Here is a 144,179-nt window from a genome sequence, read left to right on the forward strand (position 1 = left end):
CTGTGTTAACTGTGGCAGAATTGTGGACCACTTTTCTTTGCAGAATTGTTTTCATTCAACCACATTTGAGGGTTTTGAGCATGTATAGTCTGTTTAATGTCAGCCCAAAGCATCTCAAACAGATTCAAGTCCAGACTTTGACTAGACCACTCCAAAACCTTCCTATTTATTTTTATTTTTTAAGCTATTCAGTAGTGGACTTGCTGGTGTGTTTCAGATCTTTGTGCTACTGCATATTGCAAGTGTTGTTGAGCTTTAGGACATGAGATGCTGGCAGGATATTCTCCTTCAGGATTTTCTGGTAGAGTGCAGAATTCACTGTTCCATCAATTACAGCAAGCCATCCAGGTCCCGAAGCACCAAAACACTGCGGTTTGCTGGATTCCCAAAGCTTTAGAAATGACTCTGTAACCCTTCCAAGATTGATATATGTCAGTGACTTTGTTTTTCATCTGATCTTGTGTTTCTTTAGATCATGGCATGATGTGTTGCTTTTTCACAATTCTGTTTTAGTGATTTCTTGATTCAGCAGGTCTGGCAGCAATCAAGCCTGGGTGTGGCTGATGAAATTGAACTCATCTTTCCAAGAAATGCGGTTAATCACAATTAATTTGCAATTTAACAAGGGGGCGATAACTTTTTCTCTAATAAATGAAGTCATCAATTTAAATCTAAATCGTGCATACACCATGGGGATCTGTTTTGAGGGCAGGTATGCAGGAAAAAACTTTCCAGAATCCTTTGTTAGTAATCCTGGTGTTGCCTTATGGAGAGATCTATCAGTGTTCATAACTCAGTTTGCCACTGCAATCTGAATGAACAAAGGGGGGGTGGGGGTGGGGGGGGGGGAAGCTTCTTTCTGGTGATGAACAACTTTTCTGTGAATGCAGGCGAAAGTAAACCATTACTTTAGTTTGGTGTGCTTTTGCTGCCAGGATGTGTTGGATCTACTGTCGAAACTTGCTTGGATTTTGCATTTTGTATTTAACTGGGTCATCTTTGTCCATTTTTAAAGTTCTTTGATGGTCAGAAACTAAATTTGACAAAGATAAAAACAAAACCAGAAAAGGGGAAAACTTCATTATTTAATTTGATAGAAATAGCACACACATTAGTCAATCACTGAAGTTTGAGAAACCTGTTTAGAACATGGTGGAGCTGCAAGATTGCTAATAAGTATTTCAAAATTTGGTGTTCATTATGAATTGAAAAAATTTGTTGTATAAACCGGTTCTATGGACCCACAAAAAGCAACACCTTTAAAATAAACATCTGACATATTGTATTAATCATAATGTTGCATATTTTGCTTTTCTGTATATTTACTTTCCAGTCTGTATATAGTGGTGCACAAGTAATTATTGAATTGCATGTTAGATGGTTTTTTGTCGTATTTTCTTAATCAAACTTAAAAACAAGCACCAATAATGCATTTTAATATAAGCACAATAGGTAACAATATAAGTAAACATGCCAGTGCAAACATACAGACTAATGTACAAAGTATCTATTATTACTATTAATTTGACTCAAACTGCAAATCACCGGGCTAAACACGCTGTATTTTTCCAACTTCTCTTTTATAGCAGCAACTCTGTGTTCTATCATCCCTCTTCTTCACTCTCTTCTCCTTTCATTAGAATTAAGTCCCTGATTTGTATTCTATGATAACAGCCAAGATTAAAGTAGGTTTAGAAAAAAGAAAAAACATCATTTGCATGATGCATTCACTGATTAAGCTAAGCGTCCCTCTTAATTGTGTTGTTTTGCACATGGTGAGGTTCTCATGCTGATACTCTGTGGGTTTTACTAAACCCATGCAATCTCACCAATTCACTTCAATTTCCTTCCTACTTCACTGTCCATCCCACCTACCTCCCGCTGTCATATGCATGGCAGGTTAGTAGAAGTATTAATAGTGAATTATTTGTGAATCATTTTGAGCTTGTTCAAATCATCATTCACTCTGTACCAAAGAAGATAAAGCACCAGGAACAGTGTGATCCTTCTGTATATTTTCTGTTGTTTTTAGTACGTGCGTGCGTGTGTGTGTGTGTGTGTGTGTGTGTGTGTGTGTGTGTGTGTGTGTGTGTGTGTGTGTGTGTGTGTGTGTGTGTTTTCCCCCTGTAGCCATCTCCTCTCTTTTATCCTAATCCAATAGGTGACAAGGAGCTGGCATAGTTGTATATAGCCACAGTTGGCTGTGAAACTATAAATGCATTACGGTTGACTTGAAGGGGATGACACAAAGGGCACACTTCCATTATTGGGAAAATAAAAACAGACAGCCAAACATACATTACATGGCTATTGAAAGACAATACTGCAGAAAAACGATCACAGGAATACAGCTGTGACATGCTGCACAAAGGTAGTTTCAGGCAGTCAGCGCAGATCGAACACAGTTTTAAAGCAACAGCCAGAAAAGGCATTCAAAGAGATCCAAAAGAAAGCAAAACATACTGTAGCTGTATTAATCTCCACATACTAAATGAACCATGTCATTCCACTAAGTGACATATTGGATTTCTGCACCGCACACTGTTTTCTTACGTTTACTTTTTTTTTTACTATAAATATTATTGACATGTCAAAGCAGCCACTGACATTAGTGCGCTACGGAAACAGACTCATCAGAGTTTGAATGCAATTTGGTATAGAGCTCAGTATCTAACTGTTTTAGGAAAGCTAAAGCAATTTGGGTGTAAAGTACAAACCTAAAATAAAACAAAACTCAACAGTGTTATTCTAACAACCAGTGGCAAATGATATATATTGTTAAAGAGTAACATCTCTTCGATTGCTGCTGTAATGACTAAAACTAAACTGCTCACTAAACACCCTGCAGAGCTTAGGTGGTTGCATGGTGGGAACTTAATTCCTGCCCTGTTACCCCCCTCCGGTGCCCTTGCAGTGGCATCAGTCTGTGGGACAGATGCATTGTTATCCTGTCACATTCACTACAGCGTAACTCCACATGATTCAGCAACAAAGCAAGTAATTCACTGAACACCCCCGATCTCCTCCAATCACAGCTCTTTGTCATATACTGTAACTCACCAATACAGTACATGCTCAGTGCCAGTTTTTTTCTTCTTCTTTCTGTTTCTTTAATTAATGTCACAACGTGTCGAGTGAAAGATCAGCAGTGAATAATGGCGCACAACACTTGCAAACCTCATTAAAGTTATTTCAGTTCGAGCTTTTTTCCTCTGCTAGTTTATAATTCACAGTATTTATGTTGCATGGGAGCAGCCCTGGTCTCTCACTGAGTGTTTTTATGCGCACTGCAGTTGAACGACATGGAAAAGCCATAGCTATAAGTTGTGGACCTCATAAACAAGAAGAGGACAGGATATAAAAATAAAAGGCCAGCTCCGCTCTGTAAAGACAGGCCAATTCCATATCTTTCTCATCACATCACAAATTATGTCAACACTGCATCAGTGCATTGGCAGAAAGATAAAAAGCACTGGGACCAAGGAAATACAAGCACTCGTTCTCCTCTGTGCCCTCCTCCGTGTCTTTTTCTTTGTCTCAATGCCCCTCTTGCCTAGGTTATTCAGTTTTTGTTAATAAAACTCCAATCATGATATTGGTAATTGGAGTTTGAAGCTCCTTGCCGTTTTAGAGAGCAAGGGTTAGCTCAGCTTTATACATTACACAGCCTGTGATCCGTACTTTCATAATGGGTATGTGGACACTCGTGTGTTGCAGGCTGCAGCTCTCCAAAATTAGGCTTGGGTAGTTTTAATGAGACAGTTGAACTTTTTTTTTGCATTGATCGCATTTGAGTAATCATCGATTGGAAGTGAAATCATGAACACGTTGGAAAAAATGAAAAGCTCTGTGGCGATAATGAGACAGCGTATATGGATGCAGTGCTCAGGGGGGAAAGCAAACCAGCAGCAACAGCTGGCGCATGAAACGTTATTCACGTGTCGGGGCGGGTCGTCCTTACTAACTGGTTGCTTATGGGTGTGGGGGTTTAGGCCCATTGACAGCTGAAATCCTGGCCGAGCCTCTCTTGGCGTGACGTCTCTGGTGGACACTCCACAGGCTACAGTTTAGGACAGAGTCCCCCCACCATGGAAGTGTCCTGTAGTTAAACGATGTCTCTTTCGCACACAAGGACAGGATACATTGTGGCTTATTCTGATGGTTATATAACCTTTGGGGGGAGAATATACATTTCACGTGAAAAAGAAAAGCAAAACGTTTTTTCTTCTAAGACTTTATCATCTAAATAATAAAGAAAACTACATTTCACCGCATTCCTAAATATCTAAAACATTAACAATTAACATAAACAACTATTCTAAACACACCCATTCAACTACAGTACAGTTCGTCTGCTCTAATAAGCTGTTCGTGCAGGTCGCTACTTTCTCTTCACTTTTGCTCTCACCAGAAAGCATGGCAGCGTATTAAAGGGGTTTTATTTTGGAAGTTTGGCCCGGCAGTCATTCTCCCTAGCTGCCCCCTCTGTGGTGGTGGTCAACAGAGCAGAGTGGATTGCTGGCGGATGAGGGCGCTTGATCGCTACGCGAGACACACTGCCCACTTTCTCTGTTTAAGCGACGTAGCGTGTCTCTACCCCTCCAAGTGGTCTAGACGATGAGCAGCAAATAAGGCAAAAACCGCACCAGGAAAGCACGCGTCCGATCCTGAGATTGAGTGATATGTAAAAGTCGTCCCGGTGAGGACTGAGTCGGGCCGAGCAGTCTGCAGTGAAGAAGAAGCAGGACTTGTAACCCGTTAGTGCTTGCGCTGGCCATCAGATGAGCAACTTCTGAAAAGTAAATCTGCGCCGTGCTTGCAGTTTTCAGCTCCACGCTTCGGATGAAGTAAGTTAGTTTATGTTTTTAAAGAGTGAAATGCGTTGTTTGTGCCCATAAAGCTCCACATTTTAAGCATGTTATGCACGCCTCGAGGCTTAGCTTAAATGCAGCACTTCTTTTTTTTACGCAAAAAAAGAAAAAAAAGAAAAAGAAAATCTTTCCAACCCATCACAAACTCATTTGTTCTTCTGGTGCGCACTTTTAAGAGCTTACAGCAGAATCAACAACGAATGGGATTTTTTTTTTCCTGTGCTGCAAATTGGCGTTGCAAGAGAAATTTGGAGAGCTTGGGATGGGATGCCAGCCATAGCTGGATGTGACGGATGTATACTTTTCTATTGTTACCCGTTAAGTCCCGTTAATTACAGCTCCGGGGTGTTTGTACAGTACAGTCCCGCTGTGTTAAACAGCATGCTGACAAATACCGAAACCTCAGTGGAGAAATACAAACATCTGGAATGAGACAGAAGCGCTGTTTCTTTAAAAAGTGATCAAGCTATTCTAAAATGCTCAGAAGGTGCTTGTTTTCTTTGGTGTCTTTGCATGCATCAAATTCAGAATTGAGTGATTATGATATCTGTACAGTTATATCTGTTATTGTAGACGCAAGACATTAGGACAGTGGTTCTGCACAGGCTTCATTGGTGGGCATGTGGGTGGTGGGGGTGGCACACCTGGGGGAAAACGTGGAGTGAATTATATGACTTAAAGGGGGAATAAACAAAAGGAAGAGCTGATGCTGCGATTCTTAACTTTTTAGTTCATCTGAAATTAAGCTGGGATCTTTTTTATTGTTAATGATTGTGGAGTGTGAGCTTTCTTTGGCTTCTAAAGTTTGAGAAGTACTGCATGTCGAGTACAAATATTATGATTTTCTCTAGAAATTGGCAGTTTTCTTTTTAAATATTTTCTCTTTTATCCCACCAATATTGAGCTGTGATTTACCTAAACTGCTCAGTTGGATTCAACACCATCCAAAGACACTCAATATCATATGAAACCAGTACAATAATATTAAGAGGAACTGCAAACATTCATGTAATCAAGCTTCTTACTGACTAAATGACTTCACTGTTTACAATATATTAAGAAATGGTAATTGATTTAGCCTTGCACTAATAGGTTAACCGAGTTTATATCATTCCAGAAAAATGACCACCATCCAAACACCTGCCAAAAGAGTAGTCTGGGACTTTGTTTTTCCTCCTTATTGCGTTTTTATTAACAGCACATGCATTTACCAGTTTCGCAAGCTTCTAATCTCAGTTTGTTTGCTCTTCATCAGTGAACGCTTGACCGTTTTACGAACCACAGGAGAACAATGTTTCTCATTTTGCAGTTTTGATTAGGACGCACACTGCACTCTGATGAGATACACAGAAGGCAGAGTTCCAGCTCTGCTTCTTCTTATTCATCACCCAAAATTTGTGGCCATCTGCACTTTGAGCAGTCCAGGTTGTGTGTTTTTGGTGTGTTTTGTGCCTTTTATTTTCTAGAAGAACCATATTTACTTTCACTTCAGAATCTCATAAATCCATTTGTGCAGTTGCTTGAAAACAGTATTTTACTTTAAAGTTTTACCCATAATCGATTCTCTGTATAAATACAGATATAAAAAAATCGTCGGCAGTGTGTCTTAAACATCACATCAATTTTTATAGATGCATAACTTGCTAATATTCATCCTAATGTAGCTAAAGCATCTTCAGTTGGATGCTTTATTTGATCACTTCTGCATTAATGCAGAGAAAAGCAACGATGAGACATGTGGTGAGAAGCTGTGTAACTACAGCAATTACACACCAGCCCCTACTGTGCAGCTGAAAAGAAATTTCAAAACATGAGGCGAGTAGTTTTAAGAGACATTACAGCCATCGGTTTGTGTCTCGCTGTCGTCACACACAACATTAAGTACAGCTGTTATGTTCCAAAACCTCTGACAGCTCAACAGCACTCTGGAAACCATTACATTTTGCACACATCCATGTACACCTGGGCTTCAGTCATGGTTTTCAGAATGTGCTTGTGTGTGTCTGACATACAGAGAGAAACAGCAGATTTAGACCAAAAGGGAAAGGTACATGTTGCACAGATATAATTAGTCCAAATAACAGAGCTGGAAGGGGTTAGACTGGATAGAGACTTGATTCCTTCAAATTAGATTGAACTCCAAAACCTCAACCACTAAATTTGAACTATTCAGTAAATCACAATAAATCATTAAAGCCTAATGGCACAGTTAATTTTCCAGTTCTGATTAATTTTTTTAAAAACTGTCTCTGAAATGGCCAAATTTGACTAGTAGCAGCTTTACCACCGTCAGGCACCTGTAAAAGATGAAAAACCTGATTTTAAAACATAAAACATTTAATAGTCGATAGCTTTAGACAAACCGCTGTATGCCCGCGTGCGCACAAACACAACTGGAAATTTTGTAAAGCAATTTGACTCTGCTGGACTCGTGCTTGTGCTCATTACTTTTGTCATTCTCTCTCTGACACGCATGCTTGATTTTATTTATACACATATGCATGCATATACACACAGACACCCACTCTTTCCCTTGCTGGTCTCCCACACACATAGACATGAGCGGGGTTTGCAGATGTGTGACCTGATCTGCTTCCAGCAGAGACTTTTCTCATGCCAATGTGCTGACTCTGAGTTTTCCGCACTCTCTTATGAAATAAGAGCAGGGGACGTTAGAACCATCCAGTAGCCATATTTATATAGGGAAGTGGACACACAAACATATATGTGCATAGGTTAAAAATTACATATATATTTATATGTACCTAGCTTCTTCACAAATATACTGATTTCCAGACAAATGTATGTAAATACATCCAGCAGCACAAGGCTTATTTAGAGGAGCTGGTTGCTGCTGTTTTCAGGTCCTTACTCTTGTCTGATTGGCTCTGCCGAGGTAGACTCTCACTCACTACCTGGTGTAATGTGCAGACTCATGTGGAAGTGTTACATTTACTAAAATGTTGAGGCTGGGGTTGAAGTTAAGGAAAAATGTTTGCATGCTATCTAGAGATATAACAATTCTGAACCCGAGACTGAAATTGCACTGCAATCATCCACAATAATGCATTGTGGTTCCATTTTTCCTACACCGTGATGCTCCTGTGGAGTTGTTATACCTGGTTAAATTATGCTAGTTTGGTGAAAGCTGTAATGTTTAAAGATTTTTCAGGGCCTAAGTGAACTGGAAATATCTCAAAACAGCATAGTTTAGTTTTCTTTTATTTTTTGTTTTCATGATGATGATTGTCAAGCGATCAGGCCTGTGGTAAAAATAATTTTTTCCACCATAATCATTTTGTGTTGTTCCACCCCTCTAAAGAAAACCCCGTAGCTTTGGCACAGAAACTGACGTATGATTTTGGAGAAGTACACTCCTGCTGATACGTATTACAGGAACCAGTAGTGGGCAAACGCACAACACAGTCATTGTTTGAATAGATTTCGTTAAAATGACTATAATTTCTGCCACAACATTTTCCAAATTATGTTTATTTATTGTCCTTCAGTCACAAAGTATAGCTAAACCATGTTGAGACACAGTGACACGCTCTATGAAACCATAAATAATAAGCCTGTTGGGTTGCTGGTGAGAAAAAAATCACGGCTCCATAACATTATATTCCACATTTTTCTTGGTTGTTTATGTTTACTTTGTCTTGTTTTGAAGACGATGTAGTTGTCTGGCATCTGGCATCTAAATTATATTTGTTTTAAAGCTTCCCAGGGTGATGATTTTTACTGACATGCTATCATTATTTCATGATTAAAACTGTATGCAGTTAAAGATGCCCTGTAGACGTTTTTCTTCCACAAAAATTCCGTTGTTTACATCACAGATTTTTAAGATTGATTGTATTTTTCTGCTCAGGAGACATCAGAAATCCAATTGCAAAAATAAAATTATGCATAATTTACTGCATGTGTGTGCATCCTGGGGCAGGATACACACAGATCCACTCTTTAAATCACAGTGCTCAAAAACTTTTTAATGTCTCACGCAATTGTTATAAATATTTTGTAGCATTTAGCAGAGTAGCTATGATTTCAAAATTCCACTTTTGTTGTGGAAATGTGAAAATGTTAATTCATTTGCATTCTGTCAAAGTTGAATCACCTCAGGCCATTTAGAGCTTATAAACATTCGTTTTTCTTTAATGCCCCACGAAATAATAAAACACTGAAGTGGGGAAAATGAAAAATGCAGGTCAAATTGCCCAAAGCCTCCCCCCCCATCTGTTAGTGAATAAAATAATCTTCCTTCTTTTCTTCGTAATCCGAATCAGTGTTTCATGATGGCCTTGAAGACCTTACGGCAGAATTTCTTTCTTGTAATGACCAAATGCTAAATCTCATTTCAAATTTCCTGTTGTATTATATGTGGACATGAGCACAGACTGTTTTGCTGACTTCTGTGTTGTATTGCGAATGTCATTAACATGAAACCGAACTAAGCGGGCCTCTTGGGGTTATTGAGCTTTTAGTTTTCCAGGGTGCTGGTTTTGTCCGATAAATTAACACTCTTCTATCCTCTTACCCAAATAAATTTGGACATTTATGTCTGCAAAGGAGCTTGAGGAGTGCCAGTATGATAAAGACAAAACATTAGGGCACAGTAGTCCAAAAAACAATGTCATTACTATTACGTTGCCCATATTCTATATACAGTCTATGGTTTGGATGTAGAGTCCTTAAAAAGAAAGTATGGTTCTTTTTCCATTTTAATACAAAAACAAGTTATTGTGGACACTGAAGATAAAAGAAAAAATGTATTTTGGAATGACTTGCTTTTACTCCCCTGCCCTAAGACACAATTCAAAAACACAACAGTGCACATAAGTAAATTTAGAGTATGAAATTAGTGTCCATAGAAAATATTTATTGACTACAAAATGTCAGAGCGCCAACTAGACAGTCTTTCTGTTTTTTGCTTTCTCGCTAAAGGAAGCTCAAACTAAACTCTAGCTTGCAACATTGCTCTGCGAGTGTTTGTGTACATGTTGTCCTTCTTCAGTTATAGAAGGGACTAACAGAAACGATGTGTCCTTTCACCCCCTAACCTTTTTTTCTTTGGCTTCTGCCTCCCCTGTCAGCTTCTTTAGAACAAACATAGATGATTATAGTAGATTTAAGGAAACATAGGAGAGGCATGGTGCTGGCAGAGGGGTGCCAAGTCAAAGTCTGCATCTGTGTGCCTTAGTATGTGTGATGTGTTCATGTTGTATGCACGTGTGTGTGTGTGTGTGTGTGTGTGTGTGTGTGTGTGTGTGTGTGTGTGTGTGTGTGTGTATGCTTTAGGGCAGAGGTAGTGGGAGGAGGGTTGAGGACGCAGGCCTTAAATGTTTACCAAGGGACCCCAAGAGGCCTGGGTTTAGCCTCCCTCTCTTCTGATTGGCTTAGACAACTCTTCCTGTCAGCCTGTGAGTTTGTAATTGGGTGAGAGAGGAAGAAAAACGGGGGACAGGCTTGCACAAGATGGAGAAGAAGCACCAGCCTTGCCAGGATGTCCACAGATGCTTCCAGATGTGAAAGGGTGAGACTAAAGTACGGATTAACATCAGGACATATTTTGGGGTAAAGGGGCCACCTTTGCTCCAATTTAGTACTTTTACTGGAAGAATGTTAAAGAAGTAAAAAAAACTATGCTAAAAAGAAGTGCAATGAACTTAACTTTTCCAAGGGGGAAAAAACAAACAAACAAGCAAAAAAAATTTCTTATCTGAAAGTGTTTATCGGACGGGTTAATAATTGTTCAACAGAACGGAAGCCAAAAATATGAAATTCATTTGAGAAACATTTAAGTAAGTCTGCATGAGCTTGCCTCTTGACAGTTCTCTGCCATAAATTCTTGCACTGTGTAACTTGGCTTTATATGACCTCTGGACCCTTGGAAGTCATCAGCACAAATATGACTGACTGCTTACAGTGGACCTGTCTGTTGCCACATTCATTAAAAAATTTGCTACATGTGACGAACCAGAGTTGCAAAATTATGTTGATTCTTGTTTTTTTTGTCCATGTTGCAATGTTTAGTTTTTTGTTGTTTTTTTCCGTTTGTTCTTGCTTTAGTTGTGCTTCATGTTTCAGATTTACTGACATGGATTAAGTCTATCCTTGGACTAAAAGCCTGAAATGAAAACCTTTTCTTTTGTCAAACTGAGATGTTGTTTTCCCTTAAATCTAGACTCTTTGTTTTAATGTGTAATAAATCTAAGCCAAATCAAGTAAATGGATGACTAGTGTGGTAAATATGGGCTAGTGAGCTGGATCCAGACATTTTCTTGTCGCTAGGGTTTTTTAAGATACCAGACTTTTCCAGTCTTGAGCAGTTCCTGTAACCTGTGGGATCTGCAAGATAAGATAAGACAAGATTACATAAGATAATGTGGAAGATAAGATAAAATGAGATAAGCTTGGATTCAGGAATCTTAAGATACTTGGACCACGTAATTTAGGCAAATGTATCCTGTGGGGATGGGGTTGTTTGCTGCCCAGTAAAGTCGTGGAGCCACAGCTGTAAATAGCCAAGGGTGCGGACTGAAAATTTGGCCTATATTTAGAGTTTGTCTCTAACACTGACTTATTGAGCGTTTTGTGAATTAGCTGCCATCATATTTTCAAATAAATAAACTACTAAAATATATGTTTTACAAAGATGGCAGGAGAGTTTGTGTTAGAACTTTTGTTGGGAAATACAGTTTCTACAAGTTAAGCCTCCACAGCTTTTTCTTTTAAGGATATTTTACCCTTTTTGTGTCATACATTAAAATTGCCATTAATTGCCATACAGGATTTCATAATTAGATCCAAAGTGCCAAAGTCAAACTACTTGTTGGTTTCTATCTAAAATATTTTGGTCTTGAAAAGCCAGTTTGTTGGGTTTGACATTCTTGGCATCATTGTGGATTTAGATAACTACTTTTTGCTTACCCACCAGAAACCGACCCTACAGAAAATGCTAATAACTCTAATTTAGCAAAGATCTATAATTCCCAGCTGATACAAAAGGAACATGATTTTCCCAGAAAGTTGGTTCTGTTCAAGCGGATGTGACATTCTCCCACTGCAAATCACAGAATCAAGTTTCCGGAATTTCCTTACCTGGATGATTAAGCATGGATCGGAACATGATTTTATTCACTCAAATGGTGACAGCTATTCCAAACAAATGCTAATTTTTCTTTTTATTTGTTGGAAGTTTTAACTCACATCTGTTTCCACTAATAACTTTAAATGTAATAGTGCATCAGTTTTCCAATACTGACACATTTATCGTTAATAAACCAAAGAAACATGGAGCTAAGTAATGTTTTAAAAACTTGCCCTAGCGCTAATAACAGGCTTTCAGGAGCATATATCTGTCTAATGATGTAATCGACTGTGAAACGAATGGATTTAACCATCTAAACAGTCAGAAGGTAGCGTGTACGTCATGGAAAAGTTATTTCAAGTAGCTGTAACTAATAGAAATGTTACTGAGATCTTTTCTGAAATGATAAAAAACGTTTTCTTTTAGAGTTCACACAAAGCGAAACAACACACGTAAACCCCACCATTCATATTTTCAGCTTTGAAATGCCGTAGCTGCAAACTCCCGTGATAATTCCTTACATCCTGTCCAGTGTTTGGTTTCATGTACACCAACTGAAATAAATAGCGGTCACAAATTGTGCTCACAGGCCAGAGAGAAAAAGATGGCGTTAGTGGGGGAAGGAGGCTAGTTCACATGGGAGTGTCACCATGGAGTTCAGCTGATAATTATAATCACAGTGTCTCTGTCCTCTCTTATTCTATCCTCTGTCTCTCCACAGCATCATGGCTCTCTCACTCGCCTCTAATCTCCTGATTCTTCTCATTCTTTCCTCCCTGGATTGGCTGCCCTCTCCAGGATCTACATTTCTCACAGACTGGGACCACACGACATCATCAGGTAAGTTACTGGTGTTCTTACAGCTTTGTGTCACAACCAGTTAGAGTGAGAAATAACATGTGAGAAAAAAAAAAATTCTTCTCTCTTTCTATGTTCACCTCATCAAATATTAACAAGTGTGTTTTGCGTGCAGCATGTTGTTGACACTTGTTATCACGTCTTTTGTCAGACATCAGTTGCAGAGTGCTGTTTGTTCAGATTCATGTGGAAAGGTTCACTGTTGAGCAAACGCTGCATTTTCCTGATCTGGCTTGTCAGGCAGGATAGTGATCAATAGACTCGGGGTAAATATATGACTGGGGCTGCTCTGTCAAAGTCCAGGGACAGGATGATGCAGGATGCTCAGCCAGCTAACCCAGGTGCCACTGATCTATCTGAAATAATTAGGTGAAAGAATACTGCAGATGAGGGAATGAGTTGATGTTGCCATAATTTACCTTTTAAAACCAAAAACTTGCAAACAACCACAAAATAAGTGTGAAATAATGAATTGACATTTTAGCCCAATGATAGAAACAACTACAACTAAGGTAAAAGTGTCAAACCTGGAAAATAAAAATGGTGCTTATTCTGCAACAAACAGGTTTGAGAAATTCCTAGCAACCCCCAAAAAGTGATCAGTCGAAGGTGGTCAAGAGGAAAATCTCTTGTGCAGCAGTGTCTGCATTCCTGGACGTATTTTATGAGGATTACTTCTGGAAGACGGATAAGAAGGCATTTTCTGATCAAAGTTTTTTATTGCAGATGGACCTGGTTCAGCTTGGATAAAACAGAATTGACTCTTGTTCAAGCAATGAATCAGTACATTGTGGATTTAAGGCATCTATTGGGATTATAGTTGTGCACATTTGGATGAAAAGACTTTATTTCCATCCAAATTAATTGGCTGTAGTTTATTATGGTAAGGATTGTAGTCCAAAAAGATTGAGTTAGCAGCTTAACCATCAGCAGGCAGCTTAATTCTGTCTTAATCTGTTGATTGAATGTTTTTGTTTGATCCAGAGAAAGGCCTATAATTGAAATCAGATGCTCAATACATTTGCATACATTTAATGACGCTTAAAGCGTGCAAACCAGTTATATTTTGGCAAGGTAGTGTGCTCTGAGTATATTCTTAGGTGCATCTGTTCATTGCCATTAAAAGGTGAGCCAGACAGCATGAGTCAGTGACCTGAGATCTCCAGGCCATCTCTGGGCAGCCTGCTGGCTGCTGCAGCACCTGTTGCCAGAATGTTAAGCATGCATATTACCTGGAGAAACATTAGTGGAATTTAAACTGTTTGATTTTGGCCCTGCACTTGCACGTGCACGTATTACATGCAAACTATTTATCATTACCTTAGATTTGCATTAGTAAAATCTCTCTCTATACTTGGATTGCCTTTGAAAAAGAGCACCTAAGCATCGCAGCACATCATGTCTGCATGGTTATGGAAGGTATGGCATGCCTTATATGCTATTTTAAGTTATTAATAGTGCAGTTGACAGCATTGGACAATTTATTTCCCTCTTGTTTTTACAGTGCTTTTGATGTAGGTGACATTTAATAGTGTGCAGTGTTTTCCTGCTTTTAGAATGCAAACTCAGATTGCTGTAAGCAGAGAGTACAAAGAGCCGGCAGATCATTATGTTCAAGAAAACACAGCTTGATTGACTTATTTATCAGTACACAGTTTTATTGATTGCGTAACCAATAAATGGAATCAAGCAGTAGTTTTAGTTTTGTAATTTTGCCATATCTTCGGTATTCTTAAACAGGGAAATAGCTTGCCAATTTACTAAGACATTTCATCTTCCTTTGTATGGGTTTAATGAGAAACAGATGGAAAAATACCACTGGAATCCACCGAAGAATGCCAACTCATCGTGTTTTCTCCGGTCAAATTAAGATCAAGTCCACATTAGTGCGTCTTTTCTATTTTTTTTTTTCCATTTGCTGTTATGCAATCTGCAGCAATCTGAAACACAGTGACAATAAATTAACGTTTCACCATCTTTTATCTAGCTAAAGTTCTTCTCTTTCCCTCATTTAAAGTTTTTTTTCCTATAAAAATAATTGATTCCTACTTTAAAATGTCTTAGAAGTAACTTTCCACCTTTGACTTCTTTAGTGTGCGGGGGTCAGGCCCCCTCCAACGGTCTGTTCACTGCTCTAAAACTACTTTATATTTAATTATGGCAAGTTGCAATTCAGTCATACATGTTCAGGATGGTACACAGGCTCTCTAGGTAGATTTTTATAGCAGGAATAAGTGGAATCAAGTTTGAAAGTTCAAGTGCTGAACATATTGTTATTTCTCTTCCCGATGCCAGTACTGGTGCAAAAGAAACCGTTCTTTCTCAGATTTTTGTTGTAAATCAGTCCATCTTCTTTGCCTCGGGCCTGAATTGTTATTTATAGTTGAGGTTCGTGTTACGGGTTATAATTTCTATGCCTTCCCGTGATTGTTTTCATATATTTTCTGATGTGGCAGGAGGAGGCGAGGAAGCAGGGAAAGGTACGTAGTTCAGGTAATAAATTTGGTGTAGCTGAGACTAATGTCTGAGGATACATTTTGAGCTCTGTGTCTTTGCCCTTGGGCCTTTTGACGTTGTTAACAAAGTGGATCAAATATCTTTATCTCTGTCACTTTTACAGTACCATTCTGATAAGCTCTCAGGAAAAACTGCTGATAACCAGGTGATGTCAAAACCATTGAACATTCTGTTTGGTTCACCTCAAATGTTGAAATGGTTCCCAGTGACCACTGTGGTAGTTCAGTCCTGGTCTTCCTCAACAACCGTTAAAACATCTGTAAACACAAAGCAGCCTGTGATAGCATGAGCAAACACATGCAGCCTGTGCCTTTCCCAAGCTCACCACTGCACAACTTCCAATCTGGACAGCTGCTCTTCTCACTACGGCTTAAATGGAAAATGCTTTGCATGGGCTTTTTTATATACCTAAAAAATAACGCTTACAGTAAGAATGCAGTCTTGTGCAGTATGTGAGCCACCCTCAGCATTATGCTTTTGGAGTTGTTTAAAATCATTTTGTTGCTCTGCTTATGGACTTAAAAGAGTCTTCCTGGAATTCTGTGTCTGCAGCATATTTATGTCTGTTGTTAGGCGAGCCACAGAACAAGCCAAGAGTAGACATTTGGAGATGCTCCTATGTAGTTAAAGGCTTACCATAGTGATTATAGGCTGTGTTAGTCATTTCATTCTATCTATCCTTGCTCACATATACACTCACACACACTTTCCTTTTTCTTTTATTTTCTTCCACAACCTTCCTTCCTTGATTGTCTGTGTGGCTCAAAAGGACCTCACTCCTTAAGCGCATAGATTGATTCTGTTCAACAGGGCTGTGTTCCTTACCACAGAGGTGGTAGCTAGTGGTAACCGTGCAGAGGTTTGGTCCATCTGGCTTGTACACACAATCCACAGTTACATCTGCTTCAACGACAAGCGGTGGGTGTGAGCTTCAAAGTTGGGGCCTTGTGTGGGTAATGGTGCCTGAAGTTAAACACAAAGTTGGAAGAGCAGAAGAGAGACATGCATATTGTAGATAGCAGAAGCTGAGGGGAATTCATGGTTGGGAAAGTGCTGTGTGATGGAAGCAATGCTGCAAAGAAGACTAATTTAACATTTTGCATGCAGGAAAATTTGCCCTGATTTTCATATCTGTACATTGAATAGGAAAGTGTCATAAGCTGCAGGATGGATGGAGGAATACCAGAGGATAGATTAAAAAACATTTTCACACATCAGCAACAGTCCTGGACTGTTGTCTGCATTTCCTGGCAGAGAGACAAGAATTCAAATACCTGACTCTGACAGCTTGGACATTAATTTTAATGTCCAAGCTGTCAGAGTCAGGTATTTGTATCTTTTCTCTGCCATGTCCAGAGTTCAAGGTCCATGTGGTCTGATTAAGCGCATGTGACACTAGAGCAGGTAAATCCGATGCATGCGCAGCAAATGAGCAGTTGCCATCTGACCCGACTCTTTGCACTCACTACCCAGGCAAGCACGCTTTCCTACACCGGAGTGCTGCCAGTGGCGAGAATGCATCTCATGCGGTGTATCTCCCGCTACACTCGCATAGATAACTGCAGTCGCTGTGCCTCGTTCTCTAATGTGATTGGAAATGGTCTTACTTTGCGCACTAAATACGTTTACTCGACAAATTGTTGATTCACAAGAATCAGAAGAGTTGTTTTGAAATTGTGCTCATTATATGGAGTCTTCATACTGCAAATAAAGGACTGAGAGTTGTGAAAGTGGGAAGGTTGCTTTAAGACAGAAAGCTTCCAATTAAAGAAAAAAACTAAATGAAAATAAAGTGTTTTTTCAGGGGAGATAATAATTAAGAAGAAAAATGACAGCTATGGTGTGTTCACACCAAATGCAAAGCCAAGTTTCACTTTGCATTACTCACATACAAATACAGTAGATGGATTTTTTTTTGGAAAACCACAAATATTCATCACACAGTAGGAGTGAAACTGTTACCAGGGGCCCGTTCTTCGTACCTCGCTAAGTAAGTTAGCTGGATTTTATTGTTGACGATTTCGCGCGATCCTGGATCCTTCGGTTCTCCGAAGCTCATCCGGGACTTGCTGTCATAGCAACAGATCCGTAAGCGTAAACCTGCTCGGGAGCAGGTTTACTTTATGTAAACAAGATTAGATCGCGGCCACTCAGGTATGTCCGCTTCATTTATACGAAAGCAACAGCGATATTTTACCACTGTTTGTCCATAAATAAATATTATCAATGTAACTAAAGATAATGCAGTACTTGATCCTTTTATTGATTTCATACAGATACATACAGGTCATTTCCTAAAAAAAGGGAAATGTACTATTAATCATTCTATTTCATGTATTTGATTATTTCAGATGTAATTCATATTTTAGAGTAGTAATTGTAAATTACGTCGTGTAATCAAGATGAGAGACCACGGCTATAAAAGCGAAGGTGGATTTGGGAAGTCTGTCGCAGCCATGTCCTGTCCGTATACGCGAGCAACCCATTGCGGAAGGTGCAAGATTGACAAGGAGAGTTCTCAGAATTCAGCGTATATTGCGGGATAGACAGGATCCTTTAGCTCAGCGCGACAGTGTGCTCATAGAGAGATATTGATATTCCCGTGAGGGTATTATTTACTTAACCAACTTGTTGACGAGGGGGTGCAGGACCACCACCTGTCTTTTTTTGCTCTGTCCTTTTCTTGGTTGCTGTTATAAACAAACAAACAGATTATTTCAGGGTCTCTTTGCAAGAGACTAAAAGCAATATAAGTGATAAATATTACCATTCTGTAGAATATTCTTATATTTCACTTTTACTTGTTCCCATGTTCTAGTGGGTCCTGTCGTGGCTCTAATGTGAAAGAGGATATAATGTAATATGATATAATAAATTTACCCTACCGCCTACTGGTGTTGGCCAGAGGGGCCGATGGCGCGATATGGCAGCCTGGCTTCTGCCAGTCTGCCCCAGGGCAGCTGTGGCTAAAACACTCGACTTCCCGCAAGTCGAGCTGCCCGAGATTCACAGAATTAACAGATAATGTTACATTTTTGTGATTTATATCTTATCAGGACGATAGAATTCTTATATCGGGATATGAGATTTTGGTCATATCGCACAGCCCTAGTCCCAGATACAAAGAACTGTAAGAAAAGCCTTAAAGAAAGTTTGCTAACAATCGTGAATATAGCAGAAAACATAAATAAAAACCTATAGGCTAATTGAATACCAGCTAACCTAGAAATTATGTCTTTATTTCACCTCCCTACAGTGTTGATGTATCACACTGTAATAGAGATTTGATTTGTCCCATATGAGGATCTCTGACACCCTCCAGTACAAAGTCCAAAGAACAAAATTAGGAGCAAGAACAACACTTGTTCTTTACTTGAACGTGGACATAATATGACATAACTAAGCTAAATCTGTGAGCTGTAATGGCATTAGAGAAGATTAACATCATTAGTCACTGTGACTACAATAAGCTGACTGGGTCACTACGCGGCTAAACACACCGGGCTGTGTCTCAGGGACTTCAAAGCTATGAACATTGTCATGAGGCTCAGATGAATCTAGAACTTGACATCCAGTCAAGCTTCAAACGAGAAGAAGCCCCATTGCATGTTCTGTTGTGTTACTGAGCAGAGAGGCAGGATGTATTCAAGGAACAGAACAATGGCATATTTTTTGTCGCTTATTGTTTTCAAGGTGTAAGTTTAGTGCATATGCATTTGTGTGTGTCCGTGCACTTGAGTATGGAACTGCATGTGCAAGCTGGGAGTTATTTATATCACCTATTTACATTCCGTTGTTTGTATCCTGTTGCAATCGCTCACCTTTCTCCCGCTCTCTTCTGGCCTGCTTCTCGCTCTTACTGGCTCTGTCAAGAGTTGCACCATGTCCTAAGTCACTATGTAACCTTCACCATTAAGCCCAGTTTGGAGCTTGTAATTTTCATTGCCTGTTTTATTTGAAGATGACGAAGATGTATGAGAGTATTATGAATATGAAATAAATTTCTTCTAGACTTTGTCCTCAAATTTTTCTCTCTGATTCTTTCTTTTCCTCGTCATCCAAGACATGTTCCCATGGAAAAAAAATTACGTTGTGTGCTGCACACAGTTATACTTCTACCGTGTGTGCGCCTGTGCATGTGTGCGTGTGTCTTTGGGCTCTGGTGCAGGGATATAATGTAGGACTTGGCATGTGCAGACTGACAGGCACTTTTACTCTTAGCACAGTGTCAGCATGTGCTGCCAACTTCTCCATCTGGATAACAGAAATACACACAAACACAAACAGAATGATGGCGTTGGAAAAAAACGATCATATGGCAGAAGTTGGTGCTGAACAGCCAGAAAGGTCTCAAGTTTGCTAGGCAGGTACTACGGCTCGACACCTGCCAAGAATAGATGTGTAATAGACATGGGGAGCGTAGAATAAGGCATATGTGAAATGACTGGAAAACTAGCACCTTCAAACACAACCCCAATTCCAAAACTGTTGCAACACTGTGCAAAATGTAAATAAAAAAAGAATTAAATGATTTACAAATCTCATAAACATGTTTTATTCACATAGAACACAGAAATCACTGTCTGCGAACTGTGTTCAAAGATGGTCTTCTGTGGAAGTGTTCCTGAGCTCAGTCAGTGACTTCTATGACAGGATCATTCCTGCTTTTAGTGCAGTGCTGCCTGAGAGCCCGGGTGTCCGTTATTGATTTTTATCCATGTCTGTTGCTCACAGAGATTTCTCCAGATTCTCTGTCTGTTTTGATGACATTATGTACTGTCTTTGCAATTTTACATTGAGAAACCTTATTCTGAAATAGTTTCACATTGTAGACACAGTTTGTTGCAGACTGGTGAATTTCTTGCTTTCTCTACTCCAGAGAATCTCCGTCTTTCTAAGATGTTCTTTTTGTATCCAGTTGTGTTAATAAACTGTTGCCAGTGAACTTAATTAGTTGCAAAATGCTATTCCAGCTGTTTCTTTGTAATACCGTTTAGTTTTCCAGCCTCTACTTGCTCCTGTCCCAACTTTTTTAGAAACTTGTTGCCAGAATCCCCCCCTCCTTTTTTTTTTTTTTCAAATTTTCTCAGTTTAGATATTTAATATCTTTTCGTTTTTTGGTTAATAAATATTGGTTTATGCAGTTTGCAAATCATTAAATTCTGTTTTTACTTACATATCTCACATTGTCACAACATTTTTAGCATGGGGGTTTATGCTAAATTATTTTAAAATTGTGCTGTTTAAGTTATAGTTTTACTCCTATAAATGTTATCATTTATATTTATGGTTTAAATGAATACTTCCAGAAACAAGGCTGCTTTTAGTGTCATGTCATTTTATGGGGTTTTTCTGTGGTCAACTGAGAGCAGACTCTTGAGTTATGTGAACAATGTGACTGGGGACAACAGGTTCAGTTGGCAGGTCTGTGTGTTCTCTTAAAGTACAGGGCAACCAAATCATTTTTAAACTAAAACCACAATGAAGAGACATCAAGAAGTTCTCATTTACATGTCTTTTTGGCATTGTTTATAGTGATCATAAGTAAGAAGTGGACAAAAATACCTAAACATGTGCCCGAACAAAAAGTCCCAAGTAATAGATGTAGCCCACAATATGGGGTAAACAGGGCTAAAGAGCTTTACGGTTGACAAATGTAATGGAACATTTACATGGAAATCTATTAGTGCGAATCTAATTCATGATAAAACAAAATCATAAACTTTTATGTTTTCACAAAGATACAGAAAGTAGTTTTTAAAAAAATGCTAAGGCATTTCTGTCATTATGACATGATCAAAGTATCGTAGCTAACCATATGTATTTCATTTTCATGCTCCTTATGCATCAGTCAGTAACTACTAATATTTGCACACATGAAGAGTGTGCAAAGAGTAATGGACCCAAAACTGAACCCAGGGGAACGTCACATGGGGTGACAGTTGGGACAGATTATAAATGATCTGCAGCGTATAAACAGTCGCCTACACTGACTTAGTTTGCCTTTATTAATAGAAATATCGATTAAAAGAAAATGCTGCTCTGATTTAATTTCAAAACATCTCTTTTCATCAAGTGACATTTGTAGTACCGGCTAATGTTTGTTTTTTAGTGGCGTCACTCTTCCTTCTTCGTTTTCCATCACATCTCGCTGTTCCTTTAGTCAGCCTTTTGGAGCATGACTAACCTCAACATTAACTTAAATCTGCAAATGAGCTGGAAAAGGTGATCATTCCACTCCTCATTACAATCGAGCATTTCGCAGTGCGGTAACTGGTAAATGCTGGTTGCACCTTTTTCTCTCGCCTTTTTCAGTTCTGTTTGCCAGCCGATGTGAGAGCCTAGGGCCGAGTGCTTTATTTAGGTTTCTTAGTGGATTTAAACCCTAATGGCTAAAGCTGACATGGAGGTAGATAAATGGTTTCCTAGCTCCTCTACACAGACTGATGAAGAGAGGACGTGAAGCTAAGAGCTGTTTATCAGTCTCAGCTGCACATCCACGTGGACAGACAGATACATATGGACAGCCAGGATGAGGCAGTACACCCACACACACACATGTACACACACATGTACACACACATACGCACACACATGTTCAAATTAGTTTTCTTCTTCCAGCCACAGGCTTTCAGCTCATTTAGTACCTGGCAGGTGCAGGCAGGATTTAGCTTTCCATTACTGAAACTCAAGTATAGTTATATATGTAGTTATATATGACTACATGCTGATAATGTGAGCACAGCCTTAAAAAAATATTACAAGCCTATGTAGTCAGGTAATCAACATCCTCCTGTCAAAACATTACCCCTGGCTTGTGAGTCAGTTACAGCTGGAACGGTCCAGTTTTTATCCTTTGAAATACTGAAAAGGAGGAAATGAGAGAGAATGACAAAATTAGAGTGTGACCCTCAAGGTGTTGCGGCTCAACCTTTCACCTTTGACATGGTTTTAAGTTCAAAAAATGCAAATAGCTTTTTAAAAATACGGCATTGCTCTTTGACCTCAAGATTCTTCTTCTCTCGCAGACAAGAATAACAACTGGAAGATGAAACGCGTAAAAAAAAAAGCACGTCTTATTACGTAATTATTGATGATCATAAAAAGTCTTGTGAGTTGTGAGTAACCCCAAACATTTTCAGACGTGTAAGTACCAATCAATACAAATTATTATCCCCCCAAATTTACAGCCCATATAAAAACCCTAGGACCTTAGAAGTTTTGCTTCTGTAGTATCCTATTCTTCTGTAGTTCTAAGGCCTTCTTGCATTCAGCGTCTGCAGAAAGCTCTTTGATGGTTGCAGCTGGAATTTGTTGGCTGGGGAAGGGAAGCCGAGCTGAAATAGCAAACCTCGGGGAAGCACAACAGCGTGCAAAAGGTGAAGGGAAGGGAGGTGGGAAAGGCACAACTGCACAGGAATGCAGAGAATTATGAGGTTATACTGGCACCAAATAGCATGGAAACAAAGTAGGTTTATATTCCACGTGAATAAATGGTGTGTGCGTTGACTGCCCTGCCTGAGTTGGTCTTGTTGATAGCTTGTCTTGTTGTAGTTAGATGTGTGTAAGTTGAATCAGGATGCATGCTTGGTAGGTGTATGTCTGTATGCAGATGCCAGTAACGTGCCTTTCTTCTTCTTCTTCTTCTTCTTCTTCTTCTTTTTTTTTTTACAAGTGAACAATCTTTAACGAGTCTGTGTGGAGATATGTTTTGGTTTTATGTTTAGAAACTATCAGCTCCAGTTGGTCTGTAATTTCTTTCCCCTGTGTTTTGATGCATGTTTATGTTCTAGGTCTGTGTGTGATTTATAATGCAGGCAGTGAGAAGAGAGAGCTGGCGGAGAGCCAGTGGAGCAGAAATCAATGGTACTTTCAGCTGCTTATTTATGGTTGCACCAAACTCTGGGACTCTATATTCTGCTGGGCGAGAAACTGATCTCCGACAGGAGCGGGGGGGCTGGGAGGGAGGAGGGGTTAGGTTGTTACGAAATGTTTGGACACATCGAAACGTTAGCAGCATAATACTTTTTTAGCAAGTTCTTTTTTTTTTCTACTGGTATGTGCGCGCAATGATATTCATGGGATTCACAGGGTAGCAGCAGCGGTTGTTAAAAGAAAGGAATAAAATATTTCTGGCACATTTGCAAGTTTGTATTTGTGCATTGTTTCAGAAATCATGTGGAAGCATGCCATGGAAGCATTTTCCATTTGTCTAGCAACTCTTTGAGTATAAATAATGCAGGATTACACTTAATACCCAGAGCTCATCTGATAGTCTTTAAATGTGGATTGTAACCTTAAGGTGCTATTATCTGTTGTGTTTTTATTGTTTTCAACTGTGGCAAGTTTCTGCAATTCTGAGGTTAAGATTAGATTTCAGCAAGTTTACTCAGCCTTTCTGTGAAAAAGTGATGTCTGACACCACCAGAAGTCATGATATTAGTGCAATTAAAGATGACTAAGCTGTAAAAGGCTCACGCAGTATTGGTGCCACACTACCGGGCAAGAGGGCGGATGGGCAAGTGGTGCAAAGTTTGTGAATGTTATAACTCGAGAACAAGGAGACATAGGAGCTTCAAAATGATATTATAGGTGCATCTACTAAAAATCTCAGATGAGTTAGAACCTCAGTGACCTCAAGGTCAAGGTTTCTGAATATCTCGTGAAGTTTATAACTAGAGAACAAGGCGAAGTAGGATTTTCAAGGAATGGAATATTGGTGGGGGAAAAAAAAGAAGATGTACTTCTGCGAAAATTCAAGTTACTTTTGCAGAGTCCTGAAAAAGTTTTGCGAGATCCTGAGAAAGACTTTTTCCGCGCATTTAGCGTACATCTATCAGTACCCGAGTACTGCAGCTGGCTGTTAATGAATTCAGCCAAGACTGCCAGGTCAGAGTACTCCTTCGGATGAGTGTGTCCTCTTGCACTAAGAACTCTCTTCAGATGTCTCTCACTTATAAAAACGGTCTCTACTGTCAAGCACTGATCTAATTTCATAGTTTAGGCCAAGCTCAAACTAAAAATCTATTCATCTGTCCCACGGGTGTGTGTCCTCCATAACTGTGGTTTCCAAGGTCTCATTACTGACCTGGAAGTGTTTGGAGTTCAATCAAAAACTTTTGCGGGATCTCGCACAAGTAACTCAGGCTCTCGCAAAAATACATCTTAAACTTTTTTCTCCAATGTCCTTTGAAGGGCTCCATATGAAATTGATACTAAAGGTGCATCTACTAAATATCTCAGATGATTTTGAATCTCAGTATGCTTGACCTCAAGTTCAGAGTAAGCTTTCTGAAAATCTTGCGCATTTGATGATTTGAAAACACAGCAATGATTTTCAAATTGATAGTGGGCCCCTAGGAGACCGTGTATCTCTGTATTGTTAGACGAATAAAGCAAAGCCCCTGCAGACGCTGATAGATGTTAATAAAGGTGATTCATTAGCCTAATGCAGTCTCACTTCCTTTCTAATCGTTGCTCTTCTAACTCTGTCTTTCAGCTCTCATTGAGCCTCATTTTACTGAGTGTATATCAAGGGACCAGGAGACGTTCCGCTGCTGGTGGAGTCCTGGCACCTTCCACAACCTCTCCTCCCCTGGAGCACTCCGAGTCTTCTACCTTAAGAAAGAGTAAGTGTAATCTCCAAAATGCTTGCTTTACTCTCAGAAATCCTAATAATTGCTTGTTTTGTAGAAAACTTCACGTAGGCACATTGTTTTGTGTGAATCAGTGAGCTCCATTAATGATGGTATAACCTTTACTTGACAAGAATTTAGTTTTTTACTTCTTCTTATGTTTCTTCTGCCATTGTTTCACTCATTCAGGTCTCCTACCAGCCAGTGGAAGGAGTGTCCCGAGTATATCCATTCAAATAGGGAATGTTTCTTTGATGCAAATCACACATCCATATGGATCACTTACTGCATGCAGCTTCGCACTCAAAACAACATCACCTATTTCAATGAAGATGACTGTTTCAGGGTGGAGAATATTGGTTAGTAGCCAAGATTTGTGCATATTTACAGATTTTTTTAAAAGTTTTGATTTATCAGAAAATTTGACATCCTACTGTTTCTCATTTTCAGGTTGTATGTAAAAATCCTTTATAGCATTAGGAGACCTTTACAGATGTTACTTAATGTATTCATATGTAATTATATATTCATATTTCACAGCACAAAATGGTTATTTCTAGTTCAATGAATTACTCGTGCAGAAGGATACCTGGAAATTCTACTTGTTTTTGGACTTATGTCAGATAAACAGTGCTTAAGTGGTAAATACTTTGAGTCTAGAAGATGCTGACAAGCAATATATTATCATATGGCAACGTCATATGTTGCCTGACATCTTCTTCATGGAAAGATCTTTGTTTGTTCTTTTTATGAGTATAAATTAATTGTGGATGTTGTCTTAGACACTTGACCTGTAGTAGGGTCAGGCTTTTAGTTGCTGCTTATTCTTCCAAACCTCTTTGTTTATAGAAGGAGCGTAGCAACTACTTGTTGAATCAGCTCCAGATGATTCTTGACATTGTTTAAAATGCCTTCTCCCCCTCTTCTTTATGGCCAACGTTTCCAGTTATACCAAAGAAATATCTATTTGTGATGTGTTCATGATAATATCAAATCAGACCTGTGCAGTTTCAATCAATATTGCTTGCATTTGCTCCAGTCTCAGTTCAAAAATATCAATGTTTTACACAAATGTAATGTGATGGGAGGACTCCTTCTTTAATAATTATGACTTCGTGGAGGTTTTCACTTCTTTGCTTTGTCCTTATGTCCTCATCAATCGTGTTAAATTAATGAAGAAAAAAGAGAAAAACAAAACGTGTTGATCATTTAGTTTTAAATCTGTTAAATGGAATTAAATGTTTTAATCTTTGTAAAGGGAGTGACACAGTCTGGATTGAACAGATATTGACTTTTTGAACATAAGCAGTATTTTTTTAGTATTCTGTTAACCTTTTTTATGTGATCCTAAATTAGCATACCAAATCAGTAACTAGAAGTGTCCTTTCCTTCTGTTCGAATATGAACTTTTGCCTTTTCTCTGACAGTACGTCCTGACCCGCCAGTGTCTTTAAACTGGACCCTGCTGACTATAAGTCCTTCCAGGCTAAATTATGATGTCATGGTTAACTGGGAGTCCCCACCTACTGCTGATGTTAGGTTGGGATGGATGCGTTTGGAGTATGAGTTGCAGTACAGAGAGGGAAATACCACAAACTGGGAAGCAGTAAGTCTTTTATTCCTAACTTTTTAATAATCTTGCCCATTATTTCTTTTTACACACAGTTCCTCACATTGACAAAAGCAGATTTTGCACATGCACATTAACACAAATAAAAAAAGCAAATCTCATGCTCTTAAAAATGGATTGTAGGTCATCGAAGCAGAGTGTTATGTTTCTCTTTCCCTCCCCCCTGAACACTTGTAGTTAAAATGCAGTTGGAGCTTTGCTGGCAAGGCTGTGGAAGCCAGAGCAAGGCCTTAGCATCTGTGAAGGAAGAGAAGGGAGGGATCTGTAGGTCAGAGGCCATGGGACTGTGTACAGGCTCGTATTCATTACCGCTTGGCTTGCCTGATGGTTGGGGACCTCACGTCCATCTGTTATAATAGCATGTCATCTATCCAGTCTATCTGAAGTGCATCAGTAATTGTGTAGTTACAGGTGCCAAAAATAAAAACGGACCTCTTGACACCCTCCTTTTCTTACTCAGCCTTTAACATTGGTGTTGTTACTATTTCTGTCAGGATAGCTGCATCATTCTTTTTAAGCACATCATCATCATTTCTTTTTTTAATTTACAAAAGGTTTGTCTGTTTTTGCAATTTTCAGTTGGAGATTCAGCCACACTCTCATCAGACAATCTACGGTCTGCACTTAGGAAAAGAATATGAAGTACATATCCGCTGCAGGATGCAGGTTTTCATTAAATTTGGCGAGTTCAGTGAATCCATCTTCATTCAAGTGACTGAGATTCCTAGCACAGGTAACGCATGTGTTAGAATGATGCAATGCATTTTTGGTGAACTGCAAACTGTTTTTTTTTTCTTTGAGCATTTAACACAGTATGATTGATGAAGCCAGAGGACTGGTTGTCATCATTATTATGACGAGTTCTGTTTCATTTTGCTTCTTAGAGTTTCCTGTCCATCTCACACTGGTTTTTGTATTTGGGACTGTGGGTATCCTCATACTCATCATGCTCATAGTCATCTCTCAGCAGAACCGGTACGAGCACTCACGCACTCCCTCTCTTTCATGCATCTGTGGTGTCCAAAACATCTGTGAAACAATGAAACATCTGCTAAATCACAGGTGCACATCTCTCTCTTTCTCTCTCGTTCTTCTGTCATTGCAGATTAATGATATTTCTGCTGCCGCCTGTTCCTGCACCCAAAATCAAAGGCATCGATTCAGAGCTATTGAAGGTATTTCTGGTCTGTGATTTTTCAAGCAAATGCTAGACCCCCGCAGTCAAGTAGCGTGACTGTCAGAGGGGGATCAAAATTGTTGTGTATTTTAATCAGATTTTAAAAAAGGCAATGTTTGGAAGTAAAACCATTATATAAGGGATTGTGTAATCACATTTTTAAAATTATATTTCAATTGTAATTTGGATAGAAAACAGATTCCTGTCTGTCTGTGCGGCTCATATTGTAGAGATATGTTAGGTCACAAAATCACCACATCACTCCCTCGTCTCTCTCTCACACTCACTACCAGTTTATCATCTGACTCAACCACCAATTAAACGTGAAACAAAACTGAATATAAATAACAAGAAAAAATGGACATAAGGACCACTCAGAGGGAATTAGACAGAAAGAGCATCATGATTCAGGATTGTGTTGTGGGTGTATTATTCACAGAGTGCATTTAAAAGCCATACAAAACAATCTCACCTCTGAACAATTAAAAAAAAAATCCTGATGTAAATTAATAAATAAGTTATGTTGTTAATTTGTGAGTAGACCAAGCTGCCATACACTTTTTGTTGGGTTTAAAATTTTAGACGTAAGTCTGCAAAGTCAGAGTGTTTTACAGAGGAAACTGTCAATTTCTGGAGCCTAAATGTCAGAACACTTGTTTGTACACTTGCAGAAGGGGAAGCTGGATGAGCTGAATTTTATGCTGAGTGGTGGAGGAATGGATTGCCTGCCCATTTATGCACCAGATTTCTACCAAGATGAGCTGTGGGTGGAGCTCATGGAGGTCAATGAGACAGAGGATGTAGATAGTGGAGAGAAGGAGGATAACCGGGGCTCAGACACCCAGAAACTCCTGGGTCAGTCCCAACCTGTCAGTCAACACATCAACATAAGTTGCTCTAATTCAATCAGGTATGGCAAAGATTTACATTTAAAGGTGTTATTTGTTTAATCAAATAGCTCTGTGAATACTAATTTCTTTGCTTTTCTTGTTTTTTTGGCTTCTCCTCAAGTGGTCCAGATGCTGAGTCCGCCCAGGCCACCTGTTACAACTCAGATCTCCCTGAAGAAGAAACACTAATGCTGATGGCCACGCTTCTACCAGGACAACCTGATGAAGAGGAAACCTCCCTTGATACTGTAGAAAGATCCTCAGCCTCTGAGACAGGTGAAAGACAGCTCATCCAAACCCAAACCAGAGGGCCCCAGACCTGGGTCAACACAGACTTCTACGCTCAGGTTAGCAATGTTATGCCCTCTGGTGGTGTGGTGTTGTCTCCTGGACAGCAACTCAGAATCCAGGAGAGCATCTCAGCCGCTGAGAAGGAGACAAAAAAGAAGCGGAAAGAGAGTGAAGACAGTGAGGAGTCTGAGGAACGGAAGCAAAAAGAGCCACAGTTTCAGCTGCTAGTAGTGGATCCAGAAGGAAGTGCCTACAGTACAGAGAGCAGTATCCAGCAAATCAGCACTCCTCCCCCTAGCTCTCCCATGCCCGGTGAGGGGTACCACATCATACATCCTCAGCCAGTGGAGCCCAGACCTGCAGCCACAATGGAGGTTAATCCGTCGCCTTACATTCTTCCTGACTCCCCCCAGTTTTTTGCTCCTGTTGCAGACTACACAGTGGTTCAGGAGTTAGACAGTCATCACAGTCTGCTCCTTAACCTGCCTAGCCACCAGACCCCCCCTTCCTGCCTGCCACAGCACCCACTCAAGGCACCTATGCCTGTGGGGTACATTACCCCAGACCTGCTGGGAAACCTCTCACAATAAAATGACAAAGACATCAGACCTTTACATGTAAGGCTGATTCACCAGGAAGTTACCCGCAGTCGTCCTACCCGATTCCCGTTGGAAACCAAGTAACTCCCAGCACACTGGGCGGCTGAGATGTGTACGGGTGTCTATTTTCAGAGGATGCTGAAAGGCAGATATAAAAGGCTACAAGATACTCTCTTAACTTCTTTGCATCTGCTAAAGCAGTTCTTTCTTTTGAGGCAGCCAAATATTAACATCATAAACCAAATGCACAGTTTGCTCTGTTTCGTCAGCATCTCATGCATCCATGCATGATTACAGTGAGCCAAGCAAACATAATATCAATGCTTAACTGCCTTGTGTTGCATTGTATCTCTGGCTTATTGTGTCCAGAGCAATGACACTGTTACAGTCTTAATTTTACAGAGTGCTTTCAGTGCATGACTGATGGTGTGAGTTTTCACACCAAACAAAGGTCATTGCTGACGGTGATGCTGTTTACCCCACGAGGTACTTTATCAGTTTATCAATAGACCGTTCTTATCTCATCATATCATATTAGCACTTCACTAGAGATATATTTTTATAAAAAACAACAACCAAGTACACTGTTCAATACCTATCCAGATTTAGCTTGCATTCCAGTCTTCATTTTATCTAAAAGGTAGCTGTTCATATTTTCAGAGTAAGTAATGGAATTGAGGTCGTATAATGTCAAGCTATGTTCCTCTTAACCTCTAGTTCAATAGAATGTTTAATGCTTTAAACAAATAGAAAAAAACATCCAGCACGCGTATACACACACAAGAGATACCAAAGTCAGGGCAACAAACACCAACAGCAAATTAAAGTTAGTCCAGTCACAGTTATACCTCTTTCTTTTCGTGGAAAGTGTTTAAAGGAAATCTGGGAAATGAAGGAAACCACTAACTTACACATAAGTAGACACAGTAGAGAAATTAAAACACTTCATGGACTAGTACCCATAATTAATTGAATATCACACGCTGATATACATATCTAATTGTGTGGTTTGTTTGTTTTTTTTGAGGTTATTTATTGACATTTAATTTTGACGCCAAGTTCATACGTTGCACTGAAGTGCAGCACTTGTATTATGAGGAAGAATTCTATCAGTTTCACTCACAGCTGGGAGAAAACTGGGCTATACGTTACAGAGCACCACCAAGTGCCTTGCTCAAGGGCACGTTGATTAAGTAGTTTACCGGAGAGAAAGGGACACATGCACACAGCTAGCAATTCAGAGAGACTAGGGCAGCGTATTTTTTTAACTTAAACCATAATGCTCAAGCTTTCTTCTTGGGGTTTGTATTCCTCTGGTGTAAATGAAGCAAGCTGAAAGACTGTGAAAGTATACTTTAAATGTAATTAGCTAAATCTTTCTACCTATTAACTGCCAAGTGTTAACAGCCTGTGCCTATAATATTATAAGTGGCTTGCCAGTTCTGTGCTATGGTACTATGTTTATGCAATCACAACTTGTGCATTTATGCATTGCTTTGTGCAGGCAAGATCTAGAAGTGGACAGTGTAGGTGAACTGTGCAGAGATATCGCTTTTAAAAATCTGCACAAGCACTGCAACGGCAACACGCACGTGCGTGCATGCATACAAGACAATAATGCGTAAAACTATTTCCCTTAATCATATTTTAGTCTTTGCCTCGTTCACCTAGTTTATCAGCTGCAAACCACAATAAGCATCCTGCTAATCATGCTCACAAAACCTTTCAAATCCAAAGTGATTATGAAAGTTCGTACTGACCACTTGCAAACTGACATGTATGTAGCTGCGAGCATTCCTCCCCAAGAAAAGCTCAGTTATATATTGTTGCTTAATAAGTTAGATATCTTTATAATGTTTACAATAAATTTGTCCTGGGAATTGGGGGATTTTTGTAATACTATCAGAATCAGAATACTTTATTAATCCCGAAGGAAATTAGGGTTACAGCAGGCAGCACGCTAATGGCGCATGCGCACAATGTGGGTGAAATCAATCTGAATCTGAACAGCCTCCATTTGGCAGCCTCCAAATGAGCTTTTCTCACCATAACACAAATGTATTCTACAGAGCAAAGGAAGCACATCCAGCATAGAAATACATCGTTAATACAGATAAGTGGATAGATGAGTCAGATAATATATGCCTTTTAATCCGACATTCTCATAGCAATGCAAGAGCCATAAAATGATTTTTTTTAATGGGAATCTGATAAATATGTGCCACTTCTCTCTATCTCGCCTTTATATCTCAGCATTATGTCGTTGCAGCCTGGCGCTAATGATCCCAGCGAGTCCTTGCTGTTGCAGAAAAGTCTTAATATATTGACTGTTGCTGTAAAATTACAAGCATTTATATTTTGCGTCATTAGTAGTAGCCACAATATATTGCTGCTCAGTGCATGTATATTTCCCGCATTGAGCCTTACTGTGGTGTCAGTCGAGAGAGCGCAACGATCATTATAACATGTACGTAAGTGTTTTGCAGGCGACGTCCGTAATCAGTAGCATTGTAACGTGACCGTTTCGCCCCGAGAATCTTTCACAGTGTTTACACTCATCCAAAGACCCCCAGAAGGCTCTCTGACTTTATGAAGGAAGATCAGATCATGGGAAAAGCACTGTTTTGATCCTGTATCAGTTGTACCATGGTGATTTTTAAAAGTGTACAAACTGAAATGTGGAAAAAGGAAAAAAAGGAAGAAAAAAAAAGTTTAATCTGTTAAAGTGTTTTTTAAAGGTTACAGTACGATAGAAATATTTGGGAGGTGCTTCTTTTCTTCAAGCTGTGCAAATGTTTACTACATTTCAAATGTTATTTCAAGCTTATAAATGTTACAGACACTTTAGAAGAAGCACTTTGTACACGTACAATATATATCTGATGTAGACATATTTTGTATCAAGTGAGTGAAAAAAAACAGCGCTATAAACTAGTATTATATATTTTCTAGTCAGCAGAGTAATCAGAAAGTGAGGAACAGTATCAGTGTCGATAAGCTTCAGTTTTGTTTAAAGAACGTATTTTACACAGATTGCTTTTAACAGATTACTAGAAAGATGTATTGTAATGGAGTATTTAATATTTGCTAGAAGATTTATAGATAGATAAATGCAGATTTTTAATGAAGTCATATCAAAAAAGAGGCAGAGTGAATAGGTATATTGTAACTCTGTGCTCGGACTTTCCTCCCGCTATGTGATTTCAGCATTTCATTATTTGAAAGTGCATTTTTTCACTGGGGTAAAATATTTTATAATGATGCCTTTTAGCCCCCAGCCTGTCAGTCCAAGTGTGGCTTTTGTCGTTCTACAGTGTCTGGAAGTAGTTTTGCTGGAATCTGTGCTGGTTGTTGCTCGTTATCAAGCAAAGAGCACCGAGCCACACATTTTTCAGCTTGTTGAGGAAACACTTTCATTCTTGACTTGAGTACAGCGGTATACAGCCTGATTTTTAATGACCTTCAGTGGTTTCACTCTCTTTCCTTCCATGTGCTATTTATTTGTCTGCCCCACCACCTTAGCCAAATTAACTGTGAATGGTGCTGCATGAGTAATATTTTCGCTGCCGTGTTGTCATCTTGATTAATAAAGCTGGAAATGTTCTGCATGCCAAAATCAGACCCATCACCATTGTGGTCTCAAGTATGACGTTTCGGTTTGCATTGGCTTGTTTTCTTCATATTTTGACACAAACCCCTCACACCCACCCCCTCCGTCCTTGGAGCCGCTGTCCTTGTCTGTTGGCTGCTGTTTTACTCGGGGCTAAGAACTTGTTTGTGATGTTTATTTGATATTGTTCTCTTGCCAATTGAGCCTTTCTGATGTTGTATATGTGATCAATAAGCTCTCGACAAGTTACAAAATAAATATACAGCATCTTGGTCATTATTTTTGTCATGTTGTCTTCAAGAATGAAAAAATAAAAATGTTTTCAAAGGCAAATCTAACTGCTAATGCTGTTTACGAAGCGCCTTTCTAAGCTGCATTTAACTCCATCTCCAATTTGTACGCTGTGTGTTGGACCAGTTATTTTATTTTCAACTAATCTAGCGTTTTAAATGCAAACGTAAACTAGACAAATTAGATTTCCCCGAGTTATCGAGATCATGTTACTTATTATAGATAATTTACAACAGTGTTTATGACTAATTCCGTTTCAAGATGCAGCTCAACAAGCTATTCACAAGACCTCCCAAAACCACTGCCAGCTGTGTCATTAAAAGTATAATAGCATTGAAAGTGCATACTGCACAGTAAAGGTCAGCTCAGATCAGCACTGAGTGACAGAAGAAGGCTGTTAATGAAGAAAATTTGCTGCCCAATGTGGTCTTAGAGTTTAAATGCAAACAGATTTCCGTGTGTGTGTCTGACAGAGATGAACACTGGAATTGCATCCGTGTATGTGTGGCAGTTGGAGTGGGAAGAATGTGAGCTTGTTTGTGAGAAACACAGAGGAACTTTGTGCGAATGAGTTCACAAGCGTGTGAGTCTCTGTCGCTGCCGGTATAAATGGAGAGAAAACGGCTGCAGGAAACGTTGTGCATCCGTGCATCGAGGGGAAAGCATATCGGACAATTAAGACAGGCTGTGTACTGCCCAGCTCTGTGTGGGGCTGATTGAATCAGAGAGACAGCCACTCACAGCTCTTTGTCTCAGGACATTGCAGGTAATTACCCATAAGTCACTGTTCCTCTGTATTGGATCTTCAGCCCAATTACGCCCACACAAGCAGTCCACCTCAGCTTCATTTATTACCTCCGGTTGCTTGTTGACCTTTTCAGACACACAGTCCAACAGGCAATTCAGCTATAACACTGAACAGAAGCTGGTGTGCTTTAAGTCTTTAAAATAATTTCACAGATTTTGGAGCTGGACACTGGCATCATTACACCAATGTTAGTATAGAAAGATGAGCTTAAGGTGCCCCTCTTCTAGATGACACTTCTGTTAATGTTTGTTGCATCTAAAGCTATTTCAATAACAAGCAAACAGTCATACAATGCCAAACCAACAAGAACTCATCAGTGCAATCACTTTAAACCAGAAATGTAAGCGTGTCATCAGCATGTGCAAGCAAAGTGTTTTCCTTTAGCCAAATAAATAATTGCATAACATAAACTGGAAGTGCGATGTGTGCTTTGCTTCTGCATATTTGTTGATATGTTGCAGGAAACTAGAAACAGACACTTTGATCCTTGAAAATGTGAGAGTAACCCAACAACCTAAGAAGTCCCTTTATTTCATTGTATGAAATGTATGAAATATGCTAATTTGGGAGGATTTGTCAGTGAATTTGTCAATTAAAGGCTCTATCAAATCTGTATGAATGGAAGGGCTTCAACAGTATACACATCAGCTCAATGGCTCAATGGTGGTGTAGTGGTGGTTTATTGTCTAGATCTTTATCGCCACCTGCTGATACATATTTGGGAAAACAGTGAAAACACTTTTTACAGAAATCATCTCCAGATCATCTAAAGGGAAAAAGTATCTACTCACAAATTTTCTGAGTTGCTGAAACATTAAATCCCACTCTCTAAATCAGGAACTCCTCAGTGTCCTGAGCCAGTTTATCAACTTTATGACAGTTTTCATCTAGTCGGAGACTATTTGTGTGTGTGTGTGTGTGTGTGTGTGTGTGTGTGTGTGTGTAGTGGTAACCACAGGTAACAGGGGATAAACGGATAAACATGACTGCATCAGAAATATCATTACTACATTATTACATAACAAGAAACTTTAATAGAGTATGTTCATACTAGCGCTTTGGGTGCCTTGAAAAGCGCTATATAAATCCAATCCATTATTATTATTATTATTACTTGTTTGTGGAATGATAACATTTAAGAATTTCCCAATCATTTCAACAGTGAATTTTAACTGTTTTAAGCTAATAGGCTAATGTGTTTAATAGTATTATTTACCTATATTTTCTTATAAAGCGATGTTTATTTGTATCATAATTTCCATAATAAAATTACTTTTACTAGGTAATGTTTTATGTGACATCTAGTATCTTCACTTTTCCATTTTCCCTTGAGCTTTGTAAAGGTGGGTACCCTCTGGATGGGCCTCCTGTCCATTACAGGATTAACACAGACAACCATACAATCATAAAAATACTCTCACATTTAAACCTACCTGGCAGCACCACTCATATTTGAGCTGAGAGAGGAAGGCAGTGAGAATATTTCCATTTCCTATGGAAATGAGGAAAGCCAGATATCACACCATTTTAGCAGACTTCCTTTTTTATTCATGTTTCAGTAAGTAGTCCATTACTTACAATTATTCTTCTAGTGAGAGAATAGTTTCCTTATGTTGTAAATTGCCCACATGAAGGTGTAAGGAAGATCAATGTTTTTTTTGTTTTTTTTTTAATGTATGAGGACTGTTTTGATGTAAACAGTATCAGCTGTGACTACTGAATTAAATGGGACAGGATACTATATTGCAGCTAATATGATCCCCCTCATTCACATGTAATATATACACTGAAAGAAAAAAAGAAGATACTCGAAAACTAGAAGAGTAATTGAGCCATCTTTATTCAACTCTCATTTTTCACCTTGCATACAATTCCAATACAGTTCTATGTCCGATCTTCAGGTTTTCAGGGTGACTGATGTCTTCCCACTGAAACCATCACTAAGAACAGAGCGTATTCAAACAGTCATTCATTGCTTTACTCTCGTTTTTCCTTGCTGTCTTCCTGAACTTCAAAAAAAAGAAAAAAGCCTTGTAGCAATGTGTGAACTTTGAAGGCTAAATACCAAATTTGGTAAAAAGAAAAGTGAAAGAATAAATTGTACTGTTAGTACTCAAAATTTGAAGATTTTCTCTTATGGAAAAAGGTCACACCTGAGATATGTTAAAGCTTGTGCACAAAACATGTGTTAGTTACTGCTGTTATATATGTACTTAAGAATGATAATCGATAGAATGCCCCACAAAAAAATGATTGGTCTATAGTTTTTAGATTTATATTTAAATGTCTTTTAGGGGGTTTCCTCAGTAATGGATCAGTGCTATTGGACTTCCCTAATAAAAAAGCAAATACAACCTTAAGACATATTTTTAACTAATTCATAAACTGTGATGCTCTTGTTTACTATTTCCTCTAAATTACTTTTACTTTTATTTGCAGTTTTTTGTGTCATTTCTACTTCTGAACTTTAAAAACTTTGAAGCGTTTATCATGTTTTGAACTACCCTCTCCTTTTTCTCCAGCCTGACATCATACAGACGCCACTAGATCATAGTTTCTGCATCTGGTTTCATAAAGGATGGAAAAAACATAATGGGGGGGGCTAATTTGAAAACATGACAATCACATACACTCCTGAGAAAGGAGGAGGGCAACCCACTGACAGATACATTGAGATAGTTAAAATTGCGATATTCTTTAAATGATATTCAAATTACTTCAATGATAAGCTCACAATAGCTGCTTGACTCTAATTTAACCCATTGCTCTACTGTCAGGAATGCCCACCCTCCTCTCTCAGGGTAATACTTGTTGGTAAAAAGAGCATTTGGCCCCGGTGTTGCTGACTGGTGTTAATATGAAGCTGACATCAGAACCAGCTTACAGCTGCTCTCATCCTCAGCTAACAACACCTGGGGGTCAGGCTCACTGGGCTGGCTGAGGCTCCTGTCAGGCAGCGTGAGGCAAGCGTCACTGTCAGGTTTCCCTAACGTCATTGACTGCATCGCCTATCAGCCCGTGTCACCGTCAGGAGGTGGGTAACGCCTCATCACAGTGTCAGAGACCGACTGGCTGCTCACTCCCTGCCTCGCCAAACAGCCTGCGTCAGTGTCAGCATCAGCTGCTCTTAATTTCATTGTCAGAGCCCGTCAGACCCTGTCAGTTGTACTTTAACTTTCACCTGTTCTTCCTAGATAATCAAGGCCTTTCAATGACTGCATGAGCCTCCTGTGCCACCTGTTGATTGTGCACGTCCTGGGGAATCTGGCCTAAATCAAAATGATGCTGGGTCTGAGGCATGTCACCTTCATGGAAATGCCCATGTGGTCTAACACCGTGCTGTGTCTGGTCGGCACCATTGTGATTTCTATGATGATGGCCATTGTTGTGATCACTGCCATGGCCAAAGCCACGAGGATGAACATCGTGATTATCCCCATGGTGGCCGTGACCGTGACCATTCTGATGACCATGACCATTCTGATGACCGTGACCATTCTGATGACCATGACCATGGTGATGACCATGTCTGGTGTCGTCCTGTTCAGCTGGGACATCAGGCTGGACCTCTGCATTATCTTTGCACTCCTCTGGGATCTCAGCACTCTGAAATTACAAGCAGAGATTCAGTTTAAGATCTTGCCTCTGATTAAACAATTATAATATGATGATCATATTACCTCACTTAAAAAACAACTCTCTGTTAGATTTGATCTATACCTCATGTGTGCAGTCGCCACATAGGCGTTTGCAGTAGGTGTCTTTGATTGCCTGCGCAATATGGCCCTGTCCAATGATGGAGTATGGAAGTGAAATGCGGTGGGTTAGACGGCCACACCTGTTTGCAAAGGGACAGAAAAGCATTTAAGATTAGGCTTGTGGAGGTGAGATATGTTGTCCAAAATTACAATGTTCTATTGGTTTTTCCAGAAAAATGTAACTGAATTTTCCACTTCATGTCAAACCTGTCATAAATGAAAAAGTCATCTTTCTCTCCAGCCAGAGTCTGCCAAACATCAGGCTGTTGCCCGTCCTGCTTGTAGAGTATGATGTTCTTGGAAAGTTTGGCCTCCAGCAAAGGGTGCAGATGTCGTGATTGCTCCCCCTGGTGGTTAACGACCATGTAGACCACATTCTTAAGACCCTGACGTTCCAGCTTCTGCTGCAGGCCATCTAGTCTGCTCAAAAGAAGAGCATTGGGAATCAGTATCAAAGCAATATGTCAAAGTAAAAATGTCTTCTATGAATATGAATAGAAAGATTTCTTTGACAGTTTTAACAAATTTAAAAATCTCCTATAATATCTCAGTTACCAGTCTCTTGTGCTTTGCCACAGGGCTGATCCATTGTCATGACACTTTTTGTGTTATAAATAATGAGAAGTGTGATATACAACCATTGTCATATGACGGGCACATACCTGGAAGCCTGCACCAAGCAGAACAGTCAGCTGGCCTGTAAAAGGGCCACTACCGTCACTCGACCTACTGACCCCTTCATAGGCTCCACGTCTCCTATCCTCCAGTCTGAAGGTGGCTGACAGCGGGGCCCTCCCCCCTCACTCTCTGCCCCACCCCCATGGAGCAGGCAGAGAGTGAGGAGCAGACTGAGGCCTGCCCACATTTCTGTGGCGCCTCCTTACTGCCCCAACTTTAGTTTCAGAGAGGAACAGGGTAGAAAAAACAGAAAGGAACAGAAAGAAATGCATGAAACTCAGCAGAAAAACACAGCCTATTAGTACAAAAGGTCAGAGAAGGTGTTCAATTTTTACATTCCTCATATCATACTAGGAATCTTTCTGGACTTGATATAGGGTATATATCAAAATCTGTGCAATTAGTAAGAGTGAGCAGAGCACTTTTATGAAGTTTTCACTGGTGTTGCAACACAAATTTTAGTCCAGTGATGCAGTAAATACAAAAAGTAATATAAAAATATAACTTAAGAGGATTTGTGACTGAATATTATATTAAAAAATATGTTCTGCAATATATGACAAGCAGAAAAGTTCAAGCAAAATATTTGTTGTAGTTTATGCAGAGAGAACCTGCGCACTCATCAAAAAATTCTATATTGCGAAATACCCCAACGTCTGGTTTCTAATGGGGTTTTTTTTGGTTTTGTTTTTTAACAGTTTACTTATTGCAGCAGTTAAACATTGACTTATAGGTCTTTACTTTATGTAAGTTAACAGAATATAATAAATGTTGTTACTTACCCTTTGGTTAAAAAGTTTCCTACCCTCTGTTCAGCTCTGCGTGGCTGCAACTCTCTGAACAAAAACAAGCCTCCTCCTCCTCTGTCCCTCCTTATATAGCCTCCCTGTTGTTTTTCTATCAGGAAGGAGGACAAAGTTCAGTCACAGCAGTATGCTGATCATCAAGTTAAAAAGTCACAGTGCATGAAATCCGCTTGCTGACAGGACACAGATGTTTATAATGGCACATGTACAGTTTCCAAAGGGTAGTTTGTCCTTAAAGGGACCTTAAGGAATGTGTGAGGACAAAAAAGTTTTGCCTATCTTATGTAAGTGCTGGAGATAGTGTGTGCATTTGACTTGTAAATCAAAGCTGTTGATTTGTTAATATGTAACATATCATATATAGGTATATCATGAAGCCAAAATATGGAAGAAGATTGTGCAATTCTCTTTCTTACTTTCTGCAGAACACACAGGGCGGGACTCTGGTGGGTGTCCAGCATGCTTCTGAAAAGTCACAGAAAAACATGTAGGGAAGGCCCATGCATATATGCATATCTGGCACAACTGAGGAATGCTGCAGCTTAATGCATAAGCATGATAAGATAAACAAAGCTTCATGAGTAATGAATAGTACAGAAATTTAGAGATCAAGTAAATAATACTCAAGTTCTTATATGCTTCCACTGAAAGAGGAATTTAAATCACTCAAACAACAAAGGGGAAAATGCTAAAGTGCAGAGAACCAGTAAGGCTAAGAACAGCAAAAGAGTCTAATGAAAAAAAATACTTTGAAAGTACATTCGGTAACCTTGTTAGGGGCCATATTGAAGTAAGCAAGCAATCCAAAGTTTGATTATATAAAAGCTGTAAACGGACTCAAAGTACAAACACTCTTAGAGTGTTATCTTTCTGCAGATGTGGGCCATGTAATTGAGAAAGCGCAAAGTCCAGTTTGGTTTTAACCAGGTAAGCAAATATCGGTGAGTTTGGGGTTCATCAAGGAATTAAAAAGCCTTAGCAGACATGGTGATGTAATTATAAGGTGATATCTGGAACTGACTGTGTTTTTGCACTGTTCCAACGCCCTTCATGTCTCTACAAGTTCATCCTTCCATATTCCCATATTGATATATTTGATACAAAACAGATGACAGATGGAGCAGCAAATTTCCTGCTGATTCAAAGAGTCTGTGCCAGGAACACAACGGCCAAATACTGTAGCAATATCTGTTGTAGTTTTACCTCGGGGGATGACAGAGGATTATGCTAATGATAAGAAGTAAGGAAAAACACCAGCAGTTATGCACACTGCAGCACGTAAGTAAAAGCACAAGTGATACTGTAGAGTTAATAGGAGGTTATGCTGTTGCAGTCCACACATGGAGTGCATAGAGTGAATGTGGTTACTAATGTCTATGAATTTAATTCAATTTAGCCTCATATATATATAGTGCTAATTCACAACAACAATTGGTTTAAAGTGCTTTATATTGTATGGTAAAGACCCTATATTAGTACAAAGAAAACCCAGTTGATCCAATGATTTAGGTGTACTGTTGTCTACAATTAAGAAATGCCTGCTATATTTATTACTGTAGCTGCATTTCTCTATGAGTGTTGTGGGATTATAATATTATCTTATGCCATGTTATGCCCCTAATTAAAGATTGTGAAATTATTTTGTAGTTTTAGTTTGTATTATTCTCCTGAATTAGAAGAAGGTGATAACTATTACAGTTATTAAACTGATTTGTATTACATTAGACTGCTGATTCAGTGTGAATGAATGATATTGTTTATGATGCATTATACTGCTGAGTTATAAGAAATACTGTTTTCAGATAGTCAGGACTTTGCTTTTTCTGACAGTAGAGGAGACAGAGCACATTCCACGGGAGCTTCACCCCCACCGTTGTTGAAGGCAGACAAAATAGGGAGCCAAGGCCATAAGTTAGGCTCGCTAGGAGTTAGAAAGAATGTGAATGTTTAAGTTTTTACAACTAGGTGGGGGCCAGTTTGAGTAACCCTCCACCTAGTTTGAGATTTGCTGTGTCCCTCTTCATGCATGTCTCCCCATCCGGATGGTTCATGCTCAAAAGTGTTGTATTGTATGTAATAAAGTAATTGTTGATTGGGCATTTATACACCGAGTATTGTCCTTCCTTCAGCCCAAAGATCGAAAGAATTGGGAGGATTTAACAGTGTATTATGCATATACGGTTGTAATTAATAATATCTTATTTTGTTCGTTGCCTGGTCAAGCAAAGTTGGTTGCCTGTCCAGTTCAATATGGTCTGGTGCCAAACCTGTCCCAGCAGCTTAAACCTATTGCAGCATAATGGATTGTAAACAGTCACCTCACCCAGCCCTCCCTGGGAGTTGGTTCCACAGGAGAAGGGCCTGATAACTGAAGGCTTTGCCTCCCATTCTACTTTTAGAAATCTAGGAACCAAAAGTATGCATGCAGTCTGACAGTGAAGTGCTTTATTTGAATTTTTAAGATAAGCTGGAGGCATTTAGTATATGAAAATATTTTAAATTCAATTTTGAATTTAACGGGCAGCTAGTGAAGAGAAGCTAAAAAGGAAGAAGTGTGATTTTGATTTCTAGTCCCTGTCGAGCATTAGATTTTTATGGCTGAGCAGCGTTATCTCAGCCTGTCTGAAATTATGTAGGATATGTGTTATTTGACTTTATGAATAAACAAAGCTGGGTATCATCTGCATAGCAATAGAAATGTCTTTGGTTTTTTATAAAATTGCCTATAAGGCAACCATGTTTAATGTAAAAAGCACTTGATTCAGAAAAGAACCCTGGGGGACTCCATGACAAACTTTGCTGTGTGAAGTCCCCCTATTTACATGAACACATTGGAGTCTATCAGATAGATTTGATTCTCAATTTTCCCCAGTGCAGCACATTTCTTTTAATGCCAGTGATGTGTTCTGATTTCTGCAGTAAATGATCAACAGTATCAGATGCTACACTGAGGTCTGGCAGTTCAAGTACAGAGATGAGTCCACAGTTAGAGGCCATAAGAAGATCACTGATAACCTTCATTGGTACTGTTTCTGTTCTATGATGGATTCTGATTCCTGACTAAAGGTCTTTAAAAGAATATCACCTGATCGGTGCATTGAGGTGGTGTCGTAATTTCATTGTAGCAATCAGCTGACAAAATAGAACATGATGTGACTGACCTGCCAAGTTATTGATTTATAGAGCCTGGGGCTGTGGTATATACTGTAACCTATTTTAATGCCACACTGATCAAATTACAATAATGCATAACATTTTCAACAGAGCCTACTAACAACTATTCACCAAACTAGTGTATATGAAAGAGCTAAGTGTCGTGGTCAGTCTTGGACACAGGTTGTATTGTTGATATTTTTCCTGGATGCGATTTATATATTCCAGAGGTCTATGTGTGCCTAGGTTAAGTAGCATTTAATGAATTCCCTTTTGTGTTTCATTCTGTTCTAGAATCCTCACTGTGTTTTGTCTTTCAGTGTCTCCTGTGTCATGTTAATTTAGTGTTCTCATTCAGTTATGGTGATCTTCCTGTTTTATTCTGATGTTTTATTCTGATGACCCCTCCACGAAATGCTATCTTATCGTGGTGGAGGTGTCTTGCCAAATTATGTATCCCCGAAAGATTTGTTTCCCCTGCGTCGGGAGCATGCACTGGCCTTTTGAAATCACGGACAAACAGTATCCCACATTCATGATTTTTAGTTCATAAACACTTCTAATAATGACTAACTACTCCAGAAATTTGAGAGATATTAGCTCTTTATACAGTAAAGTTACAGTGGGATACAAATAATATCAGGGTGATCCTGACACAATTTGTTCCCCTTGTCCAAAGACTTATTGCTTCTGAAATTTTGGAGGTTTTAGCTCAGTACAGTTCTGTATAGTCACTGAAGGATACAAATAATGATCAGTCAAAATGTTATTGGTTTATTGAAATAATCCCGTCCGATGTTGTGCCAAGGTCCCGATGCAGGGGAAACAATTTCTGTCGGAGATACATAATTTGGCACGACTAGATAAAGTTGGGCTCACCTCAACGCATGGCTTGAGCTCTGGAACCAGTGTCCTGGAGAGGGGCTGGACTCTGTCTCAGTCTGGAGTTGCCCGTGGTGAGAGGTGGCGTGCTGGGGTGGGTATCCTAGTATCCCATCGACTTGCTGCCTGTACGTAGGACAAGAGGGTTCGTTCCCCGCACCTTTGGGTGGGGAACTGTCGAGGTAACTAAGGCAGTTAAATAATTCCTTGGTTATGCACCCCTGGGGTGGATGAGAGGTTTGCCCTGAGTTACTGAAGGCTCTGGATGTTGTAGGGCTGTCTTATCAACACACCTCTGTAATGTTGCGTGGAGATCAGGGGTGGTACCTCTGGATTGTGGTGGTTCCCATCTTTAAGAAGGGGGACAGCAGGTGTGTTCAACTATTGAGGGATCACACTCCTCCTCAGCCTCCCTGATAAAGTCTATGCCAGGGCGCTGGAAAGAGAGTCCGTTCGTTACTTGAACCCAGGATAGGACATCCCAGGGCATCATGGTTTAATTTAACTTCCTTCTGAGTACTTTGATAGTGGAGTCATCTGTGTCCTCACCTGTTACATCTCCCTTCAATATCTTGTGTATACTGTCTCAGTATTCTTTTGTCTTTTGTTGTCTCCTGTGTTCTGCTATCCTGCGAATGTTTTGGACTTGTTGTCTTCCTGTGAGGTTCAGAATTAAAGATGGATTTTGAGTGTATTTAATGCTGATATCCCCTCGGCGCCAGCTGTGGGCTCAAGGCTGGAGCCGAACAAAAACTCCCTGATTACAACTGTGTTGAGTCTGTTCCTTCCCACTCCATGCAAGGCCACCTGGGTTGGCTGGTAGATTGTTTACTTAGCCTGGTAGGGCGAAGGACACTGTCTCAGCTGAATTATGGACACGCACACACATACACTTACACTGATAAGCACTCACACATCCCCCTTCCCCTTCCAATGCCTTCGATGCTTGTTGCCTCCTGGGAACACCAGGCGGGTCTGGGCCCACGTTGGAGAGACGGTGCAGTGGCAGGATGGTTGCTGTGTTGCCTGGGATTACTCCTTATCCCCTACCCAACCCTGTTGCTGGTCATGTGCTCTATAATGTTGTACTGTAGACATTTATGTGCTTTCTGTGCAGAGGAGTTTTTTGTTTCCTGTTCTCATGCTGTCCTCCTATAGCCCAGCATGAGTAGAGGTCTCTTTTTTTCCTCTTGTACTTTCCCATTGTAGTGTACATTTCAGTGTTTTTTCTGGAATGCAACCATTCTCTGACTTGTATCCCCGTGTGATGTCTGTGTCGTGTGTGTAAGGTCGGGGGGCGGGTTCATTCCACTGCAGGGCAACCTGCCACTGCATGTGGCGAATAAAATTTGAACTTGAACTTGAACTATTTCTCATCTCATGAGTCCTGCATTTGTGTCCACAAACTGCCAGTTACACTGCCAACATGTGACATGTGGTGTGAGACTACCAAGTTAAAAGTGTAGTAAGTTTTATTTTAGAGCAAAGTTGTCCTGGTGCACCCATCTCCTCAATTTAACAGAGCTTCCGAGTTTCAGCTGGAATTTCTTAAGATAATTAACTCAACTCGTGTTAATCATCAAGCGCACTAATCCCCCTTATGCAGTAGGATGAACTTAACCGAACTTTGATCTTCCAGGCCACTATCCGGTGAAAGTTTCCATTTGGCCATTTTTTTGTTTTCATACTTTTATTTTAATTTGTCATACACAAGAAAAAATTGGTTCAAGTTAATACATGCGTTTAATAAAAAGTAAATGATGAAAGTGAGAGTTCAGTTGAATTAAGTTTTTTTTCCCCAAAATGTAGAATGTGGATATGTTGAATAAATTAAAATAAAGGAACTTCAGTGACAAGAGAATAAAGTTTTTAAATTTTTGTTTGTTTGGTAGTCGTTATTTCCCCCAGCCAGGTAAGTGTTTGTCTTTTTCTATTGTCACCAAGCAACGCTCCCCGGCGTCCTTGACTTCGCAAGGGTTTCTGGGAATCCGAGGCCTGAAGCTTGAACGACCGCCCTTTTTGGAGCAACGAGAGTAGGACATCGGTACATGCGTCGAAGGAAATATTATCGCTAAATAACTTTCTAAAGCAGCATAACCAAACTTCAGGTATGTATGCCGATGGCTTGCAATGTGTATTTCGACCCTCTATGGTTACAATTAGAATATCTGTCAGGGAAAAGTGTTTTTTAATGCGCGGTTTGATGACGTAATGTTGATTGTCAAACGCGAAATGGCGAGCGTGCTAAGAGGCCCGTTACCTGCAACACTGTGGAGCTGTACCATGTTTATTTCCGTCATGTTACAGTACCAAAAGGGTTGTGGCGATGTGTCTATTCATGGTAAGCGGGGTTGCGGTAAGACGCGTCCGTCGAGTGTGTGAAATGGCTTATTCTGTGTCTCGGTTTGGGGGGAGGGTTATGTGTTGGCTAGTTAAGCTAACACGGAGCTCAGCTAACATGTGCCAAAAAAGGATTTGAAGCACACCAAACCTTTCAGTGGTATTATTTAATATCCGGTAGTAATTAAATGTTTACGATTTATCGTTCAGGTCTCCCTTCTTTTAAGACACCGCCCTGTAATTCTAAACATGCTCCCTTAATGGGAAAACTTTTGACGTTTACATTATGTTGTACCACATTAATAAGGACGTATCAAATTGTGTAAATCGCTGACTACAAATCAAAGAAACAAAAATTAGTTTAACTTGAGAAAGTGGGAAATATCACGTAGTGCCATTACTGTACAGCGTTACAAAGGGCAGCAACTTTCTTCCTGTCAACGAAGCTTTTAATAACACTGTTGTTTACTGGATTAATCAACTAATCATTTCCTGCTGTTAAATGCTCTGCTAGGCCATAACTACGCGTGCCTTCAGTTCCTGCTCGTCTCTTTGTGAGTCTCTCTTTTCGGAATTGTCAGTATCTAAAAAGCATGAACTGTTGAGCTGAGTCCGGAGAAGTTTCACTGTGGTTGCAGGAATGACGCCACCCACATTTGGTTGAATATGAACAGGGTGTAGAGCCCTGTACACTTTAGAATTCATCCTGCTGCTCTGCGTGATCAATAATCACCAGTGAAGATGTGGTCTGTTACAGCTTATGAGCTGTTTGCCTGTTTTTGACTTTGCCTGGACTAGTCTTAAAGACAAATTGTTGTAAACCCAGTTTTTGCTTTTATGAAGGCTCTTGATTGTAGACAATAGTACACCTCAAACCTCAAGTGCTGATTCTATTAGATGTTGGGAAGGTTTTTTTTCCCCCTAGAGCAGGAAATTGTAGTCCTCTTCTTTTGTGGGTGCTTTTTGGGTGTTTTTGTAGCTGAGCTAGCTCTTTTCAAGAATTTTGCAGATTGTTGGCCAATTCTAAAATTTCTTCTACCTCTCTAATAGGTTTGTTTTGAATTTTCAGCCTAATCAGCACCTTCCCTCATATAAGTATTTTTGTGGACCTCATCTTGAGTGTTCCAGTGAAAAGCTACTAAGTTGATTCCAAATCTTTTGTGTGCGTAATTTGTTATGGAAGCACAAGGCATCATGCCTCACCTGGCCATGAAACTGCTTCTCAGTTGTGTGGTTACTTTTGAGCCCACGAACATGGCAAACTATATTTTAAACAAACTTGTTTTAAAGCCTAAATGACCTTCTAAACAGTTAATGCACTTTAATCTATACTTGAATGTTTCATTTAAAATATTATTTGGTTGTGTGCAGAGGCAAAATTGAATCGTTGTCCAAATACTTCTGGACCTGACTGAATGTCTGTTTTGAGAGCAGTGTAAACAGTTGAGCTGGAGCACACCCTGCTGGACAAACTGTGTATTGACACAATTTCTAAAATTTCTAAAATAAGCCAAACATCTTCATGTATCTTCATATGTATTGTTTTCTGCCAAAAAAACAAAACTAAAAAACGCACTAAAACATTTTCATATTGACACATCAGATGAGATGATTGGCGAATATCAGTCAGTAACAATCTGAACAAACTGGTGAACTTCCTGCTTTACTACAAAAGTCCTTTCCTTTTTTTTTTTTTTTTGCTTTGGATTTAGTGTCAGCTGCAGTGGTCCCAAAATATTTTCTTTGTCTTGTAATGCATAAACAATGAGCAGTCGTTTCTATGTAATAGTAGGGAAACACAGCTGTTACTAATAACATTAAGTAACTTAAAAGAACCTTCATTAAATGCCAGTATGTAATTAATAATATTTAAATAAGGCTGCGAGAAAGATTTGTGTGGTAAAATTGTAACAACGAGCAAGGTTGATCATGTTGTGTATATATATATATATATATATATATATATATATATATATATATATATATCTTCCTCTCTTCCTACAGAAGACAGATCAGACAATAATGGCAGCGGAGGTGGAGGTGGAAGTGGAGGCCACTGTGGGCAGCGAGTACCCAGCACATTACAAAGTCATGATGGACAAACTTAACGAACAGCGACAGCTGGATCAGTTTACAGATATTACCTTGATAGTGGATGGTAAACAGGCATTTGGTGTAAGTAATCTTTATAAGTTTAACGTTAAATTCTGAGGCAACACTAATTTCCATTTTTCATGTCTTTTCCAGGACACCAGTTCAGAGCCCATAAAGCAGTGTTGGCAGCATGCAGTCAATTTTTCCACAAGTTTTTTCAGGATTATACCCAAGAGCCACTGGTGGAGATAGAAGGTATGTAGTGTGTTAGTTATACTTGCGGGACTACATTGTGTCATAACAGGAAGAATATGTCCAGAGAGACTGTTCCACCTATAGATGAATTTCGCTGTCACTATTAATACAGTAGTTTAGAGTAAATGTGGTTTTACAAAACCGAATGATTTTAACTCAACTTTTACTAAAGCTTTTTTCCCTCCTTCCCTTCCTTAATCCAAATAAGTACTCTTGATCATAGCTTGAGCCATAGTGGATTATGAGAAAAATGAGAAGATTGCTGTTTGAGAACTTAACAAATTGTATAATAGTATTGAGCTTGATGTCAGATTTATGTTTTAGTTTGTTTGTTTTTAATTCATGACTTAGATGCCTTCTGAGAGGACACATTACAGTTTATTGCAGTTTATGGTTTAGCTCTCTGGTGGGCAAACTTTATAGTGGAAACACTTGGAAACATTATTTAAGAACTCCTTTGCATACTGGCTATAATATATCCTTAATATAGATTATACTGGTTAGTGTTTGACAGCTGATTTATCAGTCAGTCTTATTGCTTGCTTTAACTTTGCTTGCTTGATTTACAGTTTTCAGTTTGTTTGTTTTTTAATAGTTTGACCATTACACTCTCACCTCTTGGTAGTAGAGCTATGTAGAATATTTTTCTAAGTGATAGGAACATATGAAAGTACATCCCTGACTATGAAAAATGCAGACATTCAAAAATTAAATTGGTGTCAGAAAGAGATTTTGCATTATATTTAATGTAAGTATTCCAAGTTTGTTGTAAGAATTGCTGTCTTCCAAGCTGGGACTTGCTGCTGATAGACAGATATTTTGTTACACACGATCAGCTTTTACTCACCACTGCTTTTACTGTCATATTTTAACAGGTGTGAGCAACACTGCCTTTCGTCAGCTGATGGAGTTCACATACACAGCCACACTAGCTGTAGCTGGTGAAGAAGAGGCATATGATGTCTGGAAAGCAGCTGAGTATTTACAGATGCAGGAAGCCATCAAAGCGCTCAACAATAAGTGAGAACTCATCACTTTTGGCTTTAGAATTGACCAGATTTCACTTAAAAATAAATAGAATAACATTTGACCTCTTAATGATCCTCTTTTGTAGAATGAATGAAAGCTCTTCATTGACAGCAAGGAGCAAAGGAAAAAAGAGGAAAATTGCTGAGACGTCGAATGTGATTACAGAAACCCTACCCTCAGTGGAAGGGGAGCAGGTCAGCATGCTTGCAGTGCACTTTTATAGTCAGCTTGATGTCCTATATTTAGTTGTTAAGGCTGAATATTTTCCCTGTTCTGCAGGTGCAGATTGAAGTTATAGGTGAAGGGCCCATTGAGGTGGAGGAGTCGGGGCTGGAGGAAGTGGTTGATGCGGCAAAGAATGCTCAAGCTGCATCAGATGATTCTGCTTTGGCTCTTCTTGCTGACATAACTAGCAAATACCAGCAAGGGCAACCAACAATACAGGTGATCAAGAAAGGAGGAATAGAAGAGGTATAAAAGCTGAAATGCACATTTTTTCTGATTTCTACTGTTAAACTGATACGCATGAAATAATTAACTCAGAGGTTTTGTTTTGTTTTTTTTCTTTCTGTGTTTTTTTCTTAGCATGAGGTTGTGTATCATGAGGAAACGGTGACTGCCTCCAAGGTGCTGGAGAATGTCGAGATTGTCGAGGTCCAGATTTCTCAAGCAGACAACATGTTCCGTTGCAACAAGTGTGACCGCAGCTTCAAGCTGTACTACCATCTTAAACAGCACTTGAAAACACACTTGGGCTCGCTGGAGAAGCCCCACGTGTGTAACCACTGTGGTAAAGCTTACACACGAGAGGGTGCCTTGAAGCAGCACATCAGCACATTTCACTTTGATGCCGAGGAACTGTCTCGAAACCAGAAACCCCAAAAGAAAGTGCATGTTTGTGAATACTGCAAGAAGCACTTTGACCACTTCGGACACTTTAAGGAGCACTTGCGAAAGCACACAGGTGAAAATTTCACACTGTTTGAACTCACTTTGTTTATAATGAAAAGTACAAAGGTATGGCAACTAAACATAAGTTATCATAGTTGTCCAGTAGATTTGTTTTTGTGTTTCTGACATTGAGACACATGTCTGTCTTTTGTGCCCATTTTTAGGCGAAAAACCTTACGAGTGTCCAGATTGTCATGAGCGATTTGCACGGAATAGCACACTGAAGTGCCATATGGCAGCCTGTCAGAATGGGGCGGGAGCCAAGAAGGGACGGAAGAAACTCTATGAATGCCAGGTACAGTTTGTCCTCAATCAGGGCCATCAGGTTCTCACTGAAGGGATTCGGAAAGTTGTTCAATGGGGCAGCACTGAAACTCGTGTCAGTTTTCAAAGTAAAAGTCCCGGTACATACTGTTGTATTGTTGTATTGTAATTTGTTGTATCACTTTACTCCCTATATTACTGTGCTATGATCATGACCTCTTCTTTTGCTCTCCACCTTCTTCAGGTCTGCAGTAGTGTGTTCAACAGCTGGGACCAGTTCAAAGACCACCTTGTGAGCCACACCGGAGTCAAGCCCAACCATTGCACCATGTGTGACATGTGGTTCACCCAGCCGAAAGAGCTGAAGGCACACCTCAAAGAGGTCCATTCCATCGAGGATAAGTTAAACGACGAACTGGTCATTACTGACTCTGCTGCAACCGCTGCTCTCACCATAGCAGCACAGAACATAGAGGGAGCCGAAACTGTCCTGTTGGAAGACGGCATTCAGGTTGAACACGTCACAGTGGAGCCTGTAGATGTGATGGAGATGGAAGAGACTGCCACGGTTGTAATGGAGGATGGAGGGGTGGCAGAGATGTGTGAGGAGGACATGGAAAGATTAAAACAGGCTGGAGTGCAGATCCAGGTTGTACACGTGACCACAACTGAAGTTGACGGGCAGCACGTGGTGAACTCTCAGGTGGAAGTACAGATGGAGGGAGAGATGGTGAATGTTGAGGAAGCAGAACATGCAGCGGTTGTATGAGAATGTGAAAAAGAGTCTTTAATGAACTGCTGGACACTCTTAGTCCCTAACAGCTTTATTCTCCTCCAATGGACATTTTATTTTTGGTACACATCTCTGCATGTGAGAAGCCGCATGCCACCTCAGTACGTCCTGATGTCTGTTATGTTGAATGTCAGTTCCCACCGCCTTCACTGCTATGGACAGAGTTACCATTGTCTTGCTGTAGGTGCTGTTTGCCATCGTATGCCATATTCTCGATGTCGGCAGTCCTCCATCAATTCATTTTTGTGTTTTTCTTCAAATGTTTTTTTTTTTTTTTTTTTTTTACTTGGGTCATGTTCTATGATAAATTGACCCAGATGTTGCTGCAGCTCATATGCTGCAGATTTCTCTTGTTGTTAATAATGATGTTTATTTTATTAACTTTTGGTGGTTTGTAGGGGGAAAATCAGCTATGAAATAAAACCGGTTTCAAGAGTGGGCTAGTTCTCCAGCTTTATACTTAGATCTTGAAGATTAAAAAATTAACACTGTTTTAAAAAACAACAACAACGGAAACACAAAATTAAAAAAGCATTTCAATTAGTGCAATTTCAAAGAGTTCAGTAATACACACCAGGTGTATGGTGCATACATGCATATTGCCTTATATACATCCATTAGCAGGTAAACACAGCTGCTCCTTTATCCAATCAGATTTATCCACCAAGACAAACCCAATAAATAAATAAACATTAAAATAAAAGGATAATGGAGTTGCATATCTGCTGGATGTGATTGTGCTAGAAAATTCATGGCTCAAGAGTTGGGAGTTCGCCTTGTAATCAGAAGGTTGCCGGCTCGAGCCCCGGCTTGGACAGTCTCGGTTGTTGTGTCCTTGGGCAAGACACTTCACCCGTTGCCTACTGGTGGTGGTCAGAGGGCCTGGTGGTGCCAGTGTCCGGCAGCCTCGCCTCTGTCAGTGCGCCCCAGGGCAGCTGTGGCTACAATGTAGCTTACCATCACCAGTGTGTGAATGTGTGTGAATGGGTGGATGACTGGATATGTAAAGCGCTTTGGGGTCCTTAGGGACTAGTAAAGCGCTATATAAATACAGGCCAGGCCATTTACCAATTTATCCTTTTATTTATTTTGTATCATGGATACATACCTGTACCATATATATTGTTTGTTTTGTTTTTTAACTTGTACCTTTTGCACAGGTTATCCACAGAGCACAATAAAGATGTTGGTAAGTATTTGTTTTAAGCAAAGAAAGTTACTGCAGTTTCATTGTAGTTTTTGGCCTTCTGAAGTGAAGACTCTAAAACGTCAAATGTTTAGTTTATTTTAATTAAGCATTCGTTTTTAAATGAACGACAACTAGTGTGTCCCGAAGGCAAATATATATATATATATATGTGTGTGTTTGTAGGTATCTGTGGACATGAAAAAGGTTTTAAGATAAGATAACTCTTTATTGTCATTGCACAGTCATACATAGTACAGTAGTACAATGAAATTGGAAAACAATGAAATTGGAAATTTTAATTGTCTCCTGCACAAACTAAAGAATTTTCTATTTTTGTTTTCATTTAAATCTACATTTTTAAATTTCTGTTTGCGTGTTCATTAATCTGGACAGCCCACGTAGGTCTCCTGACCCTGACTTGAACCCCTGCAGCGTTAATAGCCTGTACAGCTAGCACGGGGCGTGACGCGCAGGTTAGGTTACCTGTTGTGTATCGCCGCATGCCCGGGACAGCTCCTGAAGTACTGAGTGAAGTGGTCCTAATTCTCGGCTCTTATTGGTTACGAGATAGACGGCGGACTCCCAGAGACGCCGTTGATTCGTCGGTTCACCCGCTCGTTCAGCGGATTTCCTTCACAACAGAGAGAAAGCTGCAGCAGAGCCGGTGAGCTCAATGTCACCGGGTACGGGAGAGGATGGATTTGGGAGCAAGGTCGGTATACATTGTCGCCACGGGCCCATGAAGATGCTCACCCAAGTAAGACCGATTCTCACATGCAGCATATCCGTTCTTTTGGGTTTTTGTTACGCTATTCTTATGATCATAAGCCTTGGGTAAATGAGAACTGGCCTGCTGCTTGTAGATATCGCTATCATTGAACGTAAATACTCAGTCATTAGCTAATGCTGTTTAAAATGTTTCCTCGATAAGTGGGTGTTGTTTGAAAACGTTGCCAACAAAGATGCATTTAAAAAAAAAAAAAAACCTACATCGAAACCTCAGTTCTGGCGACCCAGCAGAGCTTTATCTCGTTTTCTCTGAGGGTGGTTGGCTAGAGCCCCTACAGTGGACCCAGATTTTACTGCACTGGACTTTAATCTTTTCGTTTTACTTGTTTTTTTGTTGTTGTTTTTTTTTTTTTTTTTTTAATTCTGTCACGTATGCACATGCATTCAAAGTTAAAGCCACCAACCCCGCTTGTTGGGGGTTGCACATTTATGCATGAAACCTACAAAATGCAACACTTAACTGGAGATCCACCTAAACTCTGTTCAACTTCTCATACCGCTTTTGACCGGGCTCGATTACATCGGGCTCGGAATGAATAAAGTCTGGCTCTAACACCTGTTGGTTTTTACCAGTGTGTTATGACGAATGCCAGTCATTTCCCCCAAATTCACCTTTTACATCATCATCTCCCTCTGTGGTAAAGGCTTGGGAGCACTGCTTTGCTTCCTTATAGCCTGCTCTACTGGTTTTCCTGCATTAATAATTTAAAATCTTCCCTCCTGTCATGTCATAAGGAAATGATATGAAATTAATAAGTAATACTTTTTGACTTTTTGGTTTGCCCCAAGGAGCAAATACATGGAAGATGTGAAAAGTTAAGAAAGTAATCTACACTGCATTATGCTGTGTTTTGCACACTTAAACATGAAGCTTAAACATTTTTCTATCTTATAAAGGCAAAAGGAGGAAAATAGCCTTCTTGAGTTAATTTTATCTCCACTTGAAGCAAAAAAAAGTTCTAAAATTATATTTCTTTTCATGATCATTCAGTCAGTGAACATGAAACATTGTGCTTCATGTGTCTTTCTTTGATGCACGCCTCTTTGATGTGCTGACAGTGAATAACATGCAAACTCAGACGGCTCTTTAAAGCCAGAAACATTAACGACCGAATAGAATTTAGATTTGAAGCACCAGATGCAGGATATGTTGTCCGCAGCATTGTCCTGTTATTGTGTTCCCCTCTAATGATGTCATGTTGACTTTGGTTAAGGCTCTGTTGCTCACCAAGATGTACTTGAATCTGCACAGTGCTGTGTATTGCCAGGCTTAGGGAATAGTAGCTCAGGTGAGTCATGCTGCATAACAAGAAAAAAGAAAAACATTTTTAGCATTTAATCACAGGAGCAGAAAAGTATATGCGGAAACCAATTAAGCAGCGTCTTTGCAAAGCAACTTTGTCAAAGTTATTTCCTTGTAATAAGTTGCTGTGTATCCTTTGAAGCCTCTGCCACTGTGCTTTGGACTGTGTGTGTAAATGTGCGTCAGAGGAAAGGGATTTAGAGGTCACTCTGGTTTTCTTTTCCTTTCTTTCTTTCTTTTTTTTTTTTTTGAATTGTGAAATATTTGCCCCATAGATTCCAGAGAGGCCTGCTTCTCTGTTCCTAGGGCCCATGGTCCCCATTGTTGAAACTCTTTCACTGTTGAGCTTTTCACTCTTGTCAGCTGTGCGCCTCTGTTAACACACTGGGGAGCTTTGTGTGGGGTGAGCTCGCTGTCTGCACATGTGTATGCTTTCACGTGCATGTGCCTGTCCGAGGAAAGAGTCTGTTAATGTGCATGTGCACTCAATGAGAGAAAATGAGATACAAGCGCGGGTGAACTGAATGAATGGAAAGCAAAGTGAGGGGTTTTTCAGAGAAGAGGAACTCTTTTTCATACAGCAGCTTTGTACCCTTCTTAAGTAAAGACACAAACAGGCATTTTTGCAATAGGAACCATAACAGATGGAAAGAGCAAGTAAATCTTGATCCACAGCTGCTGTGGATGGGCTCTTGTGTTTTCCGTTGTTGGAGCGTCTGAAGAGGCTGCTGATGCTAGCAGAGTGATCAGCAGCCGGCAGACCCTACTTCTTCCCTTTAGGGATCTTGAGACAAGTGACTGGCTGTCTGGTGAGTAAAGAAGGACTCACACTTGGCAGAGCTGATTGTGTTTGCTTATGAACGCCCAGCTGTTTGCAGTCTTATACACTTTCATACATTTCTATTATTTGTTTTTTACATTTGGTGCTTCAAACAAGTGAAGATTGCATTCAATATTAAGTCATAGCATTAACTGTATGGGGAATGCAACTAATTTAGAATTTAAAATATTTAGCATTACTTCCTCAAATAACTCAATGAGGAAAATAACATGAAAATAACTCATAACACCTTAGGTCTGTTAGTTTTTCTCATTATCAGTAACTTTCTTTGTTACATGGACAAAAATATAATTTTTTTTATTGCAATATTTCATTTTTCAACAACTTTTTGCAGCAACAGTACCTCAGTGCAATCTGAGTGGAATCCCAGTGCATTCACCACCGTGAACGGTTCATGAATCCGCTGTTGTGCACGTGTTGGTGTGTTTATGTCTTTCAGTCTGCTCATATACACGATTAGCACGGGTACTCGCAGGCTCAGTGCAACTGTAAATATGACACTGTGTACTCTCTTCCTTGAGGAGATCCAGTTAATGCCTAATCCTCAACCCTACACAAACACGTTTGGTCAGTGTTCATCACTAAGCAACCTGCTAGATGTGTTATACAGTGGAAGCCGAGGACAAAGCATTCTCAGTAAATACCCATTTATGGACCTTTTCTGAAGATACTCTAAACTCAGTTGCTATCAGTAGAGCCAGTGTAGTTTACCAGTTGTTTTACTCAATATGGCAAATGTTTCCCTGATTATTACATCACGTTTGAGACTATTATAGTGTTTGTAATGTTAAGAAATGGAAACATGTCTGTATTTGCATATATTCAGACATATTAATCAATCCTGTTCATTCAGGAATATCCTTAAAGAAAATGTCTGGACAAAAAACTGGTAATAATGGTGATTGGGGTACCAAAACTTTCCATGCTCTCCTTCATTGTTAACCAGTTTATCTCATGCATGGCTGTCCTTTAGTGTTTTTATTTACTCACATAAAAGGCATGTATTCGGCACATGTTGCTTTGTGCTATAAAGCGCGTCTCTCCTCCCTTAGCAAGTCCTTTTAGGCTGCCCTAGATCAATACGCAGATATTCATGGTTCCATGGCAGGAAGGTGTTTGAAAGCTGGAAGACTCTAGGCCTCACAAAAGAGAACCGCTTTGATTCTCTGGCGAGCCTTCAACACAGATTCATTCATTTTAATATATGGACAGTTGATGGAGAGCCTTTGAAAGCTCCATGATACACTAACCGTTTCTGTTCTTTCCTTTACGTACGACTTATTACTATTTGTTATGCCAGCACAAATGTTTTCTTTGGGCACAGTTTAATTAGTTTATTGTTTATTAGTTTGTTCAGATGCACCAAGCCCATCGGGCCGTAGTGTTGATATACAGGGATTTTGTTAAAAACAAAACAAAGCAGTCAAACGGGTGTAAATTGTGGATTTACCTGGATAATTGGAGTCTTGGTGAGTGTATGAGACCAGTCCGGTGTGTGTGAGACTGAATCTAAGTATTATGCCCATGGTTGCTGTAACAAAAGAAATTTAACACCCAATTTGAATTTGTGGCTCATTCATATATTTTTTTTTTTTATTGTTTTGGCTAACAGTGGAAGAAACCTCATCAATTATTGTTGGTTAATTGATTGTTTGGAGTCTCTCTCAGATATATACAGGGAGTGCAGAATTATTAGGCAAGTTGTATTTTTGAGGAATAATTTTATTACTGAACAACAACCATGTTCTCAATGAACCCAAAAAACTCATTAATATCAAAGCTGAATGTTTTTGGAAGTAGTTTTTAGTTTTAGCTATTTTAGGGGGATATCTGTGTGTGCAGGTGACTATTACTGTGCACTGTGTACTGTATTAGGCAACTTAACAAAAAACAAATATATACCCATTTCAATTATTTATTTTTACCAGTGAAACCAATATAACATCTCCACATTCACAAATATACATTTCTGACATTCAAAAACAAAACAAAAACAAATCAGCGACCAATATAGCCACCTTTCTTTGCAAGGACACTCAAAAGCCTGCCATCCATGGATTCTGTCAGTGTTTTGTTCTGTTCACCATCAACATTGCGTGCAGCAGCAACCACAGCCTCCCAGACACTGTTCAGAGAGGTGCACTGTTTTCCCTCCTTGTAAATCTCACATTTGATGATGGACCACAGGTTCTCAATGGGGTTCAGATCAGGTGAACAAGGAGGCCATGTCATTAGTTTTTCTTCTTTTATACCCTTTCTTGCCAGCCACGCTGTGGAGTACTTGGACGCGTGTGATGGAGCATTGTCCTGCATGAAAATCATGTTTTTCTTGAAGGATGCAGACTTCTTCCTGTACCACTGCTTGAAGAAGGTGTCTTCCAGAAACTGGCAGTAGGACTGGGAGTTGAGCTTGACTCCATCCTCAACCCGAAAAGGCCCCACAAGCTCATCTTTGATGATACCAGCCCAAACCAATACTCCACCTCCACCTTGCTGGCGTCTGAGTCGGACTGGAGCTCTCTGCCCTTTACCAATCCAGCCACGGGCCCATCCATCTGGCCCATCAAGACTCACTCTCATTTCATCAGTCCATAAAACCTTAGAAAAACCAGTCTTGAGATATTTCTTGGCCCAGTCTTGACGTTTCAGCTTGTGTGTCTTGTTCAGTGGTGGTCGTCTTTCAGCCTTTCTTACCTTGGCCATGTCTCTGAGTATTGCACACCTTGTGCTTTTGGGCACTCCAGTGATGTTGCAGCTCTTGCACGCTTGACTTTTCTCAGTTCATGGGCAGTTATTTTGCGCCTTGGTTTTTCCACACGCTTCTTGCGACCCTGTTGACTATTTTGAATGAAACGCTTGATTGTTCGATGATCACGCTTCAGAAGCTTTGCAATTTTGAGACTGCTGCATCCCTCTGCAAGATATCTCACTATTTTTGACTTTTCTGAGCCTGTCAAGTCCTTCTTTTGACCCATTTTGCCAAAGGAAAGGACGTTGCCTAATAATTATGCACACCTGATATAGGGTGTTGATGTCATTAGCCCACACCCCTTGTCATTACAGAGATGCACATCACCTAATATGCTTAATTGGTAATAGGCTTTCGAGCCTATACAGCTTGGAGTAAGACAACATGCATGAAGAGGATGATGTGGACAAAATACTCATTTGCCTAATAATTCTGCACTCTATGTATGGATGGATGGATGGGCTGCTAAATTATGCACCCTAGTTTGCTTTGAAATAATACATGGTTAGATATAACATATAGTATCTAAGACAAACCATTTTTTGGACTCAGTTTGGTGGAATCAAGGTTTATTTATAGCGCAGTTCTGAAACAACTCCAGATTTACTCCAATTACTATTCACCAAATTCTGTCATTAAGTTATTTTATCTGCCAGATTAATCACTGTAAAACAGACATTTTATTTAACTTGCGCCTTGCCAATCGGATTCGCCTTTTCTTTTCCATCTCACGGGACATTGTTAGACGTGTGTTCCCAGAGCAGTACACAGTTATCACCTAATTACACTCTTTTGCACTCCCACACCCCACATCAAACACAAACAGCAGGAGGTGTGACATACTGCAATGAAATGATCAAGGTTAGTCATGCAGGTATTTCAGGTTGTGAGTGTCTTCTTCATCGCAGAGAGTAATGAGTATCTCAGATTTGTTTATTCTGGCTCTCCTAGCAACCCCAGCCTGCAGCACATTTGGAGCATGAGTCAAGCAGCAGACGAAGTAGGAGCTTCTGCGCACATTAACAAGCTCTCAAGAAGATACTGCACAGGTACATTTGTGTTATCCTTTTAAAAACAAACTTAAGATGGAATCTGGAATAAATGTGTTTTTCTGGAGACGCTTGATCCATATAGAGAGTAGAATACTGCATGCATGTTCTTAGGTAGATAAACCAACATTAAGCAAAAAAAGGCACCAAAGTAAAAGAGGCTGTCATGAGCTTTGATATAGACAGAAAACATAACATAGAAGACGCTTACTTTTATGACTGTCTTTTCCTTCATTACAGGTAACCACTCCATGGCTGCACCCTGACACTATCATCTGTTCATCCCCTCTGCCCCAGCCTGCCCCCTCTTATCCAGCTCCTCTCCCCTCCTCCTCACCCCGTGGCCTATTTATACCCTGGAGACTCGAAGCAGTCTATTAAAGCCCACGGACCTGTTCAGAAAAAGACTCCAGTAAGCCTAAATTCCCCGTTTATCTTATCTCCGTGCTCGTCACCTTTTCCTGAACATCCGTAAGTGAGGAAAACTAAAATATCAACAAGTGCTTTAGCCTTCAGATTACAAGCTGCAAGGACAGTTTAAGCTACAGCAGATTTTTGGAAATTCTGGATGAAGCATGAGCCTTGGACCCACTGATTTTTTTACTCATTTAGTAGAAAAGCAGTCTTCCAAGTTAAACCATGCTTATTGGCTCACTTGTCTATGTGACTTTGGTAGATTTCGACAAGAACACTAAAGGACTTACTTTCTAAATGGAAAAGGATCACACATTCAAAGGTAAGTCAAGGCTTCTGTCGCATGCAAATTTGCTTTATCGGTTTTCATATCGAATCCATCATAGTACAGCAGAACCAGGATAGTAGGCTATAAGCATAAATTCAAAATTGATACTATCGTGCATACGTTTCGCGTTCTCATTTCACGTCACGCAGATTATGTCTGCAATAATATTATTGCTGTTGTGAACATATTGTAAAAGTGTGGAACAAAACAGTCTCACAGCAAAGTTAAAATTTATTGTTAATCTGCTAATAAAAATAGAGCACATATTGAAGTGGGCATCACATTTATGATATATTACATGTATTTTACAGTTTTAGGACTGGAGACACAAACATTATAGTTATCATAAGAGTTTAATCGGCATTTAAAAAATTACTTTGAAGGTGATTCTGTTAAGAAAAACGGGGTATTCAAAATGTATTGAGAAAAATTTATTTTTTAAAAACGACTTTTTTTTTTCTTTCATATTCTGTATCCAGTCTTGTATCAATTCCTGCTATGAACTAAGCCCAGACCGCCTTGTGTGTCACCTGCAGGATGACTGCAGTCTACCCCTCTGAGAGTAGCCCGGACGGAGCTGAAGCTGGGACTCAGACAGCAGGCTCTAAGGGGTCAGGAGCAGGAGGAACCACTGGGACCAGCTCAGTAACTGGGGTCAAGAGCGCGGATTCTCATGGAGACTCGATCCGAGGTTCCATTGGAAGCACGGTGGCCTCTACTAGTAGCAGCCAAAGGAACGCCCGCTGGAGCCGGCAGGACAGCTCTGACATAAACACAGATGATGAAGGAGCCACCGTCCGCCGCCTCACTCCCCTGGAAAGGCTGAACCTGGATATGTGCCAGGATGAAAGGTATGGTGATTGTAAGTTACTTGTTATATTTTTCATTGTGGGTTTTTTTTTCTTTTTCTTTTTTTTACTTGCCAAATTGTGAAAATTGGTGTTAAATGCTTTATTATCTAAACTGCTGGCAGGTTGGTCCGTGAGCTAACAGTGGGCAGAAGAATCGGCTTCTACAAAATTCATGGAGAGCTCGGGTGTGGAAATTTCTCCCATGTTAAGCTGGGAATTCATGCTCTCACCAAAGGTAAACCCCACTGTGAAACGAATGGCAATATTTACAGACATTTGCACAGCGTCGCATAAAAACATCGCCTAAACACATTGGAATAAAAAAAAAAAACACGACGCACAAGCTTCCTTTTATTACGGTGGCTTCTTATTAGACTTAATAAGTTGGGTGATAACCTGTTTCCATTAATGGGCTGCAACACTACCAAATGTGTGCTTATAGCAATTTACTAACATGGCGATTTGTGCCTGGCCAGGGGGCTGATTCAGCCACAAAGAGACAGACTGTCTGCTGCCCTTGAACAGATGGATTGATTAGAGATCTCCAGTTTCCTTAGCGACGGCTAAAATTGCCGCATGCCTCATCAAAGGCTACAACGACAGAGGAAAATTAGTGTAGCTTTGTTTGTCTGTCTGCGTGTGTGTGTTTGTGTGCGTGTTCATGCATGGATTTTTTTTTTTTTTTTTTTTTTACCATTTAAGGTTTTTAAGGCGTTTTTACTCTGTGGCTGGCTCTGGTTCTGTGTGTGTGTGCGCAATGTTTAGGTCAGTGGTGTCATTTAGTCAAAACACAAAATGAGCTGCAGTGCATTTTAAATGCTCCTATTGAAAGCTATGTCACAGCTGAAAGAGAGTCTAATGCCAGCCTTAATAATGCATACTGTAGAACAATTAGATATCTCAACACCATTTTGCCACTTAAGAACTTTTCTGTATTCAGTTACCTGAGGTCTACTTTATGCATCTCTATGAATCATTTAACGGAACACAGCCAAGATATCAGTTTTTCAAAATTCAGAGTGCATTTGATCATTGTAAAACTGCATTTATTTATTCATTTTTAAATTTGAATTTTGATTTTTAACAGCGCAGCTAATGTAGCACTCTATTCCAGTCTTTTTTTTTTTTTTTTTTTTTTTTAACCCTTTGCCATCCTCGGTGTGAGCCTACATATCTACTGAGACTTGGAGTAATTTATGACTGTCTAAGAAAATAAATCATATGACCCCCTGGAAGAATATAATCATGAAAATTTAGTTCAGGATCAGCAAAACTTTCATCTCAGTTATCCAGACCAGAGTGTTGTTTGAACTGCTAAGTGGAACCAGGCTTACAGTGTCTATCATCAGTCTACAAAAGATTTATGTAACAACTAATTTAAAATTTATTAGAAAAGTGATTAAAAACTCAACCTTTTTTTTTTTTTTTCCCCTGTGTCGAGATGTATTATGTGTACAGCAATCAGTGACCAAATGTCTCCTTTTGCATCACTAGACAAAGTGGCCATAAAGATCTTAGATAAGACCAAGATGGATCAGAAGACCCAGCGGCTGCTGTCCAGGGAGATCTCTAGCATGGAAAAACTACACCATCCCAACATCATACGCCTCTATGAGGTATTTTGGACTTTCAAGTGTCTTTCTAATGCCATTGTGCTTTTTTTGATCATTAAATCTATCCGACATCAAGTACTTTTCTGCTTATGTATTCTAACATATGTAGTTGCACTGTATGTGTTTAGGTGGTGGAGACTTTGTCACGTTTGCACCTAGTGATGGAGTACGCAGGCGGAGGGGAGCTCTACACCAAGATTACTACAGAAGGAAAGCTTTCTGACACTGACAGCAAGTTTGTCTTTGCTCAGATTCTTTCTGCTGTTAAACACATGGTCAGTGAATTTACGTTTATATTAAAATTGTCTGATAATATAAAATCTTGATAGTCGTATAACTTTGACATCTATAGTGCTGCCTGTTCTCTGCTGCTACGGTGACCTGAATAAGCCAGTGTGTTCATCTAATCCTCTAACCTATTAAATCTCATATGACAATTTCTGTCAGGGCTGAATGTTTGCACAATAGCTGTGTAATGATTCATTACTTGTAACCAGCACTTTCACTCTTTTCATGTGCACCGCATTTAGATTTTAGTCATTCATTCTCTCTCCATCTGCAGGTTGTCAAAGAATAAAAATAGATGAGAAAAAAATATTGCATTGTAATATTTCACTAGAATATTTAATATGTGGAAGAGCAGTTCACATGCTGACACAGATCGACGGAACTATAGTTGCAGCTGCCATAACTAATTCCTACTAGACAAAATAATTAATAAAGATCTGTTCTTGATATCAGGATGAAATATCCAAGAAGTAACAAGGAGCAAAACATGTTTTTTTAATTCGAGATAGACGCGATGCTTCTGCTGCTGTTTTCACTGTGTCAGGTTACATGAACAGAGGTGGCAAAAGTACAGACTTTCTTTACTTAAGTAGAAGTACAGATAACGACAAACACTCAGTCCTTCCTCTATAGTTAGATTTTCGATTCTCATATAATATGATCTTCTTTTTGTTCTCCCACAGCATGAAAATAACATCATTCACCGTGACCTGAAGGCAGAAAATGTCTTCTACACCAACGGCTCTTGCGTGAAGGTGGGGGACTTCGGATTCAGCACACTGAGCCGCCGCGATGAGACACTCAACACATTCTGTGGCTCTCCGCCATACGCTGCACCTGAACTCTTTAGGGATGAGCATTATGTTGGCATCTATGTAGACATCTGGGCCCTAGGGGTGATGTTGTTTTTTATGGTGACAGGCACAATGCCATTCAGGGCGGACACTGTGGCCAAACTAAAGCGATGCATCATGGATGGGGCCTACATCATTCCCTCTTGGGTGCCAGATGCATGCCAGAAGCTAACCAGGGGAATCCTCCAACCCATACCAACTGACCGCTGTACAGTGGAGCAGATGATGGGCTGCGAGTGGTTGCTCCCCGTGGACCTCCCGCACGCCATGGAACCCTTTAAACTGGATCCATCCTACCTCGCAGAGAGTGATCCATCAGATCTCACTGAGGAAGAGATGGAGATAAAGTCTTCGCTGGAGGCACTGGGAATCACCTCGGAGCACATCCTGAACAACCAGGGCAAAGACTGCAGGAGCTCCATCACTGGTGTCTATCGGATTCTGCTACACCGTTTTCACAAGAGACGGGTTGTCGAAAGCATTCCTGTGGTAAAACAGGCAGTCAGACCCACAGCAACAAGTAAAAAAGAACGGCTAAAAGTGTACCGCAGTTTACGGCAGACATCTAAACTCTGTGCAATTCTGTGACAAAATTCTTTGCTCTGGAAATTTAATTAAGTTATGGACTTGGATGCATGGATTTATTACAAATAAAAAATTAAAACAAGAATATTTTCAGTCCAGTAGTATAAATTGAAATTATGGTATATAACCCCACTCAAGTCCTAAAATTGGTCTTTTCTTATGTCTCTGTAGCTATGTTGCTGCTGTCCTCGTCTGTTTTTTTTTCTTGCAGGGACAGGAAATCTCAAGAAATTTGAAATGTTCTGAAATCTCATTTATCCAAGTCAGCATAGCAATGATTAGATGGCATGCAGAACTTATTATTTGGGTCATGCAGGCCATATATTTCTAATTCACACTTGGCCTACGCTTAGTTGTGTTGTAACAACAAGCCCTATGAGAATCACTGTAGCTTATTTTTTATGAAGAGACATAAATCCACAATATTTTGTTGAAAAAGTGGCGAAACATGCAGTATCTACACAAAATGTGTTTATGTCTTAAATGTTTAATTGCACTTCTCCTCGATGCCTTAGTTTTTTTTTTCATCTGTTTATGAAATCAGACAGCCTGGTTTCATTGTACTCCTTAATGCTTGTGATGAGATAGTAAGTAGAGATTTTACATCTTATATAATACGTCTCTATGAGATGTCCCTGTTCTTAGACTGGCTGACCTCGGTATTTTCCCTGTGGCCTGAAAAAATCCACTAGATGACATTAAGCTATGAAGACCAACTAACAGTTAGTAGTTCACATGGCAAAATAAAATTTCAGTTTTGAATGAAACGATTCTGGTAAGAGTTTGAATCTATTTGTCTTTTTATGATTCCGTGTCCATGCAAATGTGCTGAATGAAATAAATTTAAAACTAAAAATGCTGCTTCGTCTTCTTGATGTTAAAATTATTTAGTGTGTGTGTGTGTGTTTTATAGCTGTAAATCCAAACAGACATTATACGCAGTGAATTCATATCATTATAAAATAAGTTGCTAACATGCATTGTTGGCTAATTAATTTTTATTTAATTTATAATTATATATTTTTACCTTTTGACACCTATTTATTATTTATTGTTATTTATTTGTTATGTATTTGTATTTATTTTTAACACCGAATTTTACATTTACCAGATTTATTTATTTTTCTATATAATAATTCCTGGTCTATTTATAACATGATCCATACATTAGCTTAAAGAAAGCAGTGCAATTATCACGTACCGGAGCTACAAAACTAGCTCTATTTCCCAGAAACACCAAAGAAGACCACGTACTCATTTCCGCCTTTACGTGATGACGCAATTTTTGCCTCGTTGGAAGGTGGTTTCAGTAGGAAGCGGTCTGACGGTATACAGCGGCAGCTGAAAAAACACGAGTAGAGTAACCAAAAGACACTCGGACGCACTCACTCGAATGGTATTTCGTCTCTTGCCATCAAACGGTAAGGAAATTAATGCCAATCTTACCAGTTGTTGATGTTTCCCTGTGTTTTTAATGATACAGGGGACCACGCCCTCAGCAGAAAAAGATTATAACAGTATTATAAGGCTAATGTTAATGCTAGACCGGAATGCTGCTGATTCCTCGATGTTGGCCTAAGAAGACGTTTCCTGCCTTTTGACGATGATTACACTTTTGAGCTTCTTAAATTCATAAGCAAAAAAAAAAATCACCTACGCAAACTTCTAGCTTAACTAAGTCATTTCGTTCATGTATAAAATGGCTAATATAAATATCAAAAAATTATTAGTAGTATTATTTATATTATTGAATACCAGCACCCTGCATTCGGCGCACAGCCATTTTCAAAACCTCGGCAAACTGCAGCGTTCAAACAGTCGTTTCACGATATTGGATAAACTAAAAATTATGCAGCTTATTTATTTTGACACTTGATATTGCATTCAGACCCCGTGACAAAGGCATGGGGGGCGGGGCTTACTATAGGATGAGGTCATGATAAAACCGTGGCGCTGATGCAATAAGAGGCTACTATACGTGTTACCGGCCCCTTGTCAGGGAACTACATCTGCTTTTCATATACTTACACGGCTGACATGCATTCAATACAGCTATGCACCTGCAGTCTCCGCGTGGAGGCTAAGGCAAAGTACAGAGCAGCATCCAGTGGATGGTTACTGGACCGTCACGGTGCAATGTACCAACGCTGATGTATCAGGCGCACTTTGACCTGTTATAAAAATCGTAGTATTTTGTTGGGTATCAGCACTTTTACACAGCAATCAGGGAAGGGAAGTAATGACATGAACTTTAATAAGCAAGCTAAGTCACGTGGCTACAAACCCCCAATAACAGAGAGATTCATGGGTCATTTAAAAACGGTTTGATCCATTAGAAAACATAATGATTCAATTGTAGAATTAATTGAACCTCAATTTAAAATCATTTTAGGATCATAAAAGAAATTCCAGTAGACTTATAAAATCCTATAGAATTTTATCCTATTAAAGCCATCCATCCATACTCCCTTCTTCTGCTTATCCAGTTCAGTGGTGAGGTCAGGGTACACACTTGACAGGCTGCCAATCTGCCACAGGGCTAACACATAACCATTCACACCTGTGGCCTATTTAGAACCAGTTAACCTAACCCAAACTCCTAACTAGGTGATCGCACAACTGAACTGTAATACACTATGAACTTTGCTGTTCTCAATATTCCAGACAGTGATGTTATACTTCTGTTTTAGCAGCATAACTTCTATATACATTAAAATGTTATTATTACCAGATATTAAATATGCTATCCTCTGTATTTTGTTGTTTATCTGCAGATGTCAATAGCAGAAGATCTTCCGGACATGGATGGAGCAGACCTGTTTGGACTGCTGTTCCATGATGGAGAGAATGGATCCACTGAGCCCTTCTTTCCTGATGGGAATGGGCTCATTGAGTCATGGCTGTCTGAACAAGATGTAAGAGGAAGTTAATGTTGTTAGTGAAATTGGTTAGATGGCGGTTTAATGCATTATCTGAAGTAACTAGGTGCTAAAATGAGTCATGCTTTGGAAGCAGTAATATAAACATCTTTGAGTCTTAATACCAGATGTACTACATGGTAATACAGCTTCTTAAAGCCTAACAGTCTTATATGTATGTGTGTGTGTTTGCTTTAGAATTTAACACACCTTTGTCTCCCAGATGCTGCCAGATATGGATACTGAAGATTTTCTATCCAGCTTGTTAGATGGAGAGGACAACACGGAGACCATCTCTCCCTCCCATTCTCCACTGGGCAGCGACAGTGGCATTTCAGACGACAGCAGCTCCGGGGCTGGAAATAACAACCATGTTGGATGCCCCAGTCCTCATAGCAGTGATAGTGATGTTGTGCCCAGTCCCAGCTACTCCCAACCGAGCCCGGTGCACTCCGACCTTGCCGTGACTTATTCAGAGGCACAAACAGAAAGCTTTGAGGCCTTAACAGTCCAAGCAGATCACAGCTACTCTCTGCTGCAGAGCGGAGGGAGGGATATGGACGTGCTGCAGAGTGTGAGGGCAGAGAAGCCAGATACAGATGTCTTCATTGATCTGGGTATTTATCATTTATTGAAGAACTACTGAAACTTTAACATTTTATTTTATCTTAGAATTTCAAATCTCTTAAAAGGAACATGAGATGTGGTCTGTGTGGAATTTGTGGGGGATGGAAGATTTAAATGACTAGTCTTCCTCTCACAGATGACCTTGTGACTGAGGCAATGGAGGAGGATGTCAGCAGTGAGCTGCCTTGCACTTTGGCCATAGAGGACTCGGTACAAGATACAACAGAGTCCATCAAAGAAGACCAGGTCAGTTTCTTTTGCTATTCTTATGCCAGACCAGAAGACCAAAGAGACTGTATTTGATGTTTTCAGTGATGTTTGACACATGTTGTTAACGAGATAAGAACACACAGAAAATTTCTAAAAGAAAAACTTTGTATTTCCCTTCTTTAGTTCCAGTTTAAAGAGATTGTGCTCACTGAGGAGGAGAAGCGGCTTTTGGCAAAAGAAGGAGTAACCATTCCCCAACACATGCCCCTCACTAAGGTAATTTTCACTTCAGGTGTTTTTGATATCTCTTTAGTTACATACTTACTTTGTTGGGTGCATATTAAATTGGTCTTTCTGTGGCACAGCTGCTCAAAGCTGTTTTATACACATCGTCATCTGTCTTGTGAGCGTGGTGATTGAAAGCCTGCTCTGCTCTGCGTAACAGGCAGAGGAGAGGACTTTGAAGAGGATCAGAAGGAAGATCCGCAACAAGCAGTCTGCTCAGGAGAGCCGCAAGAAGAAGAAGGTGTATGTTGATGGACTGGAAAACAGGTGAGATACAAATGATAAATCAAAATCTTTAATATAATCTTTAATATATATTATTATTATTATTATTATATAGTCACTGACTCCAAGGATGTGGCTACATTGTTTTGTAATCAGTTTCAGAATATCTTAATTATCTAAATATTTTGACTGACTACAGTGGAACCCCGACTTACGAATACCCCAGTTACGAAGGCACTTAACGGCAATATTTCTGCCCGTGTTACGGCAAAATGCCCACGTAACAAAATCTGCTGGCTCTGATTGGCTGAGCCCAGAATGCCTTCCGAATCATGTGACAATCCCTCGGCTTTCGTACTTGTGCTTCGCTGTTCCACTTGAACGACGTATTGTTGTTGCAGTTAGCAATTAGCCTATAGCCTATTGTTCACTCAAAAGGCGCGATGGGTACTTCGACTTACGAAAACTTTCGACTTACGAAAAACCCTCGGGAACAAATTCATTTCGTAAGTCGGGGTTCCACTGTATTTCATTTTAAGCTCTCTTGTTTTAAACTTCAAGATTTTTATCAATATATTGATTCGTTTATGGCAGGACAGGATGGTATTATTGATAATGGTAGACAAGGACTTGTTTGTGTTGTTGTTGTTCTTGGCCAGATAAAATCATGGTCAATAAATTCTCTAATTGACTAAAATCAAATTAGAAGAGAAGAAAAGATTTTTAATATAGAGCAAACACTTGTGTGTCTGATTCTTGATAAATGCTAAATGATGAATTGATTTCTGTCACAGGGTGGCCATCTGCACTGCACACAACCTGGAACTACAGAAGAAAGTCCAAATGCTTCAGAAACAGAACATGTAAGAAGCCATTTCTTTGCTTCTGGGTTTTTACATAGTCGGGTCAAGCTTCTGAATCAGTTACATTGAACACGTCCTCTTGTTTTTGTTTGGTTTTTGTAAATAAACAGGTCGTTGATTGAACAACTGAGAAAACTTCAGGCTATAGTGAAGATGTCAACCATGAAGGCCAGCACAACCAGCACTTGTGTTATGGTAAATTGGCTTTTTTTTTTTTCTCAGTGTGAAGGTCTTTGTCATGCTCTGCTATTTTTCTCACTTTTTCATTGGACTTTCAGGTTTTCCTGCTCTCCTTCTGTCTGATCATCTTCCCATCAGTCAATCCGTTTGGTGGAAACACCCAAACAAAGGAGCTCTACACGCCCTCCTCAAGTGAGTTGTATATAAATATCAAGTCTGTCTTTTATTATATTTCAGCTATCCTTGCTGTACCTTAAGATATGCATGCTTTAGTTAATAAGATAGCTGATTTCATAAATGAAATTTCCGGCAGTGTCGCCTAACCTTTGTAAACTATCTTTTCAATCATGACTAACAGTCGTCTCCAGGAGCCTGCGATCACTGCCAGCTGAAAGCACAGATGCCGTATCCTCCTCTGAGGCCAAAGAAGGTTTGTTAGTTCACCAAGTAGAGGTGGATAATGTTAAAGCCATCTTTGCGGGCGGTCAGAAGAATCACACTCCTGACTACGAGAGGGTGGAACAACCTGATTCAGAAACAGGCGTCAACAGCAACTCTTCGGCAGACTTCCCGAGTCCTGCTCAGGCAGCAGAGATGAAGCAGGGGCCAGCCGGGGCATTACAGGAAGGATCCATCAATGGTGTAGTGGCGTCTGCTGTCGCATATAATGCAAAAGCTTCCAAGGACGCCTGGATAGACCGGAATCCTCCGTCTGTCATATTACAGCAGCACCGCTCTGATGAGATGTAGTAAGGACATGTTGTTCAGTATAACCAGCAGAGGGAGCTGTATTCCTAATGATTTGGGTGCCAGAGGGAACATTAATATTAAAAAAAGGGAGAAGGGAATAATGCAGTTATTCTTCCAGATATAAGATCCATCTTTTCGTCCATGCTTTTCCCTTCTGAAAGTCTTCTACTAGTTACTTTATTTGCACTTTGTTCTTGTTTCCCTTCTCCAGCGGTCAAAAGAAACTGGGGAGATATTTTCATATTTCAAAAGGACATTGCAGAGATTAAACAAATGCCTGCATTACTAGAGGGCACATGCTACTGAGTTAGCACTGAGAGCTGTCAAATTATCGTACAACATGTTGAGCTTTGCCTAAATTTGTGCATTTATTCACCAGCACAGGAATAATTGAAGTGAATGGGCAGTAGATTACTTAAAGACAGACATGAATTGATGGCCCGACTGTCACTAAATCTTGAGTGAGTTTATCTGAAAATGTCCAGCAGATCTCAGTGCTAACAAATGCTGCTTATCAGTGACTTCCCAAAAATCATACTTATCATAGCCATAGTAAATTATTATGAAAAGTAGTCTAGTCGTTTGTGCTGCAAACTAGTCAGCAACGTTTATGAAGTAGTAGAAGATAGAGTGCTTGATTCTCATAAAGCTTGATCACCGTGGTTGTTTGACCACAGTAATGCTTAAGCCATTGCAGGACATTTGGCCATTTTAAAGACTTGTAAAGTTTGTCATTATCTCCCTTGTAACAAGGGTATCCATGCTCCTTTTAATTTGTGAATGCTTTGTTTTTATGTTGTACAGTAAAGCGGCGCAAAATGTGATAAAAGAACCTGAATCCTGGACTTAACCGTTGTTGGCTAACCAACTCTGCCCCTGCGATCTTCTCTTTTATAACTTCGCTGCACAATTCTTACCTTCGTAAACTTGTCTGGAATATCTTAGCACACGGTGAGCAGAATGAGGGGTTTGACTTATTTGCTCAGTAAACTTGCAGTAAATATTGCTCCAAAATGTTATGACCTGTTTTATCAGTGATGCATTTTTTATTTTTGTGTATTTTTTCTTTGTTACTGTTGGTATTGTAAATGGTATCGAGGCTACTTTTTGTTATACTTGACAGGCAATGAGATTTTAAATGTTAATCACTTTGAACAAAAAGCACTGGCATTTGGTGTAGTCCAAGAATGACATGTAAATATTAAAAAAAGTGATTGTAGCTCTTTATGTACATTTCAACACTTTATGTATAAGACATGTCTGAACAACTATAATAAACTTTTTATATGTCAGAGTAAATCATCATCCATGTCGTTGATGCAGAGATGCAGATGTGAAAAAGAAAGTATACTTTCTGAAGTCTAAGGATTTATGTCTCGGGACATCAAAAATGCAGAAAATGGATGGAAAGGTAATCATGGGAAATAAGAGGGTAGGTAGCAGCCAAGTGCTGCTAATTGCATGCAGTTGATTGACTGATCACGAGCAAGTTTGACCACTTGAGGTCATCCAGGTGTGTTTTAACACAATATCAAAGAAGAAAACCAAAAGCAATGATCTTAAAAGAGCAACTTCTGCTGCCTCTGCTGAAAGCCTCTTCTCTAAGAAACGATCGGGGTGATCGTGGCTCAAGAGTTGGGAGTTCGCCTTGTAATCGGAAGGTTGCCGGTTCGAGCCCCGGCTTGGATAGTCTCGGTCGTTGTGTCCTTGGGCAAGACACTTCACCCGTTGCCTACTGATGGTGGTCAGAGGGCCTGGTGGCGCCAGTGTCCGGCAGCCTCGCCTCTGTCAGTGCGCCCCAGGGTGGCTGTGGCTACAATGTAGCTTGCCATCACCAGTGTGTGAATGTGTGCGTGAATGGGTGGATGACTGGATATGTAAAGCGCTTTGGGGTCCTTAGGGACTAGTAAAGCGCTATATAAATACAGGCCATTTACCAGGCCATAAGAAACAACATGGCAGGACAGCCAAGGGTAATGATTTGGATATAACCACAGAACCAGTCACCTTTAAGTCACTGAGTTGGCCGTGAACTCTTTTGTATACTGAAGTACTCTAGAGACAAATCTGAGGCCACCTGACTGACAGCTATAGCTTGGATGAAACTGGGTCATGCAAAGGAATAATGGTCCCAAGCACAACAGCAAATCTACAAAAGAATGGCTGAAAAAGAAAAAAGGATAAAGGTGTTGCAGTCCAGATCCAACTACAATGACGTGGTGGGAACCTAAAGCGCAAAAAATGCCTGCAAATCTCAACAAACTGAAGCAATGTTTGTGAAGAAGATTGGGCTTAAATTCGACCACATTGATGTCAGAGGCTGATACAGAAAACAGTTATGTAAAGTCATTGCAACTAAAAATACTGAATCATACGGTGTATGTAGATTTTGGACACACACACACACACACACACACACACACACACACACACACACACACACACACACACACACACACACACACACAGTTAAACAGCGTAATAAGACGTGTTGTTCGTCTGAGGAAGGATTTAAATATTTTTAGAAACTGGTAAGCACCAGACTATTTTTTTAACGTCCTGATAGTAAGACTAAGACGTAAACAAGGGTTGTGAAAAAAAGCCTGCTACCAATTCTAGTCAACCCACTTACAGGAGATGGATTTATTTAATATTCTCCACTCACTCTATCCAACTTTTCTGCAGGTGTGCTGTGCAATTTTGCAGCCACATTGGCAGAGAAATGAGGACTTACAATCTCACAGTTATAAACTCTCACTGGAATTGTTTGCCACACCTTTTAACATAGTCAGGTGTTTTCCTCGAGATCACATGAGAGATATTTCTAATGTATTCTCCAGTGGGGTTTTCACAGGCACTCTGGAATTCCCCCTATTGTATAACCTTATCCAAATCGTCTGACCTGTTTATTGTTTGTCTTAACAGACCACTTTATTGATTTATATGTGAGTAAAATGTGAATTTATGCATGGGTAATCCTGTTCTAACTTTATATTATGTAAATGTACCTTTTATTATTTCTTTCTTTTTTTTTCCACTTGCAAATCTCTTGTTTTTGTATCCCCTTGCTATTCCTGCTCCATGACTGGAAAACAGTATTTGTCTGACCTCAGCTGTGTGGAGGGTAACAGCACAGAGACTGGTTGGTGACTCACCATTGTAAGGCTGGAATCATGAGTCATGTGGCTTATTCAACATGTTGAGACAAGTTGTTTAAAGGACACGCCAGCAGGTGGAGGTGTAAATCCAGATTTGTGACACAAAGCCCTCTGTTTGCTGCGGGCCAAGTTTGTTTTCATCAGTTGACTGTGTAGGCTAGATTAGGTTAAAGGTCATTCCGTTATCATGTAGGCATTTTTTTGCGTCCAAACAAATGTCAGCTTGGCTTATTATTTGACTCACCATTTAACATGAAACAGATCATGAAAACAACCTTTAACAGAGCGCGTTATTCCTGTAATTAGGCCCATTTGTGGGCACGTCTCACTTGTTAAGAAGATATTAGACCTCATAGATAGATAGGAGAAGTTGTGAAGTTGTGAGGTTTTTGGTAATTCATTCACATTCAGTGCTCATTAACTGCTCACACGTGGACAAGTTCAGACAACAACCCAGTTACATGCACGGCCTCGCTGTGGTCGCAACATCTGTCGGAAAAAAGGGACTGATGATGAATGTAAACACGTGCTTATCCCACCGATAAGATAAACTGACCAGAAAAGGCGCGGCTGCGACGCGTGGCGCTTTTTTTGGGAAGGGCCCGTGCGCATCTGTCGGGCATCTGGCGCAGGGCACTGAATAGATCTGGGTAATAAAACACGCAGGACGCACACACATACTGATCCACATCCCCCAGCGCCATGGAAAGTCCGGAGACAGGTGGAGGGATGTAGTGATGTTGTGTGGCGGAGCTGCACTTTACCTCTGTGCAGAAATGCCACGCGCCCCAGACAAACTGTTTAAGCCTTTGCTTTTTCAATAGGCAAACAAAAACTGGCGTGTGGCCATAAGCTGGTTGGTCAGTCCCACAAAACACATCGCCACCAAGAATTCTGGTCCTATTCGGGTCAGGACAGGCTTGCAGATTTTCCTTCCGGGGACATTTCGGTAACTGCTGGGCAGACTGTAAACACATGAGCACGTTGAGTAACAGGTTAGTAGGGTATGACGCGCCAAGCAGGTGCACCAGGAACCGGCTGTTTATTAAGAGCAATGGAAAGCTGCACAAGGAAAGTTCGGATAGATGATATATATAAATATTTCCCCAGTGACTCTCCAGACTGGGGAAATCCGCTACTCCGATAAAGGATTGTTCCAGAGTTTATCACACATCAAATTAATCGTCGCTACAGTTTTAATGCGGCTCACCCACAGAAAAAAGATCTGCCAATTTTCCTTCGGCTAATCCGCACACTCAGTTCTGTTGTCACCTGTAGGATAGTCTGAATTCTTCTATGCCCACTGTGGAAAAACACGAGGCGTAATAGTTACATAATTCCAAAAACCGGGGATGTTGCTACGAAATGGTAAATAACGCCTCTGCAAACTATGATAATAATAATAAATAAAAGAGAATCTCTTAGAATGTCTGACTGTGTATGTGTGACTTATATGTTTTCTAAATATCATAAACATGTCATCGTGTCCAGGGGCAAACTGAAGCCACAGTGGTTCAAAACAAAACAATGTTGTTTGCAATGACTGTGAAAGTTCATCGTAAACATCACTTGTAGTTTTTGCCCTTAGTGGTGATGCTGGATGTTGACAAGAAAAGGAGAAATCGGGAGTGGGTGGGGGGGATTTCTTGAAAGGTTGTAATCTTGCCCCACGTGGGGTTGTCAACAAGCTCAGTTCGACTGCTCGGGGACTTTTTTTTTTGCTTTCCTCACCAAAGCTTCTCTGAGCCAATGGTAGGAGACAGGATCGGAAAGACCGCCCCTTGCCGAGAAACGACGCCAAGTGCGGTATAAAGCCACCCACAGACTGTTCCGAGCTCAGAATAACGCAAGAGACTACACAGACAACTACACAGCCTTTTCTTAACACTGCAACATCCCGATCGCGCTTGGATTATAACTATGACTCTGGAAGAGATTCACGGACAAGAGAACACAATGGAAAACGCTGATAGGTGAATATTTTACTCATCGATACAACGCTATTTAAGCTCCTGGATTAAAGCGTTGTAGCTGTTATTTTTGGGGAGGGTAATGTGATCAGTGTGCTGATGATGTATTTTTCTTTGTTAAGGGTGCAAAGTGCAGGCGCAGCCCTGGAGGAGCTGCTGATCGCTGCTAAGAAGCAGGACTACCTGACAGTTGGAGTTTACGAATCTGCCAAAGTCATGAATGTGTAAGTATTGCATTTCGTGCCACTTTCAGTTACATTTGCCCTTTAAAAAACAGAAAAGAAAAAAAAAAAGTCGAGCACACGCACAGCAGGATATGCGCTAATCACCTTTCTTGTCTTTCCTACAGTGACCCAGACAGCGTGGCGTTCTGCATTCTCGCCACCGATGAGGAATACGAGTGTGACATTGCTCTTCAGATCCACTTCACTCTCATCCAGGCTTTCTGCTTTGACAACGACATCAACGTGGTGCGTGTCAATGATATCGACCGCCTGGCCGACCTCGTGGGTGCCGATGAAACCGGCGAGCCCAAAGACGCACACTGCATTCTTGTCACGGTACGTTCCCACTCAGTTAGGAGCTGGTAGCCAGTGAATCATACATGCATCACTACCGTGTCTGACTTTCTTTGCATGTCTTGTAGGTGTTGCCACTTTTGTGACTCTAAATATCTCCCTCTTTTACAATTACAGAGCCCTAGTGCAAACCCATGGAAAGACCCTGCTCTGGACAAGCTGAGTGTATTCTGTGAGGAAAGGCGCAGTGTGTATGACTGGGTGCCCACTATCACACTCCCAGAGCGCTGAAGTGACACCCCCCTGAAGTTGCTTCACATGATTATGATGATGATGAAAAGAAAGTCAAGGAGCTGAGCTTCAGCTGGGGGCCTCATGCCTTTCTGCCTCACATGTCTGGATTAAGAGGCTGTGGCTGTAACTCCCCCCTTCTGCAAGAGCACACTCTTCCAGTGCATCCTGGGTGAGCCCATTGGTTCTGGATTACCCTGTGCAAGGGTTCAGACCTCATGTGTGAACTTGTTCAGGTGTATGTGGAGTGGACAGAACGCCTGATGGACACTGAGAATGGAGCTGGACTGTACTGCATAGTACCTTAAAGATGGCAAATGGTAACCCAGTGACTGCCCTTTAACAGACTGGCGGGACTAAGCAGAGAAGGTCACAGAGAGCGATACTGTGCAAGAGATGGACTTAAGAAAGTGGACTGGACTCGTCAGAGGGGAACAAGTCAGGTGCAGATTCAGAAGAAGGTGTCTGAAAGTGTCTAAACAAAGGACTTTTCTTTATGAGTGCAGCTGTCAGGAAGTTCTTGGAATAAGCAGAAACTGCTTGCAAATCCTGATGTAAAGCTGACACTTTTTTAATGGACTATTCAGTTTTCTTTCACATATGCAGACAGAGCAATGCAGTATTGATTTGTGTTGTACTGACTTGAAATGCTTTGTGAATAAACATTTGGAATCAAACTCATCTTCTCAGAAATCTCATTTTCTCCTTTACATTTAGCTACACAGACATTAACTAACACCTAGGGTGCCACATAATGTGGGGCGTCATGGCAGACTGCAGTGATGCAGAGGTATCAGGAAAGTGTGGTGCTACTGGTTACAACTCTGCTTCACAAGAAGCTAATCGCACAATGTGGGTGGAAGGAAAGTAAAGATCAAATGATTAGGTGGCTGAGAGGGAGAGAGTAAATGAAGAAAAGGGAAGCTAAAAGTTATAATGTAATGATGATTGAGATGTGGGTTTTTTGCAGGCACTGACCTTTTACTGCTGATACACTAGCTGCCTTATAGCACAGTGCACAATTACTTAGGCTGGAACTGAAGCCTGTGTGTGCGTGTGTGGCTAACTAATAGGTCAGTAGACAGTGGAGTTGTAGTTTTGTACATTCAAACAAATTTGTTACAAATTAATTTAACATCACTCTTCTCATGCTTGATTTTGATTTTAAAAAAGTCAATTTTCAACAACGTAGAACTTATGCATAATACACGGTAACAAATCTAGGGAAGGTCTTCCTATTCCTGCAGCCACGTGCACATTGAAAATTATACCGAGATGAGAGCTGCAGCTGAATGAGGGTCAGCAGATCAGCAACGGCAGGTATGGGGAAGTGTGTGAGTGCTGCGGTCAGCTCAGAGCTCAAGCTGACAGTAAAAGGTAGCCCACATCAAAGAGAAACCAGACTTCAGAGGAACTCATTTCGATTTTCTTGGCAGCAACTCAGTCGCCAGCCAACCGCTGGTCATTCTCTGCATGTGTACTCGCATGAGCACACAGGTGCACACAAAGCATGAAGCAAAACAGGCTACTGCATGTGCACAATCTTGCACAAAGTTGTGCTCAAGATCATGCATAGCACACATGCACACACAACCAAAGGATGCTGTGTTAGACAGATGTCAGGTGATTGCTCAGTGTTCTCAGAACAGAGGAAGGTTCACTCAGTCAGAATTAAAGAAGAAAAAAGAATGCAGGCTTGTATCTGGGGGACTTTCCATGGGCTTTAATATCTGCACTAGTAGGCATATGGGAGACATGGGAGAAATTACCATAAATGCTAAAAATGATAAAAACTAGTCATTTTATTGCATGTGCTGTCAAAACTGTAGATTGGGACTTAACAGGCTTGTGGGACAACAATATGAAGACTAATGTGGTTGGTGATCACTTGTTGTCTGTGGTTGGTGTGCATTGGATTCTGTGATTAAACATGAAACCTAATCATATCTGAGTGAGAAATGATTGTCCCTACCTATAAAAGTCCCAGCCAAGTCACAGGTCAGACTAGGAAACATGTAAAACATTTAGAAAATAATGACAGAGCCCTGAAAAAATAATTCCATTTTTTTCTTTATTTTGCACACCTTTCCAAAAGCCTCCAAAAGATTTGAGGCTTTTTGTCCAAACAGGTCAGTGTTCTTTGTGGAGCCCTCTTTGTTTTCTGCAATGAAAAAAAAAAAAAAAAAGCCGTAGCAACAGCAGACACAGTTGTGTCTAATCTTGACCTGTTTTTGCAAAAAGCAATATTTAATGCCCCAGATAAGACCTATTTTATCAAGAATATAAATGTTGGCCTGAGTAAACAAAGTGTTGTGTTCGTATAGCAGTCACAATTAAGCACTTGGAGCATTGTTGACTAAATCCTTGACCTAGTTTAGATAGAAGTTGGTATAGATCTGATTTTTCTTTGTGCTCTCTAAAACATGCAAGTATGCCTATCTCAGGCCTATATACAGCAATAAACATGCCTATATTATGCATAATATAGGCCTAATTCCTTCAACTCATACAAGCACTATGCAAGACTAGAAAACAGCGACATGCTTGTATTTATTCTGCATTCCTTTTGGGTACAAGTATAATATGTGCTACAAGAGAACAAAAAAACTAGCTGCTGGAAAGGACTTCTTGTCTCTCCTGCTGCTATTTGCACGATAGTAACAAACATCTTCTCCCTGTGTTGGCTGGGGTGCCAAAAGCCTGGAGCAACAGTCCAGACTGCTGAGGCAGCCGACTGTCTGCACAGAGTCTGAGCCAGAGATCTAGAGCCACGATAGACTGAAAGTGAGGCAATGAGACCAGACAGATGTAGTCTAACTTGGGAATATTAGTGTTTTCAGCTGTGACACAGAAAATGGTAAACAGAGTAGTTTGAGTAGTAGTTTGCTTTTTAAATTATTTTAATTCCAGTAAGACTATTCACTGGACTTATTCTACACGAGGGCACAACACTTAGCCAGGAAAGACATTTTCTCTACCTGAAACTTTTAATGCTTTTTCCAAATGTTACAAATTCCACCTTGCACTGTAAGTAGAATAAAAATGTCACATGTGTGTTTAATCTGTCCAAAAAGCTATGCACAGGACTTTTTCTGGGTCATTCCCCACAATGGCAAAACTCTAGATGCATTTTATGAAGCATAAAGCTTCAGATTGAATTGAGGTATAAAACAGTTCTATGATTTTATAACCAGCTCTCAGCAAAACAGTGCACTAGCTAAAATGGAAAGCTACTGTTTTTGAATGTGAGCTGTATTTGAAAGCAGAATTATTTCGAGATAATCTTTCCAATTTAGAAACAATTCCTAAACTGATGAACAGAGATGGGCAGTAACGCGTTACTTGTAACACGTTACTGTAATCCGATTACTTTTTTCAAGTAACGAGTAAAGTAAGGGATTACTATTGCAAAAACGGTAATTAGACTACCGTTACTTTCCCGTAGGAACGCCGCGTTACTGCATTACTAAAGCCGTGATTTTTTTTGCGAGAATGTCTCATGACAGTGACGTAAGCAAGTGCGACGTTTGTGAAAACAGCTGTGTGCAGATCAACAATGGATAATATATCGAGTGCGGGAGAGAGTATGAGCATGCAGCGTTTATTAAAGCGTGGAAGTACTGACCTTACTTTGAGTTTGATTCCGTAAAAAGTGACAAAAACATTAGTGTCCGTTGTGCGTGGGAAGAAAACTTATTTTTACAGTGAAAAAAACCCCTAAACTTCCGAGCAAGCACCGAGTGCACTATGACATAATGGGAAATTCACAGAGAAACTCGCGGATTCTTCCACTGACCGCTGCGGCACACCTGCACCAGGGTAAACCTCCGCCTACCCTACTCCTGCTTTACAGGTGAAAAGAGAGCAAAAGGACTGCTGAGTCTTTGACTTTATTTATTTTCTGCTGTGTTTTACTTGCATCTATTTGAAAAAGTGAGTGTAAACACACACAAAAAAATATTTTATGTGCTGGAATGTGCAGAAAATAGCTTTAAATATTAAACAAATTTCTTCCAATCAGAGAATGTTGCATATAATTAAATTTTTGCTTGATGCATAACGTTAAAAGATTCAAACTAATAAAACAAGTTTTAAAAAGGGACTTTTCCATTTGATTACATTTTGTATGATGGATTATACAGAAAAAGTAGAATTGGGCTGAAAGATCTATCACTTTATCACCTATTCAGGTTGTAAATCGTGTTTTTAAAAAGTAACTAAGTAACTAAGTAATTAATTACTTTTGAAAATAAGTAATCAGTAAAGTAATGGGATTACTTTTTGGGGGAAGTAATCCCGTTACTTTACTGATTACTTATTTTCAAGTAACTTGACCAACACTGCTGATGAATCTCCTTTATTTGACACTGACCCACTTGAACAAGACTGGCAGTTGGTAACGTGATAACCTTTTGTTCATCCATCCATTTTCTTCTGCTTATCCAATTCAGGGTCACAGTGGGGCTGGAGCCTATCCCAGCTGCCATGGGGCCAGAGGCTGGGTACATCCTGGTCAGGTCACCAATCTATCACACATAGAGACAAAATACCATTCACACTCACAACTGAGGCTAATTCAGAATCAACAGTTAATTTAATGTGCAAGTTTTTTGGCTGGGGGAGGTTGAATTACCCAGAAAGTAACTCCACACGGAAAGGCCCCAAGCTGGCTGGTGGATTTGACCCCAGAACCTTTTAGTTTTAAAGCAACAGTTATAACCACTGCATGACTGTTCAGCTGAAAATGTGAAAATGTGATGATGCTAACAGGGCCTTGCTTTCACCTGGCTAAAAGAAGAACAGTGTGTTGTGCTGTGATGTCAAAATATCTAAATGCTGCTTTTTTGCCTGGGGAAATGTTTTGCCATCCTGGGATACCCCAAACATTTGCAGGCTTATGGTTCAACTGTAAATATTCTGCCCTTCTCAGAGTCATTACTTTAACGGCTAACTCTCATATTCCTGCTTCAGTCCACTTACAGTAACTGCAGCAAGATGAGATTACGCAGCGAGCCGGCAGGCAGCATCCCCTCTCACCCCACCCTACCCATCTCCAGCTCTCTTGCTCGCGCTTGGCCAGATATGGTACCATGAGATCACGGCCCAGCTGGCCCTGGCAGGCTGCGGAGAGAGATAGCTAGGCTGACTGCTGGTGTTGGGTGTCTCTAATCTAAGTACGGGGTGTGTGTGTCACTCACTGGAGAGATGAGCTGCACCCTATCTACTTCTGCAGTTCACTGTTTCTCACCATGAGCTCATTCCACAGAAGTTATGTGATGAACCGGCACAACATGCAACTTTCAGAAGGCCTTAGATTGACAGCGCAGGGAATTTCACATTGCTGTGGTGGCCAAGGTGATTCCATAACAACAATATGTAAACACACTTTGGCTCCTGTTTGTGAAGAGTCACTATCAGTCTGTTAGTATGATATCACTCTGGTGGTTTTGAGGTTTCAGTCAGGCTGGGGTAGCTGTAAATGTCGAAGCGCTCACATGCTCACACCTGAGCCGGTGGGATGACCGCACCACAGCGACAGGGATGAGATCACATGACATAAACCTCTCAGTTGAGCGGTAATGATCGCACTTATCTTTCAGCAGAGCCTATAATCACACTGGGCAAAACAGCTGTGTGTAAGCAAAGGGGAGGGTGACCAGGTTAGAAGCACACCCACACAAACACACACCTGCCCTACACTTTAAAGATCCACTGTGTCCCTTTGGGGGGTAGAGTGACACACACACACATACAGCAGGTCATTGCAGATGAGCTCATGATACGAACTTAACTACTGTTAATATCAAATACCACACTTAAGTCTCTGGTGAAAGCCAAGGAGACCTTTCTCTCTCTTTTTTAATATATCAGCTGAGCAGAGATAATTATTTTTTTAATTTAGAAGTGAATCCATCCACTACCCACCATTTGCACAGGATGCAGTTGTTTGGATGTTTGTTTTCAAATTGGTATGTCTGCAATTGCCTTGGGATTGCATCAGGGTGTTTGTTCAGTAGCAACTGAATGGATTGACTGGATGAAATCTGTAACTTCTGAGTGAAATATCTATAACATTAGCTCTCATTGCTTGTTTTGCTGTTTTCCCAGGGTTCCTAAAAAATATATTATATAACTCATGACACCAGTGACCTCATGCAGTTAAATTTAGATCACATGATCCAAGTGCCAAATTTCTAATGTGATCGTGCCTGAAGTGATTTTTTTTTCCACAACTAATATTTGACATTTGTGAAAATACTTTAAGGTGAGTGTATGTAAGCTCCAAATACACAAATACAGGAGATCCAAACATACAACAAGCGTTATGATGCCAAATCCATTGATCAGATGAGACTGCGGGTTTTGGCTTGCCTCTTTATATAAACTACAATAAGTACAAGTGACAAAGGCAATCTCAGGACAACTGAAACAGCTTACGGTCTTATAGTCTCATCTGGTTTCATCAGACAAAGCAGGGGACATAAGAGGAAAAGAGAAGAATAGAAAATGAAAGCAAGCAAAAGGAGACAAATATAGTACAAAATGCCATTAAACAAGGACTCTAGGTTAATTATTCATTCAAGAAAATAGAATTTAATGAATGCAAGAATGTATCTTCTTTATCACTCAAACTTTTTCCTCTTATCCCTGCTCTGCCTCTAAATTCCTTTCATATTTTCTGGTTTACTCTAGCTGCCAGTCTGGCTAAGGTGGGGCAATGCTAAGTAATTTTCTAAATATGGGGAGAAGACTGTAACCTCACCGGGGCTGACACATTACTGACATTGCTGAGCTTATCGTTCCAGAAACACATGTACTCCGAGCCATGCCAGGAATCCCCTCTCAGAGCCCACAATCCTCAAGTAGAGCAGCGGGCCGGAAGGCACGGCCATAGAAGTGCAGCCAGGAGGAGGAGAAATGGGCTAACACTGCTGTCTGCAAAAATACAGGCAGACATTCAGACACACAAATAAAATGTGGGGAAGTTGCAAGCTATTTGCTCATCCCATGATAGAATTTCTGCTCCGTCCTGGCATGCAGAAAGGGCAGACAGGGTGATCAGGTTGACTCAAGGATAAATAAAAAAATGTGCATAAAAACAATTAGATGGATACATAGCATAGACAGATTTCAAATTCCATTATGCTGATGTTGAATATTTCAGGACTTACAGTGTCATGTGTGACATTCTCATGCATGGAGATTGTTTAAGTCGAGTGCACGGGAAGACATAGTCCACTGAGCATTAATTGTTTAGTTATATCACAGTTCTGTGGAAGCATTAAAAAAAGGAAAATGAAATGACAGACATGCTGCTATTTTGAGTGTGTTCATGTTGTTTTAGTGCAGGCATACTGGGGAATGGGTTAAAGCACAGAGCACAGAGTAAACAGTGTGACAGACTGCCCCTCTACTTTTAGCACACGTGCTAATTAAAGGACTTAAAAGAGAGGCCGAGCCAGCCACACTGCCTGCCCTGACACAGAGAGAACAAGACTGCAAGGGGAAGAATAGAAAAGATGGCAGAAGACAGAGGACACAGACAGAAGACCAAGAAGCAAAGGAAAGGGCAAAGGAGAATCCCTAATGGCAGCCTTGTTTGCTTTGGCTGTGCCGTCACTCGATTACGGTTCAGGGTTATTAGGAGAGTGATGATGCAGCCGCTCACTATCGCGATACCTTCCTCCTTGTGCACAAACAAGTAGACTTTCTTTGAAAGAGTGTCTCTCTTTCAACGAAGTACACACATAGGAATGCATAACAAGAAAAGCACACGGTTAAACATTAAATTTGACCACAACATGTTTTCAGATTTCCTACATGCATGTGGGGCTCCGATGTTGTTTTAGGAGTTAAAAAAATGCTCCTTGAACCACTGAGCTATTGCATAATAGCATTAGATCTGCCCTGACCGACAATGTTCTTGGCAACATATCTTATCAAATGCTTTACCAACAGCCTCAGAACACTCACTGCCAGATTAAAATAAACAGTAGCTGCTTGGATGTTCATGCGCTTTGTCTCAACAAATAAGTGGAAAAAAGAGAAATGACCAGTGCTTTTTTTTTTTTTAAACACCAATGAGCAAAAGCACTCAGAGAAGTTAAAGTTGGAGTCTCCTTCATGCATGAAGAGCATTTAAAAGTTTGCATGCTGTAGCTTCATGTGCTGCATTTCAATTTGGAATTCCTCCCAGAGGATGACTTGAAAGTCCAATTAGAATTTTGCACAGAGCACAAAAGGAGAAAGATGTGTTTTTCAAGGACTTTTCAAGGGAGTGATGCAATTGCCCCTCTTCCTTACACTAGGGCTTTTTTTCATAGCAACATATCATACTTAACCTGGTAACACAGTGAGGGCGCATGGCAACAGTGGTTCAATTTATCCCTCCTCCTCACCCATACCCTCCTGTCTACTGTACATTATTTTCAGCAGTTGTCAAACCTATACTTTTAGATCTAAACAAGTCCGGTGTTTATGTGGGTGCACTGTTACTGATGAAAAACAAAAATAAGCTTTTTGTTTTTGCCGGTGTCACTTAATCTGTGGGGATGTATGGGCAGGCAGAGGGAGAACAGGAGAAAAGGGGAAGGGGGAAGGGGATGTGCTCCCGGGCCCAAGAAGAAGCCAATAGGAGAGCAGGATTAGCTGGAGGTAGGCATAAACATGAGTTGTTGCTGTTGGTAACAGAAATCTGATTGGCTGTTGAGGGCTCTTGCACAATGGGATAGGTGTTTCAGTGTTGGGGTATTTTGATCACTGTTATGAATGTGTTTATCTGCTGTTATGCTCTTTAATAACCTTGTTATTATTCCCCCTTCTGTTTTCACTTACCAAGGAGGAGTTTTTTCATCTGACGTGTTACGTATCAGGGCTAATCTGATGAACTTTGGCTACCTTTACTTGCAGGCCTGAAGAAAAAAACAGACACACACACACAGAGACACACATTTTTATGCTATCTAGACTGCAGAAGTAAACACACACAGCAAGGCTGGACATCCCGTAAAACACCACAAGGGGAGGGGAACATGTGACACCAGGTTGTGGAGGGTAGAGGGGCAGTCTGTCACACTGTTTACTCTGTGCTCTGTGCTTTAACCCATTCCCCAGTATGCCTGCACTAAAACAACATGAACACACTCAAAATAGCAGCATGTCTGTCATTTCATTTTCCTTTTTTTAATGCTTCCACAGAACTGTGATATAACTAAACAATTAATGCTCAGTGGACTATGTCTTCCCGTGCACTCGACTTAAACAATCTCCATGCATGAGAATGTCACACATGACACTGTAAGTCCTGAAATATTCAACATCAGCATAATGGAATTTGAAATGGTGTCCTAGTGCATGATGCACCTGCACCTGCTTTGCCACACTGACGTAAGACAGTTGTTTACATGGACCGGACCTCATACATATGGACAAATAATTTAATCCAAACTCTCATAACTTGTTTTTCAGCGTGTTTTGTGAATTTTCATAACCCGGCATCGTGACACCATGTACGAGCCTTCAAATACTTAAAGTGCTCAAAGTCAAGAAAATAACATGTAATCCCAGAGGTCAGCTGCACTGTGTGCACACAGTCACACGCTGTTTACAACAGAGTGAGGACGAGCTCAGAGCGCTGCACATGTCACCTTTGTTTACATGCGCTTCCTTCCTGAAAGGGGTGGCGCCACACTCACACACACAAGCAGTATTCCAGTGTTGCTTTGGAAACAGAGCTCCAACAGCAGCCAATAGGAGGGGAGGGATTATGACTTGTGTGTGTGTGTGTGTGTGTGTGTGTGTGTGTGTGTGTGTGTGTGTGTGTGTGTGTGTGTGTGTGTGTGTGTGTGTGTGTGTGTGTGTGTGTGTGTGAATTAATCAAACAGCGCTATCAATCAGGCAACGTGTTGACAGGGGAAGATTTTTTTTAATCAGGTCTTTCAAGAAAGAATAAACACAGGGCAATAATGCCAGGCTCAAGCAGACACGCGACTAATCCAATTAAAGATCAACAGTTTAATTTGCAAGTGGAGAATTATGAGGAGTGTGTGTATCTGCCCGTGTATCCGTAAGACTATTTGTGTATGAGGCAAAGTTTTCTGCACTTTCATTTCTTGCTGAATATATTTGTGAATGAGCAGCTGTCACAGCCACTGTGGCATGCCCAGTACATGTTTTTTTCCCTGTTTGTGGACATGTGTACATGCACGTGTGGTCATGTGTATTTTATACAGCTGTTATTGTTATGAGTGATTAATTGCTTGTGCTGGCACCTGTTTAGGGTCCTTTACCATAAGGATGTTTCGGTCTTCCTGTTCGCACTGAGTTTATCAGTGTGGACCATAATAACACACAATAACAGAAGCTTTGCTATCTACTGTGTTATAAAATATGATTAACTCACACACTAGTATGTAAACATAAACTCGTGCCATGTGCACTTTGATAAAAACTCCAATCCCTTTTAATATTTAACATGTCTTACAGCTTATTCTCTTGCGGTTGCATAAAAACATGCACACATCGTGACTGATGTTCAAAGACTGTAGGTTGAGTGAGTTTGACCGTGTGATTAGCTTGTTTGGGTAAGCTGCAAACAAAATGAACTTTTTGGGATTAATAAAGTTACCTGAATATGAGTGCAAATATACACAAATGCATGCTGTAAAATGCGAATCGGAGAAAAAAAATGGAAAAGAAATAAAACCCTGCAACGTGAAAATAAACCAGTATCACTGTCACTTCCGGGGTAACAATGGTAGTAGATCTTATTACCTTCAGTCAAAATTACTCTAAATTCATTAAGTGAGATGAGCTCGCCAAGATGTAGCTGATTTTGCTGCTGATTCCGAGGGGAGAGAGTGGCATAATTAAATTCCCCATTTCCCCCAGTTCATTTCAGGCTTTAGGAAAACATAGGAGGAATATGTCTTGGGAGCAAAATAAAATAACAGCCCACATTTTTTGACAGATGTAGGTCTTTAAGTAAGATGGGCGCAAACTAAGAATAGCTGTGTAAATAACAATGTTCCAGTGGTCTAGTCTGCAGAAGGACTAAAGCGAGCATCCAAGCAGTGCACACAATGAACAATAGTGGGGAAAAGCTTTAATATTTGTGATTGATTCGGGTGTGTATTTATATGTAAAATGCATTTTGTTATTTAGATCTTAATTTGTTTAGCTGTAGAAGGGACTACCCTTTATCTGTGGATATTTTCATGTATTTGCAAAGGTGTAGGGAAAACAAAGAGTAATTCTGGTGCATGTGTGTGAGAGTGAGAACTGTTACAGAGTAACCCATGTGTTACCTACCACACAGGATGCAGCTGCAGCAAGTGAACAATAGCTTCTTCACAGTGTGGGATTGTGAATGTCTCTGTGTGTGAGACTTTACTGATCAGTTCCTTAAAACAGAGCTTCTTTGTCATTTCTGTCTATCCTCTTTTCCTTATGTGTACCCTGGATGTAACCTTAAGGCATAAGGAAGGTAATCTAATCAGTAACCTACTGTTTCTTTTTTCTTTGCACCATCCACCCGCAAAGCATGCTAGTGCAATCATGTTTGCCTAATCACTGCAAAACAGGGATGTAGTAAGTGAGTGACGGTTCATCTAAAGCTGCAATATGGACAGACCAAAGTAATGCTTGATTCATCCCCCCGCTGGGAGGTGAAATAAGTTTGAGATCAGCCTTCTGGGGCTTCAGTGTCTTGCATAAGGCTATTTTTGAAGCGTGAATTACTTCACAATGAAAACAGCGGATTTACAGCAAAATCCCAATAAAAGGAGATTTAAGTATGTTAACTTAATCTGTTTAAAAAGGGATCCAAATAACACTCTGCATTTAATATAAATCACACTAAATTTTCTGAAAAAAAATTGATGTAACAAACCAAATAATGAGAATGGACTGAACGCGGAGAAAGTGTAAAAAACAGAGGAATAAAACCTTGAAATACAAATCAAAAAAGCATAAAATTGTAGGCATATTTCTGCTTGGAGTTACAGTGGATGCTTTCTTGAGTACAGTATACATTTAAAATAGCTGCTTTGTCCTGGTCTAACAGTGGAGTGCCAGACACAGTTTATGAAACAAAGAAAGTGGATAGCCAACCACAGCAACCTCAGCAGACTCCTCAACTCTACCCAGCAACTATTACATTCTGATACTTAGCCGGTGTGTTTCTGTCGCAAACAAACACAGACATGCATGTGTGCTCACAGACACACAGACTCAAGGCCACAGTGAAAAGATCTCGCTTAGCTTTGGAGCCAAAAGAGGATCTTGTTGCTGTCATTGTAGATATTATGTATCAAAGCCCCTTTGCATGCATGCATGCCTGCATACATGCAAGGAGGTGGAATTAGGAAGTCCTGCATATGATGTCGGTATATATCAGAAACATTATCTTGTACAGTATCTAGTACTGTCTGCAGTGTGGGTGCGGGTAGCTACTGTCGCACTTGTAGACGAGGGGACTACGTGTAGGCATATTTATCCACAGCCTCAGCGCAAGGCAGCTTACTGACGTCTGACTCGGAAACTGACAAAGACGGACTTTGTTGCCTTTGTGGGTGAACCGAAAGAACCTAGCCTTTCAGCATCCCCCTTTGACTGCGTAAGTGTGCGTTTGTGTGTAGGTGGGTGTATATATGAGAGCAATGGAACTTTATTTCCAAGACCAAAGGAAAGGGTATCCCCAGCCTTGTTAATAAAGGCGTAACAATAAATTTCATTGCTGGATTTAAGATGATAACAATCGATACACCCACGCATCCTACAATGAATTTTCTTATAGGGAAATTTCACTCTCTCCTTCTACCTCATCCCTCATCTTTCTCTTGTTCCTGTCAAACTCCATATGCCAAGTGTGGGTTTTTTTGTCTTCAATCTCTCTTTCTTTGCAAAGCCAGACATGAGTCTCTCATTCAAATAGAGTCCTCTTTGTTGGCATGGATTCAGAAGCAGTGAATGTCTCTTCAAACAGACGCATGCAAACACACATAAATGCACGCACGCATAAAGCCCCCAAGGGCTTGTTTCCTTTGATCCAGGTCTTACTCAACCTTAGACAGTGCAGCAGGTGTGAGGCAGCCGTCAGGTGTGTGTGCACAAGAGCAAGCGCGTGTATATATGTGTCATCGGCCATATGGCCCTTAGTGACTAACTACACACCTAACCCACCTCATGCACCCACTCGAACAAACACGCTGGCTTTCACCGTGTCTCCAAAGCAGCTGCAGAATCTAGAAAACACTGGTGAACACATAACCAAGGGCAAATCACAGCAATTGCTTGGCTGATACTCCACCAATCATGTAGCTTAGCCTGAGTGCAGTCTGCAGCTGAGCCAATCAGGAACAAAGAGTGAGGATAACCAATACCAGCAGGAGCCAGAAAGTGAAGCAGTTGGAGATAGAGATAAACCAATCAGAGCCTAAAGGTTGAATCCATTGATGTGATGTTTTTGAATTTCTGCTAAGAACTTTTCCTTTATAACCAAAACATACAAGAACTTAATGCCCCTTCTCAGCAGTGCTAACTCTCTATTAAAACACGTGCAAATCCAATTATATAGAAGAAAAAAGTCTCCTGCAGATGTTGCAAGATGATGAAATTCCAGAAATAGGCAGTGCAAACAGTATATCTGTTTTTGTTTTTTCTGCTCTTGACTGGTTGTGTTTTTGAAAGGTTACCTGACTTCCTTACTGTCCTCTATTTGAGCACATAGATCTCTGTATAAGTGTGCCACTGTGTTTGGCCCAGGTCACCCCAAACCCTCTGACTTCATGGACAATAAAGGAGAGAGGCGTGTCATTGACACACGTGCTGCCAACTGTTGCTGAGACACAAAGTGAACATAAAAACCACTTTACTGACTGTGAAGGGCCCCCCTCCTCATGACCATGGCACACTCCAATATCATGAGCCCCCCACACACATACACACTCACCCCTATCCTGGCTCCTTTGTCCCAAATGAATGAGTTGGAGAAGTGTGTGTGTGAGGACAGCTGGCTCTCTGGCTCCATCAGTAGCAGCTGCCCCAGCCTCGGGCCCTCAGGGTGGAACAGGGCAGATTAGAGGCTGACTGGGGTGGGGTGAAGTGTGTGTTTGTGTGCATGAGTGTGTCAAGGGGACGTGTGGTCCAGTCTGCGGCCTTACATTCAATGAATGGGCCAGCCCTCTTCTTTGTCCCATCTCCTGTATCATTTTCTTTTTCGTGGCGTCTCCCTCCAAAAGCAAAAGGAAGCACTTTTTTTTTCCTAAATGAAAAATTAGAATGCAATATAATTAGAGGGAAAGACGGAGCAGAAAGAGAGAGAAAAGTAAACAGAGAGAGATGAACAGGATCTAAAAGAGAGACAGTGAAAGTAGCCAGTGTCAGCCAGGCGAAGGGCTAGACAGTGGGATGGAGACACTGAAAGACACAGAGCGTTTTGGGTCCCCACTTGGTGCTGAGTGGGGGCCAGCTATGGGGACAGCTGTTACTCATGCCTATAGGATATCTGAGCCAGGCCTTTTCAAAAATACAGGGCTGCTATGAAGAATGGAGGGGCCACTTTTCTGTCGTGTGTGTGTATGTGTGTGTGTGTGTGTGTGTGTGTGTGTGTGTGTGTGTGTGTGTGTGTGTGTGTGTGTGTGTGTGGTAGGAAAAATAAAGAGCTTTTGAAATTGATGGGTGTGGATTCTTGCCAAGACATAAAGAGTGGCACGCTTCACCCGAATGTCTCGGCAAATAAAAAGAGCATTCTGAGTGGACTGATACGAAGGAGGGGAGGGAGACAGACTTTCACCCCCTAAAGAGCCATTTATAGACATGTTTTCATCCATGTTGATTTATTAAAACACAATGGCATCTCCAGGACAGAGCCACAGTTTGTTGACACAGAGGAGTCATTCAGAGCTTCACAACAACATGATATTTACACAGTAACTCGGCTTATGGAGACACATGCAAATCATTCTGGCGTGATCCAGTCTTAAGCATGAGACGTTGTGAAAAGTACACAGATCAGATGGTTAAAAGCCTTAAAGAGCATTGAGTCATATGTTTGCAAAATCCCTGTAATGGAGATAAATCACAGATAAAGGTTAAATGACATGAAGTCCCATCAGACACATAGTATATAACACTTAGCAAATAGCATTTTGAAACATCCCTAATGCAACACTGACCTTCAGAGAGTCTGTTTCAGTGCTTTTTAAAACTGCTTTTGTGAAATACTAATGCAAGACTGACCCCCAGCAGATTCTTGGCTATAGATTCTCTTTACAGCCTCTACACTTCTGTCCTCCTCCTGCTCCTCCTCTCCTCCTCCTCCTCCGATCTTACATCCTCCACATGAACTGCAAACCCTCTGACCCTCGTTGCCAAGGCAACATGCCAGTCTGATCCAGAGTGACAGCTCTATTCAGGTTGTCATTGTCTCCCATGACAACCAGTGAGCAATCCTTAATTAGGCCGAGGGATGCTCCAGAAAAGAGAGTGACGGTTGATTCAATTACGAAGCCTTTGTCTGGTCTTTGTTTATTACGCACATTGTTATTCGCTGCAGTGAAAAAGTCGTTTGTCTCAAAGCGTAATTTTGACAAGAAAGGCAAACATACGACAATGTGTCTTTTTATGAAATTTCAAAATGTTTGACCCCACATGGCTGTGTGTAAAGAGATCAGGGCAATGCTGGCTTGAGAATCTAATTTAAAGAATAGCACTGAATGTGTTCTTTGAAGGTGTTTTCTTGTCAGGGGTGTAGAAAACAACAAGGAAATAACTAAAAGGAAGTTAGAGTAAGATATCACTGAGGTCATAGGTCAGACTGCAGTTGTAGTGAGAGGTACAGTTTAACTGATATTAGCTTGATAGACACCAGAACTGAATGACAAATACACGTTGTTACCACCATGTCATGTAATACGCATACTTTGTGCTACGCTGCAGTCTTAAGAAGACCTCATTGAAAACTGTTTGACAACAGATGCACTGTACCATTTGAAAAAGTTCAGATCTTGCGGAAAGCAAAATTTGCAATGACCCATTATTTTGTTACTGGTTGTATCTGATGCTGGTAATTCTCAGAAAGCACATTAGCAAGCAGAGATTAATCTCATCCTCTGCTTTTAGGAAGCTTCATGGGACCTTCTGCATATTTGGCAGATATTATCAGAACCTATTCAGTAAGTAATTACTAAGTAAACAGGACACAGCATGTATTAAAGTTAGCAGCTTGATGCACTTAGCTGAAGCAAGGAAGTCCAATATTTTAAAAAAGACAAATTAAATATAGCAACTTCACAGAACTAGAGCTATAGTGTTGTGTAAAAGTCCAAGAAACCTTCTTTGATATTGCAAGATAATGGGACATTGGTGCAGTGATTAACTGACACGTGTTCAAAAATATATGGAAATACATTATATAAGGCAAAAGCAGAGTTTGTACAATTATCTATAGAGCTTGGAACTCAATATATATGGTGTGAACACCATCTTTAACACAACCTGAACTCAAGGGTGCATGTTTTATTAAATTAAATTAAATTAAATTAAATTAAATTAAATTAAATTAAATTAAATTAAATTAAATTAAATTAAATTCAAAAAAACTTTATTGATCCTGAAGGTTGACCCCAAAGGAAATTGTAATTTTACAGTCTTCGGGACTCGTTCTCCAGACTTCTTGAAGGACATGTTCTGTTCTCTGTCAAGATGATCCCACACTACTTCAGTAACTTTGATGTCTGAGCTTCAGAGGACCTGGTTATTGAATCTTCTGATTGATGGTGTTCACCTGTGTGTTTTTTCAAGTATTCTTTTACTCCATTGGTAGTGGGTTTGGGATCCGTGTCATTCTTAAAAATTAATGCATTGCCAATCAGATGCTTATCAGATGGTATTGGATGATATATGGCTCAAAATCTGGCGGTACTTTTCTGTGTTTATAATTTAGTAATAATACAGTTTTGGCAAGATCCCAAACACCACTGGCTCACATGCATCTCCAAACCATGACAGAGCCTCTGCCATGTTTTACAGATGGCTTGCTGGAGCTGTCTCCTGACCACCTTCATACATACTGACAACAATTTAAATCAAAAGTTTCATATATAGATTTATCATATGACCCTGTGTCCACTGATTTTCAGTCCAGTTCTTGTGCAATTTGGTGTACCTCAGTCTTTTCTTCCTTAAGAATGGCTTCTTATGAAACCCTTGCTCTGAGACCATCTCTGATGAGGCTTCGGCATACTAGAAGCCTGTTCTCTGAACATTTCTCAAGTCTTGTGTGAGCTGCATTTTCCACCTATATATTAAGGATTTCAATTTCAGATACTGTTCATCTGCACAACATGTCAAGATATCCCAAGTTTTCAGCTAGTAGCTCTTGGGGGGCTTTTGTTTGCCTGTCAAATTGTGTTATCTTTGGCATTTTCCATAGTTTCGTGCAAAGAAATGGGGCTACTAGTAACAAAATGCCTGCAGGTACATTTTAATTTTTTTTCTGTAGACATAAATTACTGGTTCATCAATGACTTACATGCCTTTTTTATGCTTGAATGATTCAAAGGTCGGTGTTAAGTTACTTAAGAGACAAAAAACGCTCACACACCTGAAATGGTCAGGTACAAGGACTGGACTGAAAATGAGTGAAAAGGCAGCCAATGTTCAAAGAAAAACTTTGAAAGATGTTCAGAAAGTCTGAAGAACTTGTTCAAGATCATTTTAAAACTCAAAGAAATCCTCATCAGTGCTAAAAAAAAAAAAAAAGATTAAATAAGTAGCTGGGTGCTGACCACATTGTTGGTTTACATTTGTTGATGTTTCCATGCATGTATTAAAATGTGATTTTTCTTTTTACCCCTTTTTTTTTTTTTTAAACAAAACTAAATATATAGATATATATATATTGGAGCATAACCTAATGGTGCATAAGCTTGCTCATAAACTTGTCATTGCTTAGAGTTTAAGCAATGACAAGCTTTTGCTATCTTATACTTTACACTACACCATCTGCTGAGGCCATCAGTGATGCACCTTTACCCCCCAAAAAGTCTGAAAACTAGACTGGAAAAGTACTGCAGAAATACACACACATGCACTCACTTGTTCACAACAAATAAACTGCACACTCCTGCTGTTGTCTATGCAGACACATCTGGATGCAGAATGGATGCATGCGTGTTGTGTTGCTCTTCTCTCTCATCTGTTTGCACTTGCAACAATGCACACTACTGCATGGCTGATAACAATCTGTCTGGCTTGCTATCTGACATTGTACCTGTATCTACCTGTCGAGTCCTGTTGTTTGCTGTCGACCAGTCTTCAGACTATCTGTCTGCACCTCCTAAAACCATTTTTTAACCTAACAACTTAATTAGGGGCCTATATATATTTGCACCAAGAGAATGAGTATCCACACTTGGAGCGACAACTTGTCTTTAGAGCCTTCCGACTTCCATTATTGCGCCCATAGTTTAGGCTGACAGTTGGATAAAATCGGGGTGATTAAGCCGTCTAACATCCGTGTTTTTCATGAGTCACAGGAAAGCCACTTTCCAAAATGCTATGAGCTCATATTTACTTGGTTATATACATAAAAACCCATCACATGATGTATGTTTGAGCAATGCTTGTTCTAAGCACTTAAAGACTACTTGATTATGTGACTCTAAAGAAATAAACAGACGTGATTTGTTAATATGTATAGATCAAAGTATTTAGAAATGTCTATTAAAATCTGTGTTCCTTATGTTCGCTTGTTATTGCATGTCTTCACGTTTTGTTTGTGGGCAAAATCCCTAAATCACACTGAATCCTCAAAGTCTTACCTCTTTTCGGATAGCATTAAGTTGTAGTTGGCATCAGAAAATGAGATGGAGTAGGCAAACTTCATAGAGTGCTGTGGTTCAGTCAAACAAGAAAACACTGATGCATGACCACAAAGTTCATGAGTCAGTACATTTAACAGTGCCTTGAGTCAACATTAGTCTTAAGAAATGTAGCAGGAATATAATCTAAGAAGAATTTGCAAAACATACAAAAAGGCATTTTGCTTTGCCAAGCACTTGGACACAAACTTGGTGATAAACCACAGCAGTCACTTGAATGTAAAAAGCAACGGTTACATTTTGGTTAACAGTTCTGCACAATTAGAATTAGGAATATATACAACAAAATGTATTTGTATTGGTAGCAGTTGCCTCTGCCACTGTGAGTCCTCCTATTTTTATTTGCCACAGAGAGGAGTCACACAGCAAGTGCCACTCTTGTGCTCCACTTCTTTATGTCCAGCTGTGGAGAGCTCTGTGCTAAGCTCACTGCTGGGCTTCTTGTTCCACTCGTGTTTGACCTCACACCTACTGGAGAGGTTAATTAGTTAATTAGTCATGTCTGACAGGAGTGCCACCTTCCCTCATCCGGCACTCCTCTCTAAAAAAAACACCGCTTCACCTCTCCATCCTGCGACTGAGCCCAGAGACCACACCCTGCAGCCACAGTATGAAGTGCAAGAGCATAAGTTTACATCTGACCAAAATGCTAAACATTGTCAAATATATTTGCTTTAAATTTTTGATAACCATTGAGCAGGTGTGTAGTGTAATGCTTCTTGAATCTGCTTTGGTTCTCTGTGTGTCCAAAGGTACACAAAAGTTCCAAGAACTGACCTCCATGCACTTAACCCCAAGAGATGGAATGACCGGGCACAGAGTGTTTTGTTTACTCTGCCATATCTAAGAAAGACTCAGTATTTCTCAGATAGGGTTCAGGTTAGGCTGTGAAACTAGATTCCACATTGGCACATTGTCACACCCAAGTAACAGTACACTTAACTTGTCCACCCTAACTCCTTAGCCCCACAGCCAAAACTGGGAGAGTGAAGAGAAAAGGTGAAAGATCAGCCTCGCACTCCTCTGAGACATGAAGCTGCCCGAGAGGCACCCTAATCCTCAGCCAAGGGGGTATTCCAGTTTTCTTTTAACCTTTAGATGGGTTTTCAGGGTAAAAATTGAGCAGTGATGAGAAAGGAGAAGGTGAGATGTGAAATAGCGGTTCCCTTGTAGATTGTGCATGTGAGTGGTTTTTTTTAGAAGATAACAGGAAAGGCACCGTGAGGTGACTTCTAGAGAGTTCAGAGGAGAGGCTGGAAAGTCCAAGCTGACTCACTAAACTTTCACCTGCTCAAAATGCACAGGAGAGAGGGAATGAAAGAAAGAAAAAAAGAAAGAAAGAAAGAAAGAAAGCTGTTTTAAGTGCATAGTCTGAGGTATTATTAGCAACTGTTCTGTTTGCCAGGTTTCACCCTTGTGTCTGTTCTAGGGAGGAGTCACACAGCAAGTGCTTTTTTCTTCTTCTTTCTGTATTTTTTTCTTTGTAAAGCAGAAAAGTGTAAGATGTTCGAGGGCTTTGAAGTCTGGAAGACAAAAAAGGCTCCTAAGAAGAACAAGTTCTTTGATCATGTGTCAGCGAGTTTTAGCTTTTGTTGCAGAGATGAGTGAGTTGAAATAACTTTAGTGATCTGGTGTCATGTCCACACGGGTAGCATACAAGGTTTTTGTCTGAACGTTGTCATTGAATCGCTATTGCATCAGATTAGTGCATGCTTTTGGTCTTCACTGAACGTAAAGACAACAAAAGACTAAAAGTTATCATTTATCAAATGATACATTAATCACACCAAAAGTGCAGCTATAACACCCTAAACACCTTTGGTCACTGTTGATAGAACATCATCATACATTAAGGTCCTCCTTTGAACAGGAAAGACTTTAAGACGCAGCATATTAGCTGTTATTTTTAAACTTCCCTCAGTTTTAGCCAAAAAACATAACTTCCTAATACAAACACATTAAAACCAGACAACTCACTGAAGTGGGATTTTTATTACTCTGGCTAATGCAACGCCACTTTGATGTGAACCCAAGCACCATCTAATGTGAGCCAGACATCCCCTTTCTCAGCAGAGCAGAACTTACCTACATCCAGCGCTCCTTCACTGGGCAGCTTTGTGAAAAGACGGCAAATGTGCTTGCAACAGCCAAACACAGAATAAATGGGTTGACTGAGCGTCAATGTGCATCTGTTGGGGTGCAGTATTTCCAGCAGTTTTTTGATCCTTCTTAAAAGAAGGATCAAAAAAGAAGTTTGTCTAAAGTGTGTAAATTGGTCCAAAAGCCACACTTATTATCCACAAATGGGCAAACCGATTCATGAATGACTCAAATATTGTCTCTGATGTGATGCTTCCCCTTATGGCAACATTACTTTTGGCTTTTCTACATATTAGATTTAATTCTTCATTCTGTTGCATCCTAAGCAAACGCTCAGGTTTAAGGGGGGTTAAATTAGTTGAATGAGTAAAAAAATAGTCTAAGAGTGATTTAACTAATGAGACAGGCAAGTGACCGACTGGGTGGCAAAAATGATTTAACAGATAATTATACAAAATCTCACTTTTGTAATCACAAAAGTTGTTGTTTTTTTTCTCAGTCCCATGGATTTCCCTCCTCACTGGTATGCTGCTTGTTTGAAGTGGCTGCTGGAGACCCAGCCTGTAAAATGGGCTGAGGAAGAAAGGAAGCCAAGTCCAGCTGAGTACATAAAGATACATACAACCAGCTGCAGATTGAGTATTTGACAGAGAAAAAGAGAAGGGAAGTCAAAACCACATTGTTATTGCGTAAATTCACAAATTCACACAGCTGTCCTGCAGCCAATCATATTGCCTTATATGTGTTTATACTCCCCGCAGCTAATGCGGGTTATCTAACCTAATGAGCATGCTCTCCCACACTGGACATTTACTTTGAGTAAATAGAGATGGTAAATGCAATGTTAAAGTTCCTCCAGGAAAAAGAAAGCAACAGCAAAACCCCCTAAAGCAGCAGCGTTCGTTCCTGTAAACTGAAACAAACTGGCTGCCCAGCACTGGCTCACAGAGGATATGGTTACATTCTCTCTAAGAAGTGGCTCTTACTTTCTGAGTACTTTGCGTCTTGCTCTTCTGGCGAATTAACAAAACACACAACGTGTTGCTGTCAAATGAAATTCTTCCAAGTTATTTTTCTGTAGATGCTGCTCTCTAATAGAGGAAAGATGCTTCATGTTAGCGACATGTAACAAGCTTCTATAACAGAATCCACGGCGTTCAACACAGAATCTTCTGTCTTGCTGAGATGAGAAGCTCTTTCCAGGAAACCTGAGAGACGCTTCTGAATCATACATGTGCAAAAAATACCTCTGTAGCGAGTCTGGCACCTCAGAGAGGTGAAGGAGCAGAAGGCCTTACGTGAGTCACATAAACATGAAGTTTTTATATGGCATTATAATTCCACATAATCAAGTAGTCAAACTAACCAATTCCTGCTAATTTTGAACACCGTGCAGCTATCTTAATTGACCCCCCTCTCCGACCATCCGTCAGCTCACTCAGCCCGATGTGTAGTGTCTCTTGAGGGCCTACTGTGGAACAGGAGCAGCAGTCAGTGGTAAAGTTTCATAAACACAGACACATATGGGGTGACAGATTTACACTTAAGGCATTCTTTCTTTTCCTGACATGTCCAGACACATGCGGCAAATCACCAGAAGGATAAATAGATATACTATATGAATGGAGATATGAGTTTGAGATCTAAGCGGGGATACTTTTACAGTTTCTGCCTGCTCCTTTTTCCTTCTTATCAGGCTTTCAAGCCACAGCAGCTGCCCCATACACATAAAATCTTCAAATCCATCTCCAAATGGACAGGTAGTGCCACATGTGTGGAATAAAAAGCCTCTTGGATAACTCAGTCTCGGGTTACCAGCTGCACGCGACAGCTGCCTGAAAAAGGATCTGGTTTCTGGTGGTTTTTGTACAGTTGGTGATGGATGCAGAGCAAAACACAGGAATCGTTAACCTCCTCCTGAGCCCTACCAGTGAGTAAAGGGCAGTTTGACTGCCAGAGACAGGAGGAGCATTGTCTTAGCTCTCTGAACTCAACAACATACGTTGCAGAGAGAAAGATATATGCCACTTAAAAAAAAAAAATGACCATAGAGCAATGCCTACATTATCCTATCTTTAATGCATTTAATTTCATATCTTTACCCCCAGTTACTCAGAAGTCTTGTTTTTACATTGAACTGCTGAGACATAAAGCACCCACGCAAAATATATGGCATATAAATGCTATGGTCAAGGTGAGCTGCCCTGCTGATATATGCACACCAGCAATTTTCATCTGATATGAGCACAATACACATAGACAACTTAATCTCCTCTCCTGTACAAGACAGGCTGAGAGTGCGTACAGACTGTGGGTGCCTGGCCTTTTCTTAACAACAAGGCAGCTCTAAGATGCATGGTGAATAGGCTCTTGTCTAAGAATACTGTGGTGGTTGTGAGATAATGGCTGATTCATATGAGGACATGACAAGCTGTGAGGGTTTATGCAAGTAGAAGTCAGATGTCAGATGCTGTCTGTGACTGCTGTACTGTACTACCTATCTCCTCAGCAAGACCTGTACACGCTGTATCTCCTCTTAACGTGTTTGTTAGGAAGATTATAGATACTGCCAGCAGAAGATGATGTCATACTTTCACGTCTGAATAGGATACTATGCTCTTTATCTAAGGTTTGCATATCTCCAAGGGGAAAACAAATGCTTGTCTCCAGGATAGCGTCTGCAGCATTTATATTGCTGAAACATGGTTTACACACATCGCCTTGTGTACAGAATGGAAATGAGCACACGGAGATCATAATCATCTGTAGGGAAATTCTTTTGAGTATGACAGGATTACTCAAATGTGAAACAAAGTCATCATAATGGAATGTGTTTTCTGTGTGACTCACTGTTTATCAGCCCTCCTGCGGATGACATAAAGTGTAAACATATGCATAATGGCAAACGTTTTACTACCTGTCACATCAGTCACACCACTTTATATATTTAGAGAGTGCTGAAAGTGCATCCCAGTAGTATCGATAAGAGGCAACTGTATGCATCAGTGAAACAGTTTTTCACCTTAGGTAACAAGTGGCATTCAAAGAGTAATAGCTTGCTGAATTTCTAATTAATTCAACTTTAAAAACATCATTAGGTGACCTAAATGACAAAAGGCTGGAGACATTCTTGCTTCCAGTTTGTCCTAGTGCTCGTTGGTGGTGTATGCACTTTATGTAGCGTGGTTTATTAAATAATATTAAATAGGGCATGCTGCACTGATAAAGTGTAGAGTTGAAAATATCCAGGAAAGGTACTTTTTTCTTCTTTCAAAGGCTGTCTGGTTAAGTTTGATGTTTCAAAAAGTTGAAACCCCAAGAACTTTTCCTAGCCACAGTGCTGTGGTTGCACAACAGTGAAGAAATGAACTCTCAAGACAGCTCTGGAGCAAGTGTGACAGCTGTGCACCTTTCAGGGCACTTTATCTAAAGGTCATTGAACCAAACCTTCCACAATATATAAGAGCAGGTTAACCCTTACATAAGAATACCAGGGTCTCGATTGTCACATGGGAACAATGCAAACCCTGATATATGTGCATTACAGCAAAGCCATGTTGGATTCTAGCTAATAGTCATGTGGAGATTTATACCTTAAATAGCGAAAGACATCAACTAATTGCACTAGTTCTGATTCCCTGATGCTCAGGGTTGTATAACTTTGTGAAAGCACGGGGATACATCACACTGCATATAATCCCTGCCTGTGCTTGCTCTCTTATAAGAGCACAGCAAGGAAATCTGAACTGTCACATGGCATCTGCACTGGCCAACGCTGTTCCATTGTTGCACGTAACAACTTCCCTGGTGTGTCTATTCTCATATCAGATGGAAGAAAGAGAGGGAGAAGCACAGAGAGAGCATTGCATGCACTGGGTTTAGATGCACACGTGTTGTTTGCCTTTTGGCCTGTTGCTCTGCTGTAACAATAATAATCCATAAGCTCAGCGTGAATTCTAAAGATTTGAAATTGGCAGCTACACCATAAAAGATTCATGACATCCTCTGACGTGGAAATAAAACTGTGTAAAGGGAGGGAAAAATGCATCTGCAACATGTGTGGAAAAAAATCAGCTGTTCATAGAATGAGCAACTGCTTGTGTTTTTAATGATAACTATGACCGTAGTCATCCTGAAATAATGTTTTATATTTTATCTGCTACTTGATCTACATAATCTAAATGATTAATGTCTGAGTGTTGAATGTATGCCTGCACTCATAAAAAGCAGTGTTCACCAGCACAAAAAATATTATCTTTATAGAAACATTCAAACTCTAAATTACAGTTCCAGTGTTCATCAGCTCTGTTATCACATTGTTCCTGATAAAGTTGCTGTTTCTGAGCTCAAAATCCTGGAAGTTGATGTTCTCACCATAGACTTCAACCTTCCAGAGAATGCAATTGTCAAATTTAGTATTAAAATGTTGTAGATTTTAGAGAGTCCAACCATGAAGGTGTTGCATTCGGTGAAGGGAGCAGCCACTCTTAATAATGAAATTTTCTCTCCTGATTAAACTAATGCTTATGTCAAAGCTGTGGCTCGTCCCATCATGCCACTAATTTAACACATTGTAAAAGCAACCAATATGTTTTTGAACACCCTGTGACGATTTTTCATCACCTGACACCTTCTTACCAGATTGAACATCCAACGCGTATGTGAGTGTTGCTTCCATGAAGCGCTCAAAAGATTGTAAGCAGCCCAAAGGTTGACAAGGAGACAGTCTTGAAGGGGAGATTTAAATCAGATATATTGTTCACTTTTATAGGCAGAGTTGAACAAACGTTTGATTGCACCTTGTAATATGCATTTATCCACAGTTTATTATTGTAACTGTGACAATAAGATGATCTTTCCTTAAATATTATTATTTTTGTGCCCAAAACCTACCGAACCAAGTAAATCAAAGCCATAACGTTTTCATGTTTGTTTCTTTTCCAGCTGCAATTTGTAGCTTTTTATCTGCATCATAACTATTACCATTTATATGCTACATCACAGGATTGGGAAATATATGATTATCTCGTGAAGAACTTGCTGGGTTGGTTTCTTTGTTCGGTTGATCGTGTTCAATCTTTCACTAGGCCTAAAAATAGAATGTGGGGCAAAAATAAAAACCTATCAAACTGTTCCAGATCTAGGTCAGAAAAAAAGAAAAAAATTAACTGTGGTAAGAAATATTTTCCATCCATCCATCCATCTTCTTCAGCTTATCCAATTCATGGTTGGTTGGGGGTCGGGGGGGATAGAGTAAGAATCGCCAGTTAAAGTAAAGGTGCGCGTCTTTGCGTGACTTTGGGAGAAAACCAGGTTGAAAACCTGGAAAAAAAAACAAAAACCTATGCAGACACATGAAACATGCAAAAGGCCCTACCTGACCTGTGGATTCAAACCCAGGAGGCAGTAATGCTAACCACCACACCACTGTGCTGCAAAAAAAGAGAGCATGCTGAGCATGCCCAGCCTTGGAAAAAAAGGTTTTCAACTAATAATTACGTAAATAGTGATTGAACTGCATTGCAAGTTTATGAGATGTACCATAATGCCATTGATTTCTTTTCACTGGCCTGGAGTATAATTTAAAGCAACTTATAGAAGTGCATAAAGTGTCTAGACAAAGCTCACTAGATCTTACTTAAAGGGAACCTGTATTTGTATCAGGGCTGTGGAAGTTGCACTAATACTTTGCTTCATGAACAACTTATGAGAAAAAACCCCAACACCTCTGGAGTCACATGACTCCCTTTTACTCCATAGCGTTGTCCACTTCCTTTCTGGAAACTCAATCAACTCAACGTTGTTTCAAAGAGTGGAGATTTGTGAATGAAATGGGATTTTTTTTAACATAAATATAAAACTCCAAAGAGGACAAACACATGTAAGAGTCACATGTAAAATTCCAATGACTCATCGGCATCCAAAATATTGTGTCCCTATTTGAGCACCCGCGCTATGAATAAAGGCAGTGTTGCTTCTTGCTATTTCCTGTGATTTTCCTCAGAGGAAACAAATGTGTTATAAAAGAAGTTTTTGACGACCATAAAGGAAAATCAACTGAATAGTACTACGCATAACATATGCTTATATGGAGACTGAATGCAAAGACAAAAACAATGAGTCTGCAAAGAAAGAAAAGCAATTAATACTCTAGATCTCCTTACTTTGCTGTGAAAATATGTTGGCTGTTGCTGATTGCATGTATAATTCTTTTAAACATCACAGAGTACATCAAAACAACATCTTGTACTACTTGTACTTCACTCCTCTATAAACCACCCACTGCACTCCTCTTGTCATTTGTTTTCACTAAGGCCCACTTGATGCTGCCTCATCTTGCCGTCATACTGAGCCACAGAGTCGATACTACTGGGACAGCTCAGTATCTGTGAACCTGAATAACATGACTCTCATATTCTGTCCCTGGTCTTGTGGTTCCATAATGTATGACATCAATAGCAGAAACTCAGATCAGTACAAAACAGGAGGAGGAGTAAGAAGAGGAGAACAGAGTCGGTGGAATTGTGAAAACCTTGAATGCAAACAACGTAGGATATTTTTTCTCACTGGCTTGCGTGTCTGTGTGTGTGTTTTGTTTTTGGGGTGGTAGTGCTGCGGTGGGGAATCGTTGCAGACAAGACTGCAATGACAACAGTTCTGAGTCCAGAGTTAATGCTCTCTGACGCAGAAAGGGCCATAACGTGCAGCTGAAGCTGAGCAAAGTTTATCCTGTTCCACTGCTAATCAATACCTTCACCAGCTGATTGTGCAGAGAGAACAACCAATCCCTCTTTGGAGCTCACACAGGGACACCGGGTCCAGCACTGTAGAAAAATATGTGCAATAGAAGTCCCACGCAGACAAAAACAACGTTAGTACGCACACTGAGTGGGGCGGGGGGGAGTGGATCTGCCTCTGGCCTCCAGTGGGGGTGTTCCTTGTACAGATGTGTTTGATTTTCTCTGTTGCCTTTTGTTGCATCAGCACAAGGCTGTCTTTGTATGCTTGGAGTGCTGTGCTGCATAGTATCAGCAATGTCTGGAGTGTCTCTGACTACGGCCCAGTGTAGGGTAAGGCAATCTGGGTCACATGAGAGGATTACTGTAGGTGAGCTCAGGACGCAGCCACTCCTGCCAGTTACTGCTTTCTGCAGAACAGCCAAAAAGTCAGGGAACACGTCTATGAAAGGTCAAGAACCCAGTTATGGTTATTATGGTTTTAAGCAAAATATAACAAGATAGTTAATATGCTTCAGAGGTGCTGTTAGGCTAAGCTCAATATTTCATCTCCTCCATCACTGAAAATCCATTCTCAGAGAAACTTCCCACTTTTTTCAGTGATTTTCTTTTAGAATAATTTAAAAGCACTTTTAAAGGCAATAATAAGTAATACTTTTCTGTATGATTTTATTAGTCCCTCACATCATTGTTGAGCCCATTCTTATCTATAGCGTTAGTTCATTGAGGTTTGAAAGCATTTGTTTATGCATAATTCTCTGCATTTCAATCAGGTTGAGGTCTGGAACAAGAACCTATTTTCTTCTTCAGCTATTCTCTTGTCGATTTGCTGTTGTGTTTGGGATCGTAGTCCTGTTGCATGACCCAATTTCAGACAAACTTTAGCTGGTTCACAATTGATTTAGGTATACAGAGGAGTTCCTGGTCAACTCAATGGCTACAAGGTGCCCAGGTCCATTACTGCAAAACAAGGCCAGATCCTCATGTCTCCACCACTGTGCCTGTCAGTTGCTCTGAAGCGCTTGTGCTGAGATGCTGTGCTCGTTTTTTGTGGTGCTGTGCATTATGACCAATTTCAGTCTCATCTGCCAAAGAACCTTGTTTCAGAAGTCTTGTGGTTTGTTCAGATGCAACTTTGCAAGCCTAAGCCATGCAGCCACATTCTTTTTTGAAAAGGTTTTCTCCTAGCAACCCTTCTAAACAATGCATATTTGTCCAGTTATGTCTCTTTGTACTATAACAAACTTTAACATTTGACATGAGGCCTGCAAAGTTTGATATGTAGGTCCTGGATTTTTCTGCAGGTTCTTGAGCATTGCACAGTCTGACCTTGGAATAGATTTGCTGGGACATCAACTCCTGGGAAGATTGTGGCATTGTGTTAACACATACTGGAATGACTCAGAACGAGAAATATCAAAGCCTACACTTTTATAGAGGTGCTTAAACTGGCTGATGATCAATTAATCAAGTGTATTTAAATTGTGGTACCCTGCTACTTATCAAATGCAATTACCTGCATCATTCCTGTGGAAGCAGGAAACAGGACTGCACAGAAAACTGTGCGAACAGCCATCCGAAAACTCTCTTTTTCACAGGACTCTTTAATTTGAGATTCTGGTGCATCTGGCACATGCCACACTTCAGAGAAAACATGTTGTAAACATTGCACATGGCTATTATTGTAGTTTTTTTCTTTTTCTTCCTTTTTCTTTTTCTTTTTTTTACAGATAGGCTTAGGTATAATCCTCCTGCGCTGCTCTGCATAGTCAAACTCTCCTTTAATTAATTCAGTCCCTGAAAGGGCACAGCGTAACCATGTGGAGGTCAACAACACGAGCGCCACATCAAAGGCCACATGTCAGAATACAGCACATCCCTGAAAACAAAAACAGCGCATCCAGATACACATGTTTACATATTGACACATACGTGCACAATCGCAGGATCTGTGTCTAAAATCCCCTTAGGATGTTTTTCACTCAAGAGCTGACAGAGCCCCTGAGGATTTACGTGTCTGTGTTTGTGTGCGTGTGTGCGTGTGTGTGTGTGTGTGTGTGTGTGTGTGTGTGTGTGTGTGTGTGTGTGTGTGTGTGTGTGTGCGTGTGAGAGAGAGAGAATGTATTTATGAGTTTGATAATGAGAAAAGAGAGTGTTTAGAAGGATCAGCTTTATAATGCATAAATATGAGCAGATCTAAATAATCAACGCTGACAGAGGGTTTGGGTGTTTTGTCCTTTTTGGGCTTTATGTCAATCCAGAAGAGTTTGTTTTACTCATTTATTTTACATACCCTTTGTACCTCCTTTGTCTTAATTGTCTTATTTCACCCAATTCAATTTTGTCCCTAAAAAAACGTAAAGGTAAATAAAGATTAATCTGCATCTGCAGCACTCGTGCCGCAAATCTTATCATACATCACCTTCCTACTGTATAAAGGCCTTTACAAGCACATTTCAAACTCATTATTTCTGCACTCCATTTTTCTTCCTCTTTGTCATAGCCTCTGTCTATTTTACATTCCCAATTTTATTTCATTTCTATGCCGCAGCTGGTATTTATCCTTTTCCTTTTTCTCATTTTCTTACTTGCACTTATTATTCCCCATTCGCTCCCTATTATTGCCCTGAATATATTTTTGCACATTTCACCAAGGAATATACCACATTCATACGTAGCAGAAGAGATTAAGGTACGTACTAATCAGACACTGAGGTATTACAATCATTAGATGCCTTCTTACGGGGGGAGCCACCGTATATAAATAACCATAAGGAAGCAACAGATAATGTCACGATAGACGAGACAGAAGAACAGAATTAGTTTTGTGTTTATTTTGTTTTTACAGACAACTTTTTTTTTCAAGTATCTTTAACTTTGATAAAAATCAGCTGTATTCAAGAATCACATCATTAGGGAACCAGTGCCTTTGTATTAGATAGACAATGCTTTATCCTCCAGATATTCTTTTGTCTTCCCAAATCATCCCGTTTACTAACAAGGCTGGGCTGTAATACCAGCTGAGCTAGCCCATTGTTTTTTTGAGCTGTAATCTCGTGCTCAACCAAAGCAGACGAGATAATGAATGTATGGAGATTAACGCTCGCAGTAGCTTAAAGTAAACGATGAATGCCAGCTACAAACATATGGGCAACTGAGCCAAATGTTTCTTTCACTAAAGACTCGGGACAGTTTAAGGGGAAATACAGAAATTCTCAAAAAGTTTACATGGACAACGTCTTCAAAGCAGTTCAAATGTCTCCACTGGAGCATCTCATGCAGGTTTGATCAAGGCCATCAAACAGAGTTTGGAATTTAAATCTTCAAAAGTGCAAAATAAGAAAGAAAAAAAAAAAAGCCCGACACAAGCTCTATTGAAGTACAGAGGGAGTTCTCTGTACCTTGCTGAAATGCTGAGCTAATGGGCTTTTTGGGAGGTTTGATGTTTAGTAGCAGGTTTTCCCAACATCACACACTTGTGTCTGCAGCTGTTGCTGTAAGCATTTAGGGCGCAGCGACAGAAGAGAAGGCCCCTGGGGATTCCCTCGGTGCTCTCTCGCTCTTGCTCTTGCTTTCGTTCTCTCTCTCTTTCCCTCTCTCTGGTCATGTGTGCAGTGCAAAATGATTGGAATCAGCGGTATGCGTGTTGAACCCAAACGTCTGACGTCTGCAGCGCCGAGTTTAGCATAACATTCCTGTGGAGATTCCTTCATAATCAAAAAGCTTGTGGGTGGGAATCATACATTTAATTTGTACACTGAGCTTAAATGAACACTTGAGGGTTTGGAAACATATCGGAATAATACGGTCAGATTTTCAGTTTCGCTGACATGTTTTTCTTAAGAAGATTCCTACCAGCTAACTACAGTACCAGCTGTGTAACAGACTGGATAAAGTGTCAGGACACAAAGTGTTGTGACTCACTCTCTGGCTCTTTCTGTGAATTTATTAATAATGCAGGAGAAAAGAGGCTTGGGCTGCGCTTTTAGCACCAACAGCTCGCAGAGTGTCACCGTTTACAATAATTCCCACAACATTTCTCTTGTTCACGATGAAATCGCTCTTCCAGTAAATCTCCTTAACTATGAGGACTAAAATATTTGTGTGTATTACAGGCACAGTGTGTAGTCTCTGTGTGTGGGTGTGTGCGCTCCCATCTCTGTGCTCCCACTCACAGTAATGAGCTTCATAGCAGCTTGCCCTGCATTATAGAAGACTTTGTTGTACAGCCAGCCTGCTGGGTGTCTTCAGGCTGTCTTGTTTGAATAAAACTGACCAGGCAATTAAACCCCAAACCAACCATCCGATAAGTAGCTCATTATCTTTGTTAACAGATACCCTTGAGGGTTAATGAGGTAACATAGCCACAGTTAGACAATGGAGATAAATATTTTGAAAAGTCATGTGACCTTCTGTAACTTTGATCAGTCATAGCTGGATTGGTTTTTTGCTCTCTTGTACAGGGAAGAGCAAGAGTTTTGAAATAGCTCAATTCTGCCATATAACCTTTGTAAAAATGTTTGCGATGAGTTCATCTCTTTGCAGAGAAAGTATTGTCGGTGAAAGCATGTTAAATGCATCTCCACTGTCGGAGCAGATTCTTATTCAGGCAGTTGACTCATCCTCACCTTCAGTATTGTTCACAGTCCTGATGAGAGCACACAGCGATGCAAATGGTTAGTCTTGCCTTCTGGTCGTATGGTTGGTTCAGAATTTAAAATATGGAACATATCAGAAAAACAATCAGATAATAATCTATCTTTTATTATTTATAAAGGAGGATAAATTTATGGTGCAGAGTTTTGATTGTGAAATATATGTCATAGCGCTCTGTTTGCTTCCACTTTTAGATTGAAACGACTGTGAAATGAGTTTCTATTTCCCCAATTTGTTTTTGCAATTCTTGACTTGTTGCCTGTGCACAAGCACTTCTCTGGGACACTTTAAATACTTTCTCTGTTTACTGATTCCTCCACTCAGGTGCACACAAACAAGAAGAATATGTTTCATGCTGCAGCTACCCAGAGAACCAGACTTGTAAATTGAATTATGTAAAACAGTTTAACACTCAAGCTATTTATTTACATATACCCAGCGGCTTACATTTAGTCATTTGTATTAGCAAGGTGGAAGCTGCCCTTCTCTTTATCAGCTCACCGCAGGGGCTCCTGGTGAACGGCCTCTCATTCTCTAGACATCCATCTCCTTGGTTACACCCACTTCCTGCATTTACAGGGTGGGCTTTGTTAAAAAGGTGTCACTTCAACTGTAATGCAAAAGGTGTGGTTGGAGGTACTTATTAACACAGATGTGTGTAGTGTGTCTGCGATCTCTAATGAAAGCAGGCTTTTGTAAAAACAAGCTGAATATATACTGTAATACACAATGACTGCCACTGAGTCTGCAACGTGTTAAAGGAGTGTCTGATTGTGTGCTGTTTACACCTCCTGGATTAACCATAAAAGGATAATACACTGTTAATTCTTCTCCTTACAAATTTTTAAACCCATGCTATATTTCCTAAATGGTTTTTGTTAATGACCAGCTAGTCTTTATCATACTAAACTGAAACATCTGGTGGCTTGTTTTCCACCACTAGAACAAAGACAACCTTAACTGAATTTCCTGATGTCTGATACCCTTGTCAACACGTTCCCTTAGCCATACTCCCACCCTATAGAAAATGCAAAGACGGACAGTGGCACGAAACTGCTCCAGCAGGTGGCTATCTCTCTTGTTTTGATCCATGACCTACATGTTCAGCTGTGGTTGCTTGCGCGGTCTAATAGAGAACCATTAATCAAGGGGAAACAGGAAGAAGTACAATTAGACCAGCCTCAACAGTGGAAACCCCACAGATGCTGCTGGTTGGGTTTGAGGAGAGATGTCACCATTGTAAAGTCTGTGTGTGTGTGTGTGTGTGTGTGTGTGTGTGTGTGTGTGTGTGTGTGTGTGTGTGTGTGTGTGTGTGTGTGTGTGTGTGTGTGAACTTTCACAGTTTTTCTTTTATCTTCTTTCCATTGTGCTTTATATGCCTTAATGACAAGGTGTCAAAAGGGTGTAAATGGAAGTAATGTCACTATCGTTACAGTGAAAGTTGCAATGCAAGAAACCACATTAGTTAAAAAAAATACATAAAAAAGTGAAAGTGTCACAAAGCACTATGAGAAATGTTAAAATACTTACGGAAAAGGAAAAAGTGAGAAACAACAGTAATCCTTACTGTAATGAAGACCAACTTTGAAGATTTCCACATTCTCCCGGCTGAAAAATCGACATATTTTGATATTTGAGCTAAACATGGATTTCAAAGGGACACAAGAAAAGGGGCCATTGTCAAAAATCAAACACAAAACAAGGAGACCATTTCAATTTAAAGCTTGCTTATTTTAAAGTTCATTTCTAAATATGTAACTTTGATCATTTTTCTTTCTAACCCATTTTATGAATCAGGCAGAAATCTTTCAAATTACTGTCACTTTAAGTCTGTTTTTGCCCATTGTGAAGAGGTCACGTAAAATCACCAATGCTGCATGTAAAAATACTTGCATGTTAGCACACTAATCACAATAACTAACATTTCTTTAAAATATTCTAATTCGTTATGAGGACAGCTGTGTCACTTATGATTCCTTTCCATACTGCCACGCTCTTTTTCTCTGCCTGACCACTATTTTGCTGTGACAGATGTGTGTACACTTTGCAGCTGTGCCCTCACCTGTTGGGTGAGAGTTAACGAGATGTGAGATGTGACCAGCTGACAAGCTTAAAAAGAAAGGCCTTTTTAGCGTGCAGCACAGTGATCTGTGTGGCTCTGCCCGACAAAGGATGACCCATATGCTGCTTGGCACAGTGACCCATTTTTACTTCATATATACAATTTATTACTTTGAGTGACATGTAATCCTTTGTGCCTGCAACACTTTGTGCTTGATGGACTTTCTAAAGGAACACTCTTTGATTTTTGTACATTGCCTAGTAGCATCTATGTCAACAATTAACACACAGTAAAAACAGCATGCATGGTGATTCACAGCCCTGACAGAAATCTGAAACTGACCTGTGCAAAGTTTGCTCACTCTGCTTTACAACATACTTTTATCACTGTTTATGCCTGGGTGAGATTTACTATGGCTGTGCTTTGCTGCAAATACTCATTGCCGCACAGCTGCTGAGCTCCTCTGCGTGTTACAAAGGAGCTAATGACAACCTTTGTTCTTCAAAATGTCACACCTGGTCTAGTCTCACTCTCTTTTTTTCCTTTTCTTTTGGCGTGCACACAGGTTCTTACCCGTAGGCTACATGACTTAGGATGCATAAGCAGGAAAATTAGGAGGAAGAAAGAAATAAAGGCTGTAAATTCTGAATATTGCAAAACAGGAGAAAAGGAGGGACAAGAACACAAAAGATACTGCGAGATAAAAAAGAGAGAGGCGAAGGAAACTGTTTGATGTGGGTTGGGTGGATTAGTGCTGATGACAACGCACTCAGGGAACTCACGCCAGTGTGATAATTTGCTGTTTAAAAATCAGTCATAAATTGTTATCATGCAGTGGAGATCTGCTAAAATATTATCCAACCATAATCTGCTCATGTCAAAACACTTGAATGTGCTGCTAATATAGTTTTTAGTCTGTTTAGACACACATTTAAAAATCATCTTCATAAAATGGATTAGTGTTTTTTTTTTTTTTTAATTTAAGGTTCTTTTGTTTATGTTTTTTGCCCTATGACAGCTGGAATAGGCTCTAGTCCCCCCCTTTGTCACTGACAGACGGGTGGACGGATGGATGCACCAGAGGTGTGGACTCGAGTCACATGACTTGGACTCGAGTCAGACTCGAGTCATTAATTTTATGACTTTAGACTTGACTTGAAAAAATGTTCTAAGACTTGTGACTTGACTTGGACTTTTACACCAATGACTTGGGACTTGAATTGGACTTGAACCGGTTTACTTGAAAAGACTTGATATTTCACCCCAAATATAAAATTTAACACGCATATTATATAGAGATTGAAAATGTGACGTCATTCAGGGGTAAACCGCAAAGGATTCTGGGAACTCGTGGCAAGAGGTACTAGCGCACGCAGGCTTTCAATTAAAATCAGTTATACAGCGATAAAAAGAAACACAAAAATGTCAAGAAGCTGTTGTATTATTAACTGCAATAGCCGGTCGCATGACAGCCACGGGAAGCCGACGGGTAAAGAGATCGGTTGTTATCGGATTACGTCGTTGAAGAGAAATTGTTCGAGCCATGTTTCCGAAGTAACAAAGAGGCGACTGGATTCCAGCCATTCAAAGACAAAATATAACGTCCCAGAACCCTCCAGCTCACAGGTTAGTCTGCTCCAAGCATTTACACTAAGGTCAGTGTTTTTTAGTAGTTAATACGTCATTTTTCTTAACATAATTGGTGATATAGGTTACAAGCAAGTCTGGCGCTGAACAGAAATTGTCGCGCTATGCTCCTTTGTTTATTGTGCATAAATAGTGAATTGTCCTGACACAATATTGCGTTTCGCCTCTGTTATTATGGTACATTGACAAAAACATATACTTTTATTCACAGGATAAAACAGTTGTTTTGTATCACTAATTGTCCAGTACGATTACAGCAGTGACCGGAAGTTACTAAACTTCATGAGTGTATGCACTCACTCCAAGAACCGTATAATTATAAATATGCATATAAATATGCTACGATGAGATATTCATCTAACTAGCAAATGTTGTCCAGGCTACGTTGGTGATGCAGTTTTTTTTAATATGTATGATATTTTTGTCATGCGATTTTAAAGCTGGTCCTACAACCACATCCAAGAATAACATGCAGCTTATCTCAGAACTGTCGGTGAAAATTATTCTTGGAGCTAGGTTTAATTGAGCTGCATTTTAAAGAGGTGCAATTTCACAATTTGTGTATATTTTCTAAGTTCACTATTTTGTCATGTGTTGAGAAAAACACAGATTTAAAAATTACATGGTCTAATATTTACATTTAGCATAACTGCAACATTCTTTTTTTCGTTTTTTTTTTTTTTTTTAAGACTCGAAAGGACTTGAAATTCAAAATTTCAGACTTGTGACTTTACTTGGACTTTTACACCAGTGACTTGAGACTCGACTCTGACTTGCCTGACATTACTTGAGACTTGACTTGAGACTTGCAAAACAATGACTTGGTCCCACCTCTGGGATGCACAGACAACACAAGCATGGTTAGTTTGTTCTATTTTTAGGGCATCAATAATATCCACATACCTGCACAATTAGGATTAAAATACATAGTTTGAAGCTGACGTATTCGACACAGCTTGAAACAGATACTGTTAGCCTTCCTCCTTGGTGATCTTAAATCGGTCGTGTGATTTAAACCTGCTGGCATTAAAAAGTCAACAGACCACCCCATACCACTTTTTCCACTTCAGAGATTTCCTTGCCCTCCTTTATTTTCAACCTTCCACCTGTCCTAACCTGTCCTGGCATCTTTTCTTGCTTTCGGTCCAAATCTGTAAATCTTTGTCAAAGCATGCAAAAACACAGGGAGTTTATTAAAGCACATTAGATAATATTTATTATTTCTCATATGCATACAGTCACAGTATAAAGAGGCCTTCTGATTGTTTTGTCGTTTGTCAGACAATGCTGAGAACATCTGGAGGCTGCTAATCAATCTGAAGAGCATTACCCCTCCCAAATCCCCCTGGATGCATAGAAACCCCAAAATCCTTCTAGAAATATGCTTTAATGAGTAATAATGCTACCACAATGATTGTTCCACCCTTTGCATTTTAATCCTGGCTTGTGTGTGTGTGTGTGTGTGTGTGTGTGTGTGTGTGTGTGTGTGTGTGTGTGTGTGTGTGTGTGTGTGTGTGTGTGTGTGTGTGTGTGGTGACAATCCCCGATCTGAGTGCCCATATGCTGGCTCCTTTGAACTCATTAAACAAGGACTGGAATACAGGGAGAAAAAGAGGGAAAAACACAGGATTGAAAGGGATTATTGCAGCGCAGTTGCTAAAAAGTATTAATTTAGTCTTTAATCTTCAAAAGACAGTATTGTTGCGATGGTCAGAAGGCTGATAACAAAGACCTGTGGTTTGGGAGTATGCACATTAGTGGTGAGAGAAAGAGATACACAGTTAAAAGAAAGACCAATATGAACTGAGATTGGTTGAATGATGAAAGGCATCACACAGAACAATAATTCTTTCTCACAGAAAACACAGTGATAAGAGCAAGACACATACAAAGGTGCAGTTTGAGCTACTGAGTAGAAATTCCCAGAGTCTATAAATAGAAGGGTCTTTTTGATTACACTTGTATTAGGCTCATGTTAAAATTCTGGCGTGGGATGGGTGGCTCTGTCTCATATTGCACTTGTTTGACTGCGTTTAGAAAGATTTCCCCCACCTAACTGAGCTGCTTCCAAAAGAAAATTTGCACCACAGTTGTTGCTGGATTTCCCGATGAAGTAAAGGTCAGACCTGGTTTGTTTCCGAGTCTCGTTTTCTGCACAATCATTATGACAGCAAGTACCACGTCAGCACCAGTAATGCCTCGCCGTCTCCCCTTGTTACTAACTCCTGTAATCTTAGCAATTCTCAGGGAGAATAAGCTCTGTAATAACAGGAATCCTAGTCCTATTGTTTATGGTTTGCACTCTCTATTTTTAGATGTCAGCAGCTCTTTTTTTAGCCTCTGTGACACAAATAGCTTAGGCTTCACAAAGTCTTCATTGTGTTTCAGCAAAAGGCCAGTGATGTCATGAATGAGGTGTCGTGGCTGCAAGTGAGTAAACTTGGCTACAGCTTAGAGTGGGTATTTTGGAATCAGTTGAATTGTTGTGTTTTTCACCCGAACGCTTAATACAAGCAGAGAAAACACAAGGTGCTGTCTTAGTAATAGGCAAACACATAACACCTCTGTTGTTATGAAGTCAGCAAAACATCATTTTTATGTTCCTATTCTATATTTCACAACTTTTATTTATTTTTAAGACAAGTTTAGAGTAATCAGAGCAGTCAGTGACCTGCTGGTAACCTCTGCTCTCTAGGGAAAGAGAGTGCTGCACCAAAAATCTCTTTGTACTTGTTGCTAGCAGATTTCTGCAGTTGCCTGTTAAATTGAAGATGCTATGTCTTGATGCATGCTCAATCATCCAGGTAAATAAATCCCAAAAGGTGGATTCTGTTCATCTAGACGTAGCATTTTCCAACCTGCAGTCAGCTGAGACTGAAGAAGTCCCTTCCAGATAATCCAGATAAGATGCTACGTCCAGATGAACAGAATCAACCTTTTGGGATTGAAAATGCTATGTTGTCTGCTAGCACTCACCGATTACTCTCCAAGTAAAACTCAGAAAAAGCGTCGCCAACTGGTTGGGAAATATAAACTTTTCTCCAGCAACAAAGCGGTCACCGACTGTTCTCTAAGCCTGAGTCACTTCAGCAACCAATTTTGCAGGGGCTACCAGCAAAGTCTAGCAAGTACCTGCTAACTGGTTAGTGAATACACATTTCCCATAGTGACTTCTGGTTGAAAGCAGTCACTGATGGCTCAGTCAGACTTGAGTACTTTTGCAGCTTGGAAATCTTTTTACATTTAATGAACTATTGCATTAATTGCAGCAAACAACTGGTGGTCAAGAGGCTAAACATGCAAGATCCTCAACTGCGATCTAACTCTGAGTCACTGCAATTACTCTCAGACTGGAATTAACAGATTGCCAGCAGGTTGTATTCTGGTTATACAAAAACAAGATTACAAAGCAGTGATGAGATTTTACAGTTGAACTGCCATCCTGCAGCAGCTGATTATGGAGGAATTTACATTGTTTTTAATGTCCATTTCTGTGTGCAACAGATCTGCAACAGATGGCAACAGATTCACAATTTTATTTTCTTATCACAGGTAATTGCCGTATTATCACAAACAGATTGCATGTAATTGCGAACTTGACCCCATACAATAACAGACAGACTCCATCTTATTGTCGTTTTATTGCAGTCTCAATGCACCAAAGTCACTCTGAAGATAGCAACTAACTGTGAGTGGTTACAGACCTGGTCCCTGTCTTCAAAACAAACATTTCTGAGGCAACAAGCTTATTTAGCAAATTTATTGCACAAGGTGTCTTAATCTACTCCCCCCCCCAGTTTAGCTATATTGTGTGTGACTGGGGCCTTAAATAAAAATCTGGCAAGATACAGTATCACACATGGATAAGCAAAAGTAAATTCCCTTTCTGAACTTCTGCTATGGCTTTATAGCACCTGCAGGTGACAGTTTGTTTGAAGGAACATCTGATGTCACAATACTAAATCTGAAGGAGTCATTGAGGATGCCAGTCACTCTTCTCATTTAGATTCATCCAGTCACATGAATGATATTGCTTCAGATGTCCTTTTTTCAGAGTCAGTCATTAACATGACATAGCAAGCAGCTTATCAAACAAGAAACGATTTAGCTTTACATTAATCCATCGCTTGTGGTTGACTTTGGTTCTCAAGAGAAAGACAGCTGTGTAATTAATATTTTCCTTGACCTCATCTCTGTGGTACAATTTGTATTAGTAATTAAGCCCAAGTGGTACAACCTTGAACTCTTGGTTAATATCAAGATGGCATAACACAGACAGTATTAAATTTGTAATAAAAATACATCACTGCCTAAATAACACTTAAAGAGAAGAGTTTTAAACACTACTTTGTGCTTTTAAATAAAGAGGTACCTCGCTTTCTGTCTCGCTATATTTAATTGTCTTACCAATGGTTGATATGGAAGAAGGTGTTTCAGATTAGGAACTGAGCTTTCTGGGAAACGACACAATTTACTGTATCCAATAGCATGCATGCAAAAATGAAGTATATATTAATTTCTAATTTTTTATTTACCCTTGCTTGCAACTCCTGCTGGCCACTGACAGGTTCAAGCCAGCCATTATACCGGTGCCTGCTGAACTGTACCCAAGAACTAGTTGTTTTTTTTTTGTTTTTTTTAAAAAAAAGCCTTAACAGTGACTGCTCCCCACCAGCACTTTCACTCTCAGCCCAGAAGTTAAACAAATCATAAGGTCACAAATCTGATTTCACATGAAAGAAAGTCAGAGTGCTCTAGGGCTTTCTGTAAGAATATTACTCACATGCAAATTACTATGATGAGGAGTCATATTAGTCAGTGTCTCAATTGTATCATGACAATTACTGAGAAATAGTGAGGCCTTGTGTAACCTTTACTCTGTACTGCTCCAAGTCTCACTGCTCCACACAAATGTCATGTTATCAGAGTATTTTTCTGTAATTGCAGTTTCTCTCACAGCTCTCTGCGGTTACCCAGCTCGATGGAGCTCAGATCTATATATAGAAACAGCTGATCAGTCTGGATTTGCAAATGCTACTGTTGTGAGAGGGGACTGTTTTCAGAACTGCTCAAGCAGCAACAAGATTTTCCCGTTTGAACAACAGAACTTTCACTATGACACATTTCTCTGCTTCTTTTCTCTCTAAAGGAACAGAGAAACACAGAACGTGTGGATCTGAGGCATGCTAGAAGCAACAGTTGCACACATGTTGCTTCTGCACGTATACAGTCAATAAAGATAATGGCCATGGAGGATGTACGCATGCCTGTGCATGATCTCGTTAGCAAAGAAGTAAGGTCAAAGATAGAACTCTTGTATAAAAACAAAGTTTAGATCAGGGGTGTCAAACTCCAGGCCTCGAGGGCCAGAGTCCTGCAGGTTTTTGATCTCACCGTGGGTCAACACACCTGAATCAAACGGAGAACTTTAAGACATGTTGAGGAGGCCATTTAGCCATTTAAATCAGCTGTGATGGATCAAGGACACATCTAAAACCTGCAGGAAACCGGCCCTCGAGGTCTGGAGTTCAATACTTGTGGTTTAGATCTTTTTTTTTTAGAATTCTTAAACACACAGCCTTTTTGGACAAAAGTATCCGGTTGTTCAGTGATGACGCGACGAATCCTACTTCCGGGTCTAAAGTAGTCTGCGTTTAATATGGCTTTTGTGTTGTTAACATGTTTAATGTTATGTATTTTCTTCTATTTGATCTCAAAAAGCTCCTAAAACAGTCAGTGATCACTGTTGACCTCCCTCGGCTTTTATTACCGCTAATCATTTATTTAAGCTCAGTTTTTAAAACCTTACGATGTAACTACAGCCCAGCCCATGCAGCAGTATATGAATGACTAACCTCGTATTGTGGATGGATTATCTCAGTTGTTCTCCTGGCTGAAGTTTGGTCCTTTTACAGCATCCTGCCATGCGATTACATTTGTTCCTGACCACCGAGAACACTCACGGTAACTTTTATCGAGTGGAAAAAAAGTTAGCTTGTTTATATTATGCTAACATAGCTGTGTCGCTAGCGGTCACGTAGCACATCATTATATACCAGCTAGCCCAACTTCAGTAACCCTACAAACGTCACTGCTGTTTAGTTTTCTGTCTTCATTTATGCTGGAAGTGATAACAGAGCTGTACGTTTTAATTTGTTTCCAAAACCCAGCAGTCAGGACATGCTATATTGTATTTAGATAGAAGCTAGCGAGCTAACTTCATGCTAACTTCTAACTCCGTTAAATGTCATAAATTCCGTTTTCATGGATGCCTGGATGTTAAACTCAATTGTTACACCTGGTAGAGCAGAACGCTGATCATTTTATTAAAGATGAAAGACTTTAGACAGTTTTTCAACTCTCAGTAATGCCACAGTGATCGTTTGATATATGGACCTGCAGCGGAGTTTAGACCCAGACACGGCTAGTGACGTCAGACTGAACAACCGGATTGAGCCCCCCTTTAATCTTTGATTTCAGTTGTTTTCAGTTCCATGGCCACGGGTGTGTAAAATCAAGCACCTAGCCATGCATTCTGCCTTTTTAAATGTTTGCAAAAGAATAGGTCGTTCTAAAGAGCGCACTGAATCTAAGCGTGGTACTGTAATAGGATGCCACCAGTGTAAGAAGTCAGTTTGTGAAATTTCTTGCCTCCTACATAATCCACAATCAACTGTAAGTGGTATTGCTGCAAAGTGGAAGTGTTTATGAACCACAACGACTTAGCCACCAAGTGTCAGACCACATAAAGTCAAAGAGCGCAGCGGAGAGGCGCATAGTGCGCAAAAGTCGCCAACGCTCTGATGATTCAGTCACTGCAGAGCTTCAAACCTCCTCTGCCATTAAGATCAGCGTAGAAACTGCGCTCTGGGAGCTTCATAGCATGGGTTTCCATGACTGAGCAGCTCCTGTAGGTGTAATGTACAAGTGACTCAGTACTTTTGCCCATATAGTGCTTTTTATATGCTGTTTATAAGCAAATATATAGGAATATAAAGCGATAATAGAGTATAATTTCTGTCGCTGACACATTGCAATCCTGGTATATACTGCAAATCTTCAGTTGAATGTTATAGGAGGTTTTTGAAATAACTTTAAGAAAACATGCACTCTTTTCTTTCTGACATGCTGTCTAACAGGATCTGTTACATACAAACAACAACTGCACCTTCAGGCTCATATCTAATAGCCTTGAATGCTCAGTGCAGCTGCTGTGGCTTGCCTTTGAACTATCTCAAAAGACAATTCATCTAAAGCATCTAAAAGCCCAACGTCTCTCTAATTACAGTGTTTCTGTATTATAGGGCAGACATAGAATTCTTAGTATTCCACTTTGCTTTGAGTTTGAGCTGGTTTTAAAAAAGGAGTTCTTCGCTCTGGTCTTAATTACCCTTCTACTGAAACTGCTGTCTTTTAAACATACTAATTGTCCATGAACATTTTTATTATGTGTATAGACAGTAGTTGGGGGAGTGAGTGCAGGAGAAGTGGAAATTAGCAACGTGCTTTGCACATTTCACATATAGTTGGTGCTTTTATTACTTTCATTAAAATTAATCTCGTGCAAGATTAATTCGTTACCTTTTCAAATGATGCTCGCATAGTTTTCTAATCTGTTAATCTAAAGAACTTGTTTGTGAAGTTTGCACATTTTTAAGCAATATTAAGGAATATGAAACATATTTTGTGTAAGAAAGAATTTCATAGTATATACCCCTGAGCTTCTCAATGTAAGAATAAACCGTTGTGACATCCCAGAATTCACTGGCAGGCTTTATCAAACTTTTCCCACCATTAACACACAACAAAAAATGTAGGTTAAGATATCCGGTCCAATATATAACTGCTCGACTGACCTGCTTCCATGTTGAAGCTCGACTCGATTTGATACAAGCACTCAGTTTGACCTAGATCTGTGGATCCCAAGATGTGAGCATGTGTGCCGCTCAAAATAAACATTTGCCACAAAACAGGTTGATAAATTAGAATAAGACTGTCGAGCAATGCCTTGCATTTGTACACATCCGGAGCATGCAATACGAGAGCGAATAGTGAGTCATTTTGCAGTGTTAATAGTTTCTTTCTTTCTTTTTTTTGGCAGAAATATGCTGATCGAAACCGTCAGGAGAGCAGATTCTAAATTGATACTACTAAATGCAGGTAGAGCTATTACTCACACTATATCTAAAAAAAGTCCAATAAAAAAACCCCCAACAACTAGAAGACAAGATAGAAAATGAAAATATTACAATATATCCATTATAAAAGCACGCCTACGTAGAGCACATGTATAGGCCTACGCACAAACACATTCTGGATGTGTAGGAAGTTTGGATAAGTGACTCAGGTCTCCCGGGTGTGTGTGGGTATAATCTTTCTGTGTGTTTTGTGCATTAGCAGAAGTTTAAGCATGCATGTGTATGAGTATATCAGTGGAAGGGGAAAGGATATGTTTTAGAGGGAAGTGGATTAACAGCAGGATGCAGGAGAGACACTAGCAACAGGCCTCTCATACGCCCGACTGAAGGTGAACAATGCACATGTATATATCGCAGAAATAGAAAGAAAAGAGGCTGACGGGAGAAAAAGAAGCAAAGATAAAACGAAAAAGCAAGAGGAAATGAAAGAGCAGAGTAAAGATAGTGACAAAAAGTGCTTTGAAATCAGTTTCATCTGCAATTCTGCACAAATTTAGAGAGGCATGCATTGGTTTTTCTTCTTCCTTGTCCTGAATTATTACTTTTTGTTCATTTAAAGCAAAACATTAAAAAGCAGAAGTGCACTGGATAAAGTGAACTCAGTTTTCCATAAGAACACTGGGACGTTCTGCACAGAAGCAACTGATGTCTGTCATATGTCCTTTAAACCCTAGAACCCAGCGTGGGAACGTTTTGTTTTTTTATGCTTTTTGATCACCCTGATTGTTTCCTTGCTACCACCAAAAACAACTCAATTCACTTGACATGTATCTAGAAATACAGTAGCAGCTGGGGAATTTATGTAGAATAAATTAAATCACATTTGATTTGACCAAATGGATGATTGAAGTACAGTGGCCATAAGGTCAGACGCTGCTGATTCGATGTGATTTGAGCATGTGCTGTAACTGAATTTCTGCAGCTTCTCACTGGAAACTGAAACAGAAATCCCACCTTATTGACTGCAGTCTTACATCACAATCACACATCCAAACACAGGTACATGTTGGTGGTGTTACCATTATTAGCAGCGAGATCACTCATTTGTTCTTTTTCCAGCAACAGGTTAAGATTAGATCCTACTTTGGCTCAGAACTGACCAGAGAGAGCCAGATTCTACTGGAGCCACCTTTCACCTGAATAGTAGATTACCTGTCAGGGCAAATGTAGGGCAGCCAGAGAAGGACTGTGTGCGACTTTAAGTGGATGACAGCACAGCAAATATCCCCTAAGATGTCTCTTTGTTTATATCCATCTGCTTTTCTTGGGGGATTTATCCTTACCAGGACTGGAAAGGTTTATTTTTGGAGCCCCAGTTCCTTTTTAAAGTGAATACGCCTTCTATTTGTAGCAGGCCACATTGAACTATTTCCATTTCTGGCTGTCAATGTTTCTAAATCAGGCGATGTCTAAAGCAGCCAGAGTATAATCATCTCCACGTTGGTCTTGAAATAATCTCATGTGATTGTGGTTACGCAGCAGAAGTCATGCTCTAAGACATGAATGGAATGGGTAATGTCAAAATTTGGAATTTAATTCTGCTCTGCTAACCTTGTTTAACTTTGTACCAGGACAGAACATCTTGTAATCTGCAGATGGTAATAGAAACCTTAAGTTATGACTGCAAGTGCTATAACTCATGAGGGAAGCTGTTTGGGTAAATGTCAGCTTGAGTGGCTGCAGTTTCTCAAATAATAGGCTAGGGACCTGGCAGTTATTACTTATTAACTGTATGACTGTCTGTCTGCATCCTTTCCCATTAAAAGTTTGGTTTTGTGTTGCTGCAATGTTAAGATATGATTTGCATGTCATTTGCAAATACTCCTATGAGTAGGTATCTGTCTTTGACTCACAGAATAGGTGTGCTCGCAGGGTGGAGATCAGTTTGATTCAGACTGAAAGACTTAAAGCTAATGAAAGTGGAAGATGGTGGGAATAAAGGACACTCATTTCTGAAGCACTGACTGATACAGAAACATTACAATTTTGGATTTAAACCCTTCAATTTGTGACAAGAGCCACTCCTGTCTGTCAATATGAACTGTGGATTTAAGTTCACTGTATCGGTTAGACATACAGTTTGTGCAAAACGGAGAACATGCATGTGAATGGAGATTCGGTGGAGGGTGTGTGTGTGAACCATCTGTCTATATCTGAGTCCCTGCGAACAGTTTGTCTGCGGGTGTGTGTGAAGACTGAATTGTCAGTTACAGCAGCAGGTCTCAAAAACATCAGCTAGTCCCTGAAACCAAATCAGACAACTCGAGTACATGGGTCTCACACACGCACACACGCACGCACGCACGCACGCACACACACACACACACACGAAAAAAATTTACCAGCTCTGCACCAAAAGACATATTTTTTTTAAATTTTATTTGTTATTTTTTGCATAAACTCAGACTTACTGACAGCAAAAGAATTAGGCTTGAACTGAGAGACGAACACGAGCTTGCATGCAGACATGTGACCACATGGCAGACATACACAGCTTGGCTTCAGATTTAACCTGCAAATTCCTGCACTCACAAACAACACCAGCAGGGAAAATGCAGCTCTCGTGGCAAACTGAACATCTAAGCTGCAGTGTAAAAAGTGCCCTCAGCCGTCCACACAGCTAAATCTTTATTTTAAGCGCTTGTGCACTCAGGGTTATGTCCTGCTCTAACCTTTTTAATAGAGCCATGCAGACCTTACACAACCCACACTTATTTATAGTCTGTACTCTCTGGAAAGCTCTGGCCTGTAACATCATGTGAAGAAATAGTACTGGCATTACCTGACATACACTTCTAAATGTGATATCGTTCAAAGGAAGATCTCTTCTACTACTTTCTCTTGCAGGGAGTAGAACTACATGAAAAAAAGAAAAATACATGGCGTACTCAATACTCATTTAGATTGATCCCATCTCCCTTACCTTGTCATGCAGACAAGCTCTGGTTACAACTTTCATTGAAAGCAAAAGCATGCGTGTCTCCCATACAAAGCTTTTTTTTTTCTCCCTTGTTTCTTTGTATCCTACTATCACCTTCTGTCTCAGATGATTAGATGAAGAATTTGTGTTAATAGGATTAGTGAGCCCTTCCACCTGCCACAGTACTATGTGTAAAAAAGAGCATCTCTTTAAAGTCAGCAAATCTCCTCTAGCAGTCTTAAAACTTCATTTCATTAACTCAGAGGAGCAGCTGACAATGATGCTATTCACGTGTTTCAGACAGATACATCAGCGTAGAGGTGAATCCATGCTAGCCTGTGGGTGACAATGAGATTACAAGAGGATGAATTCGAAAAGAAAATTATTGAGATTTGATTAATCTGGTGTAGCAAAGCTGTCTTTGCACATCTCATCAAGTAAAGGCCAAAAACAGCTCAACTCCCTCTGGCAGGGATTCAATGCTTTCTCAAGTACATTTCAGCAGAACAGATGCTTGCCAAGAAGAGAGGTTTAATCAGTCGTCGAGCTGAAGTATCCTTCTGAACACAGGCCCACCCTACAGGTTGCGTTGTCTAGCGCTGAGTCCATGTGGGTGCTGTTTCTGGTTGACACCAGAGCCACCTGCAAGCTTGTGTGGGAAGAGACAGACCCCAGAAACTCAGCCTACCTCCCAACGTGTGCATGAGAACCACGGAGAGTACAACACTGTAATCCTACATGATGTTTTAATAAACCACCAGACTAACAGTTCCAGACAAACCTCGCTTCTGCCCACAAACAAAAGGTGCCCCTGTGGTTTTGCAAGCCCGACTGTCCAGCACACATGCAAACAGAAAGACCACAATTACCGCAGTAAACATGTGTCGCAAACATGAGCGGTGTGTGGTTGTGTGCTCAACAGCAAATCACAAACAGGCCATCATAAAAGCCCCTCAGAAACACCTGCACACAACACACAAACAACATCTTGCATGTGTGTGACAACTTACATGACGTAGATGTGTTGAAACAAAGAAGCACTTCAACAGAAAGCCAATTTCTACCGCAACCTCATAAGTCCTATTTCTCAGATTTTATTCCTGAAGAAATGTAAGCCTATACATATAAAATATGAAATAAAAGGTGCTCAGGTGCACAGTGATGAAGTTTTATTCTGTTTCTAGCTACTGAGATAGACCAATACAGGAGTTTTGTGTGATCTGGCTGAAGTGAAAAATATTTATCTCAGCTCCCACACTATCTTTTGCTTACCAAACTCAGCTCACATGGATTTAAAAAGTAAACAGTGAATACAGACAACTGTAACATGTGCAAGACCACCGCAGTGGCTTCTGTATACACTGTAGGATCCTATTACTCAATACTCCTGTGAAATTTGATGTCTGGAATCTAAAGCGACATAAAGATAGATGACTAGAAGAATGCGACTGGAGAGGGACAAAAGAGCAGGAAGGGAAAAAAAAACTTTAAAAATGCTTTTAGCGAATGGAGGAGCAGGAAGATCAGGATTGGAGGGAATGTCCAAACCGCCATCCTGTCTCGTGATGGATGGTGATGTTTTCCAGTTTCACCTGCAGGATTAGAGATAAAATTCAGCAGCATGTGTGCAGATAATGTCAGCCCTAGTTTATTAGTAAGAAAATGCACGACTCTTCTCAATGGTAGCAGTTTTCTGCAACAATCTGACGAGTTCATTGGAAGTTTTGACTTTGGATGGATTTTCCAAAATCAGAATAACAAGAAAAAATTATTCTGTGTACGTGTCTGTGTGCATGTGTCTACAGGAACCTAGTGAGAGTTGTAAGTAGTGCCAGTGAATTGGCCTTTCTGTCCTCTACTGCTCACGTCATCTTCTCTGTAGGCTGCCAGATAACCCCAGAGACAAAAGTGTTTCCTGTCAGTCAGATAATCATCAGACACCACATTCATCCTCCATTCTGGCAAAAACAGTGACTGCAGACGGAAGAGGCTGACATGGTCGGAGGCACTGATCCATTGCCAGATTTTACTTTTTCTTCAGAGGTGATGCAATTAAGTGAAAGCTGATTTGTGAGCGGAGTTGACAAGGGCTATGTCTTGTGTGGAAAAGCAGGTCAGAGGTCATCATACTCCATTAGAGGGGTCAAGCCAGTGATGATCTATTATATCAGTTGGCCCTTTACCACTGTCTGGACAATATGTCACTAAAATCTTGGCAACTGAAACTCATTAAGCGTAGGCTTAACCATTTCACTAGCTGGGCCCACGTCCTCATTTTCGGTTTGACAGCGTTTTAGTAGGTAAAAGTAAATGCTTTGACATGAATTGAGCTGCGGTTTGGGGAAGGCCTCGAAGGGGACTGGCGACGGCTCCTGGGCCTGGCAGATCCCCATGTACTAAATACAGTGTTGGGGAGTAACGGAATACATGTACCGCCGTTACGTATTTAAAATACAAAATATGAGTAACTGTATTCCGTTACAGTTACCATTTAAAAAGGTGGTATTTAGAATACAGTTACTTTGTTGAAATAAATGGATACTTTCCTGTTTCATATTGTCGCAGGTCAGGACTGTTTTGGTTTTGTTTGACAGCTACGTTCTGTCGTTCCAGGTGGCACGGTTACGGTTGCCATGGTTACAGGGTGACGCTCTCTCTCTCTGTGTTTCCTGGATGAGAGAGGCCTTGTTGTTGTTGTTGTTGTGCTAAGCTAATAGGCAGAATGCTACAGGTATAGCTCTAAAGAATGTAGCCTCATGGGCAGTGTAGTCCATGCTGCTGGGAGAATGGACTGCCACACTCTTTTTATGTGTCTGTGAGCGCGAGGAGGGAGAAAAAGGCGAGTGGAAAAGTCGGAGCTGTCACCGAGCAGAAACGGGAGCTGGAAGCATGTAAATATAATAATAACCACTGCAGCCAAGTAGAGTGCCTGACGAGCCCAGTTGTAAGTACGCTATTAAGACTCGACTGTATGCTGTGTTCGTGTTTTCATTCGAAACAATAAGTTCCGTTGGAGCAGTCTTTCAACGCCTCTCTCTGTCTCTCGCAAGCAAAATTGACCCACACAACAAAGTAAAGCTATTTTTCGGCTACGAGCCCGACACGGAACCCACCGTATTAGTCAGAGGTTCCTTTACTACGGTTCGGAGCCGCGGACCTTCAGTAACAGTAATAAATCACTCCATGTTTGGAGGTGTGGTCCTGCTCCTGAAATTCCTGAAATCCTGAAAATACATAATCTCCAATAAGACTTTAATACTTCATGATCAGAACATGAGTTATTGTAGGATCTTTACCTAACAATATAAAGCACCTTGGAGTGGCTGGTGTTGTGATTTAGTGCTATAAAAATGAGTTGAGCTGAACTGAATGAGAGAAACCCATTACACTGTGCAAGAGAAACAATGGAGAGCAACTATTATCTAAACTAAATTGAACTTTAACTTTGTAAGTTATAGCATGAATTTTACCCCCAACCCCCAAATACATATACAAAAACTGCAATCTTTGCACACTCGCACTTTATGTAGTCCACTGTTGATTGTTTGTTATATGTTATATGTCGCACCATATGTATTTCTTCCAAGACCACCATATTTGGAACATTGTCTTGCTTCACTGTGTACTGTACCACTGCGCATGGTTGAAAAGACAATAAAGCCACTTGACTCATTTGTCTCTCAATCGCTCTCTTTCTGTCTATATGCTGAATCTGACTTCAGCAGCTGTAGCTGATATTGGTTCATGTGAAATGAAAAATCGGGCCTTTAAGAGGAAATATAAAAGTAATGTTTGCCAGATCATCTGAACAAATTTAGTGAATGCTAGCATCTCATATGAAACAAGTAGTTTGGCCTAAGTTCCAACCTCCATAGGCCTTTCATTTACCCAAAACCAGCATTAGTATTTTAGCCTGGGTTTCAAACATTTGGGGTTGGTGTCCTAGATTAACACTTACTGGATAGCTTTTATTGCACTAACAGTAATACTTCACTTGTCTGTCCTGCTGCGCTTTGTTTGCTCTGATGTGACGCACAGTGATTGAGGCACATGACGTGCACACAGAATATGGCAACAATACAGCCAAGGAGGACCTTACACTGAGCTGAAGTGCAACAAGACTACATGAATGTATTAAATGACACACACACACACAGTTATGTGCTTTAGACTGAAATTTGTTATCACATGCGCCAACATGCATGCAGAGTCGGACTAACGACCAAAACATGTAATTCAGACACAGTAACTTGTGAGTTACAGCTAATTATGACATTATTTCTATACAGTTGTTCTCAGTAATAGTAATTTAAAAAAAATCTAACATCTACAACCTTGGAGTCTTCAGTTAAAAAAATTCAAGCCTATTAAACTTATCATTAAAAATATATTCTAGATCTACAAGTGTGTAAATATAAAAAGAAAACTGAAATAATTCTGACAACTTGAATTTTTAAGGCAATTACAATTTCAACTGGGAAGTGATTACATGCAAATCTAAACAGCTGCACTGTTAGGTAGTGTTGTATGTGTGGGTGTGGGTGTTTGTGTGAAATGTGTGAGAAAGACAGAAACCAGGTCACTGCGCTGGGGGGATTCCTCCGCTCAAGGAAACTCCACTTTGCTCGACATTACTGTCGCAGCGAGACCTCATGGGCACCACAGCCCATGATGTTGTTTTGCTTTGTGTAGAAGTAGTTTGTATCCGACCCCCTAATCAAAATTGGAAACTTCCACGGCAACTTCCAGCTATTCATTTGACACGATAAAACCTGAGCAAATGTTCACCTGAAACTGCCTTTCTTAACTTGTGTATGTTAATGCTTAGATGCTTGCTTATACGTGAAAATAATTGATATTAGACTGTGCAGATCCTCACACCCAGAGCCTCACCACATGCTACCGACGCACAGCGACAATCCCACATACACACACCTACCTACCGCCCGCACAGGCAAGGGCTGAAAGCATCCCAGAGAGAAAAAGCCATGAGTCATTTGCCCAACTGCTGTGAGGTTCTCTCCCTCTCTCTCAACTCTACACCATGTGGTCTAACCATGTTTAAGATGCTGCACTTTACCCACTCTGACTCACCCTGCTTCTTTGTCTAAAAAGGTCACACTGACAGCTCCTAACGGCGCCAATTAGGACCATTTGGCACTGTAGTCTACTGTAAAATGCAGTGATGATAGATGGATAGATAAAGATATGAAGAATGCTTTCACAACCTGAATTCAGAAGCATCTGAAAAGGTCAGCACTTTTGCTGATAAGATGCATAGATGTTTGTGTATCAACAAAGAAAATACCTGACAGCTAAGAAAATTTCTGCTCAGTTTGAGTTTGAATCAGCTGGTATTTTCCTCAAACTGCGCTTCTGATAACACTGTCACTGCTGTGACTCACAAGAACTTGTAGACATGTGCATATGTGAAATATTTCAGCAACTCTACCTGGTCTTAAAGCTCCAAAAGAAAACGTGCATACGATGCATCTGTAAAGTATTCGCAGCACTTTGCTTATTCCATATAACACCCTTATTCCAACATGGATTAGATTCATTTCTTTCACTGCAAAAAATCCCAGTAATGACAAAGTGAAAAAAGTTTGCTTGAAATTCCTGCAAATTTATGAAATAAAAAAAATGACACTCCTGTTTCCACGTCTGTCAGACGGTCCAACAATTGATTGGAGTCTACCTGTGGTAAATTCAGTCAACTGATTTGGGAGGGCACACAGTAGACAGGGCATGTCAGAGCTCCAGGGAATTGTCTACAAATCTCTGAGACAGGATTGTATCGCGCCACAGATCTGGAAATACTTATGAACATGTTATATTTTTCAGTACTCTGTATTCTAAAGTGTTCTAACGATAGCACATTATTGAGCGTGTGCATGCTGAATGTTACAAGATATTAACCGTTTATGCCTTGACTGCAGATCTTATATATGCATGCTATTCATACAGATTCTAAATGGGATACAATAAAAATGCACAAAACACCTCCTTGTGAACATATAATTAAATGAGAGTAAATTAGTCTGGTGAGAGCATCTCGAGGAGTCAAGTTAAATGTAGCCACTGTGAATACTAGATGAAAGTACATTAGACTTTGTGTAAGAAACTGCAGCACCTTTTGGCAACACTTCTTTTAAACTTGTATATTATAATGAGCAAGCGTCAAACAAACTCTCTCCACTGGTAGCTATTCCTCCCTACACTAACATCTTGGTAACAATTTAAAACACACAAGAGGAGTGAAGTGTGTGCTTTCAGAAACGGCGATGAGTGACACTTGTTGAGAATGTATCTCTACTGAGCTCAGTGGAACAGTTGCTGTGGTGACTAAGACCAGCAATATGCATGATGAAGCTCATGTTCAGCAGAAGTTCTGTTGCACAGAGCGCCTGCTGCCTCCTCAAAGCACTGAAGGCCAAACTGCTCATTGTTCGAGCATTCGGCATTTCTGTGCTGTGTTAGCCGCTCTTTTCCCTTCGCTGTATTATGTTCTGTCCTTTTCTTCTGCTTGTCCTCGCACCCTGAGTCACTGCTCCCTGGGGAAATGAGGGGGGGTAACCATGAATCATTCCTGGGGGTATGAAATGGCGTGTGTGTGTGTGCGCGGTCACACACTAGTGTAAATTCATGGGTCACTGTGTGATTCAGTCGTGTGGGCTGTGAAACCTGAGGAGTGGGCAGAGAGAAAGAGGAGCAGCAGCAGCACGATACAGACAGCACAAGGCAGCGCCCCTTTACTCTGTCGCTTTTCCTCTCATCTTGCCCTTGGGGAGATGCAGCAGCTGCGCTAGATATAGAGCGCCACTACTAACTGCAGCACCATGTACGAGACTCTTGTTCACAAAGACTCAGGAAAGGGAAAAGTTCCCAAAAACAAAGCGGTGAAGGTTCATTTAAGAGACGAGCTTTTATCTACATGCATGCTATTCGTGTAAGCTGCTACAGCAGTCAGACCAGCTGCTACAAAGCCACTGACATTGACAGTGTGCAGCCAGACAGGGTGCCGTTAATGTATCTTTATGAGGAAGGACAGATGTCGAGCCCCTTTTACACAGCCCAGGGGACAACGCAATTACAAAACAGAGACCTACCCCTGACCTGATGACCTCTCAGCCCGCTACTTCTTGACCTTCCACCTCCCACCTACAGCAGAGCGTGTGGCTTTTTGTGAACATGGAACAGGACTATCAGTAAATTTTATTATATTGTAATATAACATTTGCAGCCTCTAGAGTTGCCGTTTTCGGATTATTACTTTTTTAACTTATTTTTTTATACCCCTGGTAAGGTCTGCAAACATTCCTGTTATCCTTCAGTTGATCCGCTTTTCTTAAAGTTGTGCACAGGAGCAATCAAAGACAGATAAATCCCCACCAACTTGTATCACAGCTGTGATACAGGACTACCCCTCTAAGCTATGTGGTCTGCTGTTATGATTTCTAACTTAGTATACATATTCTGACTAATTGATTTGGGGAATTTGCAGCATGTCAACACAGGATGTTATGAGAACATTTGTAGTGTATCCTCTGGTTTAAAAAAAAGTCTACATAGAGAGAGAAAAGCACCTACTGGATTGGGATTAAAGTAAATAAGGCAGGGTAGAAAATCCAACTGCTGCTTATTTCAGATATATTCATTTTAGAGCATTATATGCTTTAATGCTTTAAAATGAAAGTGACTAAGTGAGGACAATACATGCCAATTACAATTTAAACCTAACTCACAGAAGTCTGAAATGTCACATTTTTTTTAGTTATCGGCAGTGCAACTTGCATAGATGTAAAAAAAAAAAAGAGCAAGAAGGTTCCAGCAATTATACTGCACTCAGCTGTACTTCATCTGGTTAAACTGGCATCTGTTTAACAACCTCGGTAGGAGACTGGCCAAACAGAGAAGAGCCAGTTGCAAGCTGTGCTATAGAAGGACTTTTCAGATCGAGCCAATGCGAAACAACCAATTTCACCATGTTCTCTGATCTCAAATCCTATTTAGCTTGCCTTTTGTTAAAGCAGAAGCTTCTCTATGAAGACATTTTGACCATGTGTTGCAGGCACATGCTACATCAAGACAGTCTGTTCCACTAGGTGGCTATTTTGAGAGTCCAGCTCTGTAAATCAGTTATTAAAGTCAGGCATGTGGAGTCACACGGACAAGAAGTATCTTTTTCCAATCTTCCAGCACAAGAACATTTGGGCACTCATACAGCTTCACAGTGTGCACACTCTTCTATCAGTGCAAAAACGTTTCCCATTGCACTTTGGTCGAATAGACTCACTATCATTGTTAGAATAACTGTTTGTCTTTTCGCTGCTCAAATGGCTAAATATAGCTTAGTCACTCGGGGGTATGAACACAAATATAGCTTCTTGGGTGCACAGAAACAGGGAATGTGCTGCTGGTAATACTCGGTTGTTACTGTAATAGCAAGTGACCAGATGAAAAGAAATGACTGTGCACTTTTACTGAAACAAATCACGATGGTCAGCACACATTAGAGGAAAAGAGGGAGAAATACAATCTCACAGTGCTTTCTAATAGCTATTGATCTCCTTTCCTGCTCCCTTTTGAGAACATCATTAACCTTGTCTGTGTATCTGTGTGAACACGCGCGTGTGTAAGTGTATGCGTGTGTGCGTGCATGCTCCTGCTTTTGTGCGCAGGAAAATTTAAAGGTGTGTATCTGTGTGTGAAACCACTTGTGTTACTGTGATCTTTTGACAGGCTTGGCACAAGGCATCATTTCAAGGGCCAAATCAGACAGAGTGTTACTCTAGCCTGGTGTTCTATTCTCTTCACTCTGGGTCAGAATGTCCTGCACCTATTTCTTTGTCCGTTTTCTTTACCTTCTGTTCTCCCATCACCTCTGCACACCTTTCGTGTTTTACACAACTGGCCCCTGCCGTGCTTTCTTTACACGACACAGAAACCAATTTGGAGAAAGTTCCTTTGTGTGTGGGCTTTGTGTGCTTGTAAACGTTGTGCACATATGCGACTGTGTATGTGGGTTCTTTTCCCTCAACACTGATAAAAAAACATTTGTTTATATTAACTGGTAAATAAAAATGAAAACCCACCAATGAAACTTTGACTCAGTAAACACCTCCCACTCTCAGCGTGGGGGGAGATGAAAGTATCTGGTACTTGACTTGGGGGTTTTTGAACGCCCTGTCGCAGTGAAAGGGTGCACAGCTCCTGTTCTCATGGGATCAAAAGGGACATTTGTATCAATAAAAGAGCAAAAGTCAACAGGCATGCATAAAAGAAAAGAAAAGAGAAGCTTTACTGTAAAGGCGTACAGTACAGCAAGAAAAGGTCAGCGGGGGCTGAGTAATTATAAGAAGTGCAAATTAGAATTTTCATAGCTTGTTCTCTATTCCAAGTAAATGGCATTAAACCTTAAGGTGGGAGTTTATCATCTGCTAAATGTACCTCTGTGTTTCTTCAATACTCCTGCAACTCACCTCTGTTGTGGACTACAGTGTGTAACTACTGTTTTTGTTATTGTGAGGCCAAAATCTCTCCAGTATGCAGCATGACATCCCATCACATTGCAGGTTTGCATGCACATACTTCAGAGAGTTGGTTTTGTATCTAATTGTGTCATATGGCATCAGAGGAAATGGAAAGAATCCATGAGTTGTCACGCCCCCCTTTCTGTTCTCCATATCCCGTAGTACTCAGACATGTAGAGAAGAATCTATGTTGCTTCACTCTCACGCGCAAGTCAGCCTAAGCATTTGATAGATTCAGCCCTGAGGATAAGCACTTATGGTGAACACTGTTTCACAATGACCTTTTTTAACATTAGAGTGGATTTTAGTCAGCTGATGATATTATGTTATTCCAAAAAATGTAAAGTCATTCTCAAAAAGCTGTTTCTGTTAATCTGGATGTATCGTTTTGTCTGTGGGAGAAACGTTTCGTCACTCATCCAGAATCAGCTTTTTGGGATTTCCTAACCTGAATGATTGAGTCAATCACACAGAATTACATCACTTTAATTAACAAATAACAAAACAGCTGAACCAGAAATGAGACTTCACTTCATTTTCTTTGTTTGCTTTTTGTTTTTTTGCTTGACCTTAGTCCATTTCACGGTGACATGAGCCAACAGTTCCAAACTTCGATAAATCTTTTCACCGGTCAAGTGATGTCACAGCGAGGCATGCAAAGCCTCCAGAGCTTTCCAGTGATTTCATTTCGCTGCATGCCAACACCACATGAGCACCTCACACAGAGCAGAGTGTGTTCAGCACCCGAAGAGCACACAGTACTCTAACAGCACCCCATGTTCTCTCTATTATCATTGATAGTCAGGTGACACCATGTGATCGGACCGTTCTTCAGTCCCATTTTCTTCTTGCACTCGTCATGGGTTGCAAAGAGAGCATGATCAAAGCGGAGGGAGCTTGATCAAAGCAGATTTATTATGACTGTTGTTGTGAAGGTGTGCACAATTTCAACTTCAAGACATGTCGCAACATGCTATCAAACATGTAACCTGAGTGCAGCACCTTTAACACTCTGTAATACATCATGTCTTCAGTCAGTGCTGTTTATCTGTATCAGTTTCAGCATCTACAGTCAAGTACAGTGTGTCTTAAAACATATAAGGCAAGGCAAATGTTGGCAGATAGGAAATCAATACATTGCAGGTCTATAATTAGCTGTAATAAACAAGGTCTGAACCCAATAAAAAATTATTGGGGGGAGTCTGGGGCTCATATCATTCTGCAATGCAATGCAGGGCTGAAACATTAGCAAACACAGAGGGGTTAGTAGGAAAAAACAAGTGTAATGTTGAAAACAGACTTCTTGCAGAGAGATTTGCTGACCTCTGCTGGAAAATGCGCACGTCTCTGTGTTCAAATAAAAATACGCATTTATTTCACGCAGGTTGGCTTATTGTTTGTTGCTAAAGTGTGATACTGTGTTCAAATCTTGTCTGCATGAGAAGTCAAAACATGCAGCTCTAGAATGACAGCACATTTTCAGTTCAGTTGCAGGTTGATCAGCTCAATCTATGTTAATTATCTTAATCAATAACCTCCACCTCCCTCTTGGAGAGTAATGGATATAACAGAGTAACTGGACTGGACTGCATTTCTTTCATTCATATTCAAAGAAGCCAAGCATGCTAATACTAAATAACAATTTAAGCTCAATAAAAGAAAACCATTTTAGTGGAAATAGATGTATGAACTTTCAGCCGTGACCAGAAGTCATTTTGCCCTGCTCTCTTCCGGGAAGCATGATTATGCTTTTGTTGCGCAATGAGGTCCAGCCAGCATTTCTAGTAATAATATCCACAGCAAAACCAGGAGAACGTATTTAAGTTGTTTTTCTGGCTGTCACACTGTTTCCCAGAATCCTCCAACCCTCTAATCATTAAGTGTTGATTTATGGCAGGCTGCCGAGCTTCAAGCAGCCAATTGCGGACCAGCAGAGCATCTTCCTCTGCATCAGCTGATATTTTCTGCCTGTCCTCCTCCCCTCTGCATTATTGGAAAGGAGTGCGGATTTTTATCAGGAAACAGAGGGTTTTTTCTGATAAGCTCCTCAGTCACAAAGAATTTCATAGATTTAATTCAGGGAACATATTTGTCAAATAAAGGAATTCTCACTCTGTTGTGAGCTCTGCGCTGTCTTCTCTCATCTTGTTTACTCGAGTACAGCATGCTTTCTAGTAAACTGAAAGCTCCCTTATGGTAATTTCCTGGAAGATCTTGTACAATACTTCTCTGGAGGAGATTGTTTGGATGATACAGCACACAACTCTTTACAGAGTTATTAATGAATAATTCACATGTTCCATTTGGTTGTAAAGTGTGTTTGTAATCACTGCGTATGTCTTTTTAGGCTTTAGGAGTCGAATTTCCCAGAGGAACCCACCCGAGGGATTAATAAAGTTCTATCTTATCTTATCTTACATCAAAGCACAGCACATTGGGTTTGCTTTGAAAAGCTTTTTCATAGAAAACACCATTCGTTTTTATCTAACATGATGTGATATTGATCAGAAATGCTGTTAAAGAGACATTAATCATACTGTAAATGATTTATGATTTTAAATGGAAGATCTAACAGTGCATGGATGCCTGCTTTCAGAGTCCATCCCTCCTGCCTTCCAGATACATAATGTTAGCTCAAGGCTGATTTTTGTGTGTTAAATGACTAATTAACCATGTGAGCATAGATTCCAACTGTCCCGCTGAATAAAGAGGTTATGTCAAATCAAATTCAGGGACCTGCTTGAGCTCCGAAATAATCCAAATACACAAGGATAAATATATTAGGACAAGCTTGTCTTTGTGTTCCAGTTAGTTACCAATTTGTGCTGTAATATGAAGGGAGTAATGCATCAAATCTTCAGCTGTTTGTTTCTTAGAACAAACACTCACACTGAGTTTGAAAAGAAAGATATTTTTGAGCCTTAAATTAAACCCATAAGGCCTAACATTTGACACCCTGCTATGGACAGACGTCTGGCTTTTTTTTTTTTTTTTTTTAGCAAACAGGAAGTTTTCCGCTGGTTCAGCATAATTCAAAAATGGGTTTGTCTCACAATCTGAGTGCCAGTGGATCATGACATGGTGAAAATTGGTTGTATAATTCGAGCCTAGATCATTTTTGATGAAAACATGGTTTATATTAAACGATTCCATTATATGTCATTTAAAGTATTTTGGATCAGTTTAATGTTAATTAAATAAAAGTACAAAAATTGACTTTTCAAAATAACCCACCTTTTGAGCAGTACTGGATTTGGACTCGAAATGTGTTTATTTTGGGCTAACATGCTCTAGCATACTAGTATGCTGAAACAGCAAGCGTTGCTTTACTCTGGAGCCCTTCTTACAGCAGAGCCCTTTTCTCTGAAACGGTGAAAGCACTACACTAACTACACTTACTGGTCTCTTTAAGTTATTGTAATTCATGCATTTCACCCATTTACATTCTAGGAACAGTAAAAACAATATTTTTGCCAAAAGCAATAGACACACTTATAAATGACTTCTGGCTAGCTATGAAAATGGATAGAGCCCCCTTGGTTTCATATGTGCTAATTGATAATTATCCTCTATTCAAAGAGAATGAAAAGCTCTCTCTTTACTGTATTAATTGGCTTTCTAAGATAAATGCACCCACACACTAAAACTGATAATTAAAGCAGATTACATACTCTGTTTAAACACGAAACAATGTTGGATATAGAATCAATTGTAACTTGACTTGTAATCTGGCTGTTAACATTTACATTTAAATTATTCTTCACTCACTAGTCATGGCTTTGTTGTGTATTACTGCCATCTACTGGTGCTAAATTGATGTTGCTTTTTTCTAAACACCAAAATGAAGGGAAAAAAGGATCCTGTGCTGTAGAAGGAAACCTAAACATGTTTTGAATTCACATTTGTCTCAATGCCAAATTTAAAGGAAGGTAAAGAATTTGTCCAAAAAACTTTCCTCACTCAATATGTTTCTTTCTTTCCTTTCGACTCCATTTATTATGTTAAAAATCATGCCCTGGTGGTGAGGTTATTATCATGGGGAGTTCACAGGAAATGCTGTCTGCCAAATCGAAGGTGGGAAAGCTCATTCGGGGACCAGCCTGAGCTCAAAAGTAACCCAAATGCACAAGGACTGGTCTGCAGATGTCTGAACACAAGGAATAACATGAGAATGAGAATATATGTGGTGACAGAATGTGTCAGTAGACATCCAGGCTAATAATCTGTGGGGTGCAACATTAGCTGAATTCTTGGCTCGTCCCCTTCTTTTTACAACCCTTTTGTTAAGTTACAGGTTGACTTCTGATTTCTCTGTATCTTTCACCATAACAACAAATAAAGAAGATTGGAAAAAAAGGAGGATGAGATTTTAAGGTATCTACAAGCGTTTATATTACACTGTAATCAATCTTAGTTTGTTACACCAAGAGACCATTTTCTTTTGGTACATGTCAGCAACAGGTGCTTTGCATGGACAGGTTACACAGGAGTGTGACTCTTCTTACAATAACATGTCAACAGTACATCAATAACACATTGATTCACACACCAAACCGTGGTGTCAGGAAATGGTAATGCCACATGCTTCCTTTCTCAGAAAACCCCAATGCTGAACCCGACCACCCAGCGAGCGACACTGCAAGCAAACAGCGTTTCATACAGGATGTCACTGCAATGAGACTTTTTAATCAAAATAATCTGCTCCGTGTACCCGTGGTTCATGCTATACCACCCACGTGATGTGACAGTATAGAGCTGATTTATATATGCTGGAAATGCTGTAGATGTCTGCTGTTACATTTGGAGGTAGTGTGAAGCTGATACAGAGTTAACTCTGAACACTTTAAGTTAGACTGAAATAAATGTTTTTAGCACTTGGGGGTACATGAGATCAGCGGTGATGAAAATAATGGGTTAAACAGCTGTTTATTCGCATGTCCCGCGGAACAAAAACTTCATTATTATATTAGATTCCATCACTAGACGATGTGACGTCTGACTATTCTATTGTAGTTGCTGAATATTGCATGGGCGGGTACTGTACACTGTGTAACAGTGAACTAAAACAGCAAAGTTTAAACATTTCTGCAGTTGATCTCTTAGAGCAGGGGTCGGCAACCCTGGGCACGCCTGCCACAGCTGGCACGCGAAGGGTTAACTGATGGCACAACCATAGCTGGACTGGACAAAGGCGCAGATGGTGATTTTTCGTTTTTATGGGCCGATGATTTTTTTTTTTTTTTTTTTTTTTTTTTTGTAACGGTATGAACAATGAAAGGTGGTGGACGGATGCTAGTCGATGTGTAGAAATAACTCAGTTGTTTGGTGGTGTCTGTGGCGGAGCTTCCACAGAAGGCAGCCGGTCCGAGTGTCAGGTGAACTGAACTTCAGGTAAGAAGTTATGACCTGCAGTGTCATGGTCCGCGGCCCGGCGTCCGGGGTGCTGCTGGGATGTCCACGCCCACGAGCGTGGCTGCTAACCCCACACCTGCATCCCATCCCAGGCGATCATCAGGTGGACTATTTAATCCTGCCCTACCTGCTGCTCCACGCCAGTCCGTAGTCGCCTCTCAGCGGTAACGTACGCCTGCGGGAAAAGAACTCTTATGACAAACTCTCCATCGGACCTAACACTGTTTTTTCCCTGTGTACCCAGATCACAACTCGGCGTGTTTTTGTTTACGAGCCACCTGCCTGTCCACCTGTCCGCCTGAGATTTGGTTCACCATCAGCTTCGCCGTCTCGACCCCTTTTGGAGCTCCACCCCCCTCTGGTTCACTCGGCCCGGCTATCACCGTGAGACGCACACTCCACCTTCCCTCGTATGCTGCCTTTTTTCCGCACCCCAGTAATCTGTCTCTCTTTTTGTTTTACAGCCTCTCACAGCCCCGCTCTCGGCGTTCCCTGCGCGGTCCCTCGGTTTCTTCTGGTTCCATACGTTGTTTTTCAGGCTACCCTCACGGGACACCTTTAGTTGCAATAAAAATTACTTTCTTTATTCGCTCCTACCCTAGTGTGTGTGTTCTGCTACTGGGTCCTGCCTGCGCTCGGAACTTCGGTTCATGACATGCAGTCTATCTGGGTCAGATATAAGCCAAGTTTAGGTGGAGTTTATTTTCGTTACACTGACTTTTTACAGTCAGTTACAATAACTCGTACTGTGTACTAGCTAGCATGACGGAGTTTCTACAGCTGGGTGGGTGCTATGATGTTACTGATACTGAACTTTATTTTATTCATAAGGTTAGTTAGTAGAGTTGCCAACCGTCCCGTAAAAAACGGAATCGTCCGGTATTGAGAGAAAATATACTTCAACTAGAACGAAAAAGACACAAAGCTGGAGTTATTCTGTCTTTACGCTGCACAGCTGCTTCTTCTTCTCTCATTCTCTCCTCTGGTGCTACTTCAATCATGAAACTGATCAATGATCAGCTGATCGGCTTTTCTCTCTTGTTTGTTTATCGCCCACTTTGCACCAGAAAGAGGAAACCAGCGGATGTCGCGCTAAACAACAGCAGCACGTTTAAGCTTCATCAGCTGTTGTTAGAATTTATTTAATATTAATTTCTAGTATCAGCTGATGTTTGCTGGAGCCACAGCTGTAAAGCTGCTGGTCATGATGTCTGTTTAGATATGTGGTGAGAGGGAAACATGAAGATGAAACCAGGAGATGTTCTTACTGAATCATCAGAGCTGAACAGGTGATGGAGAAACAGGTTTACCTTTAGGTGACATGAATGAGTTGAAGGGAAGTTATGAACTGTTTCTGAGAGACAAATAACACCAGGATCCTTTTTTACGTAGCTGACAGCTGGTAACTGTGCAGGGGCGGATCTAGCAAAGTTTTGCCAGGGGGCCAGGTAGGGCATTAACTGGGAGAGGGGGGCACAAAGAAATACTTTTCTTTCTTATTCTCATTAAAAATATCTAGCTTTTATTAAATAATTATCTGAATCTTACAACCAAAGTTTTTATCTGACGTAAAATGTATAGAAATCATACATATACCAACAAGACAGTGTACATAACTGTCACAACAGTGTTTGGTTTCATTCAAAGGCTTTATCGCTTTAATACCTGGTGGGTCGGTCTCGTCAAAATGCTCAGGCCGATTTTTTTGTCCCAGTCCAGCCCTGGGCACGACACGCAGTGAAATAATCTGAGAAGGTGCATTAAAAACTAAATGGTCGGGCCAGCAGTGCACATCGCAAATTAGCTCGCATAGAAACATTAGTTGTGCCGCTTCTTAATGACGGTATCTTAGCTAACAACCCCAACTATCAGATTCAGGTTGTAATTGGCTAAAAATAAGTTTAACTGTCTTCAGAACATTGCAGAGGCCTTATTGACAATATTTGGTTCTACATGTCTGTGTGAGCAGATTTTCTCTCACACAAAGAGTGTCCTCAGGTAGCCATCTGAACACTGGACACTCGGAGACCTGTGTCTCTGAGTGGGAGACCAGAGATCACATTAACATGTGTATCTCTGTATTAACAAACATGCCATATTGCCTCAGTTTATTTTTCTTATCATTGTTGTGAGGAGACCATAAATAGCATTTGCATTTTCTGTTGTACAGTTCATTTGCTGTTATGGAGTTCTTGTTATGGATAAAAAGTGTGTAACTATTGATATAGAGTGTAAGTAAATTTATTGCTAATGCAATCATATGGCACACTGACTTCTGAGGAAATTTTAGATGGCACTCATCATCAGAAAGGTTGCCTACCCCTGTCTTAGAGTATGGCCTCACCATGTGTTTTTCAGTCTATACAGAATACATCTGTTGGCCACATGAGGGCAGTAGCTGTCTTGGGATAGCAAATTAATTTGCTACATTGACGCGCTGACACCCCAGCAGTACAAAAATCCAGGGTGCCAAAGCAAAGAAATTCTGTATAACAAATACAGAACTTTGAAACAGGTACTTACAAGTAGCTGAAAAGAAAATCAAGCTATCTGGGGAAATCTTTTTCTCTCTGATGGATATTTAAATTTGGTGACCAAACATTTTTTTTAGGCATTTCTTCTACTCTAAACACAATCTTTGAGATATTACATGACTGTACATTTGAAAGTGGGGAGAAAGTTCTCAGGTTTGCGGCTTCAAGCCAGTTTGAGCCAGCCTTACAAAATGCTGAATGTGAAACCATGCAAAAAATCATAGGGATGAAAAAGAAATGGTTCCAGATTTTGGCTTGCCATGAAGCTCTCTGTACAGTGTTAAACAACAAACAACTGTTATCTGTCCTGACAGGCTGTGTTTGAGTAGTGGCACTGCTGAATCCCACACGAAACCACAGTACAGGGCTATGTGAGGGAGAGAGAGGGGGGAGAGAGCAGGAGAGACACAGAGAAGAGAGAGACCTTAAGAGAGGGAGCACTGGTTTTATTAAGAGACTGGGAAAATGCAACGGCAGAGCAGAGAAACACCTTGGATGTGTGATATGTACACATTTGTGGGTATGTGTCTATCTATAGAGTGTATATGATTCTTGTCTGGCAGCCTCCTGTCAGAGTCTCTGCCTGATAGTTTATTTAATTCTGCCAGTCTTTGAAGAAGTAGGCTGGGCCAGGCTGACAGCCTGATTCTGTACCTGTCACTATGCTCAAGGTGCGATGGGTAATCCGTATAAGGCTGACCAGCTACACTCACAAACCCATCCATAAACACACAGTGATGCAAAGGCATCAACACACGTACTCTTGCACACACTCAAACTCAAAATAATATTGCTCTCCTGGTGTGCAGAGATGGTTTTGTAATGCCCCAGTGGCTCAGTGACAGTCTGTCAATCAATCAAACTCATCCCACCTCATCTCACCTGTAAATGAGTGTCTGTCTGTCTCCAGGGCCATGATAGGCTGATTGGCTGTGTCAGTCACAGTGTCAGGCAAATGTAGATCAATGGGAACCATTCAGTACAGTGCCCTGTAGATTTCAACAGATTTCTCCACAGTCATGCACTGCTGATGGCAGATGTCATTGAAGATGGACCCAGCTTCAGTGAGCTTCTGAGTAATGCATAGGCACTGGGGGCTGACTGGGAAGAGTATGCATGTCTGTAGAAATAAATATGGATTTAACCAAATATAACACACGCACGCACACACAAACAAGTATCAGGGACAATAACTTTAAACATATAATGCTTTATCTATTATAGACAAGCCAAAAATGTGAAAACCATCATAACACAAGCACAACTGTAATGTTGTCATATAGAATTTAAATAAAATGTGGTTGCTTTTAAATGCAGATGTTTAAATGCACAAAATGTTTTGTGGCATTTTACTGTGGCTGTGCAGTAAATGAATGTGTTTCTCCATAAATTTGCACATGAAAATGTGAATAAACATTATAAAATTCATAAAATGTTCCTATTTAATGTATTTGGCAGCAGAAAGCAGAGAAAAAAATTAAAGATTCTTTGAAACCTTTTTCTTTCTATATTATCTTCTTTAAGGGAGTAGGTAATATCATTAGTGCTTTATGTACAGGCCACACAAGGGGCAATAATGTTAATATGAATGAATAAGAATGTAAAAATGATATTTGCATACATCAGAGTAGAAGATGTCATTATGTAGATTCTTTTCTTTGAGAGTAAAGTTATTATTTCAAATAATTATCTTATAAAACTTTAGATAGCATTGTCAGAAGAAAGTGTGGCTCTGTCATTTCAGGGCATAAAAAAGGCAGGAAAAAAAGGGTTCTTAAAATTAGGTGAATACAACATGACATCAACGAAAGAAAAAAACCCCACAACATATTAAATGTCTTTATTTATTTACGAAAATATAAACCAAAATGCAGAGGTAGTGTGTAAAAACCTAAGTACATCAGAAGAGTCAATAGTTTGTAGAAACACCTTTAGCAGCAGAAAAATGATTAATTCATCAGTCTGTCACATTTTTGTGGAGGTCACTTTTCTTTACAGTATTGCTTCAGTTTATTGAGATTTGCAGGCAGTTGTTTATGCACAACACCCCTAAGGTTCCACTGCAACTTTTCAGTTGGATTGAGGTCTGAGCTCTGAGTGGGCCACTTCTACACCTTGGTTTTTCATATATTCAGCAATTCTGTTTTAGACTTGCTGTTGTGCTTGGGATCATTGTCCTGTTTCTCTTGTCCGTGTCATACAGGTGGACTAATTTCACTCGAGTGCAAGATTGATTCAGTGAATTCAAGGTGCCCAGGTCCTTTGGTCGCAAATCAACCCCAAATCATCACTGTTCCACTACCATGCTAAACATCTCATGTTTCTTCTCATCAGTCGTTGTTCCAAAAATATTATGGTTTGTTCAGATGTGACATTGCAAACCTAAGTCATTGTGGCATGTTCTTGTTTAAAGAGAAGAGGCGAAGAGGCTTTCTCGTGGCAACCTTTCAGAACAAGCCATAGCCGTTCCGTCTTCTTCTAATTGAAATGTCACAAACATTTACCATGTTAACTGAGGCTTGTAGAGAGGGAGATGTAGCCCTTGGGTTTTCCCGCAGTTTCTCAGAGCATTGTACGGTCTGACCTTGTGATGAATTAGAATTTGGATTTCACTTCTGAGAAAATTGGCAAATTGACATGAATGCTTACCACTTGTGAATCATTTTTCTCACCGCAGAAGGCTGGTTTTCAAATGGTTTGTAAATTACCTTAAAAGCCTTGGCAGACTGATGGGCAGCAATAATTGCTTCTTCAAGACCTTTGCTGATTCCTCCTTGGCATTGTGTTAACGCACACCTGAATGCAAACTGACAAAAACTTCTGCTTTTAGAGAGGTACTCACATTAATGTTAACTTAATCAAGTGCATTTGATTAGCAGCACCTGGCTGCTACTTACCCTCTTAATTCCTACGGAAGCAGTAAGGGTGTTTTTCACTCACTGCTTTTGCATTTTGACTTAACTTTGGTTAAATAAATAGTGTAATATGTCACACTCTGTAGTTGATCTGAGGTTATATGTACCTACTTTTAAGATCTGTTGTGATAATGATGTGCTAATATGTAAAACCTTAGAATTGAAAGAGGGTGTGCTGTTTTTCACCGTGACTATAAGTGTGAAATGTATAAAAAACTGAAATAAAGAATGGAGATGAATATTGGAAACAAAAACAAGTATGACAAGTACATTGTAACAATTCTCCACTCTATTTGATATAAATTCAAATACACTCTATAGAGAAGTGAAATTTTACACCTTATGTAAAGCTGTTTTATTAGCTCTGGCAAAAGAAAAAAATTCCCCACAGAGTTCCTTTTTTTGTTATAGCGCAAAAGCCGATGATAACATGAAACTATTACTTTATTCTAAGCAAGCGAAA

The 144,179-nt window shown here is 40.2% G+C and overlaps 6 protein-coding genes and 1 long non-coding RNA gene across 17 annotated transcripts; 5 read left to right on the top strand and 2 right to left on the bottom strand.

Moving 5' to 3' along the window:
• Nucleotides 1-4,480: 4,480 nt before the first annotated feature.
• Nucleotides 4,481-31,194, top strand: ghra (growth hormone receptor a). Of its 3 annotated transcripts, none has more exons than XM_085425834.1 (10): nt 4,481-4,847; nt 12,683-12,801; nt 24,836-24,965; nt 25,161-25,330; nt 26,399-26,577; nt 27,181-27,334; nt 27,486-27,576; nt 27,707-27,776; nt 28,450-28,688; nt 28,790-31,194. In XM_085425834.1, the coding sequence occupies exons 1-10, from the start codon at nt 4,843-4,845 to the stop codon at nt 29,547-29,549; spliced, it is 1,917 nt and encodes a 638-aa protein (XP_085281960.1). In that variant the 5' UTR covers nt 4,481-4,842; the 3' UTR covers nt 29,550-31,194. The 3 variants fall into 3 exon arrangements, with proteins under 3 accessions (XP_085281960.1, XP_085281958.1, XP_085281959.1); XM_085425832.1 differs by lacking the exon at nt 4,481-4,847 and adding an exon at nt 10,167-10,415; XM_085425833.1 differs by lacking the exon at nt 4,481-4,847 and adding an exon at nt 10,168-10,404.
• Nucleotides 31,195-36,083: 4,889 nt separating this feature from the next.
• On the bottom strand, nt 36,084-39,633 carry selenop (selenoprotein P). Its single transcript, XM_085425836.1, has 5 exons — nt 39,486-39,633; nt 38,688-38,917; nt 38,233-38,445; nt 37,988-38,105; nt 36,084-37,873 (listed from the first exon to the last, which is right to left on the bottom strand). Exons 2-5 carry the CDS (start codon nt 38,888-38,890, stop codon nt 37,166-37,168), a joined length of 1,242 nt encoding a protein of 413 aa, XP_085281962.1. The 5' UTR covers nt 38,891-38,917; nt 39,486-39,633; the 3' UTR covers nt 36,084-37,165.
• A 5,893-nt stretch (nt 39,634-45,526) lies between these two features.
• Nucleotides 45,527-51,598, top strand: zbtb35 (zinc finger and BTB domain containing 35). 2 transcript variants are annotated; one of them, XM_085425838.1, is made up of 9 exons: nt 45,527-45,652; nt 47,889-48,042; nt 48,132-48,233; nt 49,109-49,253; nt 49,348-49,456; nt 49,542-49,733; nt 49,848-50,226; nt 50,378-50,508; nt 50,722-51,598. In XM_085425838.1, exons 2-9 carry the CDS (start codon nt 47,907-47,909, stop codon nt 51,244-51,246), a joined length of 1,719 nt encoding a protein of 572 aa, XP_085281964.1. In that variant the 5' UTR covers nt 45,527-45,652; nt 47,889-47,906; the 3' UTR covers nt 51,247-51,598. The 2 variants fall into 2 exon arrangements, with proteins under 2 accessions (XP_085281964.1, XP_085281963.1); XM_085425837.1 differs by lacking the exon at nt 45,527-45,652 and adding an exon at nt 45,755-45,885.
• A 1,179-nt stretch (nt 51,599-52,777) lies between these two features.
• nim1ka (NIM1 serine/threonine protein kinase a) lies at nt 52,778-64,942 on the top strand. Of its 8 annotated transcripts, none has more exons than XM_085425840.1 (9): nt 52,778-53,216; nt 59,093-59,190; nt 59,431-59,602; nt 59,867-59,926; nt 60,469-60,783; nt 60,906-61,018; nt 62,278-62,399; nt 62,525-62,671; nt 63,368-64,942. In XM_085425840.1, the coding sequence occupies exons 5-9, from the start codon at nt 60,470-60,472 to the stop codon at nt 64,124-64,126; spliced, it is 1,455 nt and encodes a 484-aa protein (XP_085281966.1). In that variant the 5' UTR covers nt 52,778-53,216; nt 59,093-59,190; nt 59,431-59,602; nt 59,867-59,926; nt 60,469; the 3' UTR covers nt 64,127-64,942. The 8 variants fall into 8 exon arrangements, with proteins under 8 accessions (XP_085281966.1, XP_085281969.1, XP_085281967.1 ...); XM_085425843.1 differs by having other exon boundaries at nt 52,778-53,171; XM_085425845.1 differs by lacking the exon at nt 52,778-53,216 and adding an exon at nt 53,260-55,360.
• On the bottom strand, nt 63,883-65,870 carry LOC146657625 (uncharacterized). Its single transcript, XR_014914080.1, has 3 exons — nt 65,570-65,870; nt 65,378-65,464; nt 63,883-64,022 (listed from the first exon to the last, which is right to left on the bottom strand). It is a non-coding gene; the product is annotated as an uncharacterized LOC146657625 (long non-coding RNA).
• Nucleotides 65,408-71,480, top strand: creb3l3l (cAMP responsive element binding protein 3-like 3 like). The gene is made up of 10 exons (XM_085425839.1): nt 65,408-65,544; nt 66,898-67,038; nt 67,265-67,658; nt 67,805-67,914; nt 68,062-68,154; nt 68,324-68,430; nt 69,183-69,251; nt 69,362-69,446; nt 69,530-69,623; nt 69,790-71,480. The coding sequence occupies exons 2-10, from the start codon at nt 66,898-66,900 to the stop codon at nt 70,179-70,181; spliced, it is 1,485 nt and encodes a 494-aa protein (XP_085281965.1). The 5' UTR covers nt 65,408-65,544; the 3' UTR covers nt 70,182-71,480.
• Nucleotides 71,481-75,170: 3,690 nt separating this feature from the next.
• Nucleotides 75,171-76,795, top strand: gadd45ga (growth arrest and DNA-damage-inducible, gamma a). Its single transcript, XM_085425849.1, has 4 exons — nt 75,171-75,312; nt 75,432-75,533; nt 75,659-75,869; nt 76,005-76,795. Exons 1-4 carry the CDS (start codon nt 75,260-75,262, stop codon nt 76,116-76,118), a joined length of 480 nt encoding a protein of 159 aa, XP_085281975.1. The 5' UTR covers nt 75,171-75,259; the 3' UTR covers nt 76,119-76,795.
• The last annotated feature ends 67,384 nt before the right edge of the window (nt 76,796-144,179 follow it).

Source organism: Rhamphochromis longiceps, linkage group LG12, assembly GCF_057381845.1.
Source record: "Rhamphochromis longiceps isolate RC_006_pf linkage group LG12, R_longiceps_female_GT1.1, whole genome shotgun sequence".
NCBI lineage: Eukaryota > Metazoa > Chordata > Actinopteri > Cichliformes > Cichlidae > Rhamphochromis > Rhamphochromis longiceps.

What these genes read in the sequence shown, in the direction of transcription:
- gadd45ga (XM_085425849.1), top strand. Translation starts at nt 75,260, where the DNA reads ATGACTCTGGAAGAGATTCACGGACAAGAGAACACAATGGAAAACGCT. An exon ending in ACAATGGAAAACGCTGATAG is followed by an intron (nt 75,313 to 75,431) that starts GTGAATATTTTA and finishes TTCTTTGTTAAG; the next exon opens with GGTGCAAAGTGCAGGCGCAG. An exon ending in CACACTGCATTCTTGTCACG is followed by an intron (nt 75,870 to 76,004) that starts GTACGTTCCCAC and finishes TTACAATTACAG; the next exon opens with AGCCCTAGTGCAAACCCATG.
- creb3l3l (XM_085425839.1), top strand. Translation starts at nt 66,898, where the DNA reads ATGTCAATAGCAGAAGATCTTCCGGACATGGATGGAGCAGACCTGTTT. An exon ending in ATGCTTCAGAAACAGAACAT is followed by an intron (nt 69,252 to 69,361) that starts GTAAGAAGCCAT and finishes GTAAATAAACAG; the next exon opens with GTCGTTGATTGAACAACTGA. An exon ending in CAACCAGCACTTGTGTTATG is followed by an intron (nt 69,447 to 69,529) that starts GTAAATTGGCTT and finishes TTGGACTTTCAG; the next exon opens with GTTTTCCTGCTCTCCTTCTG.
- ghra (XM_085425832.1), top strand. Translation starts at nt 10,375, where the DNA reads ATGTCCACAGATGCTTCCAGATGTGAAAGGGTGAGACTAAA. An exon ending in GGACCACACGACATCATCAG is followed by an intron (nt 12,802 to 24,835) that starts GTAAGTTACTGG and finishes TCTGTCTTTCAG; the next exon opens with CTCTCATTGAGCCTCATTTT. An exon ending in TTTCAGGGTGGAGAATATTG is followed by an intron (nt 25,331 to 26,398) that starts GTTAGTAGCCAA and finishes TTTCTCTGACAG; the next exon opens with TACGTCCTGACCCGCCAGTG.
- zbtb35 (XM_085425837.1), top strand. An exon ending in TATTACCTTGATAGTGGATG is followed by an intron (nt 48,043 to 48,131) that starts GTAAACAGGCAT and finishes TGTCTTTTCCAG; the next exon opens with GACACCAGTTCAGAGCCCAT. An exon ending in GCACTTGCGAAAGCACACAG is followed by an intron (nt 50,227 to 50,377) that starts GTGAAAATTTCA and finishes GCCCATTTTTAG; the next exon opens with GCGAAAAACCTTACGAGTGT.
- nim1ka (XM_085425841.1), top strand. Translation starts at nt 60,470, where the DNA reads ATGACTGCAGTCTACCCCTCTGAGAGTAGCCCGGACGGAGCTGAAGCT. An exon ending in GATATGTGCCAGGATGAAAG is followed by an intron (nt 60,784 to 60,905) that starts GTATGGTGATTG and finishes AACTGCTGGCAG; the next exon opens with GTTGGTCCGTGAGCTAACAG. An exon ending in TTTCTGCTGTTAAACACATG is followed by an intron (nt 62,672 to 63,367) that starts GTCAGTGAATTT and finishes GTTCTCCCACAG; the next exon opens with CATGAAAATAACATCATTCA.